Source organism: Candoia aspera, chromosome 5 (genome assembly GCF_035149785.1).
Source record: "Candoia aspera isolate rCanAsp1 chromosome 5, rCanAsp1.hap2, whole genome shotgun sequence".
Taxonomy (NCBI): Eukaryota; Metazoa; Chordata; class Lepidosauria; order Squamata; family Boidae; genus Candoia; species Candoia aspera.
The window spans coordinates 61,936,149-62,080,327 of record NC_086157.1 but is presented as its reverse complement, the minus strand read 5'-3'; the positions used below and the strand labels follow the sequence as shown (position 1 = coordinate 62,080,327).

The following is a 144,179-nucleotide window of genomic DNA, read 5'->3' as shown; positions in this document are numbered from 1 at the left end:
TTTTCAACTTTTTCAACTTTTGTACTGTATACTCATATATAGTTTTACATTCATTATGATTAATTTAACACATAATGAAATTATTTTTCCCTTCCCCTGTCTACAGTCAAACCAAGATTAATGCTATATTTGATATGTTACACAGGAAACAAATATTACTGCTACATTCAGTCTGCTGAATCATATATAAACAACATATTAAAACATTGTAGTTAATTAATATACCTCACATATACAAATTATGATTTAAATCTGTTGATCTGTATTTTAAGTTTGTACTGACGTTAAGTTTGGAGAAAGGGAAGAATTAGGAAACCATTTGGATCAAAACTACTGAATTTAAATATATCTCATTGATTTAAATGGAAGCATTAGCCATTTGCTTAATATTATTCCATTAGGTCCAATGCCATTTCAAAAAGTGTAACCATAGTTTATGATGAAAAGGAAGACAGACATGTGTGCTCTTACTAGATTTGTAGAAGAAGAAAATTGAGCAGCTCATTGTTTAAGTTATACTTCTTGAAAATAATCTTTTATTAGTTTATTTCATAATTAGAAATAAGAAAGATATAGGAAGAAAACAATTGAATCAGTATATTATTGGGAGTATTTTTAGTAAAAAGCAAGGTTATGCATAGTTCTAGTGCTTGGATTAAAAAAAAAATCACTTCATTAATTGCAGAAAATTCAGATAATTGAGCTAAATGTATGAAATTGCTATTACCAGTACTAATAAGTGGTCTTCAGTAACTTTGATAATATCTTATTAATATGAACCCAGCTGGGAACAATTGTTCTTGGCTATCGTGTCTTTTATGAATAACTGATTAAAGAGATTCATGTATTTATTACAGGCATAATACAGAAAGGTAGGAATTGCATTTGAAACACCACATAAAACAAACAAACAAAAAAAAGATAAAATTCTGCACAAAGAAAACTAATGTCACAAGTAGCTATCCTATCCAATATGGTCCTACTAATCAAGTACCAAACCAACATTTTGTCACTTTACATAGCCATCTATAAATAGAGCTGACTTTCTTTGAGAAGATTTTGAAAGGTACTTTTGGATTCTCACATCCTGTATCTTATATTCCTCATTGTATACTTACCTCGCAGTACATTTTATTCCTGAACAGAACTGGTTTTTTAAACAATGCTCAAGGGTTGGTGAGTTTCCTAACGTCATCAACAGTTACCTTCTGACCTAGAATAGAACCTGTCCTGCTCAAAGTATTCAGCTATATCTACTAATTATTGCATTTTTCCAAACAGTATTACCAAATTAAGCATGTCAGGGTAGCTACTGTTACTACTGATACAGTGAATGACAGCATCTCACACAGCATGGAAATACAGTTTTTCAACTAAATATGTTGAGCCATAATATCGTCATCCCAGGACTCCCCTCTTCCTATGGATTGCTGTCATGACAGCATTTAAGGCACAAGAGCCTGGGAAACCTAATTTCCAGACACCTAATGTTCAATGGCACACAATGAAATACAGTGTTACACCAACACTGAAACGTACATCTCTCAAAGTTCTTGGCATCTGTGAGCTTTGCAATGTTAGCTTTTTAGACAGAAGAAAAGAGAAGTCTGATTTGCAGAGTGCTGCCCAGTTAAACTTTCTCAGACGTTGAGGCTGCTACTGCCAAATAAGTGGAAAGGCTCAAGGGAGTGGCTTGAGGTTCTGAGATTTGCGCGTGGACTTGGGATGGCATTTGAATCACATTGCACAACTGTAAGAGCATTAAGAGCATTAAAAATTACAATGTTGCAACTGGATACAGAAAAAGCAGTGGAGGCTAGTAGTGTTCTGAGTCTAATTACAGATTAAGCTGCATGAAATTTACCAGTCACAAGTTTGGGATGAATAGAAGAGCAAAAAATTGACTATTATGTGTAAAGGCCATATCCATAGTCCAGCTCTATTTTGGGTACTTATTTGCACTTAGATTTGTTGCAATAGCATCTAAAAGCAGCCTGAGGATCAAAGGAAGTGCTAAGAATGACGACCTTCCAAGCTATGGACATATAAATTACTTGGACCTCCTAGGCATTTCCCAGCATCTTCTATGGGCAACCTCAGTCCTGGAGAGTATATGTCATTTTTTATGTATTATCTGAAGAAACATCTATATTTTGCCATCTGTATAGACTGACAGTTGTCATCCAGAAAGATTTATCACTTTATTCCTGTCAAGATTCCATTGATATACCATGGTTCATATAAAATTATTTTATTATATTATTACTGTAAATTTTAAAAAAAATGGTACAAGCTCATTTTATTTTAAATACTGAGACATGTTTTAAATACATATGAGCACAAAGCAAATGCAGTCAAATTGTTATTTGTACTAATCACTGCTGTGGAAGAAGTCTTCAGATTCTGAAGATTTCACTGTCAGGCTTCAATTCCCTAATTACCAGAATGGTTTGTTGATTTGACACTTATAAGCAGCTACTTGCTTTGCACACAGTATTTCCAAAAACAGGCTGAAATAGAAGAAAATAGCACTTTAAAAATCCAGTTAAAATATGATTCACATGAGCCTCTCTCTAATATAGCTTTTGCTTATCTTTGCTCATGGAATACTGTCCTTTCAGTCAGCCATTCACATCTATTTGCTTTTGGAAATGTTATACAGGATAGTTTCTCATTACATCTTCCATCTGGCAATACCCAACCTTGAACCTTTCAGATACACTGAAATCACGCTTCTTGGCATTCCCACCATTCAGCCATGCTGACAGGAATTCTGGGAGTTGCAATTCCAACATATCTGGATAGTAGCAGGTTGGGAATGATTGTATTGACCTATGATTTACTACATGCATTCTCCTGTAGCTCCTGGCTTTTTCCGATCCAGGCAAAACTGGCAAGGCTCTACCTACTCTCACCAACCTCAGAATGGTGCAGGCAGGGATAAACTTCAGTGGATGAACACAGTAATGGCTGGGACAAAATGATGACTCCCAAGATCAGTTGTTAAGAAATCCAGACATGCAACTGGATGCAACTGGATCATGGCGTTTCTTAATTTTAATTCAAGTCTTTTGGTGTTTATACTATCAAACTGACATTGTTTCCTGCCAGATGACATACCTCTTTTCTTTGATTTCTTGGAAGGCTGGAGTGCTGCTTTTTGGAAGTTTTTCCCAGTTAAAGGGTAAGTTTGCAGGAAATCCTTGCTTGATTTAACAATACCTTCTTGTTGAGAAAAGTGGGGACTAGTCTGCCCTTTATTCAACACATCCTATCCAGAATGTAAAAGGGAAAAAAATCAGAAGCATTAGCCACAAAAGAATTTTAAAAGCTATTATTGAAACAGCAATTTTGAGAATGTGCACTGATATTCTCTCATTTATGGAGGCTACACCATTTAGTTTAGGTTTAAGAAATTTGTATTTCCAACCACGAACCATGTTGTCTGGAGCTGCAATTTGTTTAGCAGCATTAAGAGAAAGGACAGTCCCATGTACACATTCTTTGAGATTTGTTTGTTTATTTCCAATTCAAATGCATTCCTCAGACCCTCAGAACTGCATGCTTACTGTATGTGTGCAAAGGTCCTTACAGAAAGAACTACTCTGATAAACTAATTTGTAATTATATCCCTAGAAAAAATGCCTTTTTTGCAATGTTAGAATATTATTGAAAGGGGGGAGTTGTTTTTTGTTTTTAGAAAAGTGGCAATTTCTTACCCTTTTGATTGTCTTTCCAAATATCTTTGCATGAGCTGAAAGGCAAATGGGAAGATGAGTTAAAAGTACAGTATTATCATTTGACACTATGCATCAGCATCTATGGCATAGTGCAGGTATTACTTTGCAAGTACTGCAAAAAGTTTCAGAATAGAATAATTTTGACCATAGCTCCTTCTCTTTTTCTACATTGCAGCATTATTATTAGTGAAAAGGGGGAGATGGGCGGTAATAGAAGTTTGAAAAATAAATAAATTATTTTGCTTAAAATACTAAAGTCCAGCAATATACTGTATGCATTTTTTTTCTTTTCTCCATGTATAGTTAAGAGAGATTTATTGGCTTCCTTTCCTTCCTTTCCTTCCAAAAAGGCAAGGAGATTAAAAAGGCAGCAAGAGGCAAGATAGATCCTCAACCGGCAATGTTCTTAATTGTTTAATTTACCAAACAAATTAACTGGCAATGCAAGCCACAGTCAATGAAAAAAAATGTATTACATAAAGTACATTGAAAACACCAATATCAATACTTGGCTCTGTTCAGACTGTAGCATTTTTTTTTAATCCATTCAATTGTGTCCAATTCTCGGAGGCTGCCTGGACAAGTCCCTGCAGTTTTCTTGGCAAGGTTTTCCAGAAGTGGTTTGCCACTGCCTGCTTCTTAGGGCTGAGAGAAAGCGACTGGCCCAAGTTTACCCAGCTGACTTTGTGCCTAAGGCTGGACTAGAACTCACGTTCTCCTGGTTTCTAGCCTGATGCCTTAACCACTACACCATAGCAAAACTCAATTATAATCATCCTGGTTCATTTTCTGTTCTTCCAGTATTTGTTGTTTCCCTATAGACTCATCATGCTTTGTGACATGGAATTTTGTAGAGTTGGAGCAATTCTACTGAGCCTTTGACAAGCCTACTGCCTTTTCAGAGTTATCCTATCAGAGATGAAGTATGGGAGAAGCAGCATTCACTGTTAGTCCAGACTGTTCCACCCTCACCATTTAAACATTTTTCCTTTCCACTGTGAACGATAGAAAGTGTAGAAAGGGAAGCGTTTACATATCAGCAGGTTGGGATTATGTGAGCAAGCATGCTATGGATGCTGTGATTTGCCCATGAAGCAGTCCCTGCTTCCCATTTTATCCCTACTGACATTGTGATTTTGAGTTAGAAGGTGCTGTACAAATATTCACAGGAGCTGGGTCAGGAATCTGATGTCATCTGTGAGGGCTGGCTAATCCTGCATCTTGGAAGAGCTAGATTTTCTAGATTTCCAACAAACTGAAGTTGATGTCAGCCCTTCAAGACTAGGAAACCAATGTCATGTGAACTAGGGAGGGGCTTGTCTGAGACATTTACAGATGTTACAATCTTGGCCTGGATTCAGCTCTCTTTTATCCACCTTGGCAGCAGCTCTTCTTCCTGTCCCTCAAAGCCAATCCCTCTGCTAATTCCTTAGAACAACATATTTCTTTACATTTATGTATTGAACAGGTTGTCAATAGAAAGAACCAAAAAGTGTTTCAACTGTCTGCTCTAACTTACAATAAAGGCCTGTTCTGTGATCTTTTACCTGGTTTCATTGAGTCTTTAAATGATGAAATAAAAATATATTTAAGAACTGAATCTGTTTACATATATATAGTACATACATATGAATTGCATAAAATCCCCTTAGAAAATTTTAGTTTCACAGCAACTCTTCTCCATTTCCTAAACATTTCTCAGGAGAGATGTGGCATAGTACAAATCTTTTATTTTGAAATGTCATGGAGGTTTTTCCTGAGGAAGATGTGACTCACTTTGAATTTCACTATAGAAGAAATGTGAAAATAATTCATTATATCATTCCAGTTATAGATGTTGGCCCCTTAAAATGCTTTGGCACTTGGAACTTCTTTTTAGCTAATTTAACTAAGCTAAAAATGTTTATCTGAATAGCACTGTTGCCTTGACTTTCCCCCCTTTGCTGATAAATCTCTTTTATTCCCACTTTCCATGCCAACCCTAACCTTTGGTGGGATGTAGAACAAAGATCTGGGCATGCTGAATCACATTCTTCTCTTAAAGGCCTCCAGTCTCTCAGCAATAGGGTTACCTTCAGCTCTTCAGATAAGTCTGCACACTAAGTTGTATTTATACAGTTTCTGCTCCACAGTTAAACAAATATGGACTTCCTTTATGTTTTTATATTAGCATGGGGGTAGTTAAAATACGTAAATGCTTAACTCAGATTTCCTTTGTGGTCTTAGAACGATAGTGCCACTTTGTACATTTAAATGTCAAATGAATGGATATAGCTCTGAATAAAATATTAGTATAGAATGCTGGAAAGCTTTCCCCCCTTTTTTTAAAATCTATTCAAACTGTCATTGCAACCTGTCCTTTTAATGTAACAGTAGATTTTAATGTTAAATCCAATTTCAGTATTGCCTGTTTCCTGATTTTTCAAAGCATGATGCATTCTACTATCTGATGTATATTAATATATATAATTAAAATATCAAACTAATTTGTACCCAAGGACAATTTTTTATGTACTGGATTTATTTCTTACCTTTCTGCAGTCAAATGCTACTTAAACATCATATAAGGTAACCCAAACCAAATTATCATTATTATCATTATTAGTTTTTAATCTCATTTCTAGACACATAATAAGGCAAACATTATTTCTCAGACCCATATTGGACAGTCATTTTAATTCATTACAGAAATACTCATATTGTGATAAATTCTGATGGACACAGTTTTGTGACCTGCAACATGACTTCAAAATCTTAATATTATGAAAATCGTAAAATACAGAGGCAATCAGTAATATTTTTTCCAAAGACTGAAAAGTTTGATCAAGTAATAATGATATTGTCTTTGTATGCATATATTCTTAGAATGGAAAAATGTAATGGAATTATCCAAGTGTTAATATATAAACACTTTTGTTCAATTAATTGATGACCAGTTTATCAAGTGCCTAAAAAATATAACCAATATGAAATGATAATACCATAAATTAGCTCATATAATGTTATCTATTGTAATCAACAATATATTATGTCTTCATGCACAGTGGTCTTTTGTTTACTTGTTTAAATACCTTGAAATTTTGTGGTTTTGGTAATTAACCTGTGGTTGGTGCTTTTCTGTACTTCATCAAAACCTGATAAAAATTCCAAGATAGATTTTTGTTGATTAGGTGAAGTTTCTTCCTCAGCTTTTTGGTTCTTATCTGAAAAAAGAAAAGGAAAATAAAGGAAAATATCTTGGACTATTCTGTTATGTAAGGAATGGCCAACTTTTCATTAATCAATGAAAAAAATATTGCAGTCGCATATTTTCTTGTATGGAAATAAACCTTTTGTACAATTATCATCAGAATTAAACTGATGCGGTTCTGGAGGTTCAGACTGATGTTGCTCTTTGCTATAATGCAGCACATAATCATTTCACAATACCAAAACTTTCATTTTCTCAAAGCAGGTAACAAAGACAGACAAGATCCTAAATAGCTTTTTGGGAATAGAGCTTTAGCTTACCTTCATGATTGCTGGGCATCACTAGTGGAACAATTGTTTGAATGGCTGAAGAAATGGGTATGATGACCAAGAGACTAAATAACAAGAGATGAGTTTCCATAGTAAGAAAATAGGGATATTAGGATTCCCAGGTCTGTACTGTGATTGCCTTTTCCAAGGTTTTTCAAGACTCTCATTCACGTTCTCTCTCTGTTCAAGTATAGTGCACTTGGTGTGGACTTTTAAACCCTTGTTTCTTTCTGTGATTCAGAAAATAAATCTCCAATCAAATGCTATTTTACCAATCTGCATTTTGACATTTGCCAACATGTGTCTTTCTGTTTCTGAAATTTGCTTTGTGCCTTTCTACTGATTTTCTCCAACGTCAGAGCTCTTTTCTCTGGTTAAGCAAACACATTAACTTCACGTTATCATTGCTTAAACAGGAGAACCTCTAAAATGCGTACACAAACTTTGGGCTAAAATAGTAAGGGGAAAGGTCAGGTACCACAGACATAGAAAATAACCTTAGATTGTACAATGTTCCCCTTTTGACTTTTAGTGAGGATGCTCATAAAGAGCAACATTTTCAAACAGGCTGGTGACGCTATTGGGTAACTTAGCAAACGTCTCAGCAAACAAGTAACAGAAGTGAACCATAGGGAGACTGGTGCTAAAGCAAGTGATTAGATAAAATTAGGAGGAACAAATCATCCCAGAAAGACTTGTCAAAATCTCAAAAGACTTGCCCAATCTCATTAATAGCCTACAAAATGCCAAAGACACACCCCATTTTTGAATAGTAGAGAGATTTCCTTTCTCTTAGTTCAGAAGCTTTCTCTGGCTTGAAGGTTACCTAATCTAAAATAACTGAGTATGCCGCAATATTAGCAGAACAGTTCAGAGCAACTGATCTTGTCAAGCAGTTAATGACATTAACTCATGCATTATTGTGCAAAAATGCACTAACTTCTATTTTGAAGATACAGTACTGTGTGCCAGAGCATATTAATGTACAAGGAAAAAGTAACTCTTACTGCAGAATTTGACTCTATATGGATTGACTAGCTCTATGCTGAGGGTGTGTGTGTGTGCGTGCGTGCACACACACGTCTTGTGGTGTAACATGTTTTGGACTGAGAGAGAGCACTTCAAAAGATGTGGCAGAACCTGGCAAAAAAGTTAAATTTGGTTTAATTGCTATTTTTAAAAAGAAAATGAACATGGTATATATATATTTTTCCTTATGAATTTAGCAATTTTCTTCTTCTTCCATATTAAACATCATGATTATGGGGTTCAGGGGGTGTTATCTATATTTTTAGGGGTGTTTTTTTTCCTCTTTTTCTCTTTTTCTTTTCTTTTTATCAGTTATAAATAATATACTGGAGACTTTGCTATTCAGCTCAAAAAATCGTATTTCTTTTTGTTTATATCATGAAAACCTTGAAAACCACCATGAGTTATTTATAAAAAACAATAAAGGTGGGATAAAAAATCTTTTTAAAAAAACAACTCAATGTACTCTGCATTGTATCTCTTGTTGTTTATTCATTTAGTCGCTTCCGACTCTTCGTGACTTCATGGACCAGCCCACGCCAGAGCTTCCTGTCGGTCGTCAACACCCCCAGCTCCCCCAGGGACGAGTCCGTCACCTCTAGAATATCATCCATCCACCTTGCCATTGGTCTGCCCCTCTTCCTTTTGCCTTCCACTCTCCCTAGAATCAGCACCTTCTCCAGGGTGTCCTGTCTTCTCATTATGTGGCCAAAGTATTTCAGTTTTGCCTTTAATATCATTCCCTCAAGTGAGCAGTCTGGCTTAATTTCCTGGAGGATGGACTGGTTTGATCTTCTTGCAGTCCAAGGCACTCTCAGGATTTTCCTCCAACACCACAGTTCAAAAGCATCTATCTTCCTTCGCTCAGCCTTCCTTATGGTCCAGCTCTCGCAGCCATATGTTACTACGGGGAACACCATTGCTTTAACTATGCGGACCTTTGTTGTCAGTGTGATGTCTCTGCTCTTAACTATTTTATCGAGATTTGTCATTGCTCTTCTCCCAAGGATTAAGCGTCTTCTGATTTCCTGACTGCAGTCAGCATCTGCAGTAATCTTTGCACCTAGGAATACAAAGTCTTTCACTGCTTCTACATTTTCTCCCTCTATTTGCCAGTTATCAATCAAGCTGGTTGCCATAATCTTGGTTTTTTTGAGGTTTAGCTGCAAGCCAGCTTTTGCACTTTCTTCTTTCACCTTCATCATAAGTCTCCTCAGTTCCTCTTCGCTTTCAGCCATCAAAGTGGTATCATCTGCATATCTGAGATTGTTAATGTTTCTTCCAGAGATTTTAACTCCAGCCTTGGATTCCTCAAACCCAGCATATCGCATGATGTGTTCTGCATACAAGTTGAATAGGTAGGGTGAGAGTATACAGCCCTGCCGTACTCCTTTCCCAATCTTAAACCAGTCCGTTGTTCCGTGGTCTGTTCTTACTGTTGCTACTTGGTCGTTATACAGATTCCTCAGGAGGCATACAAGATGACTTGGTATCCCCATACCACTAAGAACTTGCCACAATTTGTTATGGTCCACACAGTCAAAGGCTTTAGAATAGTCAATAAAACAGAAATAGATGTTTGTCTGAAACTCCCTGGCTTTTTCCATTATCCAGCGGATATTGGCAATTTGGTCTCTAGTTCCTCTGCCTTTTCTAAACCCAGCTTGTACATCTGGCAATTCTCGCTCCATGAACTGCTGAAGTCTACCTTGCAGGATCTTGAGCATTACCTTACTGGCATGTGAAATGAGTGCCACTGTTCGATAGTTTGAACATTCTGTAGTGTTTCCCTTTTTTGGTATGGGGATATAAGTTGATTTTTTCCAATCTGATGGCCATTCTTGTGTTTTCCAAATTTGCTGGCATATAGCATGCATTACCTTGACAGCATCATCTTGCAAGATTTTGAACAGTTCAGCTGGGATGCCGTCGTCTCCTGCTGCCTTGTTATTAGCAATGCTTCTTAAGGCCCACTCAACCTCACTCTTCAGGATGTCTGGCTCTAGCTCCCTGACCACACCGTCAAAGCTATCCCTGATATTGTTATCCTTCCTATACAGGTTTTCTGTATATTCTTGCCACCTTTTCTTGATCTCTTCTTCTTCTGTTAGGTCCTTGCCATCTTTGTTTTTGATCATACCCATTTTGGCCTGGAATTTACCTCCGATGTTTCTAATTTTCTGGAAGAGGTCTCTTGTCCTTCCTATTCTATTGTCGTCTTCCACTTCCGCGCATTGCTTGTTTAAAAATAATTCCTTATCTCTTCTGGCTAACCTCTGGAATTTTGCCTTTAATTGGGCATATCTCCCCCTATCACTGTTGCCTTTTGCTTTCCTTCTTTCTTGGGCTACTTCTAGTGTCTCAGCAGACAGCCATTTTGCCTTCTTGGTTTTCTTTCTTTGGGATGTATTTTGTTATCGCCTCCTGAACAATGTTGCAAACTTCTGTCCATAGTTCTTCTGGAATGCTATCTACTAAGTCCAGTCCCTTAAATCTATTCTTCACCTCCACTGCATATTCCTTAGGAATATTAGTGAGCTCATATCTAGCTGATCTGTGGGTCTTCCCTAATCTCTTTAGTCTGATAAATTGTGCAAGAAGATGTTCGTGATCGGAATTACAGTCAGCTCCAGGTCTTGTTTTTACCGACTGTACAGACGTCCGCCACCTTTGGCTGCAAAGGATGTAGTCAATCTGATTTCGGTGTTGTCCATCTGGTGAAGTCCATGTATTGTCTGTCCATGTACTGTATAGATATCTTTTTTTGAAATATATCTCTGTTTTAAATAAATGCAAGAATCTATATTTTAAATATGCTCTAAAGTTTCTTCTAGGCCCAAGACTTCTGTGGCAAATGATTAGGACTTCCATTACATCAAGTTATATTGGTTGCCTATTCCCTTTCACTCTCAAGTGGCAATGCAAGATCTGACTTTTAAAAATCAAAAGTTTGGGATGTTGCTACCTGCAAGAACCCATCTCCTTATTCAAATCTGCTTAAGATCATCTGACTAAGGAGCAAAGAGATCTCATTTGCTTGAAAATATTTTCTAATTAAAATGTTTCTATGTGAAAAGCTGTGAGTGACAGAACCATCCTCTCTGATGTAGTTTGCTTTTGAGCAATTCTTCCCTCAAATGTATTCTGAAGTGTGTCCCTCATGTATTTTAGAATATTAGAAAATCACTTCAGAATCACTGTTTTCTCGGGAAAATTCAAAATCAAAATAATAGTCTACATTTTCTATGGAATTGCAAATTTGTCCCAGATGGCTTTGTTCTAGCCTTGCAGCATCAAAGAAAAGCTTACAGTGATGCAGTCCTTTCATATCTGTGTTACTTCTTTTTTACATATAAATATAAATGGGGAAGAAGAGTCAAATATTTGCATGTTTCTCTGTTAATATACAAACTAGGATCCTGTGCACAACTTTATTCAGATGCTGGTGATGTGCCTGATGGTGCCGTCAGTTCACCTTGAATGATTCAGGCAACTCATTCATCATTTGCTCAGGTTATCCTGTTCCTTGTATCCTGAAAAAAGATCCATCCAGGATGCTGTGTCAGACTTCAGCTGAGCTGGGCAAATCTCAGAATTCAACAAATTGGCAATGCCACAATTTTTATTTCACCTAACACACTAAGAAAGTTTAGAGCCAACACAAATTTCTCTCATCCTAACCAAAGTTCAGTGCAAAAGAAAATCCAATATTTCTTCTCTTTCAGTCAGGATGAAAAATCCACAAGGAAAATATAAATAGAATGTGTACATTCCTTTTTTAGTCCCTAGATCTTGGTAGATGTAATGACCTTCTCAGCTTCAACTCAGCAAAACATCTCCATGTAAACCAAGGAAACATCTGCTCAGTTCATAGGGGAGGAGCACACTTTACAAGGTCTTGTCCAAACCATATTGATTCACCAGCAGACCAAATAGCTTCAGGATCTACAGCAAATTGTTCAGCTCTGTTTGGGCTACACAGTTTCTTGTAGTTTGGAGATTTAGTACCTGAACCAGCAACAGTGATTTATGTCAGCTTAATTCTTGAAACAGTGGTTTTTGTCAGCTTCACTGCATACTTTAGTAAGTTGTGATGGATTCAAAAGCACTGAGCAATGTAGTGTAACTATTCAAGTGTGGGAAGTGTACTTTCTACCATCTTATCCAAAAATTCAACAGAATGCTACTATGAGATTAAGCCTGATATTAGTGGGGCTGACACAAGTGACAAAAGTAATGTAGAATACTTTTCCTAATCTCCCTCCAGCTGTGGTGAGTCTCCAGTTATATTGTAAAATCTGTAATAAAAACTGTATTTATAAGTTACTCTGAACCATGGCTTATCTAATCATGGTTTATTGAGTAAGCCCTAATTCAGCTGGGTTCATACAATACACTAATCCCATGAACCATGGTTTACAAATCAGGAAGCCAAATTGCAGGACTCCAATACTGTGAACCACCATGCCCACCCTTCTTTCCCATTGGCCATAGTGGCTAGGGTTGTTTCAAGTTGTGATTCAGCAGCATCTGGAGTATAGTGAGTATAGAAGATGGATAGAGGGAAAATCTGTTGCCAAGGCAATGATCAGAGAAATGAGGCTTGAGCCCAGATCAAGAAAGTGGTTTACAAAAACATGTCAGACAGCCCTCCCCCATTCACATGAAGATAAAAGAGAGAGGAAAGGAAGAACATTCACACTTGCAGTATTCTGTTATTATAGCTATTCTAATAAAAGTAGTTTTAGGTCTACACAATGTCTCTTATTCAGATCGAGCTTATAGGGTTGACACAGAGTGTCTGAAGTTGGCTATATCTGAACTAGATTCAGACAACACATTAACCTACAACAAGCCATGTTTTGGCTGTAACAAAATCAGACAATCAAAAGCATAAAAGATGAAGCTAGCATTGACATTAGAATAAGAAGCATGGAAGCTTGTGTGTTTGTGTGGGTGGGTGTATGTGTGTAGAAATAATAAGAAAAGGGAATACATATATTCCTGGGCTTACTGCTCTGTCCAAAAGGGACAATCATCAAGGTAAAAGCAACTATAGGCCTTTTCAGTCATAATGGCTATTAGGCAGAGGTAGAGGAAGGTCCTCTGCAGGGATGTGCTTCCTGATGGCCAAGTGTTGGGACTGAAGCCCTGTGGGATTCAACATTACACCTACAGAGAGGTCCCCTGCTTCAATTTTAAATCACGAATGATGGGCTCCAGAGCCTATAGAGCTCTAATGGTAGGTGAAAGTTAGGAAATATGGTCCTACTAAAAGTGTATGAAAATGAAGTGAAAACAGTTGAAGAGGTCTGTTGTGCATATTTTGTCCAGCAATACTAAGTTAAGGAGATGAATAGAGGAAGCTCATTCCATACGTTTCTCAGTGTCTACACCCAGGCTACTATATAACCTCCCTATATTATGTTCTACCAACAAATAAATATTTATTTTTAACAAGACAGGCCTTTGGCTTGTTTACCTGATTTTAGTTCTTCTTTTCTAGGACTCTAATATGATTTCTGATGGCAGATTTGACTCTGGGATAGGGTATTTTAATTTCTAAAAATATTTTGTTTGATTTTAATTTTTATTACTATGCTTAGTTTTGGAAAATCTATGGGAAAAAATGTAGGTTGGACCTCAAAATAAATAACAAGAGTAACAGGAGAAGCTGTCCCTGTTGAATGTTGATTTATGTTTGCTGAAGGCAGCAAAGCACTGTGGCCTTCCTAGAGCTCTGCATTTAGAAGATGAGGCTAGTTATTTAATAATGTCCTGTTCAGCATAAGGGCCAACTTAGCAGTACATCACTCTTCACTTTCCATGGATGTTCCATCTGTTGTATACTAAGATTGCTTTATGACACTTGTTTCCCTCAGTCTTCTACAGGCATTACACTTAGTTTGATTTGTGCTGCAGTCTTGTCCAAGACTTCCCTCTAGAGGTAAAGCAGCAATCTACTTACTCCTGATAATGAATGATTTAAAAAACAGGAACTTGGAAAAATTCTTTGCTGATAAAAGTGTAGAAGTTTAAAGTCAATCTAAGCTCCATCTATTCTTTTTTAGAGCCAGCAAAGTTATATGCATTTTAGATACAAGGAAATCATGGTCTGCAAGTAGGCAAGGTTGCTTCCAAAGGCTCTCCTTGGGCAAGCAAAGAGACTTGCTTTCAAAATGCAAATTGTGTGTGTGTGTGTTCCTGTGTGCAGTGCCATGCCCAGTCCTCTATCCTTAATTGTATGCATTTATCATAAATGAAAAGGATTTTCTAAGGAACACAACAGCTTTCCAAGATGGGTTCTTACATCATCTATATTTCCAGGATTGGACTGAATGGAGAACAGAAACTATTGTCAAAAAGTCATCAGGACTGAAAGTAAATTGAAAGATTATAATTATACAAAGAAATGGAATGAGGATTTATCATTAGTACTTTTTAAATTTACATGGAGCATTGTAGCCAGCTTCGTACATTTTGTTTTGCACACTCCCATTGAGTCTTGTCTGATTATGGTTGTTAAATTGTTGTTGTTATTATTGTTATTAGATTTTTATCCCACCTTTTTTTATAAGTTGGCAACAACCAGAAGCCAAGGCAAGGACTGGCTTCAATCACATGAAAAGATATATGGAGTCCTTAGTATAGGTAGTTCTTGTTGAACAACTGCTTGTTCAGCAACTGTTCAAAGTTACGATGGCACTGAATGAGTGGTACTTACAACTGCTCCTCAGAGTTGCAGCCATTGCAGCATCCCTGCAGTCACATGACTGCGATTTGGGCACTTGGCAACTGGCCCAGAGTCTGCTGGGGTTGAGGCAGATTACAAATACCGTTTGAATGAATTCAAAGGCATGGAAGCAATACTATCTCGGCTCCTTTTCTTGCCCTGAGACCCAGGCTTTGGCATGGATTGTAAGAGATGAAATCTTTCCCTCTATGGAAGAGGCGGTGCTGGAGGAACATCCTTGTGTTGTGTACTTCAATCCATGACTCAGTCAGGAAGATCCTTTGAGACAGAGGGAAGAGACAGAAGGATGTATGCATATTCCCTATACGTGATGCAGGGTGGCATCGTAACAAGTATCTTGAGAAATGTGAAAGATGCGTGACTTCATTTTTTACTGTCAGCCATGGTCTTAGAGGAAGAGCTAGTTAATAATAGGTAACAGGTAAAGCTATGACTCCAGAGCCCTGGGCTCTGGGTTCTAATTTTAAACTTTAAACAGCTATTCTGCCTCTCAACCTCAGCATGCCCCACCACCCCCAGCATAACATTCATTTACTAACTTCTTTAGGATGGATGTAACACTGGCAGATAATGTATGTGAATCTGCATACAAATAATCTATGTTATTATAGCACAATGACGTTGCAGAAGTGAGAATCCTTTATATGTTAATATGAAGCAGTAATGTGAATGTTGTACCTTAAACATATGCAACTTATCTTCAGTTAATTGAATCCATTCTTTGCATTGATTTCATATAAAAATAAAAATCTTTTAATTTAGTTCTCTGGTACACAGTGAAAGATGACAGAGTTTGGCATACAGCCACCCAGACTTTCCACAGTTGTGCCAAATCTAAATGCAGTCCTGCATATTTATCAGCTTCAGTGGGTGTTGCAAATGTAGGATGGTACATTATTTTTTTATAACTTATTTATTTCTAAGATTTATTGACCAGTTCAATTCAAAGGGACTCCACTCAATAAACAACGTAAAATGTAATAACAAAATAATATATAATGATACTACAGACAGTAAAACCAACAATTCTGGTGATGATATCCTATACAATTAACCTCCAAAGACCTTCTGAAACAGCCAAGTTTTCACTAGCCTTTGGAAGACCATAAGAGTACAAGCCAACCTTGCCTTATGGGGCTAGTTGTTCTAGATGACTGAAGCCCTCACAGAGAATGCTTACCATCTAGCTCTCTCCTTTCACACCTTGTAATAGTTGAGGACCTTCAGCAGGTGCTCCCTGATGGTCCAGCTTGAGCTGGTAGAATCTATCTGGGAATGTGGTCTGCTAGATACTGAGGCTCTGAGCTATACTGAATAGAGCTTAATAGAAAGTGATTAACATCTTGAACTGCATTCAGAAACACACCAGTAACCGAAGCAGTTCCCACAGCAATACTACAATGTGGCAGTTCCAGGACTTTCCAGTAGGCATGTGGGCCACTGCATTTTGGATCAGTGGAAGTTTATGTGTGGTCTTTAAGGGCAGACCAGTATAGAACTTGGGGGTCATGAGTGATCATCTTCAGTGCATCCTGTTTCAGATAAGGCCACTGGCCCAACTAGTATACCAACTGAGCAGAAGGCATGCCTGTGACTCTTTCAAAGCTGCTGGCCTGGAACTGCCCTCTCCTCAAAGAGGCATTGACCACACCTGAATCTGACTTCCTATCCACTCTCTGCCTGCCCTTGATCAGGGCCAAGAATCCTGTTCATCTGTGGCAGAGCTTACCTCACTTCCTTAAGACAGGAAAACCTTTCAGATAGCATGACCTGATCACCTTTGTCATCTCCTCAGATTCTGTCCACCTGGCTTCCATTTACAGCAAATATGATCAATTTTACCCATCAAATGCTTGTCATTATTTTTATAATCCCATCCTCCCTAAAAGTAGAAGCTTGTAGTATTTCAAATGGTATAGCTGGCTGACATTCTGCAGGTGCAGTAATGGCAAAGTAATCCCATTCCTTCATCTTTATCACCAGGCAGTACTTGAGAACTGACCAGGTGTTCAACAGAACTGCTTTCCAGATCACTGGGAAAATTCCCATGGTAAAGGCCAAATCCAAGGTTTGTGAGTCAGAGTCATGATGATCTGGGACAAGCCCATAGTTGTCAAGCCACCTCCAAATCAGATAGTGGAGGTTGAAATTCCCCAGGACTACTAGCCACAGCCATCCATACAATGAGACTGATTAGCTCAGGAGGGGATGCTAGTATGCAGCTGGAAGGATGGTACAATAGCCACTTCCCATTTGTTCTCACACCCAAATTAGCACTATAGAATAGCACTTTTCACGACTGCCAGATTTTCACAGTATACATTTTCTACTCTACCTCCTGCCTTGGGGTCATGACTGATGCAATGCCCAAAATCTAGTCAAACAAATCTCAGTGAGGGATACTTCTCATTTCTCATCCAGCCATGCTTTGGTGATGCATGTTAGGTCTGCTATCTTGTTCACAGTTTTGTTGTGGACAAGGTTAGATTTTGTTGTGGACAAGGTTAGATTATTGCAGACAAATCTGGCATTTGGGTTAGCTGCTGACCTGTTGCCGGTTCAAAGGCCCAACACACTGGGCTGAAGGTTACATTCTCAGGGTGAAGAAGCATGTACCACTACCATTTCCATTGTATTCAGGGTATCCCATACCAATGGCTCAGGTTTTCAAGGAAATATCTTTTAGGGTGGAAGCTCAAATGATAAATGAAAGGAAAGACTGGACATTACCTCTCCACACATTAAATTGTCCTCCTCTACTACCTGTATGTATCTGAACTGGGCCAAGATTCTCAACTGAGAATGAACTATGTTTAATTCCAGAGTGCTTTATCCACAAACCATGACATGCTATTCAGATTCAAAGACAACAACCATTAATTTTTATTAACATGGCATTTTATCAATATAAAAAATTGGGTGAAAGATTTCTTGTGAGACTGAAATTAAATTAATCCTGAAAAGCTGGCATTTAGAGGGGAAAATGTTGACTAGACATGTCAAGAAACAGATGAGTTTTATTGCATGTTAAATCAATGATACCGTGATTCTAAGAGTCTGAGACCAAACATTATTTATGTCAGATAAAAAATCTTTATTTTAAAGCCTGTGTATCAGATTTATCCCTTAATTTATTTTACCTTTTTCTTACAATTTTTATCATTCCCAGACAATGACTCGTACTGACTAATAGTAGTCTGGGAAATTCTTGGTCTCTGCAGTTTTAAAGAAGAGAGCAAACTTGTGAGGTCATGAATAAAATGTTTCTGAGAAGATACAGACTTAGGTTGCTTATTTAAATTCTGCAAATGCTTCAAAGGCAAGTAAGCATTTTTCTGCTCACTTTTTCCAATAGTTAAAGTGAGAAATATAACAAAGTAGTTAGATGGAGGAGTGCCCCAAAGACCCCAGAATAAAATCCCCACTCAGCCATGAAGCTGACTAGGTAACTTGGGACAGTCACTATTGTTTTGCCTAACCTACCTCGCAAGCTTGTTCTGAAAATAAATTGGGATGTAACACTGTTGCTGAAATTGCTCATCATAAAGTGAGATATTCTTCTTTTCTTCAGAGTTTTCTGTATGAATAATAGTAACAATAGTAGTAGTAGTAATAATAATAATAATCTGCTTGATTCCCAGCAACCATGGGTAGTTTACAAATTGTTTAAAACATTAAAAACAAGAAAAGAACAAAAGACAAAAAAGAAGAGTAAAGATGGCAAGAATGACAAAACCTGGTGATGACAAAGAAAATCAATCCACACAATCTAAAAGGGGCTTGCTTCAGTCACCTTTGCCAAAGGCCTGAGAGAAGAACCAGCTCTTCAGAGCCCCTCGACATATCGATTGAATGGGGGCCATCTGGATCTTGGGGGGAACTTCATACCAGGGGCAGGCACTGTTACAGAGGAGGTTTGCTTCCAGTGTCCTGATAGATGGCATTGTTTAATTGAAGGAACCCAGAGTGTGCCAACCCTGACAGAACAAACTGGCCAAGCAGATACTATGGGAGACGAAAAGTAACCAGGCCGTGTCATGCAAGGCTTTATAGTAATGACCAGCACCTTGAATTGCACCTGGAAGCAAATTGGCAACCATGTCTCACAGGGCTGGGAGAGGCAGAGCATACCTCATTACTTGAAGATACCAGGCCAGCTCTGCTGTTTGGCAGAGCGTAGGCTGAGCTGAGGTATCATGATGTCAACAAAATGTATTGATGGATATGTATTCCCACAGAACGATACTTGTGGAATTTTCTGTCTCAGGTGTCAAAACCTGGGAAACTATAGGCAAATCCTGCACTGTTATGCATCTGCTATTAAGGGCACATCTTGCAAATACACAGAGAGAGAGAGAGAGGGAGAGAGAGAGAGAGAGAGAGAGAGAGAAAACTTTAAGAAAGTAACATTTGAGCTTTTCTCTCATCAAATGGAGATTTAAAGGTTCTCCAGTACTGCATGATTTCCATTTTTCTGGGAATTTCCAAACTTAGGATGAATGAGAGATTGATCTTCCCTGTTCTTCTGGGGCTCCTGTAAGTACCAGAACAATCAGCAGGAATTGGTTTAGCAGTGAAATAAATTCCCCAGAGAGATGTCGGACTTCCTTCATTGGCTGTGTTCCAGCAGAGGCGAGACATCCATATATGACACCATTGTGTGCACTGCAATCAAAGCACCAAGCTTGGGTTCACGAAGTTCAGTGAAATAATGAAGCAATCTGATGCTTATATACTTCTCAAACAGTTTATTTGTCATTCATACTAACTGCAATATTGAATGTACAGAAGAAATTGTGGTACAAAGAAAGCAAGTTTCCAGTAGAAGTAATGCAACAGTCCAGCTGCTCTGCATGCTACTCACAATAAATTCTCCTGGACACATTGACCTTGTTATGTAGAAGGGCCTACTCAGATATAATCTCATTTGAGTGGGTAAAAATGGACATCTGTTCTCCTATGGAAGAAAACACTATTGTCTGGAGAGAACCCCTTCTAAAAGTGACCGATATAGCCATATCAGGAAAAGGTGTGGCAATTTCTGTACACAGTACAAGCTGATTATAAATACACCCAGGAAAAGTTGAACTCACATGTTCTAACAAAAGCAGCCCAGTTTGCTGTTTCTGTGGTTCACTCATCAGATTTACCACTTCACATCTCCTGAAACATTTCACTTTCATAACTTGGGTCTGCTACTTTTCAAATACCACAAATAACCCACAGTTGCTTGCACATTCTCCTACAACAAAAAAAGCAAAGACCTTTCAATGTGCCACATAAAACCATGCTTTAACTGTTTACAAAGTAACTAAAACAGTTTATCTCAAAACCTAAAATAATTAAGTTGGAAGCAAGTTCTCTACAGTATTTAACAAAAGTGAATTCAGAAAAGGTGTTGTAAATGAGGAAAATGTCAAATACTTACAAGCATTACCAATATGTTCTATGAAGCCTTTAAAACTTATTTACATACATAAATACAATTAAGTCTCATGATAACCTTTTTATGACAAGTAGAACAAATTAATTAGTGGATAGTATTGGCCAAGGGAAACCAAGAAAAAGGTTGTTAGGTGTAGCAAAACGTTAGAAACAAAGGTTCAATTTTTATTTTTTTAAGTATTGGTAACAAATAACTTCTGGAGACAGTATTGAATATTTTATTTATAATTATGTGACATCTGTGGGAAATCAGCTTGGCCTTTTAACAGAAGACCTAATATTCAGGAATAAATAAGAACCATGTAGGAAAAATGTTATTTCAACAGCAGTATCAGAAGTTTTTTAACCCCAAACACACAGCCATTTGAAATAAATCTTACTTTTTTTTTCTTTTTTTTTTACAAATAAGTATGTTTATAATCTCAGCTGTGGATCTTGACAACCCAGTGGGTAATTTATTTTTTTAAAATCAGTTCAGCTCTACTAAAACCAAATTCATTCCAATAAAGCAATAACTATTTATTATTAAGCCAGGTACTTTATGATCTGTTTTACAAGATGGTAATATTGTCAGACAGAAAAATCAAACAAATGGCTGTAAAAGTAACAGGCTTTTTTCAGGATCAAAAGGAACTCCAGTGTCTAATTGATCTGCATAAATATGGAACAGCTGATGCTGTCCAAATGTTGTTGACTTTAATGCCCAGAATCTTCAGCCAGCCTGCTGGGCATTGAAATCAAACACATCTGCAGAACACCAGCTTGGGAAAGGCTGAGTTAGTCTATACCCTTCACAGGGCTCCAGATGAGCTTCAGTTTCAATATGCAATCAGCTTTAACAAGTTTGATTCCATTTAAAACAAAAACAAAACAAAGCACTCCAAGCAGGGAACAGTAAGTGCTATAACAACTCTACCCAACTGAGTTCCGTTAGTACGGGGATTTGCCTCTGAAGTGGCCACTTTGTAAGATTTAGGGCAGCCTTCTTCGGTCTGGTATCTTTCAGCTATACTGGATTTCACCTCCCCAAATGCCAGGTTAGGGATGGCTGCCGTATACCATTGGGGCGGATTATTCGCCGGAGAGTGTTCCGTTTTTTTCGCAAAGAATACAGTCATACGAACCTCTGCTCCAAAAGTGGAAACATCGCAGGGGCCGCACACCACTCACTAAAGACAGGCAAACCCATCAGATTGTAAGTACATCCCCTTGCAACTGCCCCTTCTGAATGACATGCAACAGAAACTCAGTCAAATTTATTATGTCAGAATGATGTGATGCCTTTATATTTCAAAACTTTAGAAGTAACTATGTTTTCGTACTTCTGATCACACACCTGTGCTTTGCAGAATAAAATCAAGTGTGACTGATGTCTTATAAAATTGAAGTCCAGTGAATTAGTTTCTTCGACCACTGAAAATATTTAGGAAACCAAAGCCCTTATCCAGACGGGGTGGGGGTGGGGGTGGGGATGATGAGAGTTGGAATCCAACACATCTGGAAGTCATCAGGTTGAAGAACGTGGATTCTCTGTGCCTTTTGGTCAAGTTCATACTTCAGATCCTGAATATACACTCTTAAAAGTTCATCGGCAGTCATGTGTGACTCCCTGCCTTTCAGATTCTAACACTGATGCTGTCATGAGAAAGACAGTTTGGAAAAACAAAACGGGTTAGTTTTCTGGGTGGAAAGGGAATGAATTAGATGGGACATCTTAAATATTAGGTAAAGAGCCCAACAGGGGTAATAAAGGATTAATACAATAAAGTGGGAAATAAGTAATTGAGAATACTGTTACTTTTTAATCTAGGGAGTGCTATATGAATTTATTTCCAGGAAGACAGCTGAACGGTATGAAAAGGTCATAGTTGAAACATTAGATGCCGTGCTCTCAACTTAAGCCCTTTCTACATTACTCCACTATTTTCTGAATGTTTACGATATACAAAAAAGGACAGAGTGGAAGGCATGTAAGAAGAAACCTGCACACCTGCAAAAACTGAGTCATAGCTCACTGGTAAAGCACATACTCTGCATGCAGATGGACCTTGGTTAAATCTCTGACACTGCCACCTGAAAGGACGGTTAACAACTATTGTGAAAAACTTCTGTTCATGGGAAATTGTTACTGATAGCACATCGAGCGCCAGCAACATGGTGCCTATGGCACCATGGCACCCTTCAGACCCTCAAAGAGGTACCTTTCATTCAAATTAAAGCAATTTTCAAAAATTGCTGAAAACTTCATGAGAATCCTGTGAAAGTGTAGCAATATCATGAGAGATTGCTAAAGATTTTGCCAATGGTGCTCAACTGGCTGACTCTAAAGTAGATAATACTGGGCTATGTAAACAAGTAGCCTGATCTGTATAAGGCAGCTTCCCCAGTTCTTGTAAGTTTAGTGCATTCTCTGAATAAATGCAAAGTGCTTACATATGGTCTTCTGCCACTTTTCATCTGAACCTGGCTGGCATCTATAAAGCTGCATATGCCAACCAAGCACTTAAAGCTTATCAGCTTCTCCAGAATCTTGCCCAACTCAAGCTCAGTGTTTTTTATTTTTATACCCTCAGAACATAGCTCAGAGTGCTAAAATGGATTTAATCCAGTCTGTTTCTGGAAGAAGCTATTGAATTGTGTTTATTGGGGCTTATTCCCAAGTAAGTATAAAGGGTACTTATTTCTGCATAAATTTGAAGAGAAGTGTGCTATTATTAATTATTAATGCACGTGCCTAGATATGAATTATTCCGACAGAAACTGAGAACAGGGTGTGGCCTTAATGAGTACAATTGCATTCAGATCCCACACAAACCAGTGCTGTTTAATTTAAAGTGATGTCTTATATGTTTGAGATGTATTAGGAAGCAATGCCATTTTTTAAACCACTACCAGGTTGAGTTATTTTCTAAAATCCAAACTAAACTAAATAAAAAAGTACACCATACTAAAAACTGGCTACAGGGTGGGATATGAAAACATAATACTAATGCCTGTTAATACATTACCCTTTCCAACTATGGACACAGTTTTGTAAGATGCAACCTATTCCACTCTGCTCTATAGTCTCATACAATATACCCAGAGCTGAGGCCCAGATGCTATATGAACTAATAGTCCTTCAAGTTTTATTTCTGGACCATAAGTATCCTTGGGAGGCTGCAAGTTTGAATATTAGAATGATGTCAGGGAGGGGCTGCTTGTGACTTTATAGCATAATCCATGTCTCTTTCTACTTACAGAAGGGTGAAATGCTTTTCCTACTGGGAGAGTAAGTATCTGCATCTTTCTTCATATATTAGGAACAGATATTTGTGTGACCATAAATTACACTTTGGTACCCAGGCTGTGGTGAAATGACATCTCTGGAGTGGTGAGTGAGGTTTCTTGATCTTATTTTACTCATTTGGATTGCCCCCCCCCATGTGTCTTAAATCGAACATAAATATTTTTATTAGTTTTGCTCTGAAAATCAGAAGATTATGATGACACCACTATTTGATGGGCTGCCTCTGACTTTTGGTGGGGCCCATACCTCTCTCCTGTAAGGGTGCAAAGTAGCTGGGGATGAGTGAGTGAAGAGATGCCTAGAATGAAGAATCTCACTTCTAAATTATTACTTTGTTTAGACCTGCAGGTGTGTAAGGTTGCTGTAAAAACCATTTGGATTGTGTGTCATATTGGGGGTGGGGGTTCAGTGGACTTGGGTCTGCATAACTGTGGTTACAGTTACAGCCTTGAACAAGCTTTTAAATCTCCTACTGGGGCAAGGCAGAAAAACTGGTATGTGTCGTATTTTGACCAGAATGTGGAACTTACTAGTCACTTAGAACGCTGATATTCAGTTGCGTTTGAAGTTTCTACTTACGTTGTCTTTAAGGAAGTTGATGGAATATAAACATGACGCTATACTGGAAATTCCCAAGTATACACTCTGAGAAGAATCTTTGCTTCCAGTGCCCCAGTCAGTGTCCAATTATGGCAAATACAACATAAACGTTTGACTTTAAAGCATTATTTTCATCATAACATTTTCAAAGAAACCTGGGTTCTCAGTTGGACAAAAGTGACTTCATTTAAATGACTGATGAGAATGAAATGGAGCTAAATGTAAACAATATTTCTAAATAATTAAAAGTCACATTATTCATAGTTATTCCAGCCATTTTATATGTAATAATTTTAAACTTTGGTTGCTACAAAATGCATGTGCTTATCTTCAAAGCATTATTTAAATAATAATGGTATCACACACAAAAATTCAATGCGGAGCATAAATATTGAGCAACTCATCATGTACTTTTTCAGTAGTTGAGAAGGACTGTAGGTTGTCACTCCTTTATATTAAAAAAATTAAATTACTTCTCTAGAAAAGAGGTTTTTTTGTAGATGCATTTAGCCGACAAATTACAAGAAAAGCGAGCACATTTAAAAAAAGATTAAATCTTTTTTGCAAATTTTAAGGTGCCAAAATAGGAAAATGATATGCAAAGAAGGATGAGTTGCAGCTCAAAAAATAATAAAAATAAAAACAATTCCTGTACTCTTTGGAATATACAACTTGATTAAAAAATTATTTCCAGGATATAAAAACTCTTATTCACAGCATTGCTAAATTAGAAGCATTCACAGTTTCTCTTTGAGAATCTTTGTATACTTCCTTTTAACTTACATGTCAAAATGATTGATTAAACTCATTAAGATTGTATAAGACTGACTGCCCCAGCACCAGATGTCAAACAAAATACTTTAAATTTTGAAGTCTGAAGCTCTGGACACATACTGAGTAACTATCCTTCTCCATATTTACAGACAACATGAGTGAACAGAACCACCATCTTAAAATGTTATTATTTTCCAGTCTTGGAAAGAGTCTATTTATGAGAATGTCATCACTTCACTGAGCAAAATCAGAGAACCTCATAGCAATATTTCCAGAAATACTGACTTCAGGACTGATTGCTTTTCTGTGTGAAAGATAAACATGGCAGTGCTCTCATTTGTCATATAAAATCATGGACATTACCAGATTAAACACCTGTAATAATAATTCAATATGGTCGCCACACTGCTTCTTCTAACCTTGCTGTGGTTCCCATATTGGTGGGGGAATTGCTATGACTGCCTTCAGTGTCCACCACATCATTTTGGTTTGGAAGGTTGGGATTGAGTAGAGTAGATCCTGTGGAAGCATTAGTGCAAGGAGGCAGAATACGTGGGGGAGACCGATCACCACCAGACATCATGGAGAATTGGTAAGAACCTGCTGATGTTCCATAGTAGAGATGATACGAAGGAGAGCTGGTCTGAAATGGGCCACCTTGAGCCTGAGAAGAACCTGGATATGGAGGTGGTAGATAAGTGTGATATCTGGTGGCAGTGGTCATGGCAGACATGCCAATTCCTATTCCTGAGCTCACTGGCGTTGGAGTATAGGTGAATGCTCCAGGATAGTGCATACGAGGATCAGAAATGGAAGGAATAGCAGAAAATGGACGATCAATTCCTACTCTTGGATCACTGAACGCTGTTAGGTCAGAAGCACCTGGTTTGGGAGAAAGGATATAAACGTACTGTAAATAAAATACATGACTTTATTGCACTGAAGGGAAATCATTTGAGTACACAGGTGGCCCTCATCATCTGCAGCCTAATTACCTGCAGTTTTGCATATAAATATAGACCAGACCTCATTATCACCATAAAATGTTTTGTGTATCTGCAGTCCTTGGCATGTGGTTCTGTTGAGAGGATGCCATTCGGAGTGGTTTTTGTGAATTTTATGCAGGCACAAAATGACAGATGCACATTTGCACCTGCCTAAAGTAATTTATCTGAGGCCTCATATTCACAGTTATTATGTGGATAACTAAAAAGAAGATTTGGCAAACATAAAGTGGTAAAACAAAATATTTTCTATTAACAATGAAGCATTTGTAATGCTCTGGTACTTGAATGCTTTTGAAATGTATGCCTTAAGTAAAAATGAATTAGAAAGCCATGATCTCTAGGGTACAATATTTTTCTCTACAGTGTGTTATTAAGTACACAAATTATATCTAGTTAGTATTGGAGACATGAATATGAAGCACATTTTACCAATCTTGGAAGATTGTACTATGGAGATGTTCTGTTTCTAAGCCCCATGTTAACATCCTTTACTTAACATTCAAAGTCTTAAACTTCAGCCTTAGTTCTCTGCTCAGTCATCCTGCTTGAGATCCTACTAATGAGAAAACGGTGACCTTCTCTCTAGAAAGTGGGAGCTGCTTTAGCTTTGTTCCACTATTCACCAGTCCTGTTTCAAATAGCCATTTTTTTTGCTGCAATTATCAGTTTGGTCCAGCTGATCAACATTTTGCTGGGTATCAGATCAAATATATTCCCTTGACAGCAGAAGAAAATATTAAGAATCACATATGATTCACTTCAGGGATCTTTTCTTAATTTTTTTTTTTTTTGCATAAACTTGTTCAGATATGATGACCCCTGGATGTCCTTCTTGGCTCCATTTGTCATCTGAGATGTGGTAAACATGAAGCCAGAACTCAGAGCTGGATTTTGAGCTTTAAGTGACTGATAAATAGATTATGGAGTGATAGCAGCAAGCCATGGAGCACTGGGAAAGTCATAGATTTAGCAAGAAAGAAGCAAGCAATAAAAATATTTCAGTGTTAATGTTAAGGTTTGCAGGCCATGTTTGCTTTGTCAAAACAACGAACAGTTTTACCCTGAACAGCTAACTACTATGTTTGGGCAATTATTTTAGGAAACTGCTATTGATTCCCTTTGGCATTCCAAGCAAGGATAGTGTTGTTGGGGGGTATAGCTTGAAATATTTCACCCTACCAAAAACTTAGTGATTTTAGTAGCTGCTTGGAACTACTGTTCCTTGATTTCCTTTTCCTTTAGTATAGTTTCCATCCTGATGCATTATGTAAATGCCTCAAATCAGGCACTTAACGGAGAATGTGGTAATACTTCATCAATAGGAGGTGAATCAGGTTTGACTGAGTGCTGGTCTCACTGAAAACAAATCAAGTGAGAACCTTTCCACACCTTTCACATGAGTGACCCTAACCAACCAGGAAACTTAGGTGAAGAGAAGCCCAGTCAGGGCAGCTGTTCCCAAATAGGCAATCACTTCTGTTCAGTTTGCAGGAATCCCTTAAAGATGCTGTGTGTGTGTGTATGTGTGTGTGTGTGTGTGTGTGTGTGTGAGGGGGGGAGAGAGAGAGAGAGAGAGAGAGAGAGAGAGAATACCTTGGTGTAGTGGTTAAGGCACCAGGCTAGAAACCATGAGTTCTAGTTCTGCCTTAGGCACAAAGCCAACTGGGTGCCTTTGGGCCAGTCACTTTCTTTCAGCCCTAGGAAGAAGGCAGTGGCAAACACTTCTGAAATCTTGCCAAGAAATCTGCAGGGACTAGTCCAGGCAGTTGCCAGGAGTCAAAAACTGACTCGAAGGCACCCACACACAGATAAAATAATAATAATAAAAAAAATAGATGAAAGTATTTGTGAACTTCATTCTTCCTTACTCCTTTCATCTGGACTAGATAGAGTACTGGCTGTTTGGTCAACAGAAATTCATGAAGTTTTAAAATTTGGGAACTGAAAGCATTTTGAATAGCTCGTTCCTGTTTGAAATGATGGCCAGACTTTCCTCTGCTGATTGAAGAACTCACACTTCCCCTCCAGCACCTCCCCCCCACAACAGATGAAAGATAATGGCCTCTTAGCAGAGAGCTAGGAGACAGGCTCCAGTTAACAGAGACTTTGGCTTCCCTTCCTTGCCAGCTATTACAAGGCATTAAAATAACAATAAAGCAACTTTTCCTCATGGCATGCCCTCCTCAGACACAGAGTGGAGTCTGCCTAAAAGGAATGTATATGTACAGAAGGGAAAGAGTCAGTAAGGTGGGAGAAAGAAAACAAAAACAGTCTGCCCTGGGACCGGATTAAAAGGGTGCTGCGATAAAGGGTGCTGCGATATAGGGTCGTGTCAGATTCTGAAAGCTTGTCAGCCAGGTAACCAGGCCTCTCTGATATCCTTCAACAAGTTTCTCAGAAGGTTTCTGTGACAGCCTATAGTCGTAATTTTGGATGTGCCGCATATAATCACCATCTGCCTTTCTTTTAACAATGCTACTGAACACCTGGAAATGCCTCCCTCGCCGATCAGATTTCAAGTCTAAATGTCAGTTGTAAAGAGGACTGCCATTTTTTCCCCTCGGGAAGATTTCTTGTGCTCATTGTAGCAAGCTGTGATAGGCAGAAATTCAACTGGTGAGGCTGATATCCAGCGGGGAAGTATTGTAATAGAAATGTCATATGCTGAACATCTGGTTGCCACACAACTGGTAAAAAACAGAAAACACCTATCAGATATGGAATGGTGGTGGCAGGATGCCATAGTTTTGCACCCAGATGCAGCATATGTGCCACTCTCTTTTCCCACAACAGTCACAGCTTCTGTGCTTGAGGGCTGACTAGAACCTGCCCTCCCCCCAGTGCCAGTCCAACACCTTAAACACTACAATATACTGGGTCTCTAACTTGATGTTTTAAAAATGGGACTAAAGATGGCAAATATTATTCTACTAATATCACACCTCTTACTGGTTATAAAACTGTCTTGGGCCAGAGTTTCTTTTCCACTCTTTTTGTTTGTTTATCATATATTTATCCCAGTCAAAACAACAAAATACTGGAGACTGTCATAAGAATTGTTATGGAGAGGAGAAGAACCCAGCTGGATAGAACCAAAACTGTTCTTGAACTGTATTACAACTAGACACCATAATTCATGCAAAAAGCTACAACATTTTACTTGGAGGAGTTCAAGGGACAAAATTCTCCAAGACAACTTACTTGTCAGCCGGCTGGAAAGTTCTGCAGAGAGGGATGTCATTCCACTAGCCCTTCCAGGTGAAATGGGTGTGGCTGGATGAACAGAAGAAGTCGCAATTGATCCCAGATATTGGTAAGATGGATCATAAGGCCATGGAGGAGATGGCTGAAGTTGCCTTGTATCTGAGATGGGGAAAACAGGTATGAAGACTGGTAAAACACATTCCTTAATCTAATATTAACCATAGAGCACCAATTTTTGGTTAATCATTTAATTGCTGTTTATTGCAGATCCTTGCAAGAATTCTTGCAAAATATATGCCTGCTGATGGTTGTGTTATTGTACGATACAGCAAGGCACTTCTTTTCTAAAGCTCACTTAGTATAATATAAATACTTTAAATACTATGAGATCTCAACAACCCTAATAGATCACACAACACTAAAATCATACTGGCTGAATGGAACACAATTACATTTTAAAATTCAGTATTCTCTTTGTCAGAATAAGGCTTAGGACCTCAGGATTACTGCTCCTTCTATGAATCTGCCTACTGGTTTATATCAGCAGTTAGAGGCCCCTTTAAGCATAGATGTCCATGGAGGTGGGGAAAGATTAGGGTAGTGACAAGACATGGGCTGCAATGTTGGGATCTCAGGCACCTACATGAGTCATGCATCATGATACCATTACAAAAAGGTGCAGCTTGCTTTGTGGCATCACAATGCACATTTTATAATTTTGGTATCATCAAGGATGGTCAAGGACACCTACACTTTTCAGGTACCCCTATTGCCAGAAGTTTAGCTATGTGGCCCACAAGAAAGAGTCTCCACCTCAGCGGTTCCCAGACTCTGGAATCTTTCCCCAGCGATGCATGTTTGGTTCCGACTTGCCCAGCATTTAGGAAAATGGAAAAAATGCGCCCCTTTTGCCTAGCCTTGAATTAATTAATTTTAATGATCATGCCTTTTATTCTAATTTTCTTGGTTTTACTGTCCTTCTTTACCTTTTGCATTTTGTTTTACTGTTGTAAGCTGCCTTGAGTGCTTACATAAACAAAGTAATAAATAGATAAATAAGGATCATCATGTCTGTTTTATTTTAAAACTCTATTTGTAGACATACTGATGGTTTTGAGGAAGGGAGGAAACATTACAAGGTGTAAATATCTGTATATAAAACTATTCTTTGCTAATGTAGGTGATCATATCAAATTATAAAAGGTCTTCCTGATCAGACCCCAAAGAAGTATTTATATTTATTTGTTCAGTGCTTCTGAATTACCTAGATCAACAAATCTTGACCATACCCAACAAATACCACAAACCAACAACTTGTGTAAGGCTCACCAGAGGAGGGAAGCTTACAGCTCTTACCCAATTTTCTACTATATGCTTGTTATATACTGTATACAGATTTATTACTCCAGGTTTCTCATGTGAATTTCTAGGAATGGACAAGTTAATTTTTAGCTTTAATATCTAGATTTCTAACATGTTTTGCTGTGATGAGTTTGGAGCGGGTTTTTTTTTTTTAATTTTCACTGTTAAAAACTGCATATAGCAGCTTTATAATCAGGTACCAAATAAAAACCAACAAGCACCCTCTTAAAAAATATTTTCTTAAATGGAAAGCTCTGAGTTATTCTCATGCATCCTCCAAGGATGTCACCTAAGTAGAAATACTGTGGCTGACTGAATAGTAGTTTGACAATTTATCTAATTAGCTAAAGGAGAGATCTTCAAAGAAAAGCTGTACAAGCATCTGGGGATGGTCTAAATTTCCTGTTCCAGGCGAGACTAGACTAAATGGCCTATACCTCTGATCCTACAATTCATTCATCATTTTGGTTTACATAACTTCACCTTTTTCTAGTTTGGGACAGAATGCAGGTGGATCTCCATCTCCCCAACTGCTAAACCTAATGGTTAAAGCTTTCTGTCAGAATACACCAATATGTGGAAAATTCTGCAGTCTTTGGCTGTGTTCACACCACATACTGAAACAAAAACTTAGCCATGCACATCTTAGACTAGTGTGTTCTATAAACTTGAAAAACTGAGTTACCTAAATGAAGCATTACTTAAAATATTTATAATAAGAATTTTATAGCAGTAAATGGGTAAATGTATCACAAGAACCCAACCATTTTCAATATCTGAGACCAGGATACAATGAAAACAGAGTGAAACCCTGTTCAAACTACCATAATATTTATGGTAATATTTATTAAGGCTGTGGAATTCAGATTCAAAGGCATAAACATGCCTTGGGGCCACAGGGTATGGATGTAACACCTATCAGCAAATCCTTAAACCAAATCTGCCTTTTTCAAAGATTGTGTGGCATGCAGCCACTATTGACCTGCACTTTACCATGATACATTTAGGGAAGTATTCAGTCCTATAAATCCAGGAATCTGAGAACTATCCTTGCAAATCACATTAAGTGGAAACAGAACATATTTGGACAGATATCAAACACTGGACTGTCTCTAATCTGGCTTGCAGAACTCAAAATTACAGTGACAGCTGAGACTTACTTTATGTGTCCATTTGTTAGCACTTCTGCACCACTTGAAGTGATGAGACAATGACTCTCCTTTGAGAAAACCAAATCAAAGGATCCTGACTTGGCTTTAGCTTAGCCTATTGTACGCAATTGTAACTCCACAAAAATACAGATATAAGAAGAGAGACAGACTAAGCGAAACAAGTTCTATTTGTCTAAAGTCCTTTGTTAGGAGACGGAGTTCTTAACTACTAAAAATACCAAGCCAAGATCAGAATATGAGAAGTTAGGGCAACTGTGAAAGCACTACATGAAAGAGAGATGCTCTGTCAGTTTTGTCTTTAATGATCCTTACTAAAGATCAGTCACCTACTGCTAAAGACTTGGTTGATGATCCCAAATCAATATGTGAAGGTTCAGAGAAGGTTCTAGTCTGAGTTACTTTCCCATGTGCTCACCTATAAGTTTCTTCCATTGCACTTTCCCATTAATCTGCAATGATACATACACACACATAATCTTTATAAATTTATATAGTGTGTTTAAAAACATTCTTTTTCAAAACATATACTATAGAACATATTTTGAAAGTTTTGAGCAGAGAATTCTGTTAAAATATTTGAAGGATACAAATTCAGTAGATAAGTGATAATATCCACATTAAATCAGGAAGTGCAGATCAGATCCTTCTGTAACAGAATTCACAAAGATTAAATTCTTCAAGCACTCCTCAATTTAACCTTCCCATCATGAAAGTCCTGATAATGTTCACCTTTCCCTCTTAGATTGCCTGTTGCTTTATTCTCCTCTCCACCTTAAACTAGGTTATTTTTCTCCAAAGTTTTTATTTGCCCCCTACTTATTTTATTCTCCTTGATATCTTTTTCAAGCTATGCCCCTTATCTATCCAAGGTCAGAGAAATTCAGCCAATCTGTGCCACAGTTTTCCTGATTATCCAACCCCTGTGACAGGGTCAGGCAATTATGTCAACCACGGCTGAGCAGCTTCCTAAGTATCAGATCAGGAGGCATCAGCCTTCTCCAACCTGGCAATCTTCAGAGGTGTTGGGTCTGCAACTTCCAGAATTCCCCATCCTGGCTAGGAATTCTAGCAGATGTAGTCCCATCTAGTGTGTGTGTGTGTGTGTGTGTGTGTGTGTGTGTGAGAGAGAGAGAGAGAGAGAGGGAGAGAGAGAGGGAGAGAGAGAGAGAGAATGACATAACTAGGTGAAGTATAGTATGGAACTTCAGAGACAAAGCCGCTGAATCAAATTCCGAGATCACAGATTTCTCTATTTGGCTGGCTTCAGCAAATGCAGGGTATGCTTCTAGTGTAGCTCCCCCAACTTCGGTGTTCTTCCCAAAACTCCAGCCAGCACAGCTATAATGACAGGGAATTCTAGGAATTGTAGTCATAATACATGTGAAAGCTACCAGGTTAAGGAGGCTGCTTTACTGCATTATGCAGATCCTATCTGAAATAAATGGATGTGGATTCATAGGTTCCTATAGCAAAACAGGTTTTCTGTATATTTTAGACAGAGATAAAGGGAGCAAGATAAAGGATCATCTTGATGATTACATTATCAATTTACAGCAATTTGCAGCCTACACACAACAGTGCTTTTTCCTGTAACAAGTACTGTTCACTTCTGCATTTCACAGTGTGAGAAAGTGTATGTCAACTGTTTATTATTGCAATAAAACACTTCAGGGTGAGAACTGAACTACAGTAATTCACAATGTGCTTAGTTAGACTCATGTTCTGTGTGTCCAGCTTCTGTTAAGCTAGCTATTAGATACAAAGCACTGTGCCATCATTCATGCCCCATCATGATTTACAGCCACAGAAATGTTGTGTTTGGTTTCTTAAAACGACAGCAAAAACAACTGAACAACCATAATTAAACAGTGCATATGTTGCACAACATATAATACTTTCATACAGTAAGCTTTGATATATAATTTTTATTGTAAACTACCCAGAGTCCCTCCTTGGGAGGGAGATGGGCGGTGATAGTTTGATAAATAAATTATATGTATGTATGTATGTATGTATGTATGTATGTGTGTGTGTGTGTGTGTATATATATATATATATATATATATATATATATATATAAAAATATAAATATTATATATATACACTGTATAGCATGTGTATATGAGAAATTTATGTATTAAAAATGGGTTAGCTAAAAGTATAGGAAAAAAAAAGCTCCACTGTTTGGTCTGTTGCCTCTTAGGAATGTAGGCTTTTTTTTTTTGTAACTATCAGTACACATTGGAATACAGGACTTACAGTGTAATTGGTAGAAGTGTATTTTCCAAGAAAGCTACTGCTGTTTTCTTTTTATACTGACCATTGGGTGGCAACAGAGAGCTTCTTGCACAGTCTTTTAAGCACTGTTCAGTGCTCAGTTTGATTCATCATCAGATAATTAGTATAATTAGGTACTTTGGTAGCTCCATAGTGCCATGGTTTATGCTGATTTATCCTACAATTTGACATCTTAGTCTCAAGGATGCATAATCTGCCAAACTCCACGGAGGTGCAGATATCTCAGGACATAGTGCACCATTCTAAGGACACAGAATGCTTAGATGGCAGAAGACAGATCTAGGTTTTGTGACAACGCGTTGTAGTAAATCACAGCAAAGATTATTTAATTCTCAGTTACCTAGCTATTATCTTACAAAAGTCAAATTATATCCCAGATAGCTAAAATATGCCTGCCTTGAAATCTGTAGAAAATGGGTATATCACTTTGTCCAGAACCCCTGTAATTCAACCCATAGCATATACTGTAGAACAGGAAAGTATTTTCACATTATCCAGCAATTACATTAAAGGGTATTTTTAACTACAATATTTATGTTTTCCTCCAACTTCCCCATTATGTCATAGTGTTTAGTCATTTATTCATAAATAATAATTCATTTTGGAAGGAAAAGGTGTTCAAAGGGAACTTTAAGAAATATGCATGAGCTTACACCAGTGTTTGTATTAGGAACTGTGGTTGGTCTAGGTTATATCTGGAAAATTTGACTGGGATGTTTGTGCCTTAAATGAAAAAAAAAGTAAAGCAAGCTTGAAAAATAGGTCAAATGTGGAGGTGTTATTTCTATATTCAGTCTACAGATTTTACAGCTGAAACTACCTTCCTTGCAAAGAGAAACAGTCAATGAGCTCTTGGAAAGGCAGCTTCCCATCCTTTGGAAGCATGAGGCTGCCTTTGGAAGATGGTCATTATTACACAAGCCAACCCAGAATGTCACTACAGGTCAGGTGTCACCATTCTTTTTAGCTTGGTGGCATTTAAGGAGGCTGGATATCACAGTGATAGCACATGTTGCTGGAATAAGTTTTGAGCAGGATGTGAATAGTACTAAAGATTATATGTCAGTAACTGCCAAGATAACAAATACCTCTTTTGTAGGAGATACATAATACACAAAACCACATCCCTGCAAAGAGCAATAATTGGTTTTCTTTTTCTTTCCTGTTTTCCTGAATGCCTTTTTTAAAGAATGAATTTACAACTAAAGGCAGTATGGAAAGAGGCAATACAAATAGCACCCAATTAATTTGTCAGATCTGTATACTAATTAGTCCCCTTACTAGTACGAATCAATCATTGCAAATCTGCTTTTGTCATTTTAAACCAGCAAGCATCGTCTGACAAATACAAACTACCAAGGAACACAATTTCTTTATTATCATTTTAAAAATAAACATTGCAAATAAAATATAAAAATATTTTAAGAAAATAAAAAGAAACCCAAAAGGGGAAACTACCCAAAAGAAAGATAAACAAGCACAATCTGAGATTATGTGGCAATAATCTGTTAGGAATTAAGTTGGTGCAGACCAAATGTGACTAAAACAGTATTTACTCAAACTGGTTTTTTTTCAAAAATCTTTGTTGCTTATTTTTGAGCCGATGCTATTTCTAATACTATTAACTACCATTAGTAAAAAAAGAAAAAAGTATACAGTATGTTAGTTTTCAACTATTTTGTTATACCACTTTTTATTTGAAAAGCTATTTACTAAACTTTCCAATTTCTTAAAAGCCTTCAGCCAAAATGAGTAACTAAATGATTGGTACACATTACCACTAGAGAGGGAATAGGTACCAATCTGATTATAATTCCATCAAGACAATCTAGAAAGACTTTGATTAATATTACACATTTCATTTTCATTCTTGACAAATTGTTGAAATAGGTTTTAAAAAAAATTATACCACAAGGAATTCCAAGCTTGAAGAATTCAACTTAGGAAGAGTATTGAAATAATTCCAAGAGTTCTGGCTGCATTTAAAATAAGACAGTTATAAATATAACAATATTATTTATTCTTGTTAATTGCTTTAATTTAGTTAAAAAAGGGGAAAGAATGGATATGAGGCATCCATGGGCTGGCATCAGTGAGGAGCAAATGACAAAAGATGCATCACTACCTCCACTCATTTTGTATGTGTGTCATGACATCACCTATACATCTGAAAGCATCAAAGCTTGCATTGTGTTTTTGTCATTTTGCTTCTGCAGATACAGCTGCATGAGTATCTTACTATCCCAAACATTTACACATCATCACACCAACAAAACTTGTTCAACTCTTAAATCTCTTCATTGACTTACACTTTCTCTAGTTTGATTGGTTTAAGTTTTTTATTCTTTCTTTAACATTCAGTCTACTTAAGCTTCCCATTGTTTCCTCATTATCTAAGCTACATTGGTGGACAGGTTTGTACATGCTCTTGCAGGTATTCATGGGCACAGCCTGCACTCATAACAAATCAGTTATCTTAATTCTAGCTCTGTATCCTAAATGCAGAGCTCGGTCAACTGATTGCTTCAAATAATACATTTTAACTGGGCTTACCCATCCAGAACTTAGCCTTTGAAGGTATGGTTTTACATAGTCCTTCCATCAACTCCAGCTGGCTGATTTTTTTTTCCCCTTCATATTTTCCTTCCATACAAATAGCAAAGCTGTGACCAGATCCTTGCCTAATGCTGCCTTTTTAATGACAATAGCATTTCCTGGTAGCTGGTTTACTCAGGACATTGAAAAAGGAGGAATTTACTAAAAGACAACTTCATCATTAAGAGTGGTAGGCATATAACAAAAATACTGACTTATCTCTGAGAACACCAACATGAGGAGCTGGAAAATTACAGAGGAAATTGTACAGTTCTTTCACCAGCTATTTCATTATGCAAATTACTTTTCTCAATACAGCTAATAATGGAAACCTCTGCTTTGAAGGTTGATATAAGAAGTGTTTGCATTTTATTTTTTCTTTGTTTTAAATAAATAAATATGTTTGTTTTTAAATAAATAAATATTTATTTATTTAAAAACAAACATATTAAAAATATCTAAGAACAAATCAAGATTCCAACAACTTTTGTATATGTTGGGGTAAAGCAAAAGAAGAATTTGGCCTGTTATATTTTGCAAAAAGGAGAACTTTTCCCAAATTGAATCAAAGGTAACTCTTCTGGTATATCTCAACACCTCCCATCTTGTACATGTTAATTATTCCATAACAACAATTATCCATAATTTTTTGTACCATGCAGTCTCCTAAGGATGGCAGAAATCCACTATCATCATCAGGGGTCTACCATATCCACTGAGGGTATATATTGGAACCACAAAACACAGTATTAATACTCAGTTAAAAGAATAAGAGAGGGATTGCCATCTAGGACAACCTGAAAAACCAGCAGTAGTGGAACATAATCTGCTTCATATTGCATACAAGGTCTGATTCAAAGACACGCAGGTACTGGCAGCCACATCAAACTATCACGGGTGACTACACAGAAAGGCCATCTAGATCCATAAACATTCCAACAACTTCAACAGAAAGGAGTGGAGTTTGAAAATCAATAAAGCATGGATCCCAGCTTTATGCCACACCAAGATGAAAGAACTCTTATCTAATCAAAAAGGATCTGCAGCAGCCTCACCAGAAAGAACACCTAGCAGTATCCTGGCTCAAAAACAGTCCAATCTGAAACCAACTCTCTTGGAATTCTCCAAAATAAACCAATCAGAAGTCCATCTACTCAAGGAACCAACCAGCAGCTTGGCTCAAAGACAGACCAATCAGGAACAGATACTCTTGGAATTTCTTCATAATGGACCAACTGGACAAGAAACCATTTAAAAGCCAGCTTTCTTGGACTCCTGTGACATGGACCAATCAGAGATCAGCTTGGCTGGTGCAAATATAAGAGCCCAGTCAGCCCATTTCAGTTGCCTATGAACTGCTGAGAGGCACACCACAAAGCAGTTCACCTCGACTCTGGAAATGCCAGCCCATTCTTCTGGCGAAACAACAAAACAAAAGAAAACTAGATCATGGCCATTCAGCCTGAATGGTCACCACTGCTTCACTGATGCCAGCTGTGAAAGCCTACACCAGTATATTTTGGTTAGAACTGTTACTAATTTTTCTTCTGTTGCTTCCCATATTTCTAATGTTCTCTTTGCAAATGGTAGATAAACACTCAAGATCATATCATGGAAAGTGGATTGGCTTTTTTCTTTCATATTAGCTTGATTTGGATCATGTACAAGAGCAGTTTGTGATCTGTTCCACAGTTTGCCCCCGGCCACATCTTCGCTGTTTATAAAGGCATTCTTCTACTTCCTTGTAGAAATAATGACAATTTGATTTCTGTTCCATCTGGTGATGTCCATGTATATATATAGTTTTGGTTATTTGAAGACTGTGTTAGCAGTGAAAACATCACTGGATTGCCAGAAACTGATAAATTCTCCTGCTTCATTTCTGTTTCTTAGGCTATGCAGTCCAATTATGTTTTCTTCTTTGACTATTTCCAACTTTGGTGTTCCAGTCTCCAATCACAAGCAACATATCAGTCTATCAATTTCAAACTGAAGTATACCATAAAACTCATCATCCTCTTCTTCTGCATCAGAGGTTGGGGCACAGACTTGGATAACCGTCATTTTAAATGGTTGTCCATGAAGTCTAGTTGACATTATTTCATCAAAGGCTATTGTCTTTATTGTATTCTTCTTGATTATGAAAACAATGCAATTCCTTGTTTGTTTGTGTCCTGAGTAGTAAACAGTATGATCTTCGGTATGAAAGTGTCCAATTCTATTTCAATTTACTGATGCCCAATGTGTAGCCAATTCATTTCACCTTTCACTGTATTGAGCTTCCCCAAGTTCACGCTTGTTACATCCCATGCTTCTACTGTAATCCTATCTTTGGAGCTTTGGATTTTCTTTTCCTGCACAGCAACTAGATGTCTCAAAGGCTTTAATCTAACTGTGTCATAAACACCATTAGTACTCTGAAAAATCTTCAGCTTTTGCTCAGTAGTATAGCTATACCATCCAGTGCTGTATCATCAATCATGTTATCTTGTCTTTTCATGTGGTCTTCTTGGTATAATGCAGGAGTGGTTTACCACTGCCTTTTCCTGTGCAGTATGAAATGATGCCTTAGCCACTGTCACTAAAGTCACAGCATCCTCCTATATTGCCGCTGCCTGATATAGCAGCCTTCTTGCTTTATCTGGGCAGCTGGGACAACCTTCACACCTTGGGTGACCCTGCTGGGAGTTTGTTTATTTTCTATCCCACCTTTATTATTTTTATAAATAACTCAAGGCAGCGAACACACCTAATAGTCTTTCCTCCTCCTCTTTTCCCCACAACAGCAACCCTGTGAGGTGAGTTGGGCTGAGAAAGAGTGACTGGCCCAAGGTCATCCAGCCAGGTTTCACACCTATGATGGGACTAGAACTCTCAGTCTCCTGGTTTCTAGCCTGTTGCCTTAACCACTAGACCAAACTCTTAGTTTACACTCCTGGAAGTCTTTGTTCATCCCTCCCAAGAACACTCCCTACCATGATGGCTCAACATGGAAATACGTGATGTTTCAGTGGGATTTAGTGATCCATGGCAGATCTGAACTTGGATTTTTTTCCCCTCCGCTGGGAAATTCCAGCAGCTATTCATTTTTTCCCCCAAATTGTTTCTCTTTGAAACGATGGATACTGGTGGCAGAATGGATTCACGTATCATCCACAATTCCCAGTATGCTTCCCAGATCTGAAGATTTGGAAGGGGGGGGGGAGCACAGTACAAAAAAAGAGAGGAAAGTATTGATATAGAACATTGGACATAACCTTCTGCCTTTTTATATTGATGTGATGTAATACCAAGTCCTTATACAGTATTGTAAAGACCTCTCAAGAATCATTGTTTTCATTCTACCTTCTTTGTGGCATCCAGCTCCTGCTAGTTGTGAACAGAAAGCATGCCAGTTATGCTTTTGCATCCCCTCTGATTCTTAAGTGGCAAGTAGTTGGCTGATACTTAAATAACATCTAAATGCAACTGGTTTATATACTGTAAAACAAAATATACAATATATAACATACTATCATAGCATGTTATATAAAACATAAAATAGAGAAGAATAATCTGTGCATGTCCAGATAGGAGGGAAACGTAAAATCTGTGTACAAAAATAGGGCAAATCACAAGATATGAAATAATGGCACTCAAAATGTTAACTGTAAGAGACCTTGCTGTTGCTCTGTGTTTCTAAACCCAGAAACTAACTTGCCTGGCAGCTGCAAAATTGGTGTTACATGGTCATAAAAGCTCTCACTCAGCAGCAGGCAGGCTGCTGCATTCTGTATCAATTGCAGTTTCTAAATCATATTTAAAAGCCACCCTATGTAAAGTCATTAGCGAATAGTCTAGGGCAGTGTTTTTCAACCTTGGCATCTTTAACATCTTAAAGTTGCCAAGGTTGAAAAATGCTGGTCTAGAGGTAGTGAAGGCAGGTGTTACTGTTGCCAAGGCCCATTGTCCAAATAAGACACAACTGATGCTCCAACCAAAGCTGGACAGAGGCTGCCCTGGCCATGGCTGCTGTGAGTTGAAGAACACCTCAAGTTGTAGACCCTCCCCTTTGAGGGACTGCCATCCCTTCTAGGGCCAATAGGGGAGGTGAGGGGGAGCCAGATCAGTTCTGGACAAATAGCCCTTTTAACTGCATTTTCTCATATAACTAAAAGTACACAGAGTTATAATGTACCCAAGGTTTCAGTATCATTGCCAAAGTTACTTAGGTTCTTTTAAAAGGCACAAATACCTTTAAGCAGTGACCTAATGCCCCAATGTTTGCTTTTAATTTAGAGCTTCTGTGGTTTTACTGAGGCATTAAAACCATTTAAGAAGTCCTGGAGAAGTGTGGGCCTTTCAAATGACTTTCACGGGAAGCTGAAATTAGTCCATTTTAAATGGTATCTCGTGTTGCAGGCCTTAGGACCTAAACAGCAAGCAAACTGTCAGTCCTGGATTGCTATTTTTGCCATGATGCCGAGAGGCCTGCAGGATTTGGAAATTCATAATGCAAACCTGACCCAACTGCATCCCAAAAGTTCAAAGCCAGTATTAGACCAAAATACCACATTGTTAAAATTTTAAACTATGAAAAATGGCTAGTCTGATGATTCCTAATGAAGGGTAAATCAGACCTAAGGATCCAAAACTTCATTCTCAGCTTTTGCTTTTTGTAAGTGATAGGTTTGGAAGGTGGAGAGGGCAGGGAGAACACAAAGTTTTCTTCCTTAAAGGAAAGCATATGGCGGGGGAAGTGCACAAGTGCCGGCTCCTCCTGCAAAGAGGGGGAAAAGCCCTTTTCCTGTAAACTGTAGTGGCAGCTGGAGGTTTCAGCTCCTTGGAACAAGCTGCCACCAGATTTCCTTTGAGGGTGTGAAACTGCTGCTCTGCCTCCCAAATCAGGAGGATGGTTTTCCTTGCATGCAATCCCATTCTTTGTGGCTAGTGATCAGAGTGCAGACTTATTACTAGCTTCAATAAAATGCATAACCATTTCTTCTCTGCTAAGATGTGGTTTGTTGAAATGTCTTTTGAATGAGAAAAAGTATCATCTCTGTAGTGATACGTTATAATGATCAGTAATATGATCAGTGATTCCTAAGTAATGTAAATTAACATAGAAAATTTGAAGACAAAAAGTCTTCAAAAGTAGATAGTGGGGAAAAAGTAGTTCAGTGAGGCCCATTCTTCCTTTAATTTTCAGCAGAGTACCAATTTTTCTAATACGTCTAATAAGAGGTCAAAAGTGTTTCTCAGTTATGGCTCCATGTCCATTTAAAAAAAAAAATGGTTCTATTCCATCTTTCCCTCCTTAATGGATTATCTGTAATGAGAATAAATGGAAGAAATGGTGGAAACTCAGGAGCATAACAAATAACATACTGTACCTCTTTTCCACTTGTCTAAGCTGGCCACAGCAGGCTTAAATTAGCAAAATGTATTGAACAAATATTTCAGAGTTCTGCCTAGCAGACAGAAAATCACATATATATGGCTCACAGAACAAAACATTCTGCTGGCTGTCTAGATTTATAATTGTGCTTTGCCTCAAAGTTTTAACATGTGTTTCAATTAAATCAATCTTGCAATGTGAGGTTGATTTACCATTACTGGTAGCTGCAGAACAGCTGTTTTTTTATCATGGTCTCCATGATTCACATATTTAGGATAGATAATCGTGCAGATCCACTCTGGAACTTTCTAGACAATCCACTTCATCACAGCTAAGTGCTTTCAGTTTATTTCTGAGTACCATAGTCCTAGCATATTTGACCATGTTTACTCAGATTACTATCTTTAATTATCATTTTATTACTTGCTGTAGACACTTACTGTTAGCCATCCTCTTAATTCTACTGGATCTACAAAGAATTATTTCTGTGCACCACTCCAGGCATCTGGTATCTGGCTTAGCCCTCTATCTTACGTGCCAGCACTGCAGGGACCTACTTCCCCTTTCAGGTGGACCAAAGCAGTTTCTTCCTTTTTTACTTTTTTTACTTCATGCTGCCAATAAATACACTGATCATGTTGGAGCAGTAATGGGAACAAAACTGTTAGTGTAGAGTTTGTGAACATGGTCCTGTCTTCACATAATTCCTATCATATAAGCAGTGTGAGGAGTGTGTTGGGATTTTCTCAATGGGCTGTGTGACATTTTGCCCAATGGGCTGTTTTGACATTTTCAGCTTCCCTGAAAACTGCTCCTAAATGCATATTTATTCCTAGTTTCCTGTAATTCTTATTCTAATATATTAGGATTTTAAAAGTGTATTTTCAAAAGAGATGTGTGAATAGCTTGCACTTCTGAAATTAACCCAGTATAGCCAACAGATATACGTGCTCTAAACTGCACAAGATTATAAACAACTGTATCAAATGATGGAACAACCCACTGATGATTAAAAGAGAAATTTCAACTGCCTGTTTCTTGGTCCTTACTCCCAAGCAGCCGTGACACCTGGACTGTGCCAGATGTTATACTGAATGTGCAAATATAAGGATACAAGTTTCCCACCTGCAAATACAGTGGCATGGGGAAGTATCAGAATTTGATATGCACAAACATCTAAAGGTGCCAAACTTTGTAAACAGCTACACTGAGATTAAGTTGGAATGAAGGATAAAGGTTAAGAAGACGGCATGTAATAAGGAGGGTTAAACCTTCCTCTCCTGATTTAGTCCCCAAAACTATTCTCCCTCACTGAAACCACTATTAACATGAGCAAACCTCTTGACTAAAATCTGGAGCTAACAGGACTTGGAGGGCATCGGCCCATTACTTTATTTACCCAAAAAGACAATTCTGAATTTAAGACAGACCTCCCTCCCAATCAAACTGAAGGTAGTATATTAAAAAAAAACACCCTTTATTTTCTTTCTTTATCTTACTCTTGGTAAATTTAATTTCAATTTTAACAGTAAATTATTTGGGGATATTTTTTTTAGATAAATGCAGTAAGCTTCTTATCCATGTAATGCAGAGCAAACAATGCCTGTTTGTTATGGATATATTTAAATTCAGATATGCGTTTAATTTCTGATATTTATATATAGCCTGCTTTTTGAATGGCTATCATTGTAGAAAGCCCCTGTTCCCATCTGCATTCTAGGGAGTGACCCCTCACACCTTCTCTAAGGCAGACTGCTGGCTGGAATGCTGGAAACTGAGTCTGAATATATCAGGAGGTGATCAGATTAGGAAGGCAGTTAAAGCAAAGGCTAATCCCAAACAGTCTCCAGAGTAAATCCAAAGGAACACCTGAAAATACACAGCCTTGACGAATTCGTATCAGAGAACAATTTTGCTTTTACTTGGATTGTACATTAAAAAAAGCATCAGGCTAAAAGTTCAGGAGGTGCTAAATCTTTTTTTTTCTTTTTCCTTTTCTTTTTTTCTCTCCCTTTGCACTTTTCTTTTTCCTTTCCTTTTCTTTTTATATTTCTTTTAGTTCGTATTACTCTTTTATCTTTGCATTTGTAAACTTTAATAACATTACTACAAGAAAAGAACAGACAAAGCAGCAGAGTGCAGAAGTAGATGTGCATAATCTGTCTAGACAACAGCAGTTATGACAACATTTTCTGCAGGTGTCTGAAAGGTTAGTCCTGAAGATGCAAACTAATTATATGATATAAATTCTCCAGCTTACAGACAAAGGATTCTGATTAACTGCATCTTTGTTATCTTCAACAGTCTTTTTTCATGTACTGCTGTAGGGAAGAAAACTGCCTTTATGGAGTTTTCAGTAAATTCATTTGCTATAAAAGACTGACCTACCAATTGTCTATGTTAACAGTAAGAGAAATGCAAATAAAAATGAATTACACAAAACAAAAAATTGAGTTTGCAAATAAACCAGGGAAATGGCTGGCATACAAATTACGAAAAGAAAAAGAAAAGAAAATGATATTAAAAGTACAAAAAGGAAATACTGTAATAACAGATAACATGAACACGCACAAAATATTTTATCAATATTATTCTAATTTATATAAAGGTCAAGAAATTTTCCTGGAGAAAATGTATGAATATTTAAAGAAGCAAAATTTACTGAAGATTACAAGGAAACAGAAACAGATCGTGGACCTACAACCATAAGACACGTTTGCGAAGCTATAAAACAGACCAAAACAGGAAAGGTACCTGGACCAGATGGTTTGCATTACAAATGTTTTGAGGATGAATTCTTTACAAAATATGATGAACCCTATTTTACAGAGGTGAAAGATGTCGGACAGCTGGAAAGAGGCTAATGTAGCATTAATGCCTAAAGAGGGCCAAGATTTGATTTCAACAAGAAACTCTCAGCTGATATCATTATTGAATAATGACTATAAGTTGTTTACAATGATTTTGGCTGAGAGGTTGAAAATAATTTTGCAAGAATTAATTCATGAAGACCAATGTGGGTTTTTACCTAAAAGACAGTTAAGGGATAATATTAGAAATGTGTTGCACATTTGGGAATATTTGGAGCAATATAATGAAAAACAAGCTGCATTGATTTTCTCAGACACAGAGAAGGCCTTTGACAATTTGAACTGGGCTTTCCTGTTTAAAGTTTTGGAAGATATGAACTTTGGAGAGAACTTTATTAAATGGGTAAGATCGATTTACACCTGATAGAAAGCTCAAATAATTGTTAATGGAGAACTAATAAAACCCTGTGAGATACAAAAAGGAACAAGACATGGATGCCCACTGTCTTCACTCCTGTTTATTTTAGTTCTTAAAGTATTGAACAGAGATATAAATAAATATAAATACAATTTCAAGTCAGGTAGACCCAATTCTCTTCTTTCCTTTATATTTAATTCGTGGCTTTTTCCCTTGCCATAGAAGCTTAGATATATCTTTTTGCCATTATTTAAATGGTACATCAGTCGTCAAAATAGGTACTGTCTGAAACAAAAACATCTCTAGGCAAAACTTTCATTTTTATCACAGAAATTCTCCCCAACAGTGACAATTGCAGTTTCTCCCATGTTAGCATGTCCTTTCTAATTTCATTCCATGTCTTAATGTAATTGTTTTGAAATAACAGACAATTCATATTTGTTATAGTGATAATCAAATATTTTACTTCTTTCTCAAACTTAAAAGTAGTTTTCTCCATCAGTTCTGTTTGATCTTCTATTTTCATATTTTTGTTAACATCTTCATCTTCTGATTATTTATCTTAAAAGCTGCTATTATACCAAATTCTTTTAATTTTCCCATTAATATTTCTATTCCCTTTAACAGATCTTCCAAAAGCAGCACCAAATCATCAGTAAATGCCCTTAGCTTATAAGTTTCTATTTTAATCTTTACTCCCACAATTCTCTCATCTTGTCTTAAATCTCTATTATGTTTACAGTTAACAGGAAGATTTAAAGTAGACAAAATAATTCATGGTATTGAACAATGTAAGCAGAATTTGAAACATAATTGTGTACAAATGATGAACATGTAATTACTAAAATGTATAAACTTCTATTGAAATTTAAAACAGAAGAAGAACATGTCAAAGAATGTATGATAAAATGGGCTAAAAACTTTGGTTATAATATACAGATGGTACCATATTTTTTTGGCAGATGCAGCAGCACCTCATAGTTTAATCTTAAGGATCAACTAGGTCTGTAACATTAAAGGTGATCTGTCAGATACCCTAGTCCCAAGTTGTTTAGAGTTTTATATTTCAAAAGTAAAATCTGGGCACAGTATTTTGTATCAGCTGCAGACTCCAGACCAAGTAAAAGGATACATTCACATAGAACACATTACAGTAATCTAAAAATGAGGTTGCCAGTATGTGAAAACTGTAGCTGTCCCTGTCAGGGGCAAGTTAGCGGAAGATGTTTTGGCCTCCAGTGATGATCATGGTTCTAGGAGCACCCTAGAACAATTCTCCAGTTCTTGTAACCAGGAACCACTGACACACATGGTCTCAGACATTCTCAGGATTCATTATCAGTTGACTGTTTCTCATGTACCTTGTGCTATGTTCAGACATACACACCTTCCCTTGATTCAGACATTATGAGGAAACTGAGCTAAAGTCAATCAACATTTTGAGATTCGTGGCAAGTAGGAAAATAACAATTGCAGTACAGTCTTCAAAGAGATGATCCAAAGAATACTGTGAATTATAATATCTAAAGTCACTGAGAGATCAAGCAGAGGCAGTGGAATTATGCTTCCTCTCTCTCTCACAAGAGATTATCAGCATGGCTGACTTTATTCCAAAAACAGAACTGAGTCCAGATTGAAAAGGGTTGAGATAAGCAGTGGTAGCTCAGAGAAACCAAGATAGACACAGGTAAATACAATACGTGCGGACTAAATAGCTGCAAGTGTCTGGTCCATGGCTCAGACCACAAAAAAATGGAAGTGTTTCATATATTAGATGAGATGGTATATTGGACATTGGATGGTATATTGTATTTTTGTTGTTGTTTATTCGTTTAGTCGCTTCCGACTCTTTGTGACTTCATGGACCAGCCCACGCCAGAGCTTCCTGTCGGTCGTCAACACCCCCAGCTCCCCCAGGGACGAGTCCGTCACCTCTAGAATATCATCCATCCACCTTGCCATTGGTCGGCCCCTCTTCCTTTTGCCTTCCACTCTCCCTAGCATCAGCATCTTCTCCAGGGTGTCCTGTCTTCTCATTATGTGGCCAAAGTATTTCAGTTTTGCCTTTAATATCATTTCCTCAAGTGAGCAGTCTGGCTTTTATTTCCTGGAGGATGGACTGGTTTGATCTTCTTGCAGTCCAAGGCACTCTCAGAATTTTCCTCCAACACCACAGTTCAAAAGCATCGATCTTCCTTTGCTCAGCCTTCCTTATGGTCCAGCTCTCGCAGCCATATGTTACTACAGGGAACACCATTGCTTTAACTATGCGGGCCTTTGTTGTCAGTGTGATGTCTCTGCTCTTAACTATTTTATCGAGATTTGTCATTGCTCTTCTCCCAAGGATTAAGCATCTTCTGATTTCCTGACTGCAGTCAGCATCTGCAGTAATCTTTGCACCTAGGAATACAAAGTCTTTCACTGCTTCTACATTTTCTCCCTCTATTTGCCAGTTATCAATCAAGCTGGTTGCCATAATCTTGGTTTTTTTGAGGTTTAGCTGCAAGCCAGCTTTTGCACTTTCTTCTTTCACCTTCATCATAAGGCTCCTCAGTTCCTCTTCACTTTCAGCCATCAAAGTGGTATCATCTGCATATCTGAGATTGTTAATGTTTCTTCCAGAGATTTTAACTCCAGCCTTGGATTCCTCAAGCCCAGCTTGTCGCATGATGTGTTCTGCATACAAGTTGAATAGGTAGGGTGAGAGTATACAGCCCTGCCGTACTCCTTTCCCAATCTTAAACCAGTCCGTTGTTCCGTGGTCTGTTCTTACTGTTGCTACTTGGTCGTTATACAGATTCCTCAGGAGGCATACAAGATGACTTGGTATCCCCATACTGCTAAGAACTTGCCACAATTTGTTATGGTCCACACAGTCAAAGGCTTTAAAATAGTCAATAAAACAGAAATAGATGTTTTTCTGAAACTCCCTGGCTTTTTCCATTATCCAGCGGATATTGGCAATTTGGTCCCGGGTTCCTCTGCCTTTTCTAAACCCAGCTTGTACATCTGGCAATTCTCGCTCCATGAATTGCTGAAGTCTACCTTGCAGGATCTTGAGCATTACCTTACTGGCATGTGAAATGAGTGCCACTGTTCGATAGTTTGAACATTCTGTAGTGTTTCCCTTTTTTGGTATGGGGATATAAGTTGATTTTTTCCAATCTGATGGCCATTCTTGTGTTTTCCAAATTTGCTGGCATATAGCATGCATTACCTTGACAGCATCATCTTGCAAGATTTTGAACAGTTCAGCTGGGATGCCGTCGTCTCCTGCTGCCTTGTTATTACCAATGCTTCTTAAGGCCCACTCAACCTCACTCTTCAGGATGTCTGGCTCTAGCTCACTGACCACACCGTCAAAGCTATCCCCGATATTGTTATCCTTCCTATACAGGTCTTCTGTATATTCTTGCCACCTTTTCTTGATCTCTTCTTCTTCTGTTAGGTCCTTGCCATCTTTGTTTTTGATCATGCCCATTTTTGCCTGGAATTTACCTCCAATGTTTCTAATTTTCTGGAAGAGGTCTCTTGTCCTTCCTATTCTATTGTCTTCTTCCACTTCCGCACATTGCTTGTTTAAAAATAATTCCTTATCTCTTCTGGCTAACCTCTGGAATTTTGCATTTAATTGGGCATATCTCCCCCTATCACCGTTGCCTTTTACTTTCCTTCTTTCTTGGGCTACTTCTAGTGTCTCAGCAGACAGCCATTTTGCCTTCTTGGTTTTCTCTTTCTTTGGGATGTATTTTGTTGCCGCCTCCTGAACAATGCTGCCAACTTCTGTCCATAGTTCTTCCGGGACCCTATCTACTAAGTCCAGTCCCTTAAATGGATTCCTCACCTCCACTGCATATTCCTTAGGAATATTAGTGAGCTCATATCTAGCTGATATGTGGGTCTTCCGTAATCTCTTTAGTCTGATCCTAAATTGTGCAAGAAGAAGTTCGTGATCTGAACTACAGTCAGCTCCAGGTCTTGTTTTTACCGACTGTACAGATGTCCGCCACCTTTGGCTGCAAAGGATGTAATCAATCTGATTTCGGTGTTGTCCATCTGGTGAAGTCCATGTATAAAGCCGTCTCTTAGGTTGTTGGAAGAGAGTGTTTGTTATGCAGATTGAATTGTCTTGGCAAAATTCTATCAGCCTATGTCCTGCTTCATTTTGTTCTACCAGGCCATACTTACCTGTAATTCCAGGTGTCATTTGACTGCCCACCTTAGCATTCCAGTCTCCTGTGATGAAAATAACATCTCTTTTAGGCGTGTTGTCCAGTAGGTGCTGCAGATCCTCATAGAACTGCTCTACTTCAGCTTCTTCAGCATTTGTGGTTGGGGCGTATATTTGGATCACTGTGATGTTAGATGGCTTGCCCTGAATTCGAATTGAGATCATTCTGTCGTTTTTTGGGTTGTATCCAAGCACTGCTTTAGCCATTTTACTATTAATTATGAAGGCTACTCCATTTCTTCTGTGGTCCTCTTGTCCACAGTAGTAGATCTGGTGGTCATTTGATGTGAAGTGGCCCATTCCAGTCCATTTCAGTTCACTGACGCCCAAAATGTCTATCTTTAATCTTGACATCTCACCAATAACCACATCCAATTTGCCCTGGCTCATAGATCTTACATTCCAGGTTCCAATGGTGTGTTGTTCCTTAGAACATCGGATTCGCCGTTCACCACCAGCACCGTCGGCCACTAGCCGTCCTTTCGGCTTTGAGCTAGCTGCGTCATCACGTCTGGGGCTAGTTGAGCTCATCCTCTGTTCCTCCCCAGTAGCATTGTGACCATCGTCCGACCTGGGGGTCTCATCTTCCGATGGTATACCGACATATCTCTGGTTGTACTGATCCATTGAGTTTTCACGGCAAGAATACTGGGGTGGGTTGCCATTACCTTCCCCAGGGATTGCATTTAGTCTGACCTCTCTGTCATGACCTTCCCGTCTTGGGTGGCCCTTCACGGTTTAGCTCATGGCATCATTGAGGTGCTCAAGCTCCAGCACCATGACAAGGTATCGATCCTTTGCTGAAGGGTATATTGTATACACTGCATCAAAAGTAGAGTTACACAAAGGAATTATAGCATATACTCTGGCTGCATCAAGGAAAATGTGAAAAGGGGATCTGCTCTAGAATCCTTAAGAAGGTAAAGGACAAAGTGAGATGTTGTTTTGGTTGACTTCTATGGTCTCCTAGCAGTTGGTCAGAAGCTAGAAAGTTCTGGAGCTAGGACAGTACAGTAGAACTTCCAAATCCATTGTTTGTTTTGTGTTCAAAAGAAGACACATTTTTCAATTTGTGCACATCCCTACTGTATATTTTTCTTGTCAACACTATGGAAGTAGTTTGCCCCTATTTTCCTTCTAATATTATTTCAACTTCCCAGTCTAGTCTACTGCTTTGGATATTTCTGTCAATCCTCTATTCAAGTACTAACTAGGTCCCACTGTGCTTAGACAATGTCAGTAAAGTGTTGCCACCTGCTTAGACTAATCTAATCAGTACCTGGCTTTTCTGCAGATTTTTTTCCTTTAGTCATTCAGTATCAATCACTTGCGAACACAGTTAATGACCAGAAAACTAGAAGAGATTCATTTCAGCAAATAAAGTAGCATACATAACTTTTTGCACAGCTTGCTTACTATTTACAATACGAATGAAGAGAGCCCTCCAAAAGCCCATCAAAACCTCATGGGGTGGGGGAGTTACATGATCTGTGGGCTGCAGATAATCCTTAACTGACATATGCTTAGTTTTATTACTGCAGAGATTCTTATGTTTCTTTGAATAAAAGCGAAATCAGAAATAGTATCACTTTATATAGAATACTACAATGTTTGCATTTAAATAATTTCAAACTCTTAACAATGTAACACTCATTTTTTCCTACTTACATGTTAAAAATACAAGCTAACTAAAAATGGGTTAGCTTCCAATCAGAGTAAATCCAAAAACGTATGTTTCCCTCTTCTTTCTTTTCAAACTGCTGACGTATCTGACTCTCTGAGTCTTAGATAATACTTGCTGAGATACTTGAAGGCAAATTTAGACAATTACCATGCTTTGCCAGCATTTAAAAGATTTGGGCCTTGAAGCAAAATACTGTTTACTGAAGAATGAATATGCCTCTTGTGCTTAATACGATCAGCTATGTCTGAACACAAATATTCTGGATACTGGCCACCAGTGGACTCTGGGAAGAGTTTATAGGCATGAGATAACATCAAACTCCTATCTTTATATCATGACGTCAGGCCCTTTGCTGTGTTTTAAAACAAGAAAATGCAAGTATCAACAGAGGAATATTATTACAATTTTTTTAAAAAATTACCTATTGCAGTATTTAGTCCCTCTTTTGTTGCCATCATCATTACCTGTGTGTTCTTGACCATTCTAACAAGATACTATTAGATTTTAACTTAGTGTCAATGAAAAGAGTTCAACAGAGTCATGCCATTTTGTAGAATCCAGCTTGCTGGATTTGTTGCTGAAATACAACTCTTAAAGAAGAGTTGGCAGTGGAATAGTAATACTCATGGAATTGCTAATGGAATTGCACTTGAATATTCCTGAAGGATTCCCCATCCTCAGACAATGCCACTGATGCTTACAGTTAAAAACAGTATCTGGAAAGCCTCAAAATATTCAATGGAAAGACCTCCTACCTGCCCAAATATTCATGCTGGACAGTCTTATTCTCCATGGATCAACGAATGGAAGCAGCAACAAGCAAAGAAATCAGTAGGTACATCCTAACCCAGCCTTTCCCATAATTAAGTGAATAAGCCACAAATGGGTTGATTTATTCATAAACCTAAACTATAAACCATGTTTATAAAAATAATGGTTGGGTTTATGCTTAGCTCAAACCTTTATTATATCATGTTAAAGATCAGTGATATATGAACCCAGCCACACCTCTCCTTCACCTTTTTAATTTAGAGATTTGGGGTCACTTTTTCATTTTCCAACTGTAGGTTTGTTTCAGCTAATTTGCAAACAGTTACTAAATAGTTACTGGCCACAGTCTTTGTGAAAGGTAAACCTCATTCTTAGATGTATTTGTTCTAAACATGTGTATTTTTAACTAATCCAATGGGCATCACTCAACCTTGTCTACTCTTCAAATAAGAGAATGCTGCAGAGTAAGCATTTCCTCTCTCTTCTTCTTTATAAGTTTTCTTTTTTTCTCTAATATATGACAGGTTTGTCTTCTTTTTCTGCTCTGGAAGTGCCTCTAACAAGGCCTTCATTGTTTCAGACAGGTGTGAAACTGGAACTGATTCACAGCCAACAACTTGGTATCAGAGCCAGCTTTTAAGTTAAAAATATGCACCAGCTATCTAGAAATACCAACACAGCCAGTCACAGATCCAACAATTTAAGGCTTAAGACACACACACACACACCACCACCACCACCACCACCACCACTGCCATAAATCAGATGATGATATGCCAGCCAACCAATGGCTTTTTCAGCAGATACCGCAGATTAGACCCTGCCTGTTTGGGTTAGTGGAAGCATTTTTTCCCCCTCTGAAGATGAGAGACTAGGTGGAACAACTAGTTCAGACACATTTCTGTTGGCCCTTTCTTGTCTAATTCAATCTTTTATGAGCCTCTTTTGTATACAAGTATGGCAGGCAAAGTTTGAGGTCTGTTACAGTAACAATCATTCATACCTATATTCAAATTTTTGGGCTTACATCCAACAAGAACTAATTAAACAATCAAACAAAAAGTTTTCACTTTATTAAGCTACAGAGTCAGTTTGATGTAGAGGTTAAGACACCAGGCTAGCAACTCGGATACCATGAGTTCTAATCCCACCTTAGGCATGAAGCCAACTGGTAACTTTGGGTGAGTCACTCTCTCACAGCCCTAGGAAGGAGGCAATGGCAAACCACTTTCAAAAATCTTGCCAAGAAAACTTCAGGAGTCAACAGTAACACAAAAGCAACAACAACAACAACAACAAAAATACAGTAATGGCACATATAATTGTAGGAAACTAAGATCACTATGAAGTGACAAAGGAACAATTCTAAACATTTTCTAGCTCCAGTCTAAATCATCTGCTAACCGGATGATCACCTTCTAGTTCAACAAGATGGATAGATAATGATCATTAACTTTACCAGCCTGGGAAGAGTCCCCCATTGGGGGAGATGGGCGGTGATATAAATTTAATAAATAAAAGAAACTCCCATAGAAGTAACTATCTGGCCTTCCACGTGTTGCCCTTCCCATTACTGCAGTATGAATGAAAGTCCTGAATGTGTTTCCTAGTCCAACCATCTAGGAAAGTTATGTCTCTAAACTAAATCATCTGCCACATCAGACATTAACTGAGTGGTCCGATTTGATTTAAATATGCAAACAGGGGGCAGGAGGTAGGGATGGAGCCTACCTGGTGGCTCATTAGTAGAAATAGGAAAAATGTATTATTCTGGATCACGTGAAATGTGATGAGACAGCCCAGGCTTACCCCAAAGAAGTAATGTAAGTGGCTCCAAAAAATTGAAAACAGCAAAGCTCACAGGACACCCATTGGAAGATCATCAGGCTGGTCTTCTGTTGTTAAGCATCTCTACGGTGAAGCATTAACTGTCATTCTTTCCTTTGCAACCAAGTCCTTTTTTGCAGATAATGCTATAAAAATGAAAGTTCTTTCCATAAATAGGGAGTAGGGATTGCTCAGGGGATCTGGAAGTGGGGGAGCTGTATGTGAATACAGTTGAAGCAAACAGAAAGTAGGACCAGATCCAAAAGTGCATATGGACACTCATTCTCAGTTGAACCCTTACCCCATTTTTTTCTAACATTTCTTTCAAGTATGAAAGCCGGCTGGGTGACCTTGGGCCAGTCCCTCTCTCTCAGCCCAACTCACCTCACAGGGTTGCTGTTGTGGGGAAAATAGGAGGAGGAAGGAGTATTAGGTATGTTTGCCGCCTTGAGTTATTTATAAAAATAATAAAGGCGGGATAGAAAATAAATAAAAATAAAATAATGCATCCACAGGGACCAGTAATCTAAGCACTGGAATTCACATTTATTTCCTTATTTCTTTTCAAGATATGAGTTTTCCAAGTTGCCTTTTTATATAGTGGGCTTAACCTGTTTCTTCAGAACCAACAGAGAAAAAGGCAGTGAGATTTGGAACCATTTACAAACATGGAAAGAATTAAACATGCACAAAATTTTCTTTTCTTTGGACCAAAGTTTGAGAGATTGGCCTCCATATCCTCTGAGAAATTAATCTTCATCATTAATTAATTCAATGAATTTCTATTTTTAGACTGAGTATTTTCTGATAATTGAGGTTCTTACCAAGAGCCTAGGAATCATGAAATTTTAAGGGGGGATGGGTGGTGATATAAATTGGAATAGGAAATAAAAGTAAATAAGTATTGCTGTAGTTTGTAGGAAGTTCTAAGCAAGATGGTTTTCTGAAAAGGCAGTGGTGTCAAGTCTGGTAAATTTAAAACTTCCAAATATTTGCTGAATCCTCTTGATGTGGCTTCAAGAGCTCCAATGACTATTTATATACACTTTTTCTTCCAAAGTCCTTCAGTTTCAGTTTGCAAATCCTGATATTTTGTTACTTTTTCATTTGTTATTGTTATTAGTTCTCCAAACTTAACAGGTTGTTTGTTGTCAGGTTCTCTAGTGAAAGAAGTGATTCATGTCCTTACCAATACCAGAACAACATACCCACTGCTGTGGCCTGCTGGTGGTGGTTTTCCTGTCATACACATCTACAGTGTTTTATGATTCCTGGCTGGACAGTCTTAAGCCCAGCTGCAAGTATGGTTTGATGACATGAGATTCAAGAACTGAAGCAGCAGGAAAGTGTCATATACATATGGAGGCATGTAGGGAAGTTACATTCTATGAAAGGTGAAAGGAGGTATATATGGTGAAAGGTTATATATAATCTATAGTATACAAGCCAAAGCAAATATATTTACATTATATATCTAAATACATTAGACCTAATGAGAAAAGTCAAAGCAAATATATTTAGATGATATATCAGAACAATGCAAAGCATTCAAACAAATTAGCATGAATAAAGCATCCCTCTTGAAGATGCTGAGGCAGCCATGTTCTCCAGAAGGTTTGGTATGGCTTCTTAGAAGCTTTCTCAGGTCATCTCTACATGCCTGCACATGCCCAGCTTTGTTGGCAGCCCTAGAAGTGTTGACTCTGCAAGCACTTGCATGTGCAAAACAACAAGGAAAAGGCTTTGAAGCAGCCGCACTGAGTCCTGCATGAGCTGCAGCTGCCTTAGCTCTTCAAGGAGGGCACTATGCTCACACCAACATGCTTTGTGAAGTGCCCCTTTGAATGCTTTGTATAGCTCTACTATACACATAGACACATTCTCCTTTCTTCCATTACAGGAGCTCAACCACATGGTTTCAATCTAATAATTCGATTACAACTTTCTTTTACTATAGTCAGCTGTTTTTAAAGTATTTTCAAGTTTTTTTAAAAAAAATAGCACAATTATAGATATTTTACAACAGCTCTTATGACTAATTTTCAATTTAAGTTACAGAGTCAGCTTTATCTGTAGAGGCCTTAAGTCTGGCCCTAAGAGTTTTGGAGACAGGCATCAATAATACATCAGCAGATGGTAAGCTACCAGTTGACTTGTTGCATTGCTTCTCACTAATGCAGACAGAGATCCACTTGAACAAAAACATGTGCCACCAAAATCCTTCAAGCTTTGGCTTTCCATCCACTTATTTTGAACTTCTTCAACTTTCATGTCAACATGTTCCACTTGGGAATAAGCACCTGTGACCAACTTGTCTTGACAGCTGAAAGGGCTTCACAGTGCTTGTGGCACACTGCATATCATTGTTATTAAGAATCTATCATATACAAAAGCCTTTTCTACCCCTTTCATGTAGTAAAGATCATAGGAGATCCGATCTATACTTTCCTCATACCTGATTTTTTGTGTGTGCTGCACTGGTCCAGTTTGTCTTCTACTCAGAACCTGCATAGAAGACTCTCTATCATAAGAATATACCCATAGGCATCATGTGATGTTGCCACAATGACAAAATGTGCATCATGACATCATAGCACAAACACCACTGTTTGTACTTTGCAAATACTGTATGTACCAGGAAGGGGAAGGGTTAGTTTCATGATATATTTTTTGTCACTTGCCCCTTCCCCTCTCCCCACAGGCACCAGTGCAAATACCTACATGGCCACATGGGCTGCTACAAACCCTGGATCCTCTGTTCTGTAAGCAACAGAGGTTAGAGAGTAAGAGTTCACATAAATGTAAAACTATATGTTAGAGCTTATCTACAAATAGCCATTGCCTGCCTTCCTTTCCTTTCCTTTCCTTTCCTTTCCTTTCCTTTCCTTTCCTTTCCTTTCCTCCCCTTCCCCTTCCCCTTCCCCTTCCCCTTTCCTTCTTTCTTCTGGCAATATAAACAGCCGGGGGCTTCTAATATTGGATCAGGACCACAAGAGGTGTAATTCCCTTCTCCCTGTGCCTCCCCATCCTTCCTCACAGCTAGAATTTCCAGCAGAATCTTCTCCACAATCTTAGCCAGTAGAAAAATCACCAACAGAAGAATATATCCATATGGAGCCAAGATTTGTGCAACTTCTGTGGTGCAGGGGGAGGTAAAACAAACAAACAAGCAAATAAACAATTTTCTATACAATATGATGTTTAAGACTGTTCAAAATAAGACTGTTTGGTATGTACTGAAATCTCTCAAAACAATATTCAGAACAGCTAAATACCATCTGTTTTAAATTTATTTTTATTTATTTGTTCGATTTATATAGCCTATCTCACATATGTGATATGGGTTGAAAATGTGATGTGATGTTATAAAACCACAAAATAAATAAAACCTGTCATTTTGTGTTTTTTCTTTGTTTTTATTGTGTGTGTTCAAACAATACTGAAGGTTAGCCTAATTTACTGAATTAAAATGTGTAAAAATATGCTGTTTCTAAAAACCCCAGATTCACCATCTGGCACTAGGTTTAATTATGAATTTCTACCTTCTGCTTGGACTGAATATGCTAGCAGAAAAAGAAAATAGGCTGTCAGTAGGGGATGATTATTTAGAAGTCTGAACATGAGTCTAAAGCTTACTGAGATCCATACTGATACAGCAAAACTGATTTCAAGAGGATCAACCCCTAATCAAGTTCTTTATGCATCTGATTTCTCACAGTGTACACAAGGAAGGGAAGCATATCACCCGCTGTCTTCTGAATCAGAGGAAAAAAACACTGACAAATGCTGAACAATATCATACTTCCAATTTTGATTTTTTTTAAAACAATAGGATAACTTAGTCACATCTAAGTGTAGAAGACCCTGTGTTCAATTCCAGGTACAGCTGACACTCTGGAGAGTCAGCATAAGCATTTTTAAAATATTTTTATATTATAGTGAAGTATACATAGAGTTACCAAACATCTGGAAAAAGGAGGAAGTGTCCTCCTTTTTGTCCTCATGTCTGGCAGGTATAGCTTTAAAATCAAATATTGTCTGGCTTTTTGAGTGTCTTCTTGGTGGTGGTGGTGGTGGTTTTACTGTGTTTACAACAGTAGTCATTCAAACTTTCATGCAATGGGACCTTGTAATTTTTTTCTTTTTTTCTTTTCCTTGTCCATTGATAGACTTGACAGCCTAAATTTACATTATTTATTTCCAATTCCAGTTTCCAATTCCAGCAATCAGCTTCAGTCCAGCCCCTTAAAATATATTATTACTGTAGTCTGTAGCTCACATGACTTGTTATACGTTTCTATGGTAAAATTTGAGAAGTGTGTAGTCAATTCTATATTATTGCTAGCATATGTTTATTTATTTATTTATTTTCTATCCCACCTTTAATTATTTTTATAAATAACTCAAGGTGGCAAACATAACAAATACTCCATCCTCCTCCTATTTTCCCCACAACAACAACCCTGTGAACCCAATGTTCTTGAAAATAAAGATTATTTGAAAAAATATTGCAATTGAAAACAAGTCTTTCTGATGCTGGAAAAAGTAATTTCATATACATTTGTTTTGCAGTTTTTCACTGTAATTTTTTTCACAGATGCCAAGAAAGTTAAACAGCGTGTCCTTCTTTTCCCATCTGTCCTCATTTCCAGTTGTCTGTGTCCTCCTTTGCCTGTTCAGATATCTGGTATCTGGGAGCTATACCAGCTCCCAGTTTCCTTCTGCGTGCAATTCAAGGTGTTGGTTATCACCTTTAAAGCCCTACATGGCATGGGACCAGGATATCTGAGGGACTGCCTCTCCCTTAGAATATCTTCCCATCCCACTAGATCGGATTGAGTAGGTATGCTCCAGATCCCTTCCCTGAACTCCTGCCAGCTAGTGGGACCTCGGAAACATGCCTTTTCCATGGCTGCCCCTACCCTATGGAACACCCTCCCCCCTGCAATTCAGCAGGCCCCCAACCTTTTAGCCTTTCAGAAGGCCATCAAGACCTGGCTTTTTACCCAGGCACTGGGTAGGGTAGGGTAGGGTAGGGTAGGGTAGGATAGAAAGAATGGACTGAGGGTAATTGGAGCTTGGTGTGGGGCATCCTAAAGGGATGATTAAGGTGCAGAATTTTTGTTTCTGTTTGATTGCTTTACTGTTTTATTGTTTTATGGTTGTTTTATAGTTACTGGTTTTATTGTTGTTGTGAGCCACCCAGAGTTGTTTAAGATGGGCCATGTAAATCTTTTAAACAAACAAACAAACAAACTCTAAGTGTACATAGCTTCCACATCCTTTCAAGCTCAAGCTCAAATCTAACCATTTCAGCTTTGTTGGCACAAAAATCTGCAGACTTAATTCTAGGAACAGGACTATCAGTAAATGTTGTTATGCTGTTCTGTAGATATAAACCTGTTCTCCTGAGTGGACTGATATACTCATAAAGCATTTATGTTTTCAACTATTCTGATATACCTTATATAAATCCCAAATAAGATGAAATTATAGGGATGCGGTGGCGCTGCGGGTTAAACCGCTGAGCTGCTGAGCTTGCCGATCGGAAGGTCGGCGGTTTGAATCTGCGTGACGGGTGAACTCCGGTTGCTAGTCCCAGCCCCTGCCAACCTAGCAGTTTGAAAATGTGAGTAGTTTAATAGGTACCGCTTTGGCGGGCAGGTAACAGCGTTCTGTTTAGTCATGCCGGCCACGTGACCATGGAAATGTCTACGGACAAATGCCGGCTCTTCGGCTTTGAAACGGAGATAAGCACTGCCCCCTAGAGTTGGACGTGATTGGACTTAATGTCAAGGGAAACCTTTACCTTTACCTAAGATGAAATTAGAAGTTGAAAAGTACTTTTACTAAACCAAAATACCTACTCAGATAAAAGGATGTCATACATTAATTTACAAATCATAATTGTCTGCATATTAAGTTGACATTCCTTGGGTCATCAGTCTTCAATTGGTGACCCAGCATCATAGCTACATTACCTATTACTATATTGCAAATTTGGAGTAAAGGTATTTTTTGCCACTGCAATAGCAAAGACAGTGTATGTTTACCATGCAATCCTGTACATATCTACTCATGATATGAGCTGCATTGAGTCAATGAGACTTATTCTTGAATAAATAATATAAGATTTCTTTGCCCACATTTCTGGGAAGAAAATGCAATCCATCCACTTGAATCCATCTTCCTTTTCCCAACTTTATACTCTCCAGATACATTGGCCTATAATTCCCATCATTTTAGCTGGGGATAGTATAATTCTCACACATGGAATACTGTGAGGACTGTGTTTATTTAATCTATCAATTGCAATCCAGACAAATCCTCTGGAAACATCCACTTAAGTGAAACTATGAGAAAGTTTGACTTTTTAATGTTTCCTCTGAACAGCACTTCCAGTGGCTTACACAGTATCCTGGAGATCACCATGAAGTGCAGCTAGTGGTTGCTTTTAGAAACCAAACAAGTCAAGGGCACTGCAGAGGCCCCAGAGCACATAAGGTGGGTTTTTTGGACTATATCCCATATAACCAAGGATATGCATGCCATTGAAGGTGTATCAAGCGCAAGTCAGTGAGTGTTTGCTTTTAAGGTAAGGCATTTTTATTTAGTTATTTTGGTTGTATTTACCATGAGAGGTAATACGAGCTCTGTTATCAAACAGTGAATTGTTCTGCCAAGAAGGGATTACATTGAATTTTTTTAAAAAAAGATCTATAGGGAGAAACTGGATTTGTCAGTAAAAATGATGAGAGATTTTATTTACCAGAGTTTTGCAACCTGCACCTTTAATCTTCATAACAACTGAGTTATTCATGGCCAGTGATGCTTCAAAAGCCAATAAAAAAGATTAATAGTGCTGGCACAAGATCTCAGTTCTGATGTGTCCAAACCCCTTTGAGTATGTCTGCAGTCCTCTATAAGAAATACAACATTTCAGGCTACACCACAGGTAAATTTCACATGCTTTTTCTACCTTACACTGAAGCAACTCAGATGATATATTCTATTTATTCCTCCCCGCCCCCTTCCTCCAAGGAGTTCAGGGCACAGTGCAAGTTCCCCATCACCACCACCACCACCACACAGTCACTATTTTGTCTTTACATCAATCATGTGCAGTGGGTTAGTCCAGAGATAATAACTGGGCCAAGGTTACCCTATGAGCTTCCAAAGGAGTGTAGATTTTTGAAATGTGTTCTAAGGACATTCATTAGACCTTACTTCTAACCAACCCTGAAGTGTTGTGATAAGTGGAAGGAAAATATAGCCACCTTGTCTTGACTGAGGTAGGAGGTGAAGTGAGTGAACAAAACAAGACAGATCATTTTCCTTTTGGTCACTGTGGCAAACTTTCAGTTTGAAGGGAGCAGAGGAATACTTGCTTTGTATCCTACTTCCACTTTTTTCAAAGCTGCATCCTAGCAATGTCTTCAGGAAAAAGCTATGTCCAATTGTGCAAGTAAGCAAATAAAGGCAGTGATGATTAAAAATAACTTTCTATGTTGCATCTAGTATACTGTATGTGTATATTTTAATCTGTAATGGTTATTATAGATAACACATTGGTTAAGAAAATAAATTACATGCATTTAAGTCCTTTTTAAAGAAACAATCTGACTAGGAGGTCTTAGACAATCCTCCTTCTCTCAACTGAACGCCCATCCTAATTTTGTATTTTAGACACACTAATACTATTCCATAATGCTGTTATAAGGATTACTAAGATAACACATATATCAAGTGCTCTGAACACTTAATTCACCATTATACTGATCATGTCATATTTGGCTAGCTTTGCAGAGCTGGCTGTTTCCTTTCCCAAGCCTTAAGGATGATTTGGGGATAAAAAGATTAAAAATAATCTCATTTTGCTTAATATATGGTAAACATCTCTTTCTCTCAGTGGTGGGGCTATTTTTAATCCAGCTGTTTACTTGTTTGGCCTGTTTGAGATGTCCTGCTAGGTGGCAATAATCATAGATGCTAGTCCTTTTCAGACACTTTGATTACAAGATCTGATGTGGTCTACATACAAGCCATGAGTCTTTTCTGATTATTTCCAAGCACAGAGGGCCGCATCTAGGGTCTGTGTCACCTGGGGCAAACATGGATTCCACACCCATTTTGGCCCCTCCTTGAGCTCATTTTGGTGCCTCCCAGCGTGGTGCCTGGGGCACATGGCCCACTTGCCCACCCCAAATGCGGCCCTGCATGCACACAGAAATCTGCACACGTTTTCTCCTCTATGCAGTAAAATGGTTCTACATCCATAGAAAGTCAGCAAATCTGTTCCTTAGATTTGTCTCCCACCTTAATAAGGCATAATGTGGGGTGTGTATGTGGGTGTGTGTGTATGTATATGTGTGTGTGTGTGTGTGTGTGTGTGTGTGTGTATCACTATATATAAACCCATCCATTGTGGTTTCTTTCTTGGATGGCTTCTTCCATCACAGTATGACAGAAAATGATTAGCTAAATTGTTTTTATTGTTTGCCTTGTTTTTAATGTTGTAAACTGCTCAGAGTTGTGTGGAACTGGGCAGCCACTAACTCGAATGAATAAACAAACAAACAAACAAATGTCTAGGCAAAACACATGAAGACAATAAAAGACAGACAATAAAAGAGAAACTTGTCAGGCAGTGGTACAGCAAGACTTGACATTCAGGGCAGAGCCCTGATGCCCAACTGTCCCCCACTGACAATTGGACAGTCCAAATGACCAGGAAATGGCATACACAAGCTAAGCATCAAATTATAAACTGACATGAGATCCAATGAAATTGAGACAGCATCCTTTTCTTCTTATTTCTAAAGAGCATTTTATTGTCAAGGAACACTCACCTGGTCACATACAGAGTTATGGATGGCTGCTTAATAACTTTTATGTTGCATTATTATTTCCTATAAGAAAATATTGTTACTCCAGTGATATATATGGAGATTAAAATAAGGTCATAAAGTTCAGATCCAAAACTACTTATCTGTATTATAGATAAGTATATATTATATAATATTTATATATTAGCAGAGTTGAATATTTATTTTGAACGATGTGCTAGGTAGAAAAGTTGATCTAGCCAACCAGTTTGATTGTACTTAGTATTGGTAGGAAAAAATCTTTTAAGATACTGTACTCTCAATTTTGGGGACTATCATATTTGACCTCTTTGTGATGGGGGGGAAAAAAAAGTCTTTTTACACTGATACCAACAAAGTATTGTAATTCTCTCTAGCTGATACAGTGTAATAGCCTAAGAAGGAAACAGAATTCCCTGTGAAATGCATCCATAGGAACATAGCAGAACATCTAAGAGCAGAAGTGCATGAGCAAAGGGTTTTCTAATTCAGTTTTCCTGAATGTGTTTCTGCAGATAAAGTGTTCTTCATTTTTTTATTTTTTATTATTAATTAGTAATTGTTCAAGATATAATTAAGACAGATAACATAGAATGTAAGACCAAGATAAAGTGTTCTTCTAAATGCAGCAAGAGACGTGCTGGCTCACCCCATCCCCCCCCCCATTAGTTCAGGTTTAATAGCTTGTAAACATGCACAAAAATTGTTCTTTATCTTACCACAAATACGTTGAAAGCAATAGCTGATATTATTTGCTAGTTAAAAGGACTGCACAATGTTTGTAGTGACAGAAAACAGCTGGAAGGAATTCTTTTTGAGGATTTTGTTTATTAACAAATAATAAACAATCTCTGTAACACTCTGAATGGAAGTCACTGGATAAAAAGCCAATGTTGCATGAATGGAGGTCTGTTCAGATCACAAGATTTTCTCCCTTTCTTTTTCCCATCTGCAACCTCTCCTCATATGAGTTAGCAGTTCTAACCTTCTAGAGCAAATCTTGAAGACATTTAGAGGACTGGAAATTTTTTTCCCTGTCTTGTTCCAATGAGGGAAACAATTGTGTCAGTGGAAGGACACTGGTGGTTTCCAAGTAGCAGGATTTTCCACAAGTATCAGGAGCATGAAGCAAAGCTATGACAATGCCACTGTGATCCTTGCTGTGCCCCAATTTCTAAAAGCAACAAATGGGAGTTGAGGGAAGGGTTGACAGGATGCAATCTGTACTTTTTATCTGTCATACACATCTAACTATAATGTGTATTTAAATAATTTATTTTCACTTGTTTTTATGGTTTTATTTCCTTTGCTTTATTTTTATTAGTTTTGTATATTGCTATGATCAGCCAATTCTCCTGGTAGTTAATATCATAAAGACATAAAAGATGTTACAACATGAATATAAAACTCATAAAAATGTTACAATATACCAACTAGCCACCACCAAAGCACAGATAGCACCAACCCATCATTCTATAAATTCTCTCTGAAGAGTTCAGTTTTAGTAAGCTGCCAGTTTGGACTATCACAGAAAAGCACTGTTTCTGGCCCCAGACTCCCCTTGCCTTTTACAAATGGATAACTGCTACCAGCTTCTCCCACAAAGAACATACTGGATGTGTCAATTCTATTTGGAGGTGATAGTACTGAAGACACTTGTGAGCCAAGTCATAAAGAGTTCTGTAGATGAAGAATGACACTTTGAACACTCTTACTCACTAATAAGTGGGCTGCTGCATTTTGTACCAACTGCAGTTTTGAGTGGTCCTTAAAGGCAGCCCTAAGTACAGTGCATTAATAGTCTAAATATGTGATGATTTGGGCATGAGTAACTATTGCCAGGACCTCCTGCTCCAGGTGGGACAACTGGTGCCCAGCTAAAGCAGGGTGCCATGGCCTCAACTAGCCTATCCAGCAGTAGCCTTAAGGCCAGGTAGTAAACCTGCTCACTTAGGAGGAGTGCCATGCTGTCCAAACTTAAAACCATTGTTGACAGACAACTGTTCTGAACAAGTAGTAGCTTTGTCTTGTCACCTTATTTTGTCCCATCCAGTCCACACAACAGCCTCTAGGGATCAAGACCTCCACATTATCTCTGAATCAACCAGAGATAATCATCAGTGTAGGGATGATACCTCACCTGACCCAAGGGATGACCTTTTCCAGTGGTTTCATGCAGATATTAAAAAGTGGGAAAGAGAGGATTGAGTCCTAGGCCATGCCACAGGAGAGCACTGAACTAACTTCTCCCCCATCATCAATGACTGGAACTTCCTGCTCAGGAGGGAGCAAAACCAACATCTCCATCTCCCAACCCTTGCAGATAGTCTAGAAAGATACCATAGTTGAAAGTATAAAACACTGCCAATAGGGTTGATAATGGGACAATAGTTGTCTAGTATGGCCAAAGTCAAGTCCAGGGAAGACCTCTTGAGGAAGGAATGCAACACTGTTGCACCTCGGGTTGATCAGCATCACCTTGCCCCTTAAAGATTTTCTGGACTCAGGATTTACATTGCCCCAACCAACTGAAGGAGCCAGAAAGGGTATGGATTTAAATCACAGGTAGCAAGGCTCTTCTCTGAAAGTAGACTATCCACAGGCTGAAAGGAATTTCAGATAATATTACAAGATGTAAAGAGTCAAGGCTTCAGGAAATGTGAACTTTATCTGCAAAGTTTTGTGGGAAAATTTCCCATGGCCTGATGGCAGACCTTCCCACTCAGATCACCCCCAATAGGGAGTGGGCCACACTGAAAAGTGCTCCTGGACAATAATCTGATGATGCAATAAGGGTGGAGAAGTACTAACATACCATTATTCCATTGAGCTGAGTCAGATTCTCTTGTCTACCTCCACTGGCACTTCAGATATCACTTCTATTGCTTCATCTCCTGGAGGTCCTTAGTAAATCAAGGAATTCCCCAAGATCATCTGACAAAAGCTGCTTGGGAGCAACATGCCAAATATCTGGGTGGTTTCCTGATTCTAGAGGTCAACAGGCACTTAGTGAGTAAAGTCTACCAGATTGCTAAGAAAATTCTCAAACACCATCTGGAATGCATCCAGATTCATAAGATATCTAAGGAAGCACTATTTTAATACACAAATTTAACAAGAATTGTAATCTTCTGTAAGATCCTTTGGATAAAGGGAAAGCTACAAATACTTTGTAAGTACGTAAAGCCAGTAATAGCAGTTGCTCATAACCACCCATAAGACATATGAGAAAGATGTAATCTGAATAGCAAACACAACTAAAAAGGAAAAAAAAGTGGTTACTGACAAGAAGAATTAATTTACAAATTTATCTTTGGAAAAAGTTAAAAGTTTTCTTGTATTGAAGTGACTTTATGGACATGCCAATGTTATTTTCTTGGCAACAATATGTAAGAAATTTGCCATTACCTTCTTCTGGGTACCTTCTTACCTTCTCCCTAGTCTAGTCTCCCCTGTGGGATTTCCTGTTGGTCTCTCATCTAAATACTAACCAGGTCCAACTCTGCTTAGTCTCTGGAGGTCAGCCAACATTGGCTAGACACTGTCACCAAAATATTTTACAATGAAAAGGTTAGTTATTAGAAGCTTAGACTAAAATGTCACCTATACCCTTAGAGCACTGGCATTAACCATACCTAGCATATCCAGACAAATTTCAAAACTAAAATGTTTAAAATATCAGTCTATCAGACTATGGTAACAATACTTTTAAAAATCTCTTGTATATTATGCCAGCATGTTCCTTCAGTTCATGGGAACTATGATAAAGATGGATGTTTTCAAGAAAAAAAATATGATAGCACAGACCTTGAAAACATCTCTTAAACAAAGTTTTTTGCACCTGGAAGGAGACAAGAAAAATATTAATGTAAACTTTCCTCTTTTTCTAATAAACTGATCAACAAATAACCTGCTTTATTCTCTTAGCAAAATGCCACTTTAATTCCTCTTGTGGAAGTACTGGCAAGCATTTTTAAAAGTCAACAAGCCTTACAAAAGGTTAGTTTTATCCCTTTACATTCCTTTACAATAAAAAGAACTAGGGATTAAAATTCATTTAGTGTAAGAAAAGAAGGGTGGAATGGTTTAATGTATTTATTCTTAGTCAGACAGTAGACCGCTAGCTGGACATAATGTTTTTCAGTTCAATAGGGGCACTAACTCATTTTCTCCATGTAAAAAAGTAATGACATAAACATTTATAAAAAAGGGGGTGCAGCACTAGAATCAGGAAAAAAAATGATTTGGAGCTTAGAAAATGCCCTTCACCCTTTCTTTCTAATGTGGAAGCAGTATTTATCTCTGAAATGAAAGCAAAGCATATACGTTACTTAATTTAATTTTTCTATAGAGTAAACTGTAGGCTGGATTCTGTATCATTGCCATTCACTTAGACTTGCTGGATTATTCCATACATACAAACAAAACAAAACAAAAAATAGTTGGGGCATCCATGAGATTATTATTATCCCATAATAGGTAATCTAGTGTTACAACAATACCTCTATGAAGCTTTCTTTATAAGTAAAATTATTATTTTCCCCATCTGAATAGTTGCTTGTAAAGTAATAGATAGAAGTTAAAAATCTATTCTGTAAGCAAGAATATTAATTCCCTTTCTCCTCTGTTAAGGCATAGACTTTAAACTACTAAACAGAGAGATGCATTTACATGTGGAAGTCAGTTACAGCAATATCTGTTTATTAACCTGCATGAGCCTATTTTTATAACAAAACTACTTTGAAACCTAAAACCTGTTAAAAATCCAAAGTTCATTTTAACCTCTCAGGTCTTTTACAGAGGCAGTCCTCCAAAAGTAAGAAATCTACTAATTAGGTCTACTCTTTAGTAATTATAAATCTATATTATTTTAAGTAAATTTAATTGCAATTAAATTATAGCTTTTTTAAAAAATAGCACTGAAAATTCTTTTCCAATTTCATTGTTCTAAAAATAATTAAACCGAAATTACACTAACTATTGAAACATAACAAGAAAACTAGAAAGCCATCCCAAATATTTTTAAAGAGTTTGACTTTGAAGATAATGCTTATTATAATGCAGAGTCTATAATCAGAAATTTCCAGTGCACATTTATTTTTACAGCAATGAAAGGGAGTTGTTGCAAACATAATTTTCTATACTCTATTTATTCAGCCTTGGGATAAATTATAAGCCAAATACATTCACAATTATGTATGATATTATTAAAACATTAAACCAACCACATTGTCAGCTGTGCAATCAAGAGATCCTAGGGAGGTGGCACTGGTCCAGCTCCCACTGACCACTTTAGGCTGGGTTGGGCATGTCATCCTTCACTCCCTAGATACTGTCCGCTAGGACCATTCAGGCTGGGCAGTGGGAGAATCACAGGTTTAGAAATCTGGTTTTGAAGGGATCAGCCCAGCCAGCTAACCAGTGATGGAGGTGTGGACTATGCGGTGGTGGTGGTGGTGGTGGTGGAGGCAGCTAAACTCATGTTTAAAAAAAAGAATAACAGCTGGCAGGTGATGGATGAGGGTTTGTGGTGTTGTGAGGCAGTCAGCAGCCTCTTCCTCCTTCTATGCTATGCAACCTCACCTGCTCTAGTTAGCTGGAAAGCTTAACAGCTGACCCTGGGAAGGCAGGTGAAAGGGGAAAGCAGCTCTTTCAAAACTCCAGTCTCTGATCCCAAGGATCAGCTGATCCACGAGACCAAGAATTTGGTGGATAAAGAACCATACCACTTTCACCAACCTCCTCTTCCAGGCCAGGCAGGTGGCAGAGTTGCAGATGAACAGGACAACTGGCTTTTGTTTGCCAGGCCTCTGATGTACAAGATCAGAGGGCCCTTGAAGAAGCTATCTTCCCCTCTGTCCACATAGGCAAAGGAGAAGTGAATTCTGCCATAGTTAAACCTGTGATTACTCAGGTAGTGGTTTAACTTGGGGTTAGTTCTTTAAATTCACAACTCTTTCTCTGAGGAGGAAAAAGGGAGGAAGCAAATTCTGACAAATGGCTGAACCTATTGATATAGCCATTTATCATAACAACTACAAATCACAGCAGCCTGTGTTTGGTGAATGGGTTTCTGCAGGCTGGTGACATTCAAAAGACATTAGGATGGATAAGTCAAAGAAGCCTATCAATCTCTTTACTCAGAGAGCCCTGCCCAGTAAATAAAGACATCACAACTCAGAACAGAGGCAATTGAGAATGGCAATGGGGATAGTAAAATTTATTTTGGTTTAGTTTTGTGCCAGTTCATAGATGGGTGAAGAGTATTGAACTGAAGTATAGAGAAGAACCCACTGAAAGACAGAAAGGCCACCTTCCTGGGTCTTGCAAAAACCTTGAATCTACCTCTGGTTATTAGAGAAAAATCAGCTTTGGGGGAATGAAGATCAACAAAACAATTTTTTAGACTTACGCATAAGATCAGAAACTTTCAGGTTTTTAAAAGAGTGTTTAATTATTTGTTGGATTTAGGTTCTACTTTTCTGATAAATGTTCAAGATGTCTTCCATGGGAATCTGTCCTTATTTTATCCCTGTAACCTCAATTCTATGAGAAAGGATGGGGGGTGATTGGCTCAAAGTCAACCAATGCATTTCCATGGGTAAGGGCAGACCTGAACCTGGCTCTCCCCAGTTGTAGTCCAACATCTGGGCCACTATATCACACCAGCTCTTGATGCTTAACCTAATGTCACAGCTGTTCCAAGTAGCTTAAGAATGTTAGATCTCTAAGGTATTATTCAGACAATGTTTTCTGCTGTCAAACATTTATGATTTATTTACTTATGAACAGCTATAATAAACAAAACAGTTGAAGGTGGTTAGTTTACTTTGACAATATCAAAGTTTTTTTAAATAAAACTTTCTTATCCATGTCTGACAGTGTCAACAGAAATGGGTGTTCTCCCTGCAGTAACATAGTTTTCCTTTCTGTATCAAGGAATGAATCTTGTTTTTCATTTTTGTAAAAAACTTTCTATCCCAATTACAGACATGTTCATCATGTATGTGTTTAATAATGTTACAAACTATAAATTAGATATCATTTTATTTAACATATTCATTCATCTTAGTTTTGATTAAATATGAAAAGAGCTATTTAGGATATGAATATTTTATTTGCATTACTATGTCTTGGAATTAAAATTGGAACAAGGCTTCAAATATAACCTCCCTGCAAAATATAAGCTAGAAAATGAGCTTTGCTATTAAAGCATACCTGATTTTAATCACACTACTCTATAGAGAAGTAAATTTCAATTATATTGGTGGGCCTTAACTGTCAGATAAATTCAACTAAGCTAAGATGATGCCATACTGCATCAACAAAGTGGCTGTTTAGATCAAGGGCAGAAAAACATCTGGTCCTCCATATATGTTGAACTATAATTCCAAGTATCCTCATCATTAGCTGTGCTGAATAGGATTGGTAAGAGTGGAAGTTAGCAACAGCTGGAGTGCCACAGGTTCCTTGGGCCTTATTAGTACAAAAAGTTTCTAGTTGCAATCCAGCTACACACTTAACAGCAAGGATCTGTATATCCTTTTGAAGTAAACTCAAACGTTTCACTTACTTTTGAATTTTTGTATGTACGCATAAATGTATTTGCCCTTCATAAATTCAAATTAATTTTGTCCAATACAATGGAATGGCCTTAGATATGTATTCTAAATGAACAAAAATAAGCAAAATATTCATTAGCGTGATTCCACTGAGGATGAACTCAACTTTCAAAACCAAAGGAAAATACTTTAAAAGAATTCATACTCCTTATGAAGCAGAAGGATGAGAGAGCTGGATCACATGTTTTTCACACATATATGAATTCAGTAAAATGTGTGCAAAACAATCTGTGAATATCTTCTTTGTCTGCTACTGACCATTCTTAGCTCAATGAAATCTATGGTGTGAACACTCACATATTTATTTAGAAATCTGATAATCTGTTTTTTATAAAAATGACCCCCAAAGTATCTACTTAATTAAAAATAACACTTTTGAGCTACTACTGTATATTAAAAATAAAAATATTAACTTTTTTTAATATACAAATGCTTGAAACAAATAGCTGCTGGCCTTTCCAAAGGGAAACAGCCTTCTAGAGAGAATGTGGACTGCAAAGGGATAGACATGCAGAAAGTGCTTAGTGTTTTCCTCCTCAATGCTCCTAGGTCAGAACTCTCTTATGGAAAGGGCTGTTCTCTAGCAAAAGCAGTCGTCTGTTTTTTTTCCCCTGAACATTACTTTGCATACCATTTGCAATACTGTTAGATTGCAATGAAATTGGATGTCCTCCAGGGAGGAGGAACTTCACAATAATAAGGAAACTTAGAAATAGGGAGAAAAAATAGTTCTACTAACATTTTGGTCCCTGGGCTGAAAAATATAAAGAAGCAATCATTTTGTGCAGCAGGTGTTGCAGGAGGACACAGCAATAGCAGCAGCAGCAGTCCACTTGCTATGCCTTCTAAGCATCCTGGAAATTCCTGTGTTCATCCCACTGACAGTTCTTAATTTCTAATTTCCCTTGCTGTCTTGTCCCACATCTGTAAGGTCAATATAAGGTCCAACCTGTTGATAAATCAGCTTCTCAATGTAAAATCTGGGATGGGATACCATCTTGGTCTTCGTATGACATTGTGAAATGTCTTGGGCCAGCCCTACTTGATTTGTTCTATTTTTTTGAGTCCCAGAGTGGTGCCTGTTATTCTTCCCTTGACAACCACCAGACACACCTGGTTTAATATTTTTAATATTTCATTTAATTAAATAAAAACCATAAATGGGCCATGAGGAAAGTGGTAGCCTCTGAGTCACACAGAAGACCCCAGAGCATTCTTATTAAATAAAAATGGTACCTGCAGCCTAAAGTACTGCCTGCCCAGATGAAAGGCAAAAGATAAGGTACGGTGAGGTTTGGAGGCGGTATCACAGTGCCCCTTAAGAACCTGAAAAATTGTCCCCACACTGAAATGCCCAGCCAGAGAGAATTCAGTTTCTGTTTCCCAAATGAGCTCTTCCTACATACAGTAATCCCATTTACACAAAATGCGGCTTCTCCCCCACACCCTTTCCTGCTTGCCAAAGTTTACAGTCACAGGTGTGAGACAACAGCAGAATAATTTATACAAGGAAATATTAAATATCCCAGTTTCTATTAGAGGGGCTAGAAGAGATGATAGAGAGCATTCTTACCAGAGTGGCTGAGGACAAATGTATCCTTCATAGCAGGGCCATTTTGTGGAAGTGCACATGATGCACTCTCAGAATTTTAAATGTGCCCACTGGCCCCCAACATTGGTTTCTCCTGTTATATACTTTTTTTTTTTTTTTACAGATTTATGGAACTAAAGATAACTTTGGTCAACTCTACCCTATCAACATGTAGAAGCTGTGCCCTAAGATCACACATGTACGTGCCATATAAAACCAACAGAAAAGACAATCATCCTGAAAAGCCATCCTATGCAATAAATTGTGTAAAATGAGCCACAGGCAATAAGCAACCTTCTACATGTTGGGAAGTGGAGTGGGGAGAAAATTCAGATGCTTACCCTGAATCTGACTCTGAGGCTGAGGATTAAAAGCCGTTGTGTGGTTCAGGGAAGCTCTTGGGTTAGGTGTGGGGGCTGGATGATGAGGGCTAACCCTTATGGCGGTGCGACGCAACTGTTCCAGTTCACTCAGGCGCTCTGAAAAGGACAAACTTCCAGGCTTGGTCTGCTCGTCCAGTTTCTGACGGTGTCCTATTGCAGAAACAGTAGGGGTTCGGAGAGAAAATGAGAAGTTGTCTGACTGATATACAAAACCTGAGGTGGTATATAATTACCCATTACTGGTCTCAGAAAATCAGGGCTCTATTCCATATTGGTTAGGCATGATAGAAAGCAGTCTAAATAAAACCCCGCTTATTTCAGTGGAAATTAAGACTAACTTCAGCTGGATTGGAGTAGAAACCTTCATCCCAAAGAGAAATGATGTTTATGCATACATAACTATACTAGTTCATATTCTACATTATAACAGGTTCTGACAAGGAATACAGCTGCCTATCATACTTATCAGGTGATAACACTGTGTGATTAAAAAGGAACTAGTAGTAAATCTTCAACTGAAATATGACACTTTTATCTCTTACTCTATTAATTTCTTTACTCTTTGCTTAGACCAAAGCAAAGTAGGAAATACAGTAATAGACTTCATGGGATCCTTGTCTGCCCTCATTTTTTTTAATACCACCCCATTCCGCTTTAGATTTATTTATCAAAGCTTATCAGTCTTCCTCAGGGTAGCTGTGGGAGACTACTATAATTTCAGGAGATAAGGCACGTATAGTTTGCTTGTTTTTTTTGCTGAAACTCAAGAAAACATCATGGAGCTTGCTGATTCTTATGTACAACATATCCATTGCATCTTATTCTTTTTCCCCTTAGAGTTTTAACTAAAATCTGAAGACATAAGGCTGCAAGCAATCATCTGCAAAAGTTAAACATATCCCACCACTCTGCTGTAGTGCCACCAGATCTGGGTTACAAAAATCTGGACTTTTATTAGAGTTATAGAAAATTTTAATCCCAAAAGGCCATTCTTTCACCACTCCTAAGAAGTTTTCATGAAGATATGCAGTGAGCAAAATGGAAAAAAACTGTATACTTAAAAGTAGTGTCTAATAGCTGAAGTTAAATTTTACAACTTATGCTGAAGTTCCAAATTTCAGCAACTTATCTCTTCTCTGTCCTGCCAGACACTTTGGCACAGTCTGCTCAGATTCTATAATGAGCTATCAATGATCTCTGGAATGAAAGGAAAGCAGGACATATCTAGAACTAGAAATGATTTTAACATTGCACCCATTAGTCCAGTGTTTCTCAACCTTGGCAACTTGAAGACATGTGGACTTCAACTCCCAGAATTCCCCAGCCAGCATGGCTGGCTGGGGAATTCTGGATGGTCCACACATCTTCAAGTTGCCAAGGTTGAGAAACACTGCATTAGTCTATTCTACGTCCCTACTGCTGTTGTAAAAGACAACAGCCCAAAGGTAACCCTTTCTTCTGATAATTGTGTAGTTCAAATGTAAATCATCTTCTTTATTTGCAGCATATACAGTAACAGAAATTAGAATTTGAACTCTAGATTTGGGCTCTTCATATAATTACCTGAGTGCAAATATCTTTATTAATGTACAACCTGTGTACATATACTCATTATCTAAAATAAAAAATAACTACCAATGATTACCAGTGCTGAATGTTTTTGACAGACATCCTTAACCTGATGCTGCTTGGTTTCTATTTCCTAGCCTGTACATACTCTCTCCTTCTCTCTCCATCTCCAGTCATCCATATCACACACAGCAACCATGGAACATATCCAGCATAGAATACACTTTTGTTAAGTATGTTTAAAATACATGAAGCACTTCTAAGTTATGGACTACTTGGCAATTTTGTAATGTTTCACAAGGGTCCTATGTGGGTGCATGTATGAGTGTGTATATGCGATACACACACATACACACAGATTATTTCATGCAAAAAATTGAGCAATCTCACATAATACCAGCATTTTGTGATATTTGTCATTAAATCAATAATTTATTAATAATAATTTATTAATTTGGTAGTTGATGGAGATTCCAAATAGGTTTTATTAGCGCACCAGTATGGTGCAATGTCATGAGTCTCAAGATGACACCTCTATCCAAATCCGCTCCCCTCCAAATTAGGTATTAAGTGAAAAATCAAAAAGCGCTTATTCAAGTTATGAAATCCAAGAAGAATTCTTGAAATTCTGTGCCACATGTGTTGTAGCTGTTAAGGTACTTAAGTGCCATTTTCTTTCAGCCCAACCTACTTCACAGAGTTGTGGGGATTAAATGGAAGGAGAACCCCATGTAAGCTGCCTTGAGGTCCTGGAGAAAAGATGGACTATAACACTAAAAACAAATATCCATGTACAAGACACTGATTCACTAAAATAAAAGTTGTACATTCACTAAAGTAAAAGTTGTGCCCTGGAAATGTCTAAAAACAGGTATTCACTTGACAGTTAAGCAAATTTCAAAAATGATTTTTCTCTTCACATACTTAAAAGTATTTACCTAAGCAAATATTAAAGCCAGCTAAATTTTAACTATACATTATATTACCCTATGCTATTCTCTAATTGTTTTGTTGTTGTTTATTTGTTTAGTCGCTTCCAACTCTTCGTGACTTCATGGACCAGCCCACGCCAGAGCTTCCTGTCGGTCGTCAACACCCCCAGCTCCCCCAGGGACGAGTCCGTCACCTCTAGAATATCATCCATCCACCTTGCCCTTGGTTGGCCCCTCTTCCTTTTGCCTTCCACTCTCCCTAGCATCAGGATCTTCTCCAGGCTGTCCTGTCTTCTCATTATGTGGCCAAAGTATTTCAGTTTTGCCTTTAATATCATTTCCTCAAGTGAGCAGTCTGGCTTTTATTTCCTGGAGGATGGACTGGTTTGATCTTCTTGCAGTCCAAGGCACTCTCAGAATTTTCCTCCAACACCACAGTTCAAAAGCATCGATCTTCCTTCTCTCAGCCTTCCTTATGGTCCAGCTCTCACAGCCATATGTTACTACAGGGAATACCATTGCTTTAACTATGCGGACCTTTGTTGTCAGTGTGATGTCTCTGCTCTTAACTATTTTATCGAGATTTGTCATTGATCTTCTCCCAAGGATTAAGCGTCTTCTGATTTCCTGACTGCAGTCAGCATCTGCAGTAATCTTCGCACCTAGGAATACAAAGTTTTTCACTGCTTCTACATTTTCTCCCTCTATTTGCCAGTTATCAATCAAGCTGGTTGCCATAATCTTGGTTTTTTTGAGGTTTAGCTGCAAGCCAGCTTTTGCACTTTCTTCTTTCACCTTCATCATAAGGCTCCTCAGTTCCTCTTCACTTTCAGCCATCAAAGTGGTATCATCTGCATATCTGAGATTGTTAATGTTTCTTCCAGCAATTTTAACTCCAGCCTTGGATTCCTCAAGCCCAGCATGTCGCATGATGTGTTCTGCGTACAAGTTGAATAGGTAGGGTGAGAGTATACAGCCCTGCCGTACTCTTTCCCAATCTTAAACCAGTCTGTTGTTCCGTGGTCTGTTCTTACTGTTGCTACTTGGTCGTTATACAGATTCTTCAGGAGGCACACAAGATGACTTGGTATCCCCATACCACTAAGAACTTGCCACAATTTGTTATGGTCAACACAGTCAAAGGCTTTAGAATAGTCAATAAAACAGAAATAGATGTTTTTCTGAAACTCCCTGGCTTTTTCCATTATCCAACGGATATTGGCAATTTGGTCCCTAGTTCCTCTGCCTTTTCTAAACCCAGCTTGTACATCTGGCAATTCTCGCTCCATGAATTGCTGAAGTCTACCTTGCAGGATCTTGAGCATTACCTTACTGGCATGTGAAATGAGTGCCACTGTTCGATAGTTTGAACATTCTGTAGTGTTTCCCTTTTTCAGTATGGGGATATAAGTTGATTTTTTCCAGTCTGATGGCCATTCTTGTGTTTTCCAAATTTGCTGGCATTACCTTGACAGCATCATCTTGCAAGATTTTGAACGGTTCAGCTGGGATGCCATCGTCTCTTGCTGCCTTGTTTTTAGCAATGCTTCTTAAGGCCCATTCAACCTCACTCTTCAGGATGTCTGGCTCTAGCTCACTGACCACACCGTCAAAGCTATCCCCGAAATTGTTATCCTTCCTATACAGGTCTTCTGTATATTCTTGCCACCTTTTCTTGATCTCTTCTTCTTCGGTTAGGTCCTTGCCATCTTTGTTTTTGATCACACCCATTTTTGCCTGGAATTTACCTCCAATGTTTCTAATTTTCTGGAAGAGGTCTCTTGTCCTTCCTATTCTATTTTCTTCTTCCACTTCTGCGCATTGCTTGTTTAAAAATGATTCCTTATCTCTTCTGGCTAACCTCTGGAATTTTGCATTTAATTGGGCATATCTCCCCCTATCACTGTTGCCTTTTGCTTTCCTTCTTTCTTGGGCTACTTCTAGTGTCTCAGCAGACAGCCATTTTGCCTTCTTGGTTTTCTCTTTCTTTGGGATGTATTTTGTTGCCGCCTCCTGAACAATGTTGCGAACTTCTGTCCATAGTTCTTCCGGGACCCTATCTACTAAGTCCAGTCCCTTAAATCGATTCTTCACCTCCACTGCATATTCCTTAGGGATATTAGTGAGCTCATATCTAGCTGATCTGTGGGTCTTCCCTAATCACTTTAGTCTGATCCTAAATTGTGCAAGAAGAAGTTCGTGATCTGAACTACAGTCAGCTCCAGGTCTTGTTTTTACCGACTGTATACATGTCTGCCACCCTTGTCTGCAAAGGATGTAGTCAATCTGATTTCGGTGTTGTCCATCTGGGGAAGTCCATGTATAAAGCCGTCTTAGGTTGCTGGAAGAGAATGTTTGTTATGCAGAGTGAGTTGTCTTGGCAAAATTCTATCAGCCCATGTCCCGCTTCGTTTTGTTCTCCCAGGCCATGCTTACCTGTAATTGCAGGTGTCATTTGACTGCCCACCTTAGCATTCCAGTCTCCCGTGATGAAAATAACATCTCTTTTAGGCATGTTGTCCAGTAGGTGCTGCAGATCCTCATAGAACTGCTCTACTTCAGCTTCTTCAGCATTTGTGGTTGGGGCATATATTTGGATCACTGTGATGTTAGATGGCTTGCCCTGAATTCGAATTGAGATCATTCTATCGTTTTTTGGATTGTATCCAAGCACTGCTTTAGCCACTTTACTATTAGTTATGAAGGCTACTCCATTTCTTCTGTGGTCCTCTTGTCCACAGTAGTAGATCTGGTGGTCATTTGATGTGAAGTGGCCCATTCCAGTCCATTTCAGTTCACTGACGCCCAAAATGTCTATCTTTAATCTTGACATCTCACCAATAACCACATCCAATTTGCTCTGGCTCATAGATCTTACATTCCAGGTTCCAATGGTGTGTTGATCCTTAGAACATCGGATTCGCCATTCACCACCAGTACTGTTGGCCGCTAGCTGTCCTTTCGGCTTTGAGCTAGCTGCGTCATCACGTCTGGGGCTAGTTGAGCTCATCCTCTGTTCCTCCCCAGTAGCATTTTGACCATCTTCCGACCTCAGGGTCTCATCTTCCGATGGTATACTGACATATCTCTGGTTGTACTGATCCATTTAGTTTTCACGGCAAGAATACTGGGGTGGGTTGCCATTACCTTCCCCAGGGATCGCATTTAGTCTGACCTCTCTGTCATGACCTTCCTGTCTTGGGTAGCCCTTCATGGTTTAGCTCATGGCATCATTGAGGTGCTCAAGCTCCAGCACCACAACAAGGTAAGGATCCTTTGCTGAAGACTCTCTAATTGTACATCTACAAAAATAAAGTAAGAGTGGCTTCTGGTGGGAACATGGTGGTCTGAACAGCTATACTCGCGGGCTCCATGAGCAGAACTGACAATGTGGCTATTTTTGGGTTCAGGCAGGTTTTTCCTGAAGCCCAGGAGCAATTTTCTGGAGAGAGGAAAACACTCAGAATTACCCCATCTGTCTTTGGGAAGGCTGCTTGCAGCCAGAAAATCACAAACAGCATTTGCAATCGACTGGTAAGAGCAAGCAGGAGGCTGAGGCATCATCATTTCCAAGCTGCTCTGTAGCCTTATAGGGACATTAAGACCAGCCACCCCATTTTTAAATCACCCAATTTATTTCAAGTTTATGTACCCTAAGAGACGCTTTCTACAGCAAGGAGAAACGCATTCTCTTGGTGCTTATCATGATTAATTTCTTTTAAAAAATTCTTTTTAAGTTTTGGTTTTTGCTTCCCATCCAAATATTAAGGAAGGTTGAACATATGTAATCATCTCCCTGCTATTAATTTTGTACTTAATTTGAAGATTTTAGCATTTTCCTACACAATGAATCTGCTGTTTTGAGCTTTCAGCTTTCTGTTGCTACTTTCCCTGGGGAACTGCCTGTTATCATACTTTCACTTCTGTATACGTGTTTTGGAATTCTATTATCTCCCACTTTCGCTGGTTAAGTACCTGGGGGCGCCATAATCTACTGCGTGAGACATGGAGGATTTCAAGCAGACTTTCTCTGATTTTCATCCTGACTTTAAACAGATCCTTTTTGATTCCTGTCAAGTTTTTATGCAAGACATTCAGGACATTGTGGAAAATATGAGGTCTAAAATGTGTCATCTGGTTGGGGATGTCGTGGAAGAAATTGAAGAGCTTAAGAATGATAGAAATGTTTCTTCTAATAGCGAGATCAGGGCTTCTGTTGAAATGCTGGATGAAGATCAGATAGTTGAGTTGAAGAAATTAAAGGGACAGATCAAATTGCAAGCCAGAAGTGAAACTGAGCTTCTGATGGAATGTTATGGAAAAGGGGTTATTATGTACGGGAGGCTTTTTGTTGAGAAGTCGGAGTTCTTAAGGGGGGCATTTGGGCTGTCTGATTTATGGAAAAGGCTCTGCATATATTGTGGGGATATGTAACTGCTCTGGTTTATTCTGAAGTGGGGTAAGGGCTTAATCCAGAATATTTGTCTGGATTGCTTCTGGGGCTGGTTTGACTTCATTCATCTTTAACATCTGGATTAAGATTAACAAGGAATAATAATAAATGCTTGGTTTTAGGCTTAATATAATTATTATAATTGTTGTATTAAGTACAATGGCAGGCAATTTATTTGTTTTTTAGTTTGATTTTTATTATAGTAGACAGAAATGTATGGAATAGTCGTAGGAAGAAAATAATTAAATAAATGTTATCTTTGGGGGGGAGTTTATTAGGAGGTGAGTGTGTGTATATGTATGTATGTATGTATATGTATGTATATATATATATATATATATATACACACACACATATACACACTGTATATCTTCTTTTTCTTTTAATATAAGGGAATGGAGCAACAGTATTTAGTGATTTTTATAATGTGCCAATGGAATGATTTATAGAAATAATGTAATTTTGGTTTAATATAGAGTAAGGGGTTGATTATGGAAAATTTGTTGCTGTATATCCTTGCTGTTAAAAGTCGGAAGTCACCTCTTCTTGTAATTAAAAAAAAATTCTCTTGTGTTTTCACTCTTCTTTAGTTTTTTATTTTTGTAGTTTTTTTCTTTTTTGTAGCTTTTAATCTATAAAATTCTTATAAAAAAGGAGTATAAAAAGTGATCTGTTAAGACAACACCAAAATTCTGTCTGAAGAAACCTGTTTCCTTTTCAGGCTTCTGTCTATCCCATTTCCAGTGTTCAGAGTTTGATCATCCTTTATTCCTGGAGAGTTCCCAAATTCAGTACTACACAGATGGAAAAAAAAATAGAGGACCTGTCTAACTGCATCCTCCTCCTTCCTTTAGAAACCATCTGGAGAAATAAGATGCTAGGCAGAACTACAGCTTTGCTTTACAACTCATCCAAACATCAATAATCCATTCTGGAGTTCTCCCTGCAGGCTATTTGCCAAAATGCTACACATTTTACATCAGCAAAGTAGTACAATATCAGTTCTACATCATACATAACATTACTGGTTTGTTGCCAGTAAGAATTTCCACACCACCAGTTACTTTCCCCAAACCTTGAAAAACAGTCTGTCATCACTCTTAAGTTGAATTGCTGAGAACAAGGATTAAATTCACAGTCCCACTAAAGCAGCTGCAGGTTCTGTAGCAACAAAAATCCCCTTACATTTTTTCCACTCAAAACAACACCCCAGCCATCCACCTACCTACTGGTAGCCTGGGGCTTTTCACAGTGTCTTCTCTGGTGCTGTGGACAAAGGAAACATGGACAAAACTCTTGCTGAGTTCCACTCCCACTTGTTTTGTGTGCTCTGCATAGGAGCTCTGAAGCCATCAGGCTTTACAGGACCTCAAGCTCAGGAGTTAAGAGGAGCGGTGCAGCAAGACCACAGCAGTGAAAAACAAAACAAAATAATACAAACCAAGATGCAAAGCCTCCTTTACAGCAGTGTCAACTATCAAGTTCTCCATCTCTGCAGATCTGGGAGCACAAGCTGCTCTCAGACTAGTACAGAGTCCCCATGTGGAAATGTCCATATAATGCACTTTAAACAGCAGTCATAACAGTAGTGGTAGCATCAACTAAGACTGAGGTAATGCAGGAAAACCAAGCCCTTCTGTAATCAGCATGCACAGGTAAACACACGAATTCCTGCATGCAGAATGAATTCTGTGGATGCAGGCCAACTTCTCTGATGTGAAATCCTTCAATAGGTTGCTGGCAAACAGCTGTTCCTCATCATTTATTTATTTATTTAATATATACCCTGTCTTTCTACATTAAGGCCACTGATGTCAATCATTATGGTAGATTTATATCTACCCCTAGTAATGTAGCAGAAGTACTTCACTTCCAAACTACCTTTGAGGAGTTAAAAACAGTTACTAACCAAACTGTAAAATCAGGCACTCTAGAAATGAAAAGATCCTCTATTCCATTGCTCATGCATGCCCTGAGTCATCAAAACTTTGCTTAACAAATGGGATGGTGGAAAGCAAAGTGGATTTTTCTCTTGCTTGAATGTTTACCTTTACAACATGAACCAAAATAACCTTGTGATACAACTAGTGACCTTTTATTTCCCTGAAATAAACATATTTGTATTTAAAGACTGGAGTGGTTGTTTAAAAAAAAAGAAAGAAGAGAATTCTCAGTCTTTTCACTGGACACTTCATTAGAGACAAACAAGACTTCTATTTCATTCATTTTCCCCGTCTTTAATGGTTCTGCTTAATATTAAGCATATTATACTTTTCCCTGCCCTTTTCTTTATAGCTGCAATGAGATATAGTAAGCTACTATATAGAGTTTTAAAAGCACAGAGTCAGAGGACAAACAGCATACAGGCAGGTTATTCTTCCCCTTATTTTTTTTGGCTTCATGTGAACAGCACAGAATGAGTCAAGTAGTATTAACTTTCAACAGTGAAGTGGTGTGGTCAACCAAAACTGTCAGTAGCAAGATTGAAAAGACAGGGTCAACGAGTAACAAAAAACAGTCCAGAATGCCATGTGTGGGATGAACAATATGTTTTCTATTTTGTCAATGCAAAAATATTATTCCTTACTAACTTATCTTTAGAAAGTCTGGTGAAACTATTTCTGTTAAGTTCAAAATTGAAAATGCAGATGATGTTCCATAAAACCTTGAGCAGCCAGCCACCCTAACTAAAAAAATAAGACAAACTCACTTTCACCTTCAGTTCTACCAGTGTTCATTGAGTTCCTAATCACACCATTTATGTGCTATGTCAGTTCTCCAAGAAATCAGTTCTGGTGGCTGCTCCTTAACTTAAAATACATTTTTACTAGAGACTGCAAAGCTTGAGTCTGTACATGTCCCACAATATATGACACTTTCCCATAAAAGCTTATCTCCAAAATTGCAACATTCCTTGGTTTGGACAGACTGTAGTCAGAAACTGTAAAATTTTAATAATGGGGCATGATCTTGGTGTATTAGTGATGTAGAAATGCTCAGACTCAAAACCCATTGTTTATTATTTCTCTTCAACTGGAATAGAACATGTGTGTTTATGAACATGTGGTGATAATAGAGGCAAGATATATTACAAAAATTCTCTTTAATATCATTACAAAAATTATATCCTGTTCAAATGAACAAACCTGTATATATCACATATCTGTTTTTATCTGAGCTTTATCTAAATCTCAGTTTGTAATTCTGCAATGTTTAAAATTTTGTGACGTTTTCTGTTTGTTCATGCCTAGAAGTATACATTGCAGAAAGAGAATAGGCTAATTGATAAAAACTCACTAGAGGCCAGGTAGCCGCAAAAGGAATGAAAATCCAAATCCTACACAGCACAATTTAATTAGTCTTGTTGGAATTTCTTTTTGAAAAGCACATTGGATCAACAAAAGAGATGAGCAGTCCAGGCCTAGAAAGATTCCTCTTTTCCTCTAGGTTACATCTTCTGGTCCTACTAAATAAGGCTTATGGACAAATGCAAGCACAGGATAGGAAGAGCAATCTATCTTTTTGCACCTTTTCCCCTTAGTATTAGACTTCTATAGGCATGTAATCTTTTGTATGCCTCTCACAAAGGCTAGAGAAAGTCAGAACCTGGCAGAAGAAAACTTACAATGATATTATGAAAGTACATCTCCCCTGCTAGCTGTACAGGTTTCATAATATTACATGTTTTCTAATCTTCCCTACCCACTGAAACCCTTCCCCATTTACTACCACAAAGTTTCTTTGTCTGCAGTTCTTAGCATCCTCACCTATCAAGGTTTGCTGTTTATTCACTCAATGGCTGCCAGCCAAGGAAGCTCTAGGAACAAAAAGAGACTTTTTTTGGGGGGTTCTGTAGTGCTATAGTAACTTACTCAAAATAGGAGGTGCATTCTCAGGAAAGGACTTGCAGTATTGGGCTAATGCAGAGTATGACATGTACGTGACATTGCAGAAAAAAATCAAATTGCTCTCTATGGTAAACTGCAATATGAAGAAACAACAAAGTGCAGGCATATTGTTTTGCTAAACTGCAGAGATGATATAAAGCAGGAAAACAAGCTTTCTGAATTTAACTCATATTTTCATAATCTAGACCTACATAAGTACCAGGCATTATTTTTCATTTTTTTTTCTTCATTTCCTTAACACATTTTAGCTCATTCACTCTTCCACTCTGCAGACATCACAAGGTAAGGAGAATATCTGTGCAACTTTCTGTATTTGCCAGTTTGAGTTTCTAGCCACTTTATTTAGTTTTCTCAGTTAGTGTCACCTTGAAAATCTTACCAGATACATGTGATGAGGAAGTAGGGATTCAAAAGACAGAAATGAGGAAACATAACTAAACCCCATTTTATACAACAAAGTAGACAGCTTGCCTGAAGAGAAACAGAAAAGATGGGTTTGGGTCAATTGTCTCTTCCCATTTTTGAAACTCCACTTTTCTTTATATAGGAAAAAATATTTCCTCCTTTCTGTTATGCTTTGTTCTGTTGTTTTCATTATCAAAGATAGTTTAGAAAGGTAGAGTCTAAGTGATGAGAACAAGTTGAAATGAGGGCTTCAGCTTTTAGACAAAGAATAAGGTAGGATGTCCTTAGGAAGACGACAACATCAATCTATACATGAAAATATTGTGGATTTTACTGAATTCTGTCCTAAGCATAGGGTGGTCTACAAATTAAAACAAACAACATTTTCCCCAATACATGATCAGAGTTGACAGTTAAGGTCCAAATGCCAGTTATTTTTGTTCCTCAAAGGACATCTATAAACTGATATTCAGTTCAGAATCTGCATATACACTCACATGCTGCATGAAGGATTTCTTTCTCATAACTGTCTTTTGCCCTCTAATGGGTTCAATGGGTTATGATCAAGGGGTTTAGAATTGTGCTTATTAAAACAATAAGGACACAAACTATATTTTAGTAATTGAGAAATACTGTATTTGAAATCAATGGGAGAAATATCTAAGTTAAGAAACCTTGTACATGATTTCTTGATTTAGGACATCATTTTCTTCAAAGTATTAACCATAGAAAAATAGTGTGGTTTGTGATTCATAAGTTTTACTGCCGTGGAAAATTACCTTTTATGTCATTCTGGCAATTTCTCCAACAGCATGTATGAATGAATGCAAGTTTCAGATGTCTTTAAATTGCACTTTCACTTAGGAAAGAGCCTGTCACTGGAGAGCTTCTAATAATTTTACATAAAAACTAATTTTTCTACTACATAAAATTACATTTTGAAATACAATCTGTAAAAAGTATCCAGCTCAATCTGGGGTGGAAGGAGACAAATTGCATCTACTTTATAAAGACTCACCATTTTTAAGGCTGTTTAGAGACTGATGTATTTCCTGTTTGACATGAAGATATTGGGGTTAATTTGCTAGTGCAAGTTGGCACCAGCAAAGATATTATGGGGCTTCTATTGTGATTCAGAAATTACTTCTCACAGAACCTCTACAGATGGTACAGATGTAGAAAAGTCCCTGTTTTATATCATCAGTATATTTTTATTTATTATTATCTTTATCTCTTTTTTAAAGAAAAGCCATTATTTGAAATCCTGCACTTACCTCAGGTTACCAATTTTGTTCCTGAGATCTACTATATTTTAAGATATTTCTTTCAAATGATACTAGACGATTTATAACAAAAGAAGGCTGTGGGCATGAGAATTACCCAGACAAGTAAGTATATGTTTCTTCAGCTCACGCTATCTAGTTACACATGTAATTCTTTTTTAAAACGCAGGGTAGCTTTGCTGAGGAAACTTCCTGTGTAAGCAAGGACTGCAATTGAGATGAGGAGGCAATACAGTAGAACTGAATTAAGGCCTGGTTCTGAAATGGAGAAAGAATGCTCTGTTGTTATCATTCTGCCCTTTTCCCCCAAACTTCAAAATAATACCCAATGATGCAATCAATGTGCCCATATTCTCCCAATAACAACCTAATGCAGGGACAGTATACTGTAGACAGGAAGGAGGTAATCCCAAAATGACTTGGATATATAATGAAGGAGAGGAAAGCAGATAAGAATAAAGAAAAAGAAAAATGAATGACAACGGTGCACACACACACACACATTGTTGTAGATCAGCTTACAGATTCTCAAGACATTCCTGCATATGTAAACTGCACATATTCTGCTGTATAGTTGTATAGAAAATATGGGTAGGATGGGACAAATTGTACTGATGCTGAAGGCTTTTTTCCCATTGGACATACAATACAACAGAATTAGCTTTAAAAATAGGACCCTGATGTCACATAACCTAGCAATAGTGTGTGTTCCAAATGCAAATGCAAATATGTATGGAAACCCATGCTGAGTACGAAAATAAATCATGTTGATTTAAAACTATTAACATAAACAAGAGATCATATGAATCATCACAGCTCTATTTAACGTGGTGATATCACATGCATCAGTTTTAGTGAGTGAAAAATTTCACAGAGATTTCTGTGAAGATTTGATTGAGGGTTCTTTACTAAGTTTTTTTTTTCTACAGCAACAAGCCAGTGAGGTAAGGTGGGCTAAGGAAGAATCAATGGTTTAAAATCACCCAGTGAGCTCAGTGGTCAAGTGAGGACCTGCACATGGTCCCCTCAGTCCAAGCGCAATATTTTAACTACTACACTCACTGGGTCTTCTGTTCTTAACTGTAATGATGTCATTTCCATGAGCAATTGCTGCTTTACTCTCCTTGTTTTGACTTTTCTTAAGCTACAGTTGCAGCCTCTGCCAAATGTGAGGGAGGAGTAAGTGAAGAAAACCACAAACCTCAACTTGCAAGAAGATATTTCGATGCAAATATGAACATTCTACACTGAGGTTAATTACTGTCTTGGGTAATAAAAAGGGAACATCACATAGGCTCAGCAATGTGTTGGCTGGGTAGGGGGAAAGGGGTGTTCTAACATTGTGCTTATGTGTATCTTCTGGATGCATCCCTAGAGATATTATTTATTATTTACTCATTCTTAATTTGGCAGGCATGACTGAGAAAATCTGTGCCTCAGCGGAATAAATTCCATCTGTCTCCTTGAAGTGCTGCCTGCCCTCAACAATTACTGTTTTCTTAAGTTGGAAACTTGCATGAGATACAATAAACTGCATACAAAAGCAACTGCTTGTTGTCTGGCTCCCCCACCTCCTCCTTCAATTCTGTTCTATTTGCCAGCTTTAAGGGGACAAACAGGGCTATTTTGTTTCTAAAATTAAATTTCCTATGCATAGCTGAAAGCAAAGTGAGCAGGAAATGATGAATAATATGCATGGCTTCTTTTATCCTACAACTTCAATTTTTTGCATGCAGCACAGAGTTTATTCTCTTCAAGTGAAAAGCTTATCAGACTTTTTCTGCATTCAACAGGCTGATGTCCTAACAGTCAGGAACCACGCTGAGACAAGGAATAGGTTTCTAGTGTTTATTACTGCTACATTAGACAGAAAATCCTAACAAACTGAAGAAGCGTGGGAAAAACCCAGACAGATAAACCCCAAAGTGAAGGCGGGCCTGATCTGTGTCTCCTTGAATGGCTGCTCAACTCCTCAGTAGTACACATGCATCTTCCCCCCCGGAAAGGGGCCCTCTCCTGCTCACCATCAGTACTCATGACAGCTGCCCTTATATTCTTCTCCATAGCAGTACCACTTTATAACCTTGTAACAAGAATGCAACATCCTGCCCCACCAAATCATTGAATGCTCTTGGAGACCCTCACAAAGTCGCCAAAAAATTGCAATACTTATTTATTTATTTATCAAATTTGTCACTGCCCATCTCCTCCACCCAGGGGGACTCTGGGCAGTTTACAACAAAATAATCCATAAAACAATAGATATATAATATAATTACAATCTATAAAAATACACTATATAAAATACAATTACACGTAACTAATAAATATAGATAAAAATGAAGTCCAGATGGCAATGATCTAATTCAGTCCTTGCGTGGGATGACCACTTTAGGGCACTAGCCATCCCCAGGCATGACCATTCCCCTCCCCGCCCGAAGCCAGGTGGCAGAGCCAGGTCTTCAAATTCCCCTGGAAGGCCAGGAGCAAAGGGGCTAACCTCACCTCTGGGTAGGATGTTCCAGAGGGTGGGAGTTACTGCAGAGAAGGCCCGCTTCCTGGACCCCATCAGACAGAATTCTCTTATTCACGGGGTCCACAGCATGCCCTCTCTGCATGACCGGGTGGGACAGGTTGATGTAACAGGGAAGAGGCAGTCCTTCAGGTACCCTGGCCCCATGCCACGTAGGGCTTTAAAGGTGATAGCCAACACCTTGAATTGGACCTGGAAGCAGACTGGCACCCAATGCAGCTCACGTAGTAGAGGTTTTATGTATGCCCTTCTAGGGGAGCCAAAAATAGCCCGTGTGGCCGCATTCTGGACCAGCTGTAGCTTCCGGATACTCTTCAAGGGTAGCCCCATGTAGAGCACATTGCAATAGTCTATATGGGGGATAACAAGGGCATGAGTGACCATTTGAAGGGCCTCCCAATCCAGAAAAGGGCATAACTGGTGCACAACACGAAGCTGCGCAAAGGCCCTCCTGGCCATGGCTGCCACCTGCTCTTTGAGCAGGAGCCGTGAGTCTGTGTCTGTCTGAGGCAGTTCAACCCCAACCAGAACCAAAGATGACAATATCCTGGATACAGAAGAGCTGTTAACCCACAGCTACTCTGTCTTACCAGGGTTTAGCTGAAGCCTGTTGTTCCCCATCCAGGCCCCCACAGCCCCCAGGCACCTGGAAAGAGTGGTCACAGCATTACTTAAGTCACCCAAGATGGAGATGTATAAATGGGTATCATCAGCATATCGATGATACTTCATCCCATGGCGACAGATGAACTCACCCAGCAATTTCATGTAGATGTTAAAAAGGAGCAGGGAGAGTACCAAACTCTGTGGCACCTTGCAAAGGAGGGGCCATGGGCCAGATCTCTCACTCCTTATCAACACCAACTGGGACCGGCCCTGGAGGAAGGAGGTGAACCAGCGCAAAATTACGCCACTCACCCCCAACTCCCTGAGCCGCCCCAAAAAGGATACCCAGGCCCGCAACTAGGTGTCAACCGGGGCAAACATGGACTCTGCACCCATTTTGGCACCCCCCCCCCAGTGCAGCGCCTGGGGCACATGCCCTGGTTGCAGCCCTGAGGATACCATGGTCGATGGTATCAAAAGCTGCTGAGAGGTCAAGAAGAGCAAGGATGGAATCACTGCCACCAGTACGATCCATTAAATTCAAAGAGCCTTTCTAGGAGGTAACTGTGTATAGCACAGCTGCTTTACTAACCTTGATTTAAACACTTTACTGAATAGAACATAATATTGTGCAGTACAGAATTCTGTGATTAAAATCCTCATCCTATATTCCCTCTTCACACAACTCATCATGGAGGCAGAAAAGTGCATGACCTGACTTCACTTCCCTCACTCATCAGCACCCTTCATGTATAGTATGAATGTAGCATGTGTATATGTAGCATGGAACTTTCTCAATTCATGTAAGCTCTGTTATTTAGAGCTCTGGTCTTTACTTCTGAATTGTGTGGGTAGCCAAAATAACTACAGAATTCCCCTGATGTAGATATTTCTTTTCAAATATGTGAGAGGCAAAGAGGCTGATAATGGACAGCAAATGGAGAGTCCAGGACCAACAGGCTCATCTCTATCTTCCCTTCACTGTATGAAGCTTGAATAACTGAAGAGGGCAACAGTGTTCTCTGAATACTTACTTCTTGGTTCTCGAGGTCCATCCACTGTTATCTTGATAGCTCTGTGGTACGTGGCTACTTGTGGAGGATTTGTGAAGACTGTGATAGTCAATGTGAAGCTCTTCCCTGAAACAGGAAAGGAAATTTTCTTTCATATTTGATTATAATAAAGCATCCTGCACTCTTAATAAGCAGTGTACAAAATGTTCTTAATTCAGAATAACTGTCTTGAAGTTGAAATAGGCTCTTCCAACCAAAGATGAATATTCTAAGCTCAATGATTATTTTTAAGCTTGAAACAACTCTTTGAGATTGGAATAGTATCACAGCAATCAGTTTTGCCCATCAATAATATTAATGCCTTTAAATGAAGGGATCTGCATATGTTCCCCATATATATTGGCTTTCTGTTCTTATAATGCTCACCAAATATACCTCTTAGCCATCTTGCTGGGGTTTTGAAGTCCCAACATGCAACATGGAAGGTACCAGAGGCTAGGGACAATTGATATACTGAGTCACTGTAAGAAGTTAGATAACTGCTACCTTAACACTTATTGCAGGGTTCAGGGTGATACCCTGAAAGACTTAAAATGAATGTTCATAATGAATTTTTTTCCCAATGCTAATTTGTTACATTGATATGTATGTGAACTTGGCCAGGAAGGTAAAGCTTGAAGTGTAAGGCTCAAACCTTCCCCTGCAGTTCTGTAGTAATGATAATACTCTTATGCCTGATATTTTATTTGAAAATTAACACCACCATTCTCTTTCAGGTCTATGCTTTGTCTTAAACAAGACTATCTTTTTCTGGATCATGCCCTAGCAATTAAAGATGTCAATTTTTGCATTTGCTTATACTTGTGATTCATTGAAAGTGGTTCCTAAGTAGTCTGGAAATTTCATATCCGTTCCAATGCTAAAGAGGTTGAAGAAAGGCTGCTTTTTAAAATGGAAGATATATTTCAACTCCCAATGTGTCCAACAACATTAATTAATGATAATAATTTGCTGGGAAAATAATGTCTAGCTTCTTTGGCCCCTCCAGAAGTCTCACATATTTTCTTTTTTTATATAGCAAAATACACTAATGCAATTTATTGGTTTGGGTCCAAAATTCAATCCTCATTAGCATGAGCATTATTTGTCAGTCACAGAAACATCAAAAAGTATGCAGCACCCCACCCCCCCTTAAACTGTACCCTAAAACACTTTTGCAAACACAAAATTTGTCCCCAGGCCCCTGGCAACTGAAAAGCAGATTCTCAGTCACTGCTATTCTGCTTTCTCTATAATTTCCTTCAGTGAGACAGGTCATTGCTTGCAAAGATAAAGGAGAGAATGTAAGTTAAACAATAATAATGTAAATATAAATACCATGGAAAATAGTTTTCAAAACATGTGAATGGTGCCTATTAGTGGTTATAACTTAAGATAGCAAAACCAGAGATTCATAGTTTTCTTTATTCATGTTCACCAAGGACTACTCATTAACCACATGCTGGATAAATCACAAGACCACAAAACTTCAGACTTATGTGTCAGTTTAATTGATTTTTTTGTTTGTTTTTTATGTCAGATTCTAACATCGTTTCATTTTTAACTATATCTAAATCTGATGACATAGATTACATATTATGTATTAATGGAGTTCTGCCCAAGATAGTTTCTAATAACACTGAGCCAATGAAATTTTTGTTCACATTCACTAGGGTAGCCAATTTAGTAGCTGCTGAAGATCCCTCTATTCTTTGGGAATTCTGCTTCAGCTTAAAAAAGGTTAGATCTCTAAAAGGCTTTAAAGAGGGCATATTTTAGTTGCTGCAAATGCTTCAAACTAGACATGTTTCTTTAGCATTCTGCCATTTATTAATAGAAATGAAAAACAGAATATTTTGTTTCAAAAACCCTATAAAATTACAAAGTCTCTCAATATTAACAGTCCAGCAGATATACATATTAACAGACCAGTATGCTGCATAAGTAGAGCCTCATGTGGAGCAGAGTGGAAGGCGGCAGTATTGCAACCGAAACTCTCCCCACGACCCGAGTTTGATCCCAGCGGAAGCTGGATTCTCTCCTGGGTAGCCGGCTCAAGTCAACTCAGCCTTCCATCCTTCCGAGGTTGGTAAAATGAGTACCCGGCTTGCTGGGGAAGGTGATGACTGGGGAAGGCAATGGCAAACCACCCCGCTCTATAGTCTGCCAAGAAAACGTTGCAAAAGCAGCGTACGCCCAAAGGGTCAGACATGACTCAGTGCTTGCACAGGGGACCTTTCACCTTTTTTTTTCATGCTGCATATGCACCAAAAAAATGGATAATGATTCTGAGGTTCTGTCTTTAAAAGGAAAATTAAAAAGCTCTAGCATTAGGACTTGGGGTGATAGTATTTTAAAGATAGGATAATATCCTACTCTATATTGTGGACCACAGTCTAGCTTATGGATACAGGATTAGCTGTGTGGCATGCACAACTATGCCTTCCATCACTTTATTACATTTCCTGATTTCCAGTGTTTGTTACCTGAAAGAACTGCCTCATTCTGCCTAATGGCAAGGTGATGGTGATACCAACAGAGGAACTTTTGTAAACTGCAAAATTCACATACAGGTAGCTATTGTGAATTCCTTCAAAAATTCAGAGAAGCTTATACAGTATTTTGGGAGTCTGCAAAAAATCTAAGGGCATACCTATGCATGTGTGGAGAACCACAGAGATGACCTTGGAGAAAGAATGCAACAGAGGCAGTTAGCAAAACATGAATTAAGCCCGGGAAAGGAGGAAGGCGTTAGAAAGAAACTTAAAGTGAACCTGCTGTGATGCTCTCTGATATAAGAGGGAAAGAAGGGAAATGCTGTCAGTCTTTCAAGATTCTGTTGCTATAGCCCATATCAATAGATTTCTAGGTTTTTGTGTGTGTGGGGGGGGTTAATCTGTTTCTAGAACTGGCCTATCTTGAATGGCTGACAATATAGTACCAAACTGATTCTACCACCAATCAGACAGATGTCACACAGGGCACTTTCCAACTTACCAAGTCCTGATTCCCTGGCTTTAATGGAAGTGCTGAGTAACTTTATCTGTTGATCAATGGGTGTCACCTGCTTTCTGCTCAGACTCAAAACCATATTTTTAATGCTCACTGTTCACTCAAAATAACCAAAGAACATGGCTGCTCATTTACAAATTTATTCCAACTTATTTCTTAAAATTCTTATATAACTGTTTAATACATTTCCCTATACATCTTTATTTCTAAACATATTTTAATCTAAGGGTGTATTTATCAATATATTTTATCCCAATATATGTAGACTTAATTTTGCTTTAGGGTAATGAACTTTTTTTTAAAAAAAAATAAAAAGTTGTATTTGCAAAAATGCCAATTAATCTTTTACAGAGCTGTGTAATCAGGAATCATATTGATTCACAAAATTGGAAGTTTATAAAGAGTTCCAAGTAAAGATGTTTAGGACTAAGCTAACAGTTATTTTTTAAAAGCATGCTTAGAAAGAAAGATTCAAGTATGCTTCTTTGATAGAAAGATAAACACACCTGGGCTTTGTTGCAGCTGTCAAGGGCTCTTCTTTTTTCAAAGGTTAATAACACAGAAACAGAAGCAGAACAGCCCAAGGTTTTAACTAGCCCTTATAGAATATCAGAACATAAGAATCTGCATTACATCATTAGTCTATTTAGGCCAACATTAATTACCAAAAACATTACAGGTGTCAATTTATCCATTCATACTTAGTAAATCTGGCTTTGAAATTAAGACATTCTATAGGTGAATCATGTACTGTATCTCTGACCTAATCTCCATTCCCTTTGGTTGCCACCAAAAATCATAAAGTTGGGCCCTTCTTCCACTCTCTTTTCTAACAGCACTAATGAAAGGAAGCAGGTTCTTTTGCACCTCTCTGTATCAATTTCACTGGCAGCCATTTGTGGCAAGCTTTTTTTTTTTTTTTAAAGAAGTTATGCTGGGCAGAATGGAGGGGAAAAAAATGGAGATTTAGTTTTTACACATTGTCTAGATAAATATTTCTAGCCAAGTAGAAGAGCCAGTCTGGTCTAGTGGTTAAGGCAACAGGCTAGCAACCAGGAGGCTGTGAGTTCTAGCCCTCCTTAGGCATGAAAGCCGGCTGGGTGACCTTGTTTCTCTCTCTCAGACCAACTCACCTCACAGGGTTGTTGTTGTGGGGAAAATAGGAGGAGGAAGGAGTATTAGGTATGTTCCCCGCCTTGAGTTATTTATAAAAAAATAAAGGCGGGATAGAAAATAAATAAAAATGAATAAAATAAAGTATTATAAAAATGAAGGAGGCATCTAAGAATAAAATAATATTTTAAGTTAGCAGATAATGACATAGAGTTCTAGCTCCCACCATAATTTAACTTATAAGGTTTATGAAATCATACATGGTAGGTAACATGGCTTCAGCAAAGGATCGTTACCTTGTCGTGGTGCTGGAGCTTGAGCACCTCAATGATGCCATGAGCTAAAACGTGAAGGGCCACTCAAGACGGGAAGGTCATGACAGAGAGGTCAGACTAAATGCGATCCCTGGGGAAGGTAATGGCAACCCACCCCAGTATTCTTGCCGTGAAAACTAAATGGATCAGTACAACCAGAGATATGTCAGTATACCATCGGAAGATGAGACCCCCAGGTCGGAAGATGGTCAAAATGCTACTGGGGAGGAACAGAGGATGAGCTCAACTAGCCCCAGACGTGATGACACAGCTAGCTCAAAGCCGAAAGGACGGCTAGTGGCCAACGGTGCTGGTGGTGAACGGCGAATCCGATGTTCTAAGGATCAACACACCATTGGAACCTGGACTGTAAGATCTATGAGCCAGAGCAAATTGGATGTGGTTATTGGTGAGATGTCAAGATTAAAGATAGACATTTTGGGTGTCAGTGAATTGAAATGGACTGGAATGGGCCATTTCACAACAAATGACCACCAGATCTACTACTGTGGACAAGAGGACCACAGAAGAAATGGAGTAGCCTTATAACTAATAGTAAAGTGGCTAAAGCAGTGCTTGGATACAATCCAAAAAACGATAGAATGATCTCAATTTGAATTCAGGGCAAGCCATCTAACATCACAGTGATCCAAATATATGCCCCAACCATAGATGCTGAAGATGATGAAGTAGAGCAGTTCTATGAGATCTGCAGCACCTACTGGACAACATGCCTAAAAGAGATGTTATTTTCATCACGGGAGACTGGAATGCTAAGGTGGGCAGTCAAATGACACCTGCAATTACAGGTAAGCATGGCCTGGGAGAACAAAACGAAGCAGGACATGGGCTGATAGAATTTTGCCAAGACAACTCACTCTGCATAACAAACACTCTCTTCCAACAACCTAAGAGACGGCTTTATACATGGACTTCCCCAGATGGACAACACCGAAATCAGATTGACTACATCCTTTGCAGCCAAAGGTGGCAGACATCTATACAGTCGGTAAAAACAAGACCTGGAGCTGACTGTAATTCAGATCACAAACTTCTTCTTGCACAATTTAGGATCAGACTAAAGAGATTAGGGACGACCCACAGATCAGCTAGATATGAGCTCACTAATATTTCTACGGAATATGCAGTGGAGGTGAAGAATAGATTTAAGGGACTGGACTTAGTAAATAGGGTCCCGGAAGAACTATGGACAGAAGTTCACAACATTGTTCAGGAGGCGGCAACAACATACATCCCAAAGAAAGAGAAAACCAAGAAGGCAAAATGGCTGTCTGCTGAGACACTAGAAGTAGCCCAAGAAAGAAGGAAAGCAAAAGGCAACAGTGATAGGGGGAGATATGCCCAATTAAAGGCAAAATTCCAGAGGTTAGCCAGAAGAGATAAGGAATTATTTTTAAACAAGCAATGCGTGGAAGTGGAATAGGATAGAATAGAATAGAATAGGAAGGACAAGAGACCTCTTCCAGAAAATTAGAAACATTGGAGGTAAATTCCAGGCCAAAATGGGTATGATCAAAAACAAAGATGGCAAGGACCTAACAGAAGAAGAAGAGATCAAGAAAAGGTGGCAAGAATATACGGAAGACCTGTATACGAAGGATAACAATTTCGGGGATAGCTTTGATGGTGTGGTCAGTGAGCTAGAGCCAGACATCCTGAAGAGTGAGGTTGAATGGGCCTTAAGAAGCATTGCTAATAACAAGGCAGCAAGAGACGACGGCATCCCAGCTGAACTGTTCAAAATCTTGCAAGATGATGCTGTCAAGGTAATGCATACTACATGCCAGCAAATTTGGAAAACACAAGAATGGCCATCAGACTGGAAAAAATCAACTTATATCCCCATACTGAAAAAGGGAAACACTACAGAATGTTCAAACTATCAAACAGTGGCACTCATTTCACATGCCAGTAAGGTAATGCTCAAAATCCTGCAAGGTAGATTTCAGCAATTCATGGAGCGAGAATTGCCAGATGTACAAGCTGGGTTTAGAAAAGTCAGAGGAACTAGAGACCAAATTGCCAATATCCGCTGGATAATGGAAAAAGTCAGGGAGTTTCAGAAAAACATCTATTTCTGTTTTATTGACTATTCTAAAGCCTTTGACTGTGTTGACCATAACAAATTGTGGCAAGTTCTTAGTGGTATGGGGATACCAAGTCATCTTGTGTGCCTCCTGAAGAATCTGTATAACGACCAAGTAGCAACAGTAAGAACAGACCACGGAACAACGGACTGGTTTAAGATTGGGAAAGGAGTACGGCAGGGCTGTATACTCTCACCCTACCTATTCAACTTGTACACAGAACACATCATGCGACATGCTGGGCTTGAGGAATCCAAGGCTGGAGTTAAAATTGCTGGAAGAAACATTAACAATCTCAGATATGCAGATGATACCACTTTGATGGCTGAAAGCGAAGAGGAACTGAGGAGACTTATGATGAAGGTGAAAGAAGAAAGTGCAAAAGCTGGCTTGCAGCTAAACCTCAAAAAAACCAAGATTATGGCAACCAGCTTGATTGATAACTGGCAAATAGAGGGAGAAAATGTAGAAGCAGTGAAAAACTTTGTATTCCTAGGTGCGAAGATTACTGCAGATGCTGACTGCAGTCAGGAAATCAGAAGACGCTTAATCCTTGGGAGAAGAGCAATGACAAATCTCGATAAAATAGTTAAGAGCAGAGACATCACACTGACAACAAAGATCCGCATAGTTAAAGCAATGGTATTCCCCGTAGTAACATATGGCTGCGAGAGCTGGACCATAAGGAAGGCTGAGCGAAGGAAGATCGATGCTTTTGAACTGTGGTGTTGGAGGAAAATCCTGAGAGTGCCTTGGACTGCAAGAAGATCAAACCAGTCCATCCTCCAGGAAATAAAGCCAGACTGCTCACTTGAGGGAATGATATTAAAGGCAAAACTGAAATACTGTGGCCACGTAATGAGAAGACAGGACACCCTGGAGAAGATGCTGATGCTAGGGAGAGTGAAGGGCAAAAGGAAGAGGGGCCGACCAAGGGCAAGATGGATGGATGATATTCTAGAGGTGACGGACTCGTCCCTGGGGGAGCTGGGGGTGTTGACCGACAGGAAGCTCTGGCGTGGGCTGGTCCATGAAGTCACGAAGAGTTGGAAGCGACTAAACGAATAAACAACAAGGTAACATGGAGAAAGATTTTTTCCCCAGCTTTCACAAAGTTTAAAGCTAAATGCAGGGAGATTAAAGACTAAGAGAAATAAGCATATATCACATAGTTAAATGGTTAAACTGTGAAGTTGGCTGCCAGCAGTTGGCTTCCAGCAGTTATGGCAATGGCATCCCATTTGGATGGTCTTAAAAGGGGACTGTAAGCAGCTGATTGCCTTCTTCCAGAATGAAATGGAGATCTTGTAACTTGCACAATTGAATGTTGTTGTTTATTTCTTTCACCCTTCCCAATAGACATTTTGATTTGTGGCTCTTGAGCTTGAACTGAAATGCTGTACATATGATTGATGTTCTGATGTTGCTGATGCAACTGACATTCCTACCCTGGGAAACTCTAGTTCCCAACTGGTATGGTGGCTAAATACAGTACAGTATTTCATAATTCCTTACAAGGAAGCATCAATGAAAGGAGACTGTCACTCAGATTCAGGCTTGTGAGCTTCCCAAATTCATTAGTTGGCCATTATGTGACCTAGAATGTTGGACTGCGTGGGCCTTTGGGCATGATCCAGTAGGCTTTTATGGTCTTTCAATTTCCTAATTATAAAAATAAAAGCTATTTTGAAAAAAATAATGAGGTATTTGATGATACGAGCATTGCATATTCTATACTGTGAACATTGTTGTAGTTCTGTAAAGGAATCCCCACAAGCATGTAGAGCTTATTCATAACAAATATCCATTTCCTTATGGTTCCTTCGCCTTCTTTTCTATCATTCCAACTTCAGCTAAATGTTTAAGTGCACTCTTGAAACTTTGAAACTGCTATATTACATGAACACCAATGAGTTCAGTCTTTATAAATGTTGTATTGTTTGGTAAAATTAAGAGTGATCTCTGGCTTAACTGACTCAGAGAGTCTGCAACTTAGCTAGAGGCTCCCATCCTTCCATGTATTTTTTGTTCCCTGCAGGATTACATTGCCAAGTACTATACTGTATGTGTAATCTGTGCTTTCATATCTCCCCATACACCCACTAATTTTTCAACTAAACTGTAAAAGGCATAAATTCATTATGCAATTCCTTTGTTTTGCATGTTCAGTTTTAGTTTCTTTTATATGCGCTGACACATACACATGCACTATTCTACTTGCATTGGAAGTAGTATTTTAAAAAGGACTTGACACATTTATACTAAATTAACTTCTGTTTCAAAAAAGCAGAAGAATTTTTTTAAAAGCAGGTAAAATATTCTAGCAGAATAGTTGCCACTATTCTATTATGAATCACCCCACTTATCTACAAAACAGTGACCTTAAAAATATTTTAAAGGAGCAACCATAAGACTTAGGCTATCTTAAGAAAAAGTTTTGTATGCTTTTTGAACAGTGGAAGAAAGAAGAATTTTTCCTTGTCCCTGAAAATGTATATACAAACTCTAAACACTTCCATGTTTATTTTTAAATTATAATCAACACCAAGTTTCACTATAGTTTGCCATAACCAGGTTTGTTAGATAGCAATCCGCTACAAACTTATATTTACCCATGTTAATTTGCAACAGCTGCTTGGCTTATTTTGCTGTTATTCTGTGATCAATGCAGAACTTGTACTTTTGGTGGAGACTGATACAACTTTCAAGAGTGAAGCTCGATTACTTTTTTTGCTAAGTGTGTTTCTTGTATAGTTTCATTTCTACACTGAGGCCATTTCACTTCTCCATATCACCATGTTAGTGGGATGACTCTATCCTCCTTGATGGGTCTTATGAAAGATCCTGTTCTTCTACAGCCACAGCAGTTTATATTAGCCGGCTTTGTTGTTTATTCGTTTAGTCGCTTCCGACTCTTCGTGACTTCATGGACCAGCCCACGCCAGAGCTTCCTGTCGGTCAACACCCCCAGCTCCCCCAGGGACGAGTCCGTCACCTCTAGAATATCATCCATCCATCTTGCCCTTGGTCGGCCCCTCTTCCTTTTGCCTTCCACTCTCCCTAGCATCAGCATCTTCTCCAGGGTGTCCTGTCTTCTCATTATGTGGCCAAAGTATTTCAGTTTTGCCTTTAATATCATTCCCTCAAGTGAGCAGTCTGGCTTTATTTCCTGGAGGATGGACTGGTTTGATCTTCTTGCAGTCCAAGGCACTCTCAGAATTTTCCTCCAACACCACAGTTCAAAAGCATCGATCTTCCTTCGCTCAGCCTTCCTTACGGTCCAGCTCTCGCAGCCATATGTTACTACAGGGAACACCATTGCTTTAACTATGCGGGCCTTTGTTGTGAAATACTGTTCTATTCAACAAATGCCCAGCCCCTTATTTTATACCAAGGTTTCCCAAACTCTGAGGTGTACCTTCCTTGGGAAGTGCAGACTGAGTCCAGGGGAGGTGTGAAGAAACTTTTAGTTGTACATTCTTACAATAAATCCACTTTTCCCAAAGTTTCATTGTATTGTTTTCATTGTTTATTTGTGTTCATTTTGGTGTTTAGATTTTTAGGGCAGGTGTGTACATTACAATTACACTAAAGGGAAGTGTGATGGCAAATAGTTTAGGAACCCCTGTTTTATACCAAGCTTGGGTAAAAATGATAAGACGGCACAATTAAATGGGTATGTCATCTAAAGAGCAATAACTTCATACAGTACATACATGTAACACCTGCTTAGCAAACTACCACAGTAAGAAATACCAGACCTGATGTGCTGAAAAAACTAAATTGCACATTAATAGTAAAAATGCATATGCTCAGTACTTTTGATACTCAGTTCTTTTTACAGAAATGAAAGTCTGACAGAACTTGCATATTTCCTGAACCTCAGATGCTGCAGTGCAGAAGGAAGACTTAGAATCTAAGGAATACTGGCTGGACAAGCAGGTATGAGGTTGCACAGGTAAACTGAGCCAATCAGAACTTTATAAGGCCAAAATGGCTAGGCAGAAAAATGGCAGAAATTCCCAAGTCAAACTGAACTCTCCCATCCTTGATTCTGGTCTCTCAGATGGAAAATACTGTCAGGAGCAACTGTTACACTGATTAAGGACTTGAAGATGACGACTAAAATATCAGAGCCTATACCTAGCATTCTCTGACAGCTAAAAGGACCCCAAGAAGACCCACAACTGATGCCTCATCTGTCCTGCTTCATTTTTTTTAGCCTCCATCTTATTTTCCTACAGCACCATGAAATATTATTGTTTTACAATCTACATTATTATAGGAGATGTAAATGAATAAAACCAGCCACTGGTAACTAAGCACACCAGAATCCACTGACAAGGCCCACAAGGATCTCTTTAAATATGACAAGGTCTAGGAAAGCTGAAAAATCATTCAAGATTTCTTTCATCTGGCATCAGTTTTTATGGTTCTATGTCCTTCATGATCATTAGGTTGAAAATAAATGTGTAACTTAATCGTACATTTGTATAACAACTGATTATACACACACACACACACACACACACTGCACCATGTTAAAGCATGAGCATGGTGAACATGAAAGATGATGTGAACTATGTCCAAAAAACCAGGCAGAATAGACAAAGACTGTTAACTGTAGTATATCACCCAGCAAGCTGTATAAAACCAATTTTAAATACTGTAATAGCTTCTTTGGCGAAAAGCCTCACACTTTTAGGACTTAGCTGATTCTTTTAAATAAGATTGGCTCTTAATGGTTTGAAGGAAACAGCCTTCAACTTTAAGTGAAGCTGCTTCTGTAAAATAATAATAATAATAATAATAATAATAATAATAATAATAATAATAATAATAATAATAGATTAAGGATGAGCGGAGACATTAATCACACTAGAGAAAGAATGTAATGCTGTTGGGTGCCCTGTACATCAAGAACAATATGGCAGCGTAAAAGGATTATGCAGCTTTATTATTTCTGTATAATGCCTATTGGGAAAATGTTATTGAAAAGTGGAAGGTGCAGGTATGATTCAGACATGCCTACATGATATCAATGTCTGAATAATGCCAATTATTTCCTATTTTCAATCAGTCAGATTTTATATCAAGAAGACTATCCCTGATATATGTACTTCAGTGATCTTCAAGCCTCAGGTCACTTACATTGGGCTTTGGTTTTCACTTAGAAGTAATGGTTAGTTAACTGTTTTCATTCTAAAACAGTTTTCCATAAACATTCTGTTTCTTTTATTTGCCTAAAAATGGAACTGGAGGAACCTGTCCTTAAGCTTTTTCTGAGAAAGAATATAGATAAGTTTTGTTGTAAACCGCCCAGAGTCTCTCCTTCTGGAGAGATGGGCAGTGATAAAATTTGATAAGTAAATTTTAAATAAATAATTTTAAATAAATAATTTTCACAGGGAAGTTTGTTTTGTTTGATGCAGCAAACAGGCTTTCTACCTGCTAGATTGGGTTGATGGACTAGTTTGAGGCTGTTTTTTTTTCCTTCCTATTTACATAATCCTGACTGGCAAAATGCAGCTGCTAGACCTTAATCTCTGAGTAGTCAAAGTTTACTTTAAGAGCATCCACAACCTCCTGCTCTCACACCATAAGCTGTATTCCCCACAGGAGGGATTCTTTTTAAACTCTGCATCCCTGTTAAGGTCACACAAAGAAGCCAAAAGGCCCAGACTGAGTGTATATGGCTGCTGGATATTTTAATCTGAACAGTCCAGGCAATTTATCTTTGAAAGAAGGTTCTAACAAACTGCCTATTCTTCAGATGTCCCCAGCCCATCCACACTTGGCCCCTGGATTCATAACTGTCTGTTCCATAAGAATGTAGCTGTCCTGTTCCCATCTTTATGCTCTGTTTCTTGACTTTTCAATCCTTGTTTACCTACATTGGAAATGAGCCCCTAGAAGAGATGGAGTAGCAGTTAAATAGGTCAGCAGTTTAGTCTTTCCCACAATATGGAGAAGTATTGTATTTCAATTTAAGCAATATTATATGCTTCCATACAGTAAAAATAATTTGTGCAAATGTATGTGCCCCTTTTTAGTGATGCATTAACCTATTTGAGCCATGCAGTTGCCCCCCACCCCACCTATGGTGAACATGCATTTGGCATAGCGGTGACAATGCATAAAAATCCCCAAATTATTTTCATTATTTAAGATGCATTATTTTCTGTTGAAATCATACATACTCATCCCCTTTCATATTAAACTCTTGAAAGCATTTTTCTCTCCTATGAGTGACACAGTGGGTAAAATATTATTGATTTCTTGATTAAACACTGATGGCATTACCAGGAATTAGATAAAATAGCTTCACTAGTCGCTAGTTTACCATCCCAGAATTATGCTGTGTTCTTAGCGTTACTTGTGTGTTTGTGTGTTTATATATGTACAGTATATGGCTCTGCAACTGACTAAAAAGCACAAAGAAATTCACTGAAGTGATGTACTCTATCATATTGCACGAATGGTTCAGACAGCTCTGCAGCCAAAATACTAATTATTTTATCATAACAGTCCTATTTTTAACTTCAGAAGGACAGCAGAGTCTAGTAGTATAGTATTTTTCCCAGATCAGCTTTCCAAAATGACTTCACCAAGAAGGCACACAAAGCATAGATCAAAAATAGGACCAAAAGAAGCCGACACTGCTTAAGCCAACTATATTTTGATTTAGCAAGGTAACTTCAGCTGTTAAAAACTCCTAAGTCATGCAGTTTTTATGATAACACAAAACAAGAAAAGAGTTGAAAAAGCAGTATATCAATTTATTCTTGTAAATCTTAGCTAACACAAATCTGCAGCACAGATCAGTGCAACTCCAAGTAGATTTACTGTTACTGGAATTAGGGCCGTAGCTCAGCGTTTGGCATGATATCTCGGGAAAAAGATGCTGACCAAGAAGCTTTATGTGATAAGAACAAAAAAGATCATGTTTATTTGTTTACTGGTTGTCTTAAGGCCACCCAACTCCAAGAACACTTCTAGGCAGTGTCCAATAGGCCCAACACATATATTAAAAGCTTTTTTAAAATACAAATTAAATTAAATTAAATTAAATTAATGTTTGTGGATATGTCCTTTTATTTTTTGGGACAAGTATTGGCTCAAGCGTCCCTTCCCTATCCAGTATTCTAACGATAAATATTTTTTCCCAAATGCATCTGGGAAAGGCTGAGTTAAAGATTACTGTTGTAGAAACACAGAAAACAAACCCCAACTTAAACGTTCAATGCCTCTGAAAGAGGAATTAGTGTCATAGTCCATGCTTATATTTGTTTGTTATAGTCTGATCCACATATAAATTGTTATTACAAAAATGTTTCATGCTGGCAGAAATTGCACATATAGCACATTAAGTTTTCAATTCAAATATCCTAATTGAGGTACAGTATATCATTTAGCCCACACACAATCAGCAATTTATATTAAAATTTTGGCATTCAGTTATACTTGTCTTTTCAGGCAGTTACGTTTTCACCATTTTGTAAACATATCCTTCACTGCAGCTAAAAAAGAAAGAAATTAATACAGATAAATCAATTGTATCCTTTAACTTCAAGTCTATACTCAATTACTAAGGAGGCTGCCTTACAGAAACAGCAGTGTACAGTAGTCAAAACACTAGCCTAGGACTGGAAAGACCCAGGTTTGTATACATTCTTGACTAGGGAAGCTCACTGAGTGACTTGGGGCCAGTAACTATCTGTTACTTCAAGCTACCTTACTGAATTTTGTTGTGGGAAAAAAACAGGGATAGGAGATTTTATGGGAAGATGGGGTAACTAAGTAAATTGAAAAAAGACAAATGAAAATAGAGGCAGCAGGAAAAAAAAACTTTGCTTAAAGCTTGTTCAAATGAACCATCTCAGCTTTATAAATAATGCTTGGATCCTTTTTTCTGACAAGGCTCTAAGGAAAAAAAAAACCAGTGTGACAGGAAGGCATTAAATAGGCAAAACCTTCCTCATAAAAGAGTCACCATGCTGTGACAAGTACTGTATTTACCTGAAAAACCCTGGAGGGTAAATTTGCTGATAAAGGAGAGAATATTGTTGATGCTTCCATTTGGGAGGTAGGGATCATCTTGGATAATTTTCATTCCATTCCAACTTTCCCTTTTGAGGAAGTTGTTGAAAAGGGGGTTAATCTGCAGTTAGAGCGCTGGAAGAAATGGATTATAGGGACCCCTTTCAGTCAGATTTCAGTCCTTGGCACAATATTAAAATGGCACTGACCACTCCTTTTGATGACCTATGGTAGTTCCGGGATGAGAATGGTGTTTCCAACCTGACCTCCCTTGATCTCGCGGTGGCCTTCAATATTCTCAATTATATATCCCCTGGACCAGCTTAGAGGAAGCATGGTGTTAGAGTAGTTCTCCTCCTTCCTCCCAGGTCATTTCCAGTCTTTTTTTTTTAATAATTTTATTAACGTTTTTAATAAACATAGTAAAAACTAATACAAACTAAACTAAAAGAAAAAAGGGAAATAAAAGGAAAGTGCAGAAAAAAGAAAAGAGAAAAACAAAAAGAAAACGTATAGTAAAGAAAAAGAAATGAATATAAAGAAATGACTTTCCCCTTCATCACACCAAATATAAACAATTTTAGTAACTTATCACTTTCTCTTAAAAAAACCCAACATATTTCTTCTTCTCATATCTCATCTCTTATCTATAAACAAATCTTTAAAGCCTCCTTGTTCAGTCCTGGTCAGCAATAGTCCACTAAGGGTTACCAGAGATAAGAACATACCTATTTTAACCTTGATCAAATAAATCAACTTTATATTCCTTCCTTTAATTTTAACAATCTTGATCTTTAATCCCTTCAAATACTGTCCTAAAACTTAATTTCTCTTCTGCCAGTATTGATTGTGTGGTACCTCAAGGTTCAAATCTCTCCTTCCTGTTTTACATGAAGTCGCTGGGTGAAGTCATTGGTCAGCAAAGGATTAGGCATTGTCAGTGTGCCAGTGATACCCAGTTAGACATCCCAACCCTTGGCCATCACAGCAATGTTGCTGAAACCCTGTGTTGGTGTTTGGAGAATCTTGATGGTAGACAATAAGCTCAAGCTCAACTAGCAAGATTGAGTGGTTATAGATTTGGGGCCACCTGGATCCAGTGAATTTCTATATTTGGTTCTGGATAGGGTGTCAACCATCCTGGACATACCTGGTGTGCAATTTGAGGGTCCTCCTATACTTGTGGCTACTGCTTGAAGAGCAAGTGGCAGCTTTTCACAATTCCATATTGTGCTCCAACTGTACCCATTCCTGAACTATGAGGCCCTACTAACAATCACTCATGCCTTAGTCACTGACTTGTCTGGATTACTGCAATGTGTTCCAATTGAAGATCACTCAGAAGCTACAGCTGGTCCACAATTTGATGCTATTGAGTATTTATCAGAATAATAATAATAATAATAATAATAATAATAATAATAATAATATTGGTGCTGTTGAGTAATTATGGCATACCTCAGTGCACCCATGTAATACTATTACTCCATGAACTGCACTGGTTACCAGCATGCTTCTGGATGCAATATAAAGTGATGGTTGTAGCTGATAAAGCACTTCCAGGTAAGGGTTCTAGTTGTTTGCAGCACTGCCTCTTTCTGATTACTTCTGCCCATCCAATAAGCTCTGACAGAGTGGTTATGCCCCAGGTCCTGTCACTCAGGCAATGTCATCTGGCAGGACTCAGGAGATGTGCCTTCTCTATCACTACCCCTGCCCTGTGGAACAGCATTCCCTGAAATCCAGATGTCTTTGACCCTACCTGCCTTTCAGAAGGCTCTGAAGATCCTGCCCCCTCAGGTGTTGTGTTGGGAGGTTTTCTTCCTATATTTCTTTTTTTTAGGTTTGATGAAGTTGCCTTGGGAGTAATATTTTATTTTTGATGTTTTCTTGGTTTTTTTTAATGCTTTCTTTGTGGTTATGTATTTTTGTGTGTGTACACTGTCCTGAATTGCATGATTAGATGGCTATACAAATGGATTTAATAACTAATATTGATTTATAATAATTAATTAATTTCGGGTTTTCCACCTTTGGAGCATAAGTGGTAGCTAATAGTATAGAAATGTAATGAATAATATGTGAAGTATTTCTGACATCATACAACTGGCAAAGGCATAGCAGCCTTATAAGAAAATGTAACACACGCATACCCTTGTGTTTTCAAATACTGAGTTTTCCTTCCAATCTGGATATAAGTTCAACACTTCACTTCAAAGCTTACAACTTGAACCCGTCTATAGTTTTACAAATTTTTCTCCTACTCTGGAAGAGAAGAAGCTACAAGGATTTGCTGATAAATTCACTAGGAGTAGAGCTTGATTCAGAGACTTATTTTCCCCTGTCATTCCAAAAGTTAATCAAGATGAAACAACTAAAAACAGGTGGCTGCAGCTGTGTTTCATATACATTTTATTGAAATATTATCCATGCATATATTAAAAAGGCAAAAGATTATTGATCATCAGCCTCTTAAGGAAATCCATCAGGCAGTAAACTAGCTCCTCAGTTCCCCAGATGATTATTTTATACTACCCAAACTCTTATTTGTATTTGTGAAGAAAGTCACAGATATTGTGATTGTTGTACAAAGTCAACTTAACAAACTCTGATTACCCAAGAAGGATGAATGGGTATACGGAGAACACTATATAGTTTTATTATGAGTTATGTACCATTACCATGACCTCCAGTGGTTGACAAACACATATAACAAGGGCAGGACCCAAATACCGGTTGCATTTCTCTATTATGTTAAGTCAGAATTTTGACTCAGCATAAACATCCAGTATACCGCTGCATGCACTTATAAAATCTCATTAGATTTTTGCTGCCAATGGGAATGATTAAAGAAAGAAGTGACTTCTAAGATTTGTTTACCATGCATGGGAATTCTTGGCTTATCTCTCCAAAACAAATCAAGAACTTTGGATGCCAAAAATAATCCAAGGCTTCTAATTTTGCCTTGAGGAGGGATAACAAACTATTAATCAGTGGTAATAAACAACCCATGGTGCTTCTGCAGCTTAGTTTTCCTACTTCCCCTAGCAGGAGAGGCCCAGAAGGACTTATTAAGGAACATACTAACCCACTACTTTTTCAAGTAAGATTAAGTTTTAAAAAATTCTGAATTGTTGTGCAGATTCAAAGCATGGAGAACATCAATGGGCAGAATCCTCAGATGAACAGGAGTACTGATTGTGTTGCAATGGCATGATTTGATTTGTTTAGGTCCATACAATAGCATATTACTGTATTCAATATGGAACTATAAATACATAAAGCAGATATCTCATACTTGGCCTATTTTACCACAGGAAGCAGTATCTACTATGGGTACGGACTACTGTTTATGAGTGCACAACTGATTGTTAAGGACATATCCTATTATCTAACATTTATCAATGTGTTACTTATTTACTTTTCTGTATCACCCGAATTTCCTGGAATGTTTGACAACCTAAAGATTAAAAGCATAAAATACAGGGGGAAAATGAAACAAGCCTCAGAAGACAACTTCCTGGTCTACATATGCAAATATAAAAGAGGGGCACCTTCAAGTAGAATGGCCCTCAAACTTTCAAGCTGTTTAGGGCTTGAAAGGTTAATACTAGTTATTTTAATTGGTTCTGGAAACAGATTAATGCAGATGACAAAGAACTGGCATAACATGATTATATTGGAATAATCAAACTGTGAGGTTACTACTTGAGCATATCACACATCACATCATAGCAGCAGATTTAAATTTTTCAATAAGAATCATATGCACATTACTGTGTTATCAAACAATGAAGATGCATGCTGTATGTAAAGTTTTGAAATTATGAACCAGGAAAAACATTCAATTCTGGAAATGGTCCAATACCTTTTGGCTATAAACACAGAATGGAAATTTAAATTGTCAAACTCAGCCAAATATTGAGCGCAGCCATGCCTCTGGTGGTATGCCATTCTAGAATAACATTCTGTATGTTTTATTCAAGCATATTCATGTAAGAAACAGGTACAGGATAAGTGGGATTTTTTTTCACTTCATGGCAGCTTTTATTTTAGTATAATCATCTATTTTAGTATAGCAATGTGAATGTATTCTTAGATTCATATTTCTCATCACATTCATTTTTCTCACTACTCTTGTCCGACATACAATCAGAAGACAGAATGAGTACTGCCAGAGATTGACCCACTCCTAGTTAACTTAAGAAAAACATTTCATTTTCCATAGGGTTACTCAGTGCTTGTCAAAAAAAAGTAAAAATGGCTGTGTAGAAGACTGTACCTCTGCCCACTTTGTTATATGTCTACAGAAACAAAAGTAAGTTAGATGTAGAAGGACTGGGGTATTTAAGAAGTGTGTGAGGTAAAACAAGGAGACGGAGGGTAAAGAATGGATGGATGTTGAATGAAAGCAAATTGAATACAAGAGTGATGGACCAGCACTAAAGAAGTACTGTATGTTGAATGATTTAGTGATATAAAAATGATGAATGAATGATCTCAAAACAAATTGTTCAAGGAAGAGTGTGATTGAGAAGAAGGGGAACACAAACAATTGTATTTTGGATGAAGTTGATGAAATCTTTGAAAAGGGACAGGTGAGAAGTTTAAAAAAACAAAAGGCAATGTGTGATACCATATATGGATATGATCAAAACAAGCATGGCTTGTAAGGATAGAAAAGCATGGAAAGGGTTAGTGAATGGTTTTGGTATAAACTAGATATCTGTATTTTTTCTCCTTTTTTCTTACCCCATGTCTTAATTTCTTTTGCTTACCATTTCTTAGTTCCTTTTCTGCACTTGACATAATGTTGTTTATCCTAAAAAGGAGTAGCATGATAGGTATATATGTATATTTCATTTTGTACAGTATGAAAAAGAAGAGGATTGTTAAGGCTGCAATAATATGCAGTTTCCTGTAAGTAAGTACCAGTGTCCACAACTGGATTTATATCTCAGTAGATATTCTAAAGACTGTACTGCTAAAGCTGCAGTCTTATTCACAAGTATTTAGGAGGCTCCACTGCACTCATCTAGATTTATTTCTGGGCATTTCTAGGTTGGGCTATCAAAGACATTTTTAGTTTTTAAAAGCTAATCCAACAGAGGTATTTAAGCTTTCAAGCGTTAAAAAGAATAAACATGACAACTGAAATTGTAAGTACCTCTACCTAAAGGTATGTTCAGCTGAAATGACTTCCCAGTTAATGTTTAGGGTCTTAGGGATAAGAACTACAAGCTAGAAAGTCAGGTTTCACCACTACTGGGCTGAATAAGGTGAGAACTGCTCCTGTCAATTTCTAAGAAGAGCTGTGTTGTTCTAGAAGCCAAGCCAAGGCTGTCACATATAGCATCTTTGTTTCCAAGGATCTCTTTTCATCTCTTGAATTTAATAGAGAATAAAGGTACTTCTAAAATATGAAAGGATAAATAGAAAATAGCAAAATCTAACATTTCCAAAATACAGGGTGGGCATCCGAAATATTATACCTTTAATCCTACAGCCAATTATACTTACATCAATGAGCTTTAAACTCAAGGATGGAAACTTCTTTTCCTGCATTCACTGAGGTAATCTGTTAGGGGCTACATGCTGTTGGTGGGCAGGAGCAGACCCCCAAATAAAGGCTTTCCTTTTGTCTTTGTCACTGCTGATAGAAGGATGGATCATTTATGGACTGTTATTTTGCACAGGCTTTTGAAATTAGGCCAGTAGCTGCAATGGGCTGTAGTATAACTCCAGATTACCTTTGCTTTATGGCCATTATTGCGTTAGTGGAATAAATAATGTTAAAATGAAACTTGCATCTGGTAAGTAAAAGTTGGGGCAAATGAGAAATAGATTGGGATGCACAAGAACATGTGATAATAAATGCATTAGTCTTTAAAGTGTTACAGGTTTTTATTTTGTTCCCTGCCGCAACAGATTAAAGACAATTCTTCCTTTTGGAAACAAGGGAGAGTGACACTGACCCTGTGACAGTGGAAATAACAGAGGACTGTGCTATGTTTCTCAGCATTAGTAAAATGCATCTGCCTCGAAACCTAATTTGAATCAATCATACGTTAGCTATCCAATTAGATGTAACTCACTACATGCAACATGTATCTACATTATTTGGTAAGTATATATGTGTGGGAAGAAAGAGCATTTATTTAAGCTTGCATGAAATTGCTAATGGACACATATTAACGAACAATGTAAGTGCAGGGCTGTTGCAACCCATTGTGTAAATTGTGCACCATCAAGGGCACACATGAAGGAGGTTGCCAGTAGCAAGGTAAAAAAAAAGGTTTATAATGGTGGTTCATTGTGCATTTGCGCAGCTAGAATATTTCAAACTGTTTATGCACAAGGGCACCTTGCATGCCAGCAGCACCCTTGGGTATGGAGCTGTTTGCTTTCACTCTCTTGCATTTTTATAGCAAGCAACTTAAAGCAAATTGAGTAACTCCATGCCTTATTGGTACATAAAAAGGAATATTAAAAAAAAAAAAGGAATAGTCACAATGTCTTCATTCAGGTGAAACATCTGCTCCATGAAAATTATCACCTTTGAAGCAGACATTGAAAAAAACAGAAGATATCTAATATGAAAATAGTACCACTGCAGGTAAACTATAGAAATCAAATCAAATAAATAAATAAACAAACAAACCTAGTCAATTTCTATTACAAATCAAGCATAATTGGTTTTGGTCATATTTTGGATGTTTTTAATAGGGTTTATTCATATTATTGCCTCTTAAGTACTAGCTTGATGTTTAAAGAAACATCATACGCTTCTACCAGGAGCTAATTCTCAAGTTTTGTGACCTTTGTTGCGGCTACAGTACCTGGTCCTCACACTTTAAGCCAATGCAATAAAAGAATACCAGAAACCATGCAGTCTAATGCAAACAACCACACCTTTGGGAAACAGTTCAGAACTGTATGAATAAACAAAAGCATATATTACTCACTCACTCAAAATTGGTAACGTCCATGGAAATTAAACTTTCAAACTGAATAGTTAGCATGAAATGTTCCCCAAGATTATTTTTTCTTTAAACTTCTGTTGACAAGTACAGTCAATCTTTATTTGAATGCATGCTTTTGTACTTAAGCAATCAGTATAAAGAGTTACTGAAAGGAATTAGGAAAATAATTTTTTGATTTTCTTCTGAGCAGCTCCTATTGCTTGCCATTTTGAAGTTAGCAAAACTGTACAGACTATGATTTCTAGTTTAACATGCAGAGCCAGCTATCAAAGTGCAGGCCTACTTTTATTAGCTTCTCAAACACTTTGCCAGCTCTACATTTAAATCTTCAAAATGTTTTTTAAACACTCTGAATCATAATGAGAATTCCATTTACTGAGAAGGTGCAGCCTTTCATATAACAACTGAACATGTTTAATGACTGATCCTTTTATACATTACAGCATCACCCATGTTTTCAGTAAATGGATATAATTTTGTCTGCTTTACCCTATTATTATTTGTTAGCATCACCAAGCTTCAGTTCCAATTGCAGATATTTCTTCCCAGCAATTATCTCACAAAAGCAGCCAGGTTTAAAAGCCTTCTGCTTCTGCATATCAAGCTAAAAAGCAGCCAGTGCGTTTCAGAAAAGAAATATCAGGGAAAATGTATACAACAATGAAGCAACTTAAAAAATTAAAGTCAGCTATGGAGAAGTCAAAGGGCTAATCCCAGGAATAGCCTAGTTATCTAGTCTCATAACTTATATTTGTAGCTAGGAGCCCCCTTTTTCCCCCTGTTGGTCATATATGTAGTTCCAGCTTTCCTAGTAAAAGATCAAGTGATGAGTTCAACAACAAAATATTTTTCAATTGAGAGAGAAGCAGGTATACACCATCAATATATATCTATATCTATATATACATATCATCTATATCTATATCTATATCTATATCTATATCGTACCTTCAAGTCAGTCATGACTCCGGTAACAATACAAACAAGTCCATGCGGTTTCTTGGCAACATTTTCAGAATTGGTTTGCCATTGCCGTCTTCCTAGGCTGAGAGTGTGTGGCTAGCCCCAAATCACTCAGCTGGCTTTGATACCTAAGAACTCAGATTTCTCTACTCCTATTCCCACATTTTGACCACTATATCAAACTGGCTTTCTACCAGCACTGTGCATACTGAACATAAAATATTTGCCACTTGAATATCTGATTTTAGGGGGAAAAAAATTGTTCTTAAAATGGGTTGGGCTGTCCAAATTGATCTTATGTTACCTACTAAAGATTGGATGGGTTGTATACCTGCTTTTCTACCACATGGAACCACAGTTATCTAGTTTACATATAACATTAAGTGGTAATGTATGGGTTCACATATTCTCCAAATCCAGTATAAGAATTATTATAGATCAGTTGTATGTGTAAACTTGTCCAAGAGAATGCATACATGAAGACCTGTTTGCTATTGTTCCAAAGTGCAGGATACTGAATAACGGATTTAGGTGACAAGAAGAAGAAATTCTACTGCATGTTAGGAAAAAAAAACTTCGTAACAATAGAAAAGGTTCAGTGTTGGAACCAATTACCTTAAAAAGTGGTAGGCTTCATTCAATGTGTTCAAGCAGAACCTAGGTAGGTATCTGTCATACATACTTTAATTTGGATTTGCACACTGAGAAGGGGGTTTGTCTTGATAGCTCTAAATGGCTAATACAACTTTATGATTCATTTATTAAACACATTCATACCCCTCCGAATCAACCATGGACTCTCAGTAATTTACAGTAATAAAAAAGTATTGTACATAAGGAAATAAATAAATAAAATACCCACCAGAAAAGTCCGATTATATTTAAAATGAACAAAACCAGTTCCAACAGAGCCATTAATTCCAAATATAACGTAAACAAGAATAACTTAAATAAACAATTCTGTAAACTATTCAAATGTTTCAAAAGTTAAACACAAAAGCCCAGTTTAATGAAGAGGAAATCTTTTGTTAATTTCATCTTTCTCATACATACACACACAGACACAAAATAATGTATACATAAAATACAAGGGTCGTAACTAGGCATTGTCCTAGCTAGAAGAGACTGACTGAAGCAAGTCAATGATGATTAAAATAAGTCCCATTGATTCAATGAGTTTTTTCTAAGTCTGAATCCACACCCAAGTGTCACCATGCATTAATCTGGTATGTGTATTTGGAAACAGGATCAATAGAAATCAATGATAACATATCTAAGTCAACATAGTTAAGATACTAACATAGTTAATATGAAATTTAGTGTTAACAGATATGTTAAGCCAGATTTTTTTCTACCAGTTTGTTGAATAGATTTTACCTCCAGAAGTTGCTCCAGAGTATGCAGTAATGCATATGTAGCCCATGCTTGCAACACCTTAAAGCAGCTTTTATATTTTCCCAAGACCATGCAGTTGCTATGGTCTGTGTTAGACAGGAACTATGTTTATACTCCAAAGCACTTTTGGAGATCAGAAGCACTGAACAGCTCAATTCAATTGTCCAAATTTGCTATTTTTAGCCATCATCATATTTTAATTACCAATGTTTTATTATGTAATCTAGCCAGTAACCTTTCCCACATAGATGCATAATTTGAAATGCAGAAATGATGATGAATGTGCTACATTAATCTACAATAATTCTACCAGCCTCATAAATGCTGAAATCCTCAAATATAATTCTGCTAAAGAGAAGTGACAAAAAAATTAAGTGGCCTGACACCTGCAACAAAAGACTCTATGAATAGAGGTTCTGAAGATTTTTTTAAAGCTAATATTTGATTTTGAAACTATAAAAACTTCATACCTCTTCCACTTCTACCCACAAATCTTAGATCGTTGAATCTTGCTACTTGATTCTTCATGGCAGCAGTAGCATTTCTGAGTTCTGCAGAGTAGTTTTCATCATTTCCAGCCATAACTGTGACCAAAGTCCCATCAGGGACATCTCCTAATGCAACCACCTAAAAAAGTAAATGAAAAAATACTGAGTTTCTCTTAAATAATTTGAGTGGATAAACTATTTAAAAAATGAGAATGAATTGGGATTGGAACACGTTGTACAAACTAAATGAATATAGATGCAGGAGAATTCAACTAAGCTAACTCCATGATTTAAGTTATGGCTAACATTTCATGATTATATTCACAGATATGTTAATTTTTTTTTTACACCAGTTTGTTGAACAAGTCAAATGGCCTGTTTCATACCTATTGTTAAGTCATAATTGGTGGATCTGCACATCACACTAAGCCAAAAATAAACAAATCATGTAAACGCTTTGTGCAACATAGGAGCCCAGCCACAGATTTCAGTGGCTCTCTAGACTGAGTAAGTAAAACTGATTCAATCTACTAAAGAAATAAACATTATTATTAAAAAAAAAAAAGCAAACACATAGTCTAATTTAGCAGAACAGAACAGAATACAGTAATCCAAAACGGCTACAAATGTATAATGATGAAAGGGACCTCACACATACAGTAACTACAATGAGGCCAGCAAAAAAAACTTCCATGCCAACAATTGTGTGCAAATGCTGCACAGAAATGGTTGGAGAATGTACAAAACAAGCAAGACAGGAACCACACAAATTACTCAATATGGCATCCTGAAAGGACTTTGAGCTACAACAGATTCATTAACATACTATTGTTCCGTGATACAGTAGCTAGTACTGTATATCAGATGTAGCTCAAGAATGAAGCATACTTACTATGTACTCCCAATTTATATAAATCAATTTAAATAAATAAATTGGTTCAAATAAATAAATAGCCTTACTATGTAATTACTGGGTTGGAGCCACCATGTACATTTAGAATAAAAGTCCTGATTTTCAATTAGTTTCTTCTGAGCAAGATGAAGCCCATATCCATATAAATGAAAGTGGCTTTGAACATTGCTAAATGCAAAGAAGATAACACTACTATATTTCTCCTTTTGTTTCCTGACTAGTAATCAATGGAATTTCCCAATGATTGCAAACAAGATCATAAATTAAAATCACAACTTCCACTTAATGATCAGACACCTTATTTCCCACACACTTTTTGTCACTGCATTTGGATCTTCTGAAGCAACTCTGCAAAGCATTCTGTCCTATTTTCCAAACTATACAAGGGCCTGGTGCTCACATAATGCTGTTTTAATGTGATTTAATTTGTTTGCTTTTGCCTAAGCATGATGTACAATTCCAATCATCATGGTTTAGTGTTGTGTATGAGCCAAGCTCTAAGACATATCCAACTAAACATGGTTTAAAACATCCTAATTTGACTTTATGTGAATGTTCAGCCAGTAGAAATCACAGTAATCTGTTCTATAAGGCATGCAGAATAACAACTTCAAAGATTTTTACTATTAAAAATATAGCACATGCATGCTATCAAAACTGCAGTGAGCTATCATAAGGAGATTGTCATACTTGCTTACAGAAGATGCCATTGCAACTATATTAGCTTGACAATGATGTTAATTAAAAAAGTTTTATCAAAGTGTAACTCCACTGGCTACACTCTATACTACCCCTAGATATGATAGCGAAAACTTATATTTTCATTTATGATTGATTATGAATAGTCTTATGCATATCTTGGTGTAACAATAACCATCTTCATGCTAATTTATATAACCACTTCCTTTGTAATTTATCCTAACATGGTATTCAGCCATATGACCTCCCATTTATGCTATGTCCTTTATTCTTTACTTTTGTCATGGTTTTTCCTCCAGTGTTCTATTATCCCACTGCTACTTCTGAGAGTTAGTTAAAATTTATTACAGTTGTAGACCAGCATCAAGTGCTGATGGTTTGCTTTACTCCATTTATATTCCATCTGAATCATGACCAAGTGCACTGTACTGAAGTCCAGTAGAAATCAATAAAATTTAGTACAACATAAATGATTGGAACCAAAACATTGGAAACCCTCTAACTCCCAAAATCCAAAAACCTTCTGTTGTTTATATCACCTTCTCTACCATGCATTCTGAGTAATCTTTAACTTCTAATTTTTTTCAATTCACTGAAAGCATATCTATGTTGAAAATTCCAGTTACTTCGGTCCTCTACCCAATATTCTCCTTCTCCTCCTCCTCCTCCTCCTTCTTCCTCCTCCTCCTCCTCTTCTTAAATGTAGATGACTCCCAGTGATTCTGGGTGGTTTTACAAATATTTTTTCATCCTCCATCAACAGAAAGCCACAATCTATTTATTTTTTCACATTCACCTGGTCCTACTCTTTTGTCTACATTTCTTTTTAACACACTGAGGATAATAAAATATTCATGTAGAATTCAGAAAGCAGACAATTGTTAGAGAGGAAAATGGCAGCAAATTCCAAGACAACCCCAAATTGTTCACTGTAGCTTCCATCATCTGCAATCAGCAGGACCATGCTGGTTGGAAGCGATAGGAGCTACTGTTTAGAACTGAAGACTACCTAAGGATAATATAATCCTTCTGATTCAATTCTGTCTGTATATGGTGTATAAAGCTCATTCATTTTGAGGTTAAACCTACAGAAATGGAAAAAAACGTACTACCCACAACTTGACTTCATTATATAAAGTTCCTTCCTCTCATCATTCTCATATATCACCTTGAATTAAATATTCTAAATCTTCAGGCTGATCCAAGCATGCCAGAAGATTTGTAAGCCACACAGAGTGGCTGGGAGTCAGGCAGCATTTAAATTTAATAAATTGCTATTGCTATTGCTATTAGGTTTGCAGCTTTTCCTGCTGAAACTTTTAGACATTTCTAGCATAAAGAATTCAGGGTCACATCAGACAACATGACATTCCCAGCAATACTCAAGTTACAATCTTTTATTTTTTCAGTGGAGAAATAAATCACAGTTAAACTAAGTAAATTCAGCACAATATTTCAAATAAAAGTGAAATGATTCTAGAGAAATATTAACTCTGTGCATGCCTCTCAATAGGCATGTTGTAGATTTAAAAAAGAACTGAACATATTTGTTAAACTCTCCATGTTTACTACATAGTGCAAAAATTTCTAGTAAGACCTTAGCAAAAATAAGAAAAGATCTGTAGGAGAATGTGACTGGTAAGTAAAGCCTGTAAAAGAGTCAAAGAACACAAACATTTACATTATAAAACAGACTAAACAGATAAGCTAGAACTTGCTGACTGGAGATGGTTAGCATTCAGACTGCTGAGTTTATAAAAATTGAGATTTTATGCAAACTGGATGGAATATCAGCAGTTTAAAGCAACAGCAAGCACTAATAAAACCTACTAATCCATTGGTTACAAAAAAAAATTAAAGGGGATGGATTACTACTTTCTCCAAAATGCACTGTTATCGTTTATAAAATATCAGTAACCGTCCATTTTCCCCCTTATTTTATTTATACATCGTTTATTTTGAAGAAAATCTATTCTGAATCCAGAGTTTCTCAAGCCATTGTGGCAAATTAACAGAGTTCTGTTCCTGACAATAGGATGCATGGTAAAATTAAATCTGAATAGTCGGATTTAAAGTTTTTTTAACTGGAATTATTTTAGTGCTCTGTATTTTTCTTACTAAAAAATAAGAGTAATTTTGCATTTTAAAGATATAGTGGAAGAACAGAGTGAGCTGCAGCAGCTACCAGAATTACCACATATTTAATAAGATTGTACGCTGTCCAATTCATAGGCCAGAAAATCAGGATTGACGTATCCATTCTAAATATATTAATCTAGAAACTAGTTTTTTGGGATTACCATGCAAAGCATTAGTTACAAATCATGCTGAATCACTGACACTTCCTTCCAAATAAATATAGTGAAGGCTAGTGGATAAAGCTGTAATAACGCTTACATGGAGTGCAAAGTTATTTATATCCAAGAAAATGAATTAGGAAGTTTGGGGGAAAAGTAACTTTGTGGGATACAACTATGCTGTTATCAAAGACAATGTAGTAAGTAATAATCCTCTAGAAAACTGTTATCAATCATTCCATTTAAAAGAACTAATTGAATATTTGATTTTGCTAGAGTTTTTCTACAAATAATAGATTGTAAATCTGCAGCAAAACAATTGTAAAAAGCAAATTCTTATGGACCCAAGTTTTTGAAATAATAATTTCACATCACTAATTTCTTCCCCAAATTGTTTAGATACTTCTGGCAATTCCCCACCCACCCAGTTATGACTGGGTTATGACTCTATGAAGGAGTTACTATTAGGAATAATAACAAGTGCAGTCTTTTCTGAGGCATTCATTGGCCTTGGCATTTTTTTACCAGGGGCTGAATAAAAAACTATGCCCTTATATGCAAAATGAGAAACTAGAAATGATACCTGTTAATTAACTTTGAACTCTATAAGGTTTTAAATATTTGCCTTTAATACATCTCCTCATTCAACCTAATCCAGTTTGTTTTCAGGATGAAAGCAGTTATCTTCAGTGGATTTACTTCTAAAAGAAATATACAGAATTACATCTACATTCCATTCTTACCCCATACCTCTGCATCCTCTCTTGGGGTTCTTTCTGCAATTGTCATAGGGCCAAGATGTAAACACATGCACTAATGCATTTCCTAACAAAGTTGTTCTTAAAAAGAAACATTAATCAAAGTGGGTTTGATGCTGAGTCTCATAGGAGGGCCAGTTGGAGGACAAGAAACTTGAAGAAATGGAATCGAACATTTGCTTGTCACCTTAGCTACTGCTTAAAAAAAATCCGGGCAGGCAATCGAGCTAAAAGATAGTGACTTTTTAAGAGCTATGCTCAAATTTGAAGAAAAAAAGAGGAAGCACATTCTGGCGGCTGTCAGCCGGTAGGGAAGTGAGAAAATTGAAGCGTAGCCAAAAGGGCGGGAGGGGGGAGAGAGGTGATCCTTGCCTTTTAAGAGCCTCTTGGAATGGAAATGTTTTGCGAAACGTCTGACGGGTACAGCGCGGCCTTCTAATCGGGTAGCTCCTACACGGCTTTACTTCAATGGCCACGTAAGATTGCACCGATGGATAAAGGGGGAAATAAGCAGTTTTCGGAGATAGTAGCTTGCATCTCTCACTGAGGGAAATCAAGACTCTTCCGTCTCAGACAAGCGGGACTTACTACGCCCGAGGTGCAGAGCAAGAATGTACAGATACCGTACGAGGGGTCGCGAGGAAAAAGGCCGCACGGCATTCTGCCCTTAACCGTACCGCCTTACATCCGTCCTAGCAAGATTGGGATACGGTTTATACGTGTTGCAATCATTCGGACTCTGTTCTATCCTGCCCGGTCGCCCGTGGCCATTAAACGATCCACCCTTAAAGACAAAGGGATATCTGTATGAGCCACGGTCGCGGAAAAGTGAGAAGGGCTTTTGTGGAGAACCAAAATAACTAATCCACGCAAGACATTTTTTTAAAAAAAGCAACAGCGGGGAGGTGGGGAGAAGATGCTTCCCAGCCAATTAACGGGCTCAAGTAGCGTCTGTTCCTTTCCAAGTACTTGCAGCCCGCTTATAAGCACGGTGACAGGAAAAGTTAAAGCTCCAGAAAAGTGTGTGAGGCACTGTTCAGAATGACACACACACACACAACAAGTGGGAATCGGGGAAAAAGGCGAACAAGGCGCAGGCCTTGAATACGCGAAGCGTCCGATTCCAAGTAATGGGAAAAGCGTGATTCAGACAAAAGGCAAGAAACTGGACTCTTCCTTTGCTAAAGGAAGGGGTGGGGGAAGGCTCATGCGCGTGAAGGTTCTCCCACTACTGAAATACTGATCAACAGGTGCGGGCCCCTGAAATGCTTGGCGGGATGTTTTTAAGTCAATGTCTGCAGGATCTGGGCACGTTTTTCATTTGTTAGACTCACACTTCCGCTTTTCGGGAGGAGGCTGAGGAATCCATGGCCCCAAGAGCAACGCTACAGAATCGAAGACGACCGTACGACTGCAAAGGTTAAATCAGTTATTTTGGAGAAAGCTAGGACGCTTTTCTGATACATTTTGTCTATTGTAAAGTAAACCCCTCTGCCGGATTTGCCCAGGCACGTTGGATTTATCAATAGTTTTACTCATCTGACAAGGTTGTTTAACGCCCTGATTGGTCATTACTTAGGCACAGGTATTTTTAATCCCTAGGAGAACGGTGCGAGCTTACGTGACTTCCATTTAGACTTGCAGGTATCAGAATTAAAACGCGATCGGCAAGGCAACTCTTTCTGAATTGTTATTCGGTAGAGTATCACCCTTTGTCGTTCTTGCACCTAGCAGCTCGATTGTCATCCTATTGAGCTAGATGGGCATTTATTTTTTAAACCTAGAATAAGATCCCTTCCGGGTCGCCTCAGTCTGAAGTTTAGACCACGCTCCACTCGCCGAATTAAAATGAACAACAAGGTTCCCTGCACCGCGGAGCTGAGTATTAATCGCTTTGGGAACACAAGAAGCCTCAGTGTTTTAGGTTTAACTACACTGCAAGTACTAGACACTCACCAGCTTTGGGATGTCATTCTCAGATTTTTTTAGAGATGGATGTTTTGAAGGGGTCGTTATGTTTTGTTTGTTCATTACAAATTAAAGATGCAGAAAAACATGCTCTCTGTCTGCTCCCTTTGGTGAATTGGATCCTAGCATCAATCCAAAGCCTTGTAATTTCTCAGTTCAAGCACTAATATTCTTTATTAGTGTTACTAGGTGCATTTTACCTGTTTTTCCTGAAGAAATTATGTCTAAGTTCAACTGGGGCTTTCTCCAAGTTGATTTAGGCTAGAGTCACAGACTGAGTTGTGAATGAAGTGCAGCTCTGGAGGCAGAATACTTCTAAAGTGAACTTTTTCCTCTTACTCTGATCTGATATTTGAACAGGGAGGCAGGAGACCAACATTCTGGTGTATGAAATAAGAGGAGTTAATACTCACTGCTTACTGCAGATCATGAAGAACTGTTAACATATTTAGGAAGCACATTTCACTCAGCTTTTGAAAATTACTTTGTAAGGAACTCTCTAAATTTCCAGTTAAGACCTGGACATTTTAATTTAATAGTCTTCAAACTGATTATGGGAGATCTTTATATCCCACAAGTCTGTCGAGGATGGAGGTACACAAAGGGCATGTGTACAACTGTGTTGCAGTTACCACTCCATTTGCAAGACTGTCATAGATATTAAGATGAAAGAGCTTTATGTGTGAGAATCGGTTATAGACCCCAGTTCTTCTGTTTAATGGTCCTGGAGTTGGAGATAGTAATTCAATCCATTTTTGATGTCATTGTCAGCTGGAGGAAGGGTAGGGAAGCCTTTTGACTATAAAAAGATATGTGGTCCACCATCCCTTGAAATATTTTCCAAGACACTTAGTTATGTATGCCATTCCTTGCTCTCTAAGAACCTCTTGGCATGAAATCTTTTGATCTCTCCTGTTGTGCTGGTGGCTGACTGTTATCCCTGAAGGTACTGATGCAGCAGGAACCCCCACTGAATCCAGTGATTGCTCCAAATATTGTCTGCCTTTGGATAGAGGAATTATGGTCTCAAGGTCAGGTTGTTTAGGCTGAAAATTTAAGTGTTAGATGATAGAAGGCAGGAACCCTTTCTCTGATGTGTGAAGGGTAGGTAGAAAGGAGGCTGTAATCCTCCATTGGCCAATTGCCATGGTCTCTTCAAGGCCTGCTGATTGTTGGGATGCTTGCAATTAATACAGGACTAAGTGGGCTTGGGTAGCACCCCTCCAGGCACTTATGTTCTTAAGCAAAAGTACATCTTCAAAAGGTTACACAGATTGTGTTGACTATGAAGAGATAAAGTTCAGAGTATATGCTGCTGCCATATAAAGTATAAAACAAACAGAAAATTTTGTTTTACAGTAGACTGGATCAGTCCAGGTCTAAATTTCAAAATGGTGAGATAAAATCTATCCTTGGTGCAGATTGTAATGGCACGATGTGAAATTGCAATGTAATCCTGTGCATGGAAGTAACCCTGTTGTGTTGGGAGCATACTCTCAATATAGTTTGGAGCTCAGAAACCTTAAAGTACACTGAAAACTGTAGTTTATTCTGAAGACAAAAAGAAACATGCATAAGGTTGTGCTGTAAAGCTGCAAAGTTTGTTTCCCTTAGGAGGAAGTCACACTGAACTGAGTAGGATTTATTTCACAAAATATTCTTGGGATTGCTTTACTGGGTGTGAATGCTTACACATTTGTTGGTAAATCTCATCAATTTCCAGAGCACTTATCTACATGCATGAAAGGGAACTGATTCCTTGGAAATAAGACCTATTGAAAGAAATCAGAAGATTTGACTAATTTTTTTTGCTGCCCTATCTTAACACCCCCCCCCCCCCCACAATACCTAGCCCATTTCAGGAATGTTAGGCATAGAGTGAAAATGACTAGAAATCAGTGGTGAAACTCAGAACAGCAGCTTGCACTTTTAGGTTGCAGAATTAATGATAGCTGGAAGAGTTAGCCCAATTGATATCAGTGGATCTTACTTGTGAATGAGCAGTCATAAACGCCATGGCTGCAACCCTAAAGTTATTGAGGATTCATTTGGAATCCTCTCTCAATATTACTACATCTTCCCGAATGAGTTGGGAGATTGGCTGCCAGTTGCAACAGGCAACAGAAAAATCGTCCCGGCAGCAATTTGAGGCCGCAATTATATCTGGGTAGCTGATTCCCCCCCCCCTCTCATCTCCCCACTTCCTACCTTGAAGGCAATCGGCAGAGTCTTGTTGCACCTCCAGTGGGTCGGCAGGACAGAGCAGAGGAAGTTGGGACTGTCGGTGCGGACCAGTTCGCCCGGATGATCGGCTAAGACATCCACCATGCTGCGATCTGCGTTTCTCAGCTTCCCCACCAGGGCGCTGCTGCCGTTCTCTTGGCCGACCAGCGGCAGCGTGTCGCTCATCTTGCCCGGGCTCAGAGTGGTGGAGGGCGGCGTGAAGCGGCGGCTGGTGCTGGTATCTACGGGGATACGCATCACAACAAGCCTTTTGAGTGAAAAAGGTCCTCAGAGGGCTTCGGATAAAGCGACACGAGCGCAACTCTTCAGACGGCGGCTCTTGGGAGACCAACATAAAAAGAAAGAGGCTTAGGGCTCCGGTGCAAAAGGGGCAACCGGAGTGAAGCCAGTCCAGGCGTGAATTTGGACCAGTTGGACAGAGCAGGGGAACGCCGTGCCTCCTGGTCCTGCCAGCATTAACCCAAGCATCCAGTTTCAGGCTGCTCTTGTCTGGAAATCTATGTGTGCTGTTTAAAAACTAAAAACGGCCTTATAGATTTGGTCAAGTTTCTCTCCTTTCCCCTTGGGGAATTACCAGTGTTATAAAAATCAAAGGTCCTTCCGAAATCCCACACACAGACGTTTTGAGCAGAGGAAATGTTCAAAACAAAACACCCCCACCACGCACACACCCAGACCAAAGGAGGGAAGGACCTAGACTTTTCAGTAGTTAATTTCTTATCATTTTTCGAAGATCATATTCTTCCCCTCCCGCTGCGCTAAAGGCTGCCTAGAATTCAGATCAACGCGTCAGTCTCTTCTCGCAAACATGGAGGAGGGAGAAAAGCGTTTTAAAAGAAACTAGGGAAACTGGCTGCAAAGAGCGTGAGCAGAGGTTTTCAAAGGTCAACGGCTATCACAGCATTATATAGTGTACTTCATCAAATATTTACAGCTGACTCTATAGAATTTAAACACAACAGAACTCCATTAATGTTCTCCTGCAGCGTCCTTTTTCCCCCTGCCAGAGCAGCCTTGAACCCCAGTGTCAGTAGTTTGCCTCGCGTTGCTCTTAAGTCTTGCAGTCCCAGTTTCGCAACGCTTTGACTAAATTACTTAGGGAGGCTGCGTGAATTCAAAAGACTCTTGTACAAGTCCTCAGAGGTCGCGCGCCAATAATCTGAAACACGCCCGGGGGGAGGGAGAGAAACCCCTTTGGGTTGGAGTTGCTGGTTGGGTTGTGGGTTCCTTCTGTGGTTAATGTTCGCAGCAACTTTAGAAGACACGCGTCTGAAGTCACCGAACACTCTGTGGCCGCTGCGTGAGTCACTGCCAGCTCTGGGGGAAAATATCTGAAGCAATATTCTTCCAATTCACCCACAGGGGCCGGTTTCTCAGCTATGGTTTAACCGCAAGCAGGTGGAGCTCTGCTTTCGGGACCGCCGTTGGTCTTTCCCTTATTTCTCCGTTCTCCCTTCGCGCTCTCTCCTTTAACTTCACAAATAGGTCGTTAAACACGAGGCTGAATGGTAAAGGTCTGCCCAGCCGCGTTTCTTCTCCCAGAAAGGGCTAGCTGCACACGCGATAGCCAGTCAAAACAAAACGCCGTTCCACAGTCAAGAGCAAAACAAGCCCCTAGTCCACCCCCGAAGTGCGAATCGGCCAAACACCAGAGCTTGCTCCCGGCAGGATTCGCGTCCCCAACGCAGGAAAAGTGTTCACGTGTTCACCAGACTCCAACTGCAAGCTTTCCCGAGGGCTGCTGCCCGTACAGGCCAGTCTCTCCAGCTACGTGTGACCTTCTGCGAGGCGCTGTTTGTTTTTGCTCAGGCTGCTCTGAAGAAAGCCTGGCTCCCCCTCCTCCCTCTCCCTCGCGCCTTCTGGCCCTATGAATGGAGATGACTGGAAATGAATTTGCTGTTACAGTAAGAGAGTCCGGAGGAATGTCATTCCCTCAGCTCTTTTGCATAGGGGAGGACGCCACCCAATCAGAGCGCTTTCCGGTATTAATCAGGGCGCGGCTCCAACCCGCGGGGCTCCTGGAATTGGCTTGCGCCCCGCCGCGAAAGCTACTGTAAAAAGCCCAAAACAGGCCCCGCGTGTCAATGGGACGCGGCGGTCAACGGGAGGCTTAGACCGAAGCGTGTGTGGTGGCGGCTGTGTTTATGTCGAGGCCGTGGCCGCGAAAGGCGGGCGGCAGAGGTGGGGGTGGAGAAGCGCGCGCGCATTCCTCCCCCCTGCGCGCGGGTCCTCCAGGGATCAATAAAAGGTCGCGGAAGTAGCACTTAAGGAGTTCAGTCATCTGAACGATTTGACGAACAAGCGCGCACCGCCCAAGGCTGGTCCCCTCAGAGTCGACGGCCATGCAGAATATCCTTAGAGGCTTTCTAAGAGGAGCTACAGGCCACTTCCACTCCGTGACTGAGCTGCTTCGTTCCCCATAATTGCCAGCGCTAATAGAAAAGGAAGTGCGCCTGGCTGCAAGCAAATGGGCAGCTGTCGTGTTTATGCCTGTAGATTTGTATTATCAGGTGGTAGAAACTGAAAAGAAAGGAGAAAGGCCACCCCAGGAAGACGGTGCCTCTTCTCTCCCCATCTTCCCAAGCCCTTTGATTTTGGCTTCATCAGCTATATAAAATACAAGGAAATAAATCTGAGGCTGGGCAGCATAAAGGTAAAGTTCAGGATGGTGGGGGAAGAGAGATTCACCTGTTGTATTTCTTCCTATCATGCATTTCCTACAAGTAATAGAAAGCCTTTAAGAGGGGCAACTGCAAAGTCTTCCTGTGTACGGAGAGTGCTAACGAATGTATATGCATTTCTACTCATTTCAGGATCCTGCTGAAGATACAGAGTCCCACTTTGCATCTTCTTCCTCTTCTTCAACCAGAGCCTCACATCTCTGGAGATTAGGAACTCATCCTCAAATCTCCCTGACTATAATATGAACCTACCCTAGTAATGTTTTTTAAAGTGCCATGTCCTGATGGCATTTATCTTGTCCCCAGCCCACAGCTGAAGCATCTTAAAGTGCCTATAGCTGTTCCAATTTTAAAGTTGTGTCTTTCCTCTTCTCCTGACAGTTTTTGCCGTGGATATAATCTAGCACACTTCATCAACAGTTACTTGAACAGTCTTACTGTTGATGTGGTCATACTGAGATCTGCCCAGCTCCTATTGGCCAGTTTATTGCTGGGGGCGCTCCCCCACCTCACTGATCACTGAGATCTGCTCTCCACGTTTTAGCTTGGGGTGTAGGAGATACCAGGGAACTGGTTTTCTCAGAGACATCTGTCCATGTAGTGTTTGACTGGTACTTTCCAGTGCCCTTTTCAGATTTATATAGACTCTTTATAAACAAGAGTTTAGGCCTCTTTTGAAAAAGTGCTAGACCTTTGTACAAACAGACAAACCAAGTAGTACTTTCTTGAAGAATTCTTGTCCTGTGTGCTGCATTGGTTGATTCAAACAAGAAAAGAGAGTTAGGTTTTACCCGCTGTGTTGCTGATTCTGTCACCATTAGTACATTACAAGTTTTCTGCTGGTCCTGCAACAAGGGATTCCATGTGCTTCTGCTTTTTGCTATTTTTATTACTTTGGTTGGGAAGGAGGAGGATCATTTTGGCCATTCTATTTGGGATCCATTTGGGATCTTTGGGGCAGATATGGATTTGCTGCCAGCACTGCCATTCCCTTGCTCACTATGGATTGATCCCTCCCATTTCACCCCATGCCCTCCTCCAAACCTGCAACCTGTCATCTGGGCTATTTTTGGGAATGGCTTTAGTGTTTTAGAAGAGCATTAAAGCCATGTTCAGAAGTAGCCCCATAGTGCACCTTCTTCACATCTGTGACCTGTCGCTAAGCCTTCTCTTATACTTACCCAACCCAGTTCCATCCCACCTTAGGCAGAATGATTTGTGGTGGTTTTCCTGCTGCAGGTGATGTTTGGTGGATGGGAAAATGAAACTGGGGAAATTTACCAATCACCTTCTTTGATTTGCCCTGTGTTTGAGCATGGACAGCACTTTAGTGCAGCAGTCTGGCTATGCCATATGTCCAAATGCTATGTAAGTCAGCCCACTATATTCTGTGTTCCTTTGGAAGCATAAAAGTGCCTTGGAAAATTTGATCAGAGGCTGTAATCACTGAGGCATGTTGCAGCTCAATTATAAAGATAATGGTGTTTCTTAATTCTTCAGAAAGGCAGGCCTCATCCCAAAAGCTTTTGGCCCAGGACAGACAGTCATGAGGTAGTAGTTACTCTTTCCAGCCCTTCTCCTCCATTTTCAGAACACTGGGAACCCAAGTTTGACATCAGGTGCTCCCGGGTTGAGCTCTAGTTTTAGGAAAGAATATCTGATCTTCCTAGGACATCCCTCTATTCAGTACCTTAACGTACAGAAGCCCATAGCACTATCTATCTATTTGCTAGCTGCCAGTGAAAGATACATTGCAGGGTAGCAAAAAGGAAGCTGTACATCGAGACCTGAGGAACTGAGAAATGCAGGAAATTACTAAAAACAGGTCAGAATGTGAATCTAGGTTTCCCAATAAGCAGGATTACACCCCTTCAAAATTTGTCTTATGTGCCAATTTATTCATTCTGCAGCATGGAATTTGCACATTATTTGACTCTACAGTTTTCAAGGTATTTTTATTTTTATTTTTCCTGACAGTTGTTCTTGACACAGATTATAATTAGGGTGAGGACTGCCAGGTGGGGAAAATGGCGGACACAGATTGTAATAATTAGAACCATCTTATTGGTTCATCCAAATGAGTTCATTATCACTGTGTCCTGGCCTTTGAGAGGCAGGTTGTTTTGTTTCTATAATATGCTGGGGGACATTTTAAAACATTATAGAATTCTTGGACTGCTATTGGTCTATGTCCTGATGTCATACATCAGTGAGAGTTTATAGCCAAGTGAATGCAGACTTCAGGATCAGAAATATATTATTTTTACCATTCTTTTTTAAAACACATATGGGTAGAGAATATGGAAGGAGTATTAGGTATGTTCGCCGCCTTGAGTTATTTATAAAAATAATAAAGGCGAGATAGAAAATAAATAAATAAATACTAATATTCTGATTTCCTCACTGATCAAATTCACCATCCTCTTTCAGCCTAAGTTCTATTCCACAGGATTATGTTCTCACAACATATTAAAGGGGAAACACCTTCAACAATGAAAGTGAACATGGTGTCTTTTATGCTACCACCCCCCCATGTCATTTTTTACTGAATATATCAGACTCTTAATGTCATGTAAATTCAAAATGGATGCTGTCTTGGGTGAATGTTATATTTTAGTTGATGTAGGTTATACAATCTAGGCTAAAGGGATCCAAAATGCTGTCCATTTTGACTTCACACAAAATGATCCTTCAAAACTTTTGGTAAAATATGGTGGGCAGGAGCTAAACATGGCATGTGTACGCTATCATTATGTTTTCCTCTCAGTGTGCTATGTGAAAATAGCCAGGTGGTTGCAAGGATAACCTTATAAAAGTCACAGGTACATATATAGCACAAAACTCTCTAAAGGAAGAGTAAGACAATCGTAATAATGATTTCCCATACAAATGATGTGATCATATAGCAGATGTTATATGCACATAAAATTCCTAAATCAGTTCTGGAATCCTAAATTAGAAGGATCTGGAATTACACTATATTAACTGTCTGAAGTATTTCTAGAATAAATAATATTGTAGTTTTGTTTATAGGACTAATGAAGTGAAGTAGTTCTATAAGGCCTACATATCTTAATATAGTTGTTCCAAACAAATGTCTCAACTAAAAGTACACACATGCACATAGCTACTAGTTTCTTTTGTAAATATTGGAAATTTGGTTGAGGACATTTTCTCATTAAAATAAGTGATACTAAGGGCAAATTGCAAAAGGAGGCAGCTTAGCAATCTTTTTTTTTTTTTTTTTTGCAAAAAAGGAAGGGTTATAGCCTACTATAGCCCTCATCAACCAATCAAGGTGCTTCAAGATCTGCTGCAGTATAAATGGGTACACTTATTGGGGATGATGGAAGTTATAGCCCACATGTGGAAGCCATTGAGTTGGCGAAGACAAGCCAATTACTTTTGTTCCTCTTATTCTTTTATGGAAAATCCTATTAGATTTGGCATACTCTCTAAATGACTCATAGTTGTATCCACAAATCAGTAATGTAACCCTCAATGGGGGCAGCATTTACATAAAACAGAAACTATTTTATTTCATAAATGAATGAAATCATCCAATGAATGATGGCATAATAATCATTTTTACAGAGGATTAACAAGGGAAGGGAACAAGGGAAACACAGTCCTGAAAAATTGGATGGAGTCTATGGGGAAAAAATGTTCTACTGAAACCAATTTCTTGCTATTTTATATTACACCAGTCTACAAAGCACTGCGACATTTATTATTATTATTATTACTACTACTACTACTACTACTACTATGGTTGGTCACACAGTCAGCCAGATGTTTAGACTGGATTTGGCATTTTTGTCCACCTATCAAGTCCTTCCCAAGGACCTGGGATAGGCAGATGTTGTTCTTTAATAATATTAATATCTTTAATATCTTTAAAGATATCAGTCACAGGATGTAAGCTGTTCCAAGTAACACTGCCTTTTGCAATAGACTGATGGTGATTTTGTCAATGCCAACTAGTGTTCAAGTGTTGCTCCAGATGTTTTGGAATTGCACCCAAGGCACCTATTACTGGAATTGCACCCAAGGCACCCAAGCTACCTACTGGTACCACAGTCATTCTAGTTCTATTTGCAGGTCTTTATATTTTGTGATTTTTCTCCAGTTCTTTCTCTTCTATTCTGCTATCTCCAGGTATTGCAAGGTCCACTATCCAGACTTTTTTTTTTGTCTTTCTTAACAACAATTGTTAAATCTGGGGTGTTGTGTGGCAGATGCTTGTCTGACTGAATTCTAAAGTCCCAGAGCACTTTAGCTTCTTCATTTTCTATTACTTTGCCCACTTTGTGGTCCCACCAGTTCTTGCGTGCAGGCAAGTGGTATTTCTTGAAGATATTCAATGCACCATTGTTGCTACTTTGTCATGCCGTTGTTTGTAATCAGCCTGTGTGATTTTCTTGCAGCAGCTGACTAGGTGGTCCACTGTTTCTTCAGCTTCTTTGCAGAGAGGGCATTTGCTGTCTGTTGCTGTCTTCTCAATTCTGCCTTTATATGCATTTGTTCTTAAGGCTTGGTCTTGTGCAGCCAGAATTAGCCCCACTTCTTTCTTCAACTTTCCTGTTCTTAGCCATTGCCAGGTCTTGTTGTTATTTGCTTTGCCTGCTAGTTTTTTATGTCCTGGGTCCTGTAGCCCACTTGTCACCAGATGTCCCAGAACTCCAACACCTAGTGCAGTGACGTGGGGATGACTGATCCAGTACAGGCCTCTGTAAGTTACGTCTCACCATTTTCTTTATGGGAGAGACACTCTTCATCTGGCTCCTCTGATGAGACCTGTCCAGTATGGTTGAACCTCTGGCATAGCTCTCACCTTCCTCAGAGCATGCAAACCCCACAACCACGTCAAGGTAGTGCCTCACTGGCGATGATGATGATGATGATGATGAATTATTTTAAATTTATTGGCTGCCCAAATCCAGTGGCTGTCTCCCACTAAAGCTTATGCTATAATACACATTTTAGTCTGATCCTGTGGGTCTGTTTATGCTGCAACAAACTAACTTTTTTGGAAACCATAAACCACCACTAATTCAGTCTCTCACACTGTCATCCCTCCTTTCTCATTTGACTATCTTCCTGAAGCAAGGCATGACAGTGTGCCAGGTCCAGGGAAGAGTGAGTCTTCAAAATTAAATAAAAATCTGGTTGAAGGCAAACTCAGTCCATTGCTCAAGTTATACAATTTATATGGTATATCCCCCCCCCTTGTTTTTTTTTTTTTTTGAGAGGATTGTTATACTGACATTTCATACTCACTATATTGCACAAGATAATAGCACACTGGCAACAAGAATTATGAGCCTTTTTCTGTTCATGTTCTGGAAGGCAGGACTGAAGACCTAAGCAGACCAGTTTGGGAGTGGGTGGGCAGTAGATAACTGGAGAGAAACTTGAAAGCCCTTGTTCCTTTTAATTACTGGAGGACCATGGGGGAAAGGCGTGTATGGAAGACGGGAAATAGTTTCCCAAGAGAATAAAGAAGGAACGTTAGTTTAGCAAAATCCGTTGCATAAATCTGCAACACGGAAGAAACCACACAAGTCTGGTGTGGGGGCAAGGAGGAGGGAAACGGTCTGGTGCAATCGCAAAGAGGAAGCGCCTTTTTTTTTTCTTCAAAGCTTGTTATTTCTTGGTTTTCTGTAGCTGCCCACAGTTGGATTGCGCAATGGGGCCGGAAACCTCAAGCCAAGGCGGCTTTGAATGCCTTGGAGAGCTTCTCGCTCTGCAGACACCCGGAGTGGACGCCAGAGGGGGCTCGAAGCCTTTGACCTTCCCTCGCGGAGACAAAGCGGTGTGGGCCCTAAAGACAGTTGCGGGGTGGTCTGGGGGGAGGGAAGGGAAGAGTAGACAATCCCACCTGTCGGGGTCCCCTCCAGATCCTTGCTGTCCCCTCCCTTGCATGCATATGCGTGAATTTAATGGGTGCAAAGAGGCGAAAATATCAGCAGAAACAGACTTAACGGCCTGGCCCTGATTTCACGCTGGGATTTCCAGGGCGCGCTCTAAAGAAACTGCGCTGTCGCAATGGCAACTCGCCCGCCCCCGCATAAACGCTGTACCTCTACCTCTGCAGCAGTTAAAACAAGCAGAGCACAAAAACGCGGGCTGATTCACCCGGCAGAACACCGGGTGGGACAAACTAATCCAAGCGATTAACGGTGGCATCTAATCTTGAGAGACTCAGCTTTTCATTCTTTGTGTTGACAAACGTTGCAAAGCAGAGGAATTTTAAAGAACGACTCCTGAAGAAGCTGTCATCGGGTGGAATCAGGCCGTCAGCCTTAGGGCGGGACCAGGTCCCAAGCGGGATGAACTAGACTTTTCCCCTAAACACAAAAGCAAAAGGAATTGCTCGCCTGAAAATGAGCGTGGGACTGAAACTGCGCCCGGCAGCCGAGCAGGGGCTGCGGCGCTCGAATGGAGGCGGTGGAGGGTGACGGTTTTCCTTTGGGCGAACAAGCACAGAAGACATCAGTCGCGTCGCTGGTGGCTTTAAGCCTTAGCTCATGGCCCCGTCGCTCGCCTTGCTCCGCCAACTGATTAAGCCATTAAGCACTTCAAACAAATCATTACTGTCGGCCCGAGAATGGCAGGGATTCGTGCAAAGGCTGATGTCGCCCTGCCCTAGGGGCATTCAGAAAAGACCCATGCCGTGGGACATCCCCACATCCCAAGCGCGCGTCAAGGCAGGGCGACAAGATCGGGCGGACCTGAAGAACGCTGCGCTGCTCATCAAGAAAACCTGCTGGAATCACAGAGAATTTGGGGATTCAAAGCCGCGATGCCCACCACATCGCGCTAGTTCTGCTTTGCTGAATAAACCACAATTGTTTCAACTCGCACAATGAGTCAAGCCACAAACCATGGTTACCAAACCACAATGGATGAAATCGCCCATCGTGCTAAACCATGAATCACAATTTACAAACCACAGTGGTTCGCACCGCAAGCTCAGGAAGAACCAGTCAATCCCCGGTGTGGTTTTCTGTTCCTCAAATAATCCATTTTTCACCACGCTGTTACACTCTGGATGTGTTTGGCTACAACTCCCATCCTCTTCTAGCCTGATGAGGTGGTGTAGTCCAACATTTAAAGGGCATCAGGCGTTGAAAGTCATCTGCACTTCAGATTCCAAGCCAACCCTTTACTTCGACCTAAGCCCTTCTCCGTAGTCCTGTGACACACGGAGGTGAAAAGATTATCCCTATAAAGCACGGGGGGAGGGGGAGGGCTTGCCGAAAGGCCCCTGGGAAGTTCATGAATGCCACCCCTCGGACGGTAACAGATGATGGGCAACTGTTTTTTAAAATCTGCTTATGATCGGCCCATCTTCTTAAAACTCGGTATTGGATTCGGAAGTCGCGTATTCTCTGGCCAGTTAGGACGTTTAGGCTGCACCGTTTTCCTTTCTCACCCTCTGCAGGATCGGGAATTTTTCCCTGTTCTGGTAAAGAGAGGAGGAGGAGAGCCGAGAGGCACTAACACAACGGCCACGTTTGAAGGAGCCAGAGGCTGCCGATCCCGTGGAAGCATCCAAGGCGCAGAAGGTGCGCTTGGTTCTCTGTGCCGGGGATGGGGCGTGTGGGCTTCTGGGGCCTGAGTTCAAAGAGAAGCCGGCTGGGACTTCAGTTGAATCCACCGGGAAATTCGACGACTTAACAATTAAGGCGGCAGATCAAGCCGTTGGAGCGCAGTGGGGTTTTCCCCGGGAGGCTGACTTCTGAAATCCTTGAAGTTGGTCGCCTTCAAAACTACTTTCACTTCTTACTGTTAGGAAGTGAGCCGTAACATGTTACAACGTAGATTATAGTGTAATTCACTTCCAATTGATCAAGGGGGTCCTGTATCCAAATTAACACACATTATTTGCTCCACCCCTGAGAAGTTGTCCTCCCACTAAATAGGGAGCGGGCGGGGGGACGGGAAGGGAAAAGCGAAGGGGGCAAATTTCTCCTCATCACTGAAGTAACTCGAGAGCAACGTTCTCTAGCTTCGGAGCTTCTCGCTTTAACCCCGCCGGGGCTGGCGGCTTTTGACAGGAAAAAGGAAAGATTTTAATAGGTTTGGGGGTAGCAGAGCTCAGCCAACTGCTCCTTTATGCTCTCAAGTTCCAGGGGTGCTTATATGCCCGCTTCCAAGTGAATTGCCCCCAATCCCCCCCCCCCCCACGTTCTTAGCGAGGCAACGCCACCTTTTAGTAAAACACGTCTAGGTTTTTTTATTTTCAGGGACCAGTGCATCGGTCGTTCTCGCCGAGCCCGTGTCCCGACGTTATTCTGCTTTTCCCCAAGTCTTGCTGGGACGGAAGGCTGACCATTTTGCGTAGAAGACAGCCCTGCCGAGGAAGGACCTCTACCCCCTAAACCACGACATTTAACCCGCTTGCGAATGTAAACAACGGTTTATATTTTTAAACAATCTTCAACCCCTTGAGATTAATATCAAATTATCTTCAATACCATTGTGTACTTTAAAAAGCCAAACAAATCATTCCCCTGTCCTAATCCTAAGGCCGCCACCGGTCAGACAATGTTTCTCGGTTTTTACTTTCTTTCCCTCCCCGTTTCCCAGAGAAAAATTAAATCCACACTCTCCTGCAGCCACCGACCGAATCACCAAACTTAGTTTCACGACCGATGCTCGTGAAATGGGAGCCAGCAGTTTAGGGCCGACAGTGTCGAAATAAAATGGAAGGGGCGATCCGGCGGCTGTTTGCTCCGGCGGAAGTCCAGGGGATTTCAGGACGCGCCTACAAACCTCCGGCGCTTCAGGCTGAGAAGGAGCGCGACGCCGCCTGAAGTCACTTCACAAAGCAGCGCTTTGGGCACCAGAAAGGCCCCTCGATGAGTGCTTCATTGTTCATAAAATCTACAGGCTATGACTCCATCCAGTAAAATATTGCAATGTACCAGAACTATTAAAGGGGCCACAAAAGCCTTTTGCTGACTAACCCTGCACTGAGCAGGGGGTGAACTAGATGACCAATAAGTTCCCTTCCGATTCTGCCCCAAACGCGTTGTTTTCTCTGTCTCGCATACGAACAATCTAGGTAATTTCTTAATTATATGGTTTTGCTGAACTGAAATTCATTTGATCGCTTAGACGGAGAAAATTCTTTTTAGTTTTTTAAAAAGACAATGTTATCTTATGCAAAGAAAAGTGATGTCATAAACCCTTGGCGGATTCAACAGGCGACTGCATTCCCACCAGATCCGCGAACAAGCGTCCCTCAAAAATGTGGGAAAGCCCTGATGTCGTGAAACTTGATTTCTCCATTTACCCTTTACTTCGCATTTACACATATTGACAGGCTGCCTTTTAGGACACAGACAACGGCTTCAAATTCCCACAGGAGCATTTTACTTGGGGCAAGCCCCACTGAAATCAGTGAGTTCAAACGTCGAGCCACGTGCCGATTTGTTAGGATTGTTAGTTGCGGCCAGAAGCGCACTCTGGGGCTTTCAATGGGAGGCCGGAGGTCGTCCCCACTTGCGACCCCAGGGGCGAGCATGGCGTTGGACCGTCCGGGATTCGCAGGGGATGTTATCCCCGTTCATCAGTACTCTGTATTCACAGATAGGGAGGCATTTACCGCGACGCACGTAAACAAGCCCGTGTAGAAAGAACGGATTCGTAACACTTCCACGGAGAACTTCAGATATCTATCTCATCTTTAGTAGTCCCACCTCGCATTTCAGGCAGATGCAAAGGGAAGGAAACCTCGGGGCTCCACCTGAACCCCCGGGAGGATAAAAAAGCATGTGCAGCGGTGGGGTGTGGGACACAGAAACGCATAGGAAATGATTGAAAAAAAATCATTTTTCAGACTCACAATGGAGTTGACACATTTTCCAAAGTAAAAATAAGGGCAAACCGTGCAAACATTTTAGGAAGCAAAACCAATAAAAATTTCCATCAAGAATCACAACTTTCACTTGTAAGTTCTCTAGCAGTTTCCCTCTTCCTTTGTTTTTGAAGACCCGATCAAATTGCAATGAATTTTTGAACAAGGTGTATTAGGATGACTTCTCTCTCCCTCTCTCTCTCTCTCTTTCAACCACAGTTGAAATGTCTTAGCTATTACAGCACGTTTCTGTCACAGAAGATTACTGGGATGCAAAGCATCGAGCTTTTAGGTAATGTCGTTAAGCAAAACCTTTGGAAATCCGAGAAATCAACAAATGATTTTTAAAGCAGGACGTATTGCAAAGGGGGAAAATGAAACATGGATGTAACTGAAGCCTCTGTTATGGCATGCCAGTACTGCATGGTGTGTGCTATATTAGAGTGGAGTGATTGTACGCCTGTGACATTGAACTGTTTAAAGTGTTTGCTTGTTTCTGTAGAAGCCTTGAACCAATACATCCCTTGTCATGGCTATAGAAACACTAATGTAGGTACATCTATGTGCGGCAACCTGGTGCCATCCAGATAAATCAGACTGCAGCTCTCATTTCCAGCCATTGTGGGCCAATAGACAGGATTGTCTGGGTATTATGGGAATTTCAATCCAGTCTGGATGTCAGTCTGGGGAATGCTGATGGATAACATCTATCCATAGATTTGTCTTGCCAATCACGTTCGCATGGAGGAAGAAAACAGTGTTTCCTGGTTCAGATACCAAAGATAATTGTTCTCCAGAAATGTGTTAGGATTCACAGTGAGAAGTGCAATAATGGTGAAGGTATTTTCTTCCATAACTACTGATCATGAACTGACATGGTTGCCCATTCCCAACTATGTCATGTGCACTCTAGAATGTGACTCAGAATGATATCTGCAAAAGGCAGAGCTTCCATGGCAGATAAAGTTAGTGTGGTGCCTGAAAACTACTATCTTAAAGAGATTACCATTTGGATCAATCAGTTGTTCATCTTTATGGCTGCTTTCAAAGTCTTTTCTGCCTTTGATCCTGCAGGTTTACTGCAGTTGTGACACATTGTCCAGGGAACTATATAACATAATACTATATAACTATTGTATTATGTTTTGATTGGAACATGGCAACAACATACTGTATACAGTAAAGTCCTCACATTGCAGGAGATGAAGCAGGCAGAGGGGAAAAGGTTGATATGTCCTCAGTTAGCAACACACTTAGAGTTCAATTTCAGATATTCAGTAATTCAATTTCTATGGCCCACGGCTCCTTCTTAAGAAAGAAAAAACTGGCCCAATGTGATATTTGTGAATATGTAACACATACAGCATGTGAACAGATAGTATGCTCACATGCTGTCATACACAATGCTTTCAAAAGAGTCTGCTCTCCCATGTAAATCCAAACTAGATGTGATATATGCAGGTTATATATTACATGAATTATTTATCTAAGCAAACCAAACACAGTTACTGAAAAGTACAAGATTAAGTATAAAACATGGTTGGAAAAGATACAGTTGCCCTTTCCATGCTTGGATGGGAAAAACAGAGGAAGGAATTATTTTAGTAAAAAGTGGCCAAAGAGAAGGAATCTGATCAATAATATCCTCTCTTCCATCATATTCCTCTGTTTCAAATCCTCCTCCTTTACTTTTAAATAAATGAATTGATTTATTATATACAGTACTGTATATTTCCTTGTAATACATAACCATTCCTTTACTCATAACACACCCTTGACCAATGGAATTGAATGAGCAGTGAACAATGTGATTTGGTCTGTTGGAACAGAATTCTATTTATACAACCTAAAATGTCATATGGTTTTGAAAAAGTGTCATAGTGTTACCTCATGTTCAGATAGTGAACCACCAGTGGTTTTGTGGTAGAGAAGTGATAGGAGTTTTCTTCACCTGGCAGACTGGTCCAGATTAATAATTTTGTTACAGAATGGTAACAGCCACCACACTGCTGATTGTGTTTCAGTATTGTGTGGCTCAGAACACTAGCATATAGCTTGTGAAAAAGAAACAAATACATCTTCTAAATTTTGGAGTTCTATATATATATATACATTTCTAAAAACACAAAAAAAGCACTAATGCCATGGTGAGGCATAAAGGGTGCAATCTTGCAAAGATGTTCAGACTGAGCAATGTTTTGTCTATACAAGGCTAAGAAGCCATCTTCAGGATGATTACTGCAACATCAGCTAAGCTGCAGATTGGCTAAGAGAACCTGTCTGAAATACATATACCTATTAACCAAATAATCTCCTTCACAGCCACAGCTAGAGGTTAGAGGTACAAATGAATCTTATCATTGTTTTTATTTTCCAGTACTGTCTACCTGCAGCTGAGAACGCAACCACTTTGGAGCACTTTGGAGTCTTATTTAACAGCCATTCACCTCTATTGGTCAACTTCACCTGTTTGGCAACAGGACTGTATCTATAACAAGATGCAGAAGAGAAATGGAATGTGCAGATGATCAAGATCAAGATGCAGATGTTGAAGATTGAAAACATTAGAAAATAGTGATAAGGAATAACTTCATTTTGTCTTAAAATCCTGAATTTTCAGTAGGTACTACAGTTGTTTGGTTGAACTATGCCAGAACTGATCATGTTTGATAAAGTTATGAATAAATGAATCCTAGGGAATTCAATGAAACTAAATTAATCAGTTATATAACATGAGATTCCTTAGGAAGTGATTTGATTAATCTTATTTGATTAATCATTTAAGATCATCCATGCAAAATTAATGTACACTAGGTATGTTAAGGAGAGCCAGGTTAAGGCATCAAGCTAGAAACTGGGAGATGGGTGACCTTGGGCCAGTTACTCTCTCTCAGCCCTAGGAAGGAGGCAATGGCAAACTACTTCCGAAAAACCTTGCCAAGAAAACTGCAGGGACTAGTCCAGGCAGTCACCAGAAGTCAAAAACTGCTTCAAAGGCACTGCCATCCCCCCAAAGAGGTATGTTAAGGTGGATGAGTTCATTTACAGTGGTGATCAGTGCACAGTTGGAAGACCTGAAAGACAGGTTAGGTACAGATCATCATGTAGAAAATCTATCTATGTGGTTGCTAAGAGTCGACTCCAACATGATGGCACATAATCAATCAATCAATCAATCAACCAACCAACAAAGATTAAACACAAATGTGATAATGATGGAAAAGGAGGAAGAACTAACTTCAGGTAATATATGCATTGTATCAAATTTAATTTCTATAAGTAGAATGTTAGAAGATTTCTATACATGCTAGATTTTGAATAGTATAACAGTACAGTTAACTTTTGAAAGGTTTTTTTAACTCCAGGATAGAAAAATTCTTCCATAGTTCAATGTCTCATAAACTTAGTGCACAGTACATTTATCCAAATGGCTGAATTTGCTATATGAACCTGAAAGTCTGCAAATATAAACAATACTGAATTCTTTATAGTTAGATATCTATCAGAACAGCTTTTTGGAGTCTCTAAATTATTTAGATTCTCCAAAAGAGTTTTTAATATTCAGCACTGGCATCTGAATTACAAATCAATTAAATCTGAAGGATTTAATTTCAGGTTGACTTGAAACAAATAGAACTAGTGTGGCTTGAGTCCAAGTCCACCCAGTGAGCAGTGAGGTGAATTCTGTTTTCAACCTGGCTTAACTTAAATCCATAACAACTCTTCCTTGACTTTGATGGAGCTGGAATTGCAATATTCATATCTAATCTTCTTCCCCCATCTGTCAAAACTACAATCTGTCTGCATGAGTGTGAAGGAAGAGATAGAGTCTCCTATGAATGAGATATGGCATCACCATTTCTAGAAGGAAGTGAAAGACTTTGAGGGAGGCTTAGATGAGCCTTTGTACCTTCTTATCATTTGGTACATTTGCTTCCCAACATCGACAGAAATTTTCTGTTACCAGATTAAGAGTTAACATAATTTATTGTGATGCTTCTTCTCTACATATACGCATACAAAGGTTATTTCCCACAAAACTCATACCTAAAGAAACTGCACCAAATCTCCCAGTAGGCAGACTAACACCAACAAAAAAGCATCACAGCATTATTACCTTTATTACTTGGGGCCCAAAGAGCAGCCCGCCTCCCAAGCTTTAGCGGTCGGTTCTGAAGATCTTGCAAAGTTGCTATTGAATAATCTCTCAGAAAAGGAAAATTACTAACTGTCTGAGAACAGTGATATTAACTGTTTTTAATTATAAAGGCTAAGTGCTTCTGCTTCTGTTAAACAAGTGGCATATTCATGATTTAATAGGATCAGTTAAAATGTCATGAAATAGTAAAATGGACTTAATAAAGTGATTTCTGTCCAACTGGGACAATTCAGAATGTTGTTTTGTATGGTCCAGGTATTTGCTAGCTTTGAATAAACCATATTCATTTATAGGGATATCAGGTCAATTTACATTTTGCCCCTAACAGAATTATCTGGGTATCCAGATAATTTTTATGTGAACTATCTACTTCAGGATCTAAAACGTGTACAGTTGCCAAAATCTGTGTCGCTGCAATGAAAATAAGACAAATCCAGACAAAGAAATAACTTCCTACTTTAAAAAGTACTTTTAAATTTGATATATTTTAATTGATACATTTATCAATTGGGGATATATATTTTTACTTTTATTCTATAATTCCTAATGTTCTAGGCTCACCCCACTAAGGTAAGAAATCTATTAATACAGTAATAGCAGAGTGAATGCTATATTACTATGTGATATATTTTGTTAGTTTGTAGCATATTATTGTATTTCCTGGTTTTACTTTGCTTTTCTCCTTTTAAATTTTTGCTGGTCATTGACCAAATAAATAAATATATTATCTTATCTTATCTTATGTTAAACCATCTTCAGATCACATCAGCTGAAAATTTCTGTTTTAATTCATTTTATTTTATTTTATTTATTTTATATCCCATCTTTATTATACACCCTTTAAAAGCAGGAAGTGCCACACAAGTTCATGAAAGCGTCACTTCAGGAAACTCAACTACAAAGCTTTTCTGAGTGTCTGAATTCCATCTGTCATTCTTTCTGCTGTGGGTGTTCTTTTTAGTGAACCTCCTCCGAATTTGCACTACAGTTAGAAAGAAATAGAATGCTTCCTTAAATAACTATATGAGAACCATCTTGTAGTACAAATACTAGAGCAGCTGATTTTAGATTCATTATATAGACCTTACCACAAAAAAACCCATCAGTCAGGAAAAAAAGAAATAGTTCTATGTATTTGGGACTTTTTCTGAATGTCATTCATATGGGGGGTTCGAATCCACAACTGATTTACTGTACTGGGATTTACTTGCTGTCCTTAGTAAACACCATTCATTACTAGCAAAACAGGACTGAAAATGAAAACATTATAAATAAGTTCTTTTGATCCTTCTGTCTTTTATCTGAGCTATATGTTTAGGTAAGAGAGATAAATTACAAACAATCCAAATTCATTTAGCTTATTAAGTTACAGATATCATGCCATAAATATTGTTTATAATTTTAGCTGCATTTTAAACTTACTTGAATTCTATACTGAACAATACATAACAGTTACCAAATCCAAAACACAAACATTCAAACAGCCCTTAATCTTGAAGTCAGAAAAGGTTAAAGATTAAAAGGAACGTTAATGCAAATGAATTAACTATATTTGGCATGGTTTTTTTACATTCTATAGTTTCACTACAGAATGCAATAAATAGTAGTAACAAAAGAGATTATTCAGAGATGACTACACTTGCACCTTGAAAATTTAATACTGACCCTCTTTTCTGCCACTCTTTGCTACAGTCTGTCAGTATACACTGAGATCACTTACATTTTAAGAGTTGTTTTTTTAACTGAAATTAATTTTGTTTACACGGTTTAAAATGTGAATGAAAAGGATTTCAGAATGTAGTCTGTGAAACAGAAGTCAGAATCACAAAAGTGAACCTCAACAAAGCAGGACAAATCAGCCTAACTCCTCAGTGGTTTTATGCATTAAGCAAATCATTCACCACAATTTCAGCTTTGTCTGGAATTTATCAAAGGGACCATTTGAGATCTAGAATTCTTACCTATTGATCCACAAGAAATCTCTGTGATTAATAAAACCTAAATCAATGCAGGATGACAAACTTTACTTTCATAATAATTGTTGGCATATATTTATTTCTAAGAATTCAATATATATTTAAATAATCTTTAATTTGCATGCAGTAACATTACAGAATATGTGCAAAAACTGCTCTATAAAAGAAACAAGTTTTTTTTTTAACTCATCCCATTAGCTTCAATGAACTCTAATACCAGCCTTTGGTTTCAAAAGCACTGATCTGATCTTAAGCATACACAACACACATACACACACACACACGTATTAATATCTGATTGATGGATGATTTTTAATAATCCAAATATATTAGGATGGCTGTGCCAGAATCAGTCATAGAAAAGAAAAGTGAAATCATTAATTGGAATGGGATCAATATATTTAAAAACTTTAGAATTACTGTTAGAGGTTTCTTTAAAAGCAAATAGTAATTCATGAATCTTTCTAAACACTCCAGTTGTTGATAAATATAGAGTTGTATTTTCTTTAGTAATTCTCTTAATGGTGACCAGTCCCTCAATCAGACCGTTCCCGTTCCCTTTATTAAATAGCAGCATAGACAGTTCTATGGTCAAACCCATCTCTTTGACTAGGAAAAGAAGCAAGCCTTTACCCAAGACGCCAGCCATAGCTCTGTTTCTCCTCATCAGGTACCTGACCCAGGATAAAGGTGATGACATGACAAACTGTCCCTGGTTCATCATCAAATTCAATGAGATAAAAACCAAGAGAGAATCCAGGAACAGCACAAGTCTCCTTTTTTTCCTCTTCACTTTCGTTCTACCCGAGAGATTCTTATTTAACACAAGCAAATTGAAAAATGACAAGCACTCATGCTTGCTGTGTTGCTTTTCATTGACCAAACTCACAGGAGACTTTGCTTCTTCTTCTTCTTCTTTTTTTGCCCTCAGGCATCTATACTAGCAATTTTTATTTAGTTACTCAAGTGATTTTTTTCTTACCACCCAATTAGAGTGAAAGAGTTGATGGGGAGACTTTTCACTTTGGCTGGGAGAAAAAAGAAGGGAAAAACACTATGGGAAGGACCACCTGCTTTTATCAGAGAACTTTCTTTGAAAAAGTAACATCTTACACTGATGGAGAGTAAGACTATGTTTCTTTTAGTAACGCTTTCACTATCACATAAACTCTATGGATCATCATGGCAAAAAAGTACTGTAGAATAGCACTGTATATCTGAATTGTTTATTTGAATTAAACAGAAGATAATTAACAGCGAATATTTAAAACTAATATAATTTAAGACAGAAAATAATGCTTCATAATGGTTTTGTTTTGTCTTGAAAAAATTTGGGGACTTTCATACATTCTGTGCATAAAGTCTCACTAAGAGTCATATGTAATACTGCATCTTAAAGTGTAACTACACAAAGCAATTTAGAGGGATTATAAAAGTTCTGGTGGCCCTCGGGTCAAACTATTTACTTATTTATTTATTTAAATAATTTAAACAAAGGGATGCTGTACAAGGGTTAAAAAGAACAACAATAATGTAACAACACCCAAAATGCTGAAGGCCATAAACACAACCCAATTAATAAAAAGACAACATTAGCCACCATTAGCCAGCAGAGCTTGCCTAACCATCCGGCCCAAATGCCTGGGGGAACAGCAAGATCTTCAGTGCCTTACTAAAGGCTAACAAAGACTACTGTAATGCATTATCCATGGGGTTCTCTCTTCCTGAAAACATTGGTTAGCACACAATACAGTTAAAAAATTGCTTATTGCCCGAAAAGAACGTGCCCCATTATTCTCAAATCAATACACTGGCTGGCCATCCATTTTACTGTCCTGCTGATTACCTTTAAAGGTCTAAATAGCATGGGACTCCAGTATCCAAAGGTCCATGGGTGCCAGCCAAAAGGTTAAGATTCAGATTAGAGGCTTTTCTCCAAGTGCATGGTTTTCTAAGGTGGTTAGCAATAATAGCTTATCCACTTGGGGATGCTACATTTTCCTCAGTATTAATTTTTCTTAGAAAGTTGTCCATCTATTCCATTTTCAACATTTAAATCTTACCATTTGATAAAGTATTTAGAAAGGCTTATAATAACAAATACGTTACACACACACACACACACACAAAGTATAATTTGTCCAACTACAAGTACTTCAACACTATAATAACATACAGAAAATAAATCATAAGTATGTTTTAAGAAATACAACTATTCAGTCATTTGAACATTAACATTAGCTATGATCTTCTATATGCTAAATGCCCACCTACTGCAGCAGTAAATCCTGTTTTTTTCTCTAACATAAATTCCTACACTGTCTATTTTAGTTAATTATTATTTTCTCTAAAAAAAAAGTTCATCATGGCAATGATGCAAAGGTAATAATGTATCTGAGAATATTTTAATTTGCTTCTTATTTTGGGCATAGCAAGGATGATTACATTGTGCCTCAAGGAACAAACAAAATTTAAAAAAACGCTACAAAATTGTTAGGGAAAAATCAAGACTAATGTCTGTTTATCAGTTGTTACATTACCTCTTAAAGAAACCTTATTTTACTCTCTTGAAGTTTATATTTAATTAAAAAAAACAACCTCTTTCTTATTATTTATTTTAGAGTAATTCTAAAAGAAATACTATTTAGTTGCCCAGGAAAAATACAAAAGACAAAGGGGAAGAAGGTGACATGCATTGTATCATACATTCTTCACTATGTTAGGAAATGTTGCCTGATGTTCTGTTGCAATGTTGTTTAACGGTAACAAAAGGGTTATTGAGGCTTCAGGCAAAAGCTTTTGCAACCATACAGCAAGATGTTTCCTGGTTTTTTCAGGCAGTGTTTCAGTGAAGGTACTGCAATAACCCGTCTGGTAAAGGCTAGATAAAGTCTTCCTCAGGAGAACACTCTTATCCTTTTGATATCTTGGCAGGCCATGTTCTTGAATTTGGGACTTGGAAGTTAGAGTTCTTATAAGACCTTTCATGCTTTTTCTTCGTTTTATCCTATCATTTTTTTTAAAAGGTATATTTTTCTTCTTCTTTTTTCTTTCCAAAAAATATGTTTGGGATATTTGGCATTAACCTGGTAG

General features: G+C 38.5%; 1 protein-coding gene across 1 annotated transcript; it reads right to left on the bottom strand.

The window, feature by feature from the left end:
• Positions 1-23,937: 23,937 nt before the first annotated feature.
• Positions 23,938-124,236, bottom strand: RUNX1 (RUNX family transcription factor 1). The gene is made up of 6 exons (XM_063305383.1): positions 122,367-124,236; positions 113,506-113,662; positions 89,090-89,194; positions 72,325-72,516; positions 29,359-29,520; positions 23,938-26,032 (listed from the first exon to the last, which is right to left on the bottom strand). Exons 1-6 carry the CDS (start codon positions 122,637-122,639, stop codon positions 25,539-25,541), a joined length of 1,383 nt encoding a protein of 460 aa, XP_063161453.1. The 5' UTR covers positions 122,640-124,236; the 3' UTR covers positions 23,938-25,538.
• Between the last annotated feature and the right edge of the window lie 19,943 nt (positions 124,237-144,179).

Excerpts from the sequence above, each read along its gene's own strand:
- RUNX1 (XM_063305383.1), bottom strand. The coding sequence starts at position 122,639 with ATGCGTATCCCCGTAGATACCAGCACCAGCCGCCGCTTCACGCCGCCC. Across the intron at positions 113,663-122,366 it reads CTCTGCCGATTGCCTTCAAG|GTGGTTGCATTAGGAGATGT; the intron begins GTAGGAAGTGGG and ends TTACTTTTTTAG. Across the intron at positions 89,195-113,505 it reads TGTGGGTAGAAGTGGAAGAG|GGAAGAGCTTCACATTGACT; the intron begins GTATGAAGTTTT and ends TTCCTGTTTCAG.